The 116051-nt window shown below is 45.1% G+C and overlaps 10 protein-coding genes and 1 non-coding gene across 11 annotated transcripts in view; 3 read left to right on the top strand and 8 right to left on the bottom strand.

Moving 5' to 3' along the window:
• Nucleotides 1–659, bottom strand: part of LOC131285054 (trans-Golgi network integral membrane protein 1-like) — a 1572-nt gene extending 913 nt beyond the window's left edge. Inside the window, exon 1 of the mRNA XM_058313913.1 lies at nucleotides 1–659. This exon is cut by the window's left edge and continues 913 nt beyond it. Coding sequence (XP_058169896.1) covers nucleotides 1–596 — 596 coding nt within the window. The 5' untranslated portion in view covers nucleotides 597–659.
• A 2151-nt stretch (nucleotides 660–2810) lies between these two features.
• Nucleotides 2811–11986, bottom strand: LOC131289320 (acyl-CoA Delta-9 desaturase-like). The gene is made up of 6 exons (XM_058318552.1): nucleotides 11578–11986; nucleotides 11229–11494; nucleotides 11072–11142; nucleotides 3647–3832; nucleotides 3364–3559; nucleotides 2811–3287 (listed from the first exon to the last, which is right to left on the bottom strand). Exons 1-6 carry the CDS (start codon nucleotides 11984–11986, stop codon nucleotides 2811–2813), a joined length of 1605 nt encoding a protein of 534 aa, XP_058174535.1.
• Nucleotides 11987–62019: 50033 nt separating this feature from the next.
• Nucleotides 62020–67515, top strand: LOC131285053 (trypsin-1-like). Its single transcript, XM_058313912.1, has 4 exons — nucleotides 62020–62034; nucleotides 66442–66592; nucleotides 66673–67067; nucleotides 67144–67515. Exons 1-4 carry the CDS (start codon nucleotides 62020–62022, stop codon nucleotides 67513–67515), a joined length of 933 nt encoding a protein of 310 aa, XP_058169895.1.
• Nucleotides 67516–68145: 630 nt separating this feature from the next.
• On the top strand, nucleotides 68146–69492 carry LOC131285050 (putative serine protease 42). The gene is made up of 3 exons (XM_058313911.1): nucleotides 68146–68557; nucleotides 68630–69228; nucleotides 69304–69492. Exons 1-3 carry the CDS (start codon nucleotides 68146–68148, stop codon nucleotides 69490–69492), a joined length of 1200 nt encoding a protein of 399 aa, XP_058169894.1.
• Nucleotides 69493–70102: 610 nt separating this feature from the next.
• Nucleotides 70103–74969, top strand: LOC131285049 (mucin-5AC-like). Its single transcript, XM_058313910.1, has 5 exons — nucleotides 70103–70189; nucleotides 70280–71452; nucleotides 73184–74030; nucleotides 74108–74691; nucleotides 74772–74969. The coding sequence occupies exons 1-5, from the start codon at nucleotides 70103–70105 to the stop codon at nucleotides 74967–74969; spliced, it is 2889 nt and encodes a 962-aa protein (XP_058169893.1).
• Nucleotides 74970–75947: 978 nt separating this feature from the next.
• LOC131286270 (soluble guanylate cyclase 89Db-like) lies at nucleotides 75948–80567 on the bottom strand. The gene is made up of 7 exons (XM_058315202.1): nucleotides 80526–80567; nucleotides 78149–78226; nucleotides 77598–78080; nucleotides 77274–77531; nucleotides 76941–77200; nucleotides 76085–76856; nucleotides 75948–76004 (listed from the first exon to the last, which is right to left on the bottom strand). The coding sequence occupies exons 1-7, from the start codon at nucleotides 80565–80567 to the stop codon at nucleotides 75948–75950; spliced, it is 1950 nt and encodes a 649-aa protein (XP_058171185.1).
• A 6468-nt stretch (nucleotides 80568–87035) lies between these two features.
• LOC131285048 (angiotensin-converting enzyme-like) lies at nucleotides 87036–92240 on the bottom strand. Its single transcript, XM_058313909.1, has 4 exons — nucleotides 92235–92240; nucleotides 91080–91298; nucleotides 89080–90996; nucleotides 87036–89012 (listed from the first exon to the last, which is right to left on the bottom strand). The coding sequence occupies exons 1-4, from the start codon at nucleotides 92238–92240 to the stop codon at nucleotides 87456–87458; spliced, it is 3699 nt and encodes a 1232-aa protein (XP_058169892.1). The 3' UTR covers nucleotides 87036–87455.
• Nucleotides 92241–93270: 1030 nt separating this feature from the next.
• Nucleotides 93271–95485, bottom strand: LOC131285047 (lysosomal proton-coupled steroid conjugate and bile acid symporter SLC46A3). The gene is made up of 6 exons (XM_058313908.1): nucleotides 95214–95485; nucleotides 94743–95144; nucleotides 94406–94674; nucleotides 93918–94157; nucleotides 93571–93811; nucleotides 93271–93490 (listed from the first exon to the last, which is right to left on the bottom strand). Exons 1-6 carry the CDS (start codon nucleotides 95483–95485, stop codon nucleotides 93271–93273), a joined length of 1644 nt encoding a protein of 547 aa, XP_058169891.1.
• A 1575-nt stretch (nucleotides 95486–97060) lies between these two features.
• Trnag-gcc (transfer RNA glycine (anticodon GCC)) lies at nucleotides 97061–97131 on the bottom strand. Its single transcript has one exon. It is a non-coding gene; the product is annotated as a tRNA-Gly (tRNA).
• Nucleotides 97132–102535: 5404 nt separating this feature from the next.
• On the bottom strand, nucleotides 102536–107312 carry LOC131285999 (double-strand-break repair protein rad21 homolog). Its single transcript, XM_058314856.1, has 6 exons — nucleotides 106872–107312; nucleotides 106512–106799; nucleotides 104655–104808; nucleotides 103153–104570; nucleotides 102908–103072; nucleotides 102536–102834 (listed from the first exon to the last, which is right to left on the bottom strand). The coding sequence occupies exons 1-6, from the start codon at nucleotides 107127–107129 to the stop codon at nucleotides 102709–102711; spliced, it is 2409 nt and encodes an 802-aa protein (XP_058170839.1). The 5' UTR covers nucleotides 107130–107312; the 3' UTR covers nucleotides 102536–102708.
• Nucleotides 107313–112736: 5424 nt separating this feature from the next.
• LOC131285046 (insulinoma-associated protein 1) lies at nucleotides 112737–114284 on the bottom strand. The gene has a single exon (XM_058313907.1). It carries the CDS (start codon nucleotides 114282–114284, stop codon nucleotides 112737–112739), a length of 1548 nt encoding a protein of 515 aa, XP_058169890.1.
• Between the last annotated feature and the right edge of the window lie 1767 nt (nucleotides 114285–116051).

Below are 116051 nucleotides of genomic sequence, written 5' to 3'. Positions count from 1 at the left end.
CCTTCTTTTTCCAAAATCTCCTGCTTCGGTTGCGGTGCAGGAACAGCAGGCTCTGGAGGTGACTCGATGTTGTCCAACTGTTTGTTAGTTTCCTTGACGATTTTCCCTCCATCCTTTTCAATTGGAGCATCAGGAATAGGAGCGGGAATTTTAGCGCCACCCACGGTTTTATTGCCGACATTCGGAGCAATCTTAGGGCCTGCTAGCTCCGTGCCACCGCCCAAAGTGCCGTTATATGGCTTATCTTTAGCCAAGCTCGGTTCCTGATTGCTTGCTAATGCACCTGATTGCTGCTGATGTGACTCACTAGCCTGACTCGACGGTTTGTCCAAATATTGCACTAGCGCTTTAAAACCAGCATACAACAGTCGACAACTATCCTTTATATCCTCCTTGCCCTGTTTATCGTAGCACGAGTTAACGCAATGCTTGGCCTGCGCGAATGGCTTTAGTTCATCGCGCTTTAACTGCGGTGGTAAGTTTTTCACGACATCGGTTAAATTAGTACAAGTGTCTTCATCTGCTGTAACTGTTCTCGATAGCTCTTGAATAAATATAAACTCGGTATCGTTGCTTCGGACGCTGTGCTGTGCCATTTCAATCAGCAGTTGGTTAAACGCAAGGCAATCCTTTCCCAAATTCTTTTGCTTGAGCTGACATTCTTCCTGCACACGCGTGAGCCGGGCTATTGGAGTTGCTGGAATCAAACTGATAGCATCTCTTGCGACGACGATGGTTGTATTTTGGACTGTTGTTATAACCGGTTTTTGTCCAGGCGGTGCCGTCAACACGACTGTTATTAGTCCAAACAGGAGTAAAGCTAGCGGTATTGCTTCCATTGGTATTGATGTGATGCTATCGTTAAATAAATTATTTTCTTCAGTTCACCTCCGATGATCTCGCGTTATTTATGGTGTTACATGAATCAATGGACGGAGCTTTTTCGTATGTCGCACTAGTAGAACAGAAGCAGTGTGTATTGGAGCTTCCGATATTAGAGATATCTACCCATTTGCTTTTGTGTTACTATATTTCTTCCTATTGCAATCACTTCAACTGACACTTTTGTTCACAATTAGTATGATACGTCGTCGGTTTAGCCGGTAGAGCTAGGAGTGTGTGTTCGAATAGTTTCAGGATTCTGGTTCACATTATTTTACTAATGCTGATGATCCACGGAGATGGATAGAATGAGCTGGTTTGTCAATAAATGTCAACAACAAAGCGAAGGAGGCGAACAGTGAGGTGTGTTGCAAATGAGTGATTTGACGTTTTGACTCGTTCCTTATTTGACAGTCGTATGGTCATTCACCCAAGGTCAATAGGGTTTCGGTATTCCGTTATGATAATTTGAAATTTATCAAAAATACGAATAAAAATATGTCCGTTAGGTTTGTATAAACAGAAAAGTTTTTACAGTTTTAAAATGATTGTACCATGCGTATGACGTGTAACTTATTTAGCAAATAACGACTTCAATATCAATTCAAACGACTTTGGATTCGGAGTTCTTTGCAACTATTTTTTCTAGATTGTTTATAGTAGGGACATTGCGACACCGGGGCCACCCTGTTGATGGCACGGGTTCTATTTCCAACCAACACTGGGATCCAACTCCTGGACAGGGGTATTGCCTAGCCATGGAGAATAGTAACATGTATAGTCATTAAAATTGTTCTTAAAAAAAGAGAAAGATTGTCCAGAGAAATTCTTTTTAAAGGTATCAAACCGGGTAGAAGGTTTACATTCAGTTTAGAAAGCATGTGTTTGCGTCTTTGCGTAAATCACAGAAACTTTACCATTATTCGAGACGAAAGTTGACCTTTTCAATAACCTCATCGTTCAATTGAGGCTTCCATTCATTAATTTAAAAACTATGTGTTTGTTCCAATTATAAAGGCCGAACAAATTCAAATACTATTAATGGTAAGTAAGCATTCATAATACATACAAAAAACAGATGGTATTGAATCAGTTTGTTATGAGGTTTTTTATTCAATTTATATTTTCTTTGCAATCCCCACCAAGGAAAGAACTATTTTAGTGGATCCCCTATAAAAACTCTGTACAAAAGGCGTCAAGCAGTACAATGAAAACCAAATGCAATGTCAATCAGCCGTGTAATTCCTCTGTTTGTTTGTTTTTTCCTAGCCGACATAGCTAGACTATCGTTATGCTTTAGAAAACGCCTAAAAAGGATTATCACACGGCTGGGATGATGGATGATTAAGAATTTGAGTGTCCTTATTTGAACGAACGCGTCTTTTATATCTGTCGGGACTCACTATTTGGTCTGTAGAAAGTGGTTGGTTGCATGGGGGAAAAAACACACACATGCCATGCAATAATTAGTGAGTCCGATTAATGAATCTCCCAAAATAAGGCAGAAGAGTCACTGATATTTGATTTGTTCTTTTCTTGTCTGTTTCTAACCGAGCCTTACTCTGCGGAACTGATCGCAACATAGTTTCAGCTAGGGGAGGATCCATCCATCCTGAGAGAGAAATCGTACTTGCTCGGGAGCACCGTTATTACTACATGCAGGTGTAGTTACCTTGAAAAGGCTCCCAAGCTGTTAGACAGTAATCTTACAGTACCACAAACAAGTTCAATGTGCTTAAAAATAATACACCCGGCGTGGGCCATTGATCGGCCGCGCAACGTCCAGGAGGATCCGTTGGACAAGTGGCGCGACTGACGTGTATGTGGCCCCATGGTATGTCGACAACGACCAAACCCGATACGCATCCTTCGGTGCGGCTAATGCGAACGAAATCCTGACTAACGGTGGAGCTCGTACCGAGCATCTCCTAGTTCTGACTGACCGGTTTCCGCTTCACGAGCGCATTGTCGTTGCAGTCGACGACATTGAGGGCCGCCTTGCCCTGCAGCAGTGCAGTCTTATCGCTGTTGTTATTCGACTGCAGCAACAAGTCGTCAACCGAGGCCGGCACCGTCTGCTGCTGCTCCTTGATGTACTTCGACAGCTTGGAGTAGATTTGGTTCGCTTCTGTCGTGCGGCTCTCCTCCTCCCTCTGGCGGCGCATCAACTCCTCGTTCTCCTTCGACAGCAGCTCCTCGTCCCGCTCGGCCTGCTTCAGCTCGTCCGGAATGAGCGCGTAGCCATCCGACTGCAGGATCTTCGGCTTTGGCGTGTGGATCGAGTTGTAGCTCGGGTTGGACGGGTGCTTCCAGATGTTCCACAGGGTGGTGAACGCCTTGCGGCCTTCGTCGGTGCCGTACGTGTGATGGGACTTGTCGCCGGTACGCATGACGCGATTTTTCACCTGCGAATGCGGAAAAAACACACATGGACGGTGTTAACACGTGCTCCACACGGTTGTCCGAGTAGTCCACACTCACCATATTCGTCGTTGCGGTCTTGCGATCATACACTGCCCCAAACTTGGCCAGCAGGTCGATGAGCGTTCCGGTCAGATTTAGTGGCGTGCCGTACTCCGATGCACGGTAATCCCACGGGAAGGCATGATGGTAGTTGTGCCAGCCCTCGCCAACGGCTACGAAAGACACGAACATATTCTCCACTGGCCACATGGTTCTGCGGAAGGTAGCGAGGCGAAACAGTAGTAATGGATAATTAGTATTTTTTTTTTACATAACGTGGTCACGAATGAGAAACACTTACTTGTCGTACGGACGGGTACCGAACATGTGTGCGGCACTGTTGACCGACCAGGTCGCGTTTAGGCTGAGGACCGTGCGGAAGAAGAAAGCCACGAATAGCGCGTACAGTGGGTTCTCGCCCCAGAAATACACCGGGATGGCGGTAGGGCCGAACAACGCGAAAATGGTGTACAAAAGTTTATAATGACTGTGGAAGAACGAAGCGGACGAAGGTAAAAATAAAAGTTTCGTTAATAAGAGTTTAATTTGTAAATTAACTTTTGCGAGAATATGATTAATGAGCATTTAGCTCCAAAAAGGACAAGTACGGTTTTCGTGCACAATTTTAACGGTTGATCATGCTTTGCGGCATGCTAAAATAGTAATGGGTTTGTAACGAAAAAACTATTGCAGAATTATATCGCATCACCACAAAAATATGTTTATGATTGTTAATGTCTTAAATTGGAATTCACTCAACAATCTTGAAGTCAAAAGAAAAAGATTAGGTTGCAAGAATAAAAAAAAAAATCTAGCAGAAAATAGCTTTGTCATTCTCTTAATTCTTCACATTATAAGAAATTCCCTATATAAAAATTCATTATGAAGAATCTTACTGGTGAAAAACAAAAGCAATAGAAATTTTATTACGGTTCAACGGTATTACATCCTACAAACTGAACATTTTATCACAAAATAAAACCGGAATTCTCAACCAAAAACTGAAGTCTCTTGAAAAGATACGTAATATCACACTTTTATTAGTTCCTTTTAACTTACGTCGTGCAGCAACGTAAGGTTTAAATCCTGTGCAGTCGCAGTAATAAGCTATAACATATTCAGTAAAAGCATTGCACATAGCACAAGCGGTGATTTTGCAGGATGACACAAGAAGTTTAAACCAAAAATGAAGCTTCTTTAGTCTAATATCGGCAAATTAATATCTTTGATTTTGGATTTTTTAAATCAATATACAGTCGACTCTCGATAATTCAAACGTTCGATAATTCGAAACTCTCGATAAATCGAAGTATATCAGTAGTCCCTTGGAAAACTCTCACTATTTCGAATAAAAACACTACGATTTGGTACACTCGATAAAGCGAAGTAAAATTCGAAGCTAGGTTGCTCTCTTCACGCGATAATTCGAAGCTGTATCCACTCAACTCGCAACAATTCGAAGTTCTGAGCAAGTTGAAACGTAATAGAACGCGTCACATTGCGGGTGCCCTGTAACACTCTGTTGAACGGGGACGAAGATTTTCGTCCGAATTAGACTACATGGTGTAGACGGGCGGACGGACATATTTGGGGCACAACTGCTTTGTAGGAAGGTGCACAAAGAAAAGTGAAGAAAAAACAGTTAGCGAAAACGGTGGGTAAAAGCATAGCGTAAATCAATACACGCATACTTATTTCCAGTTCATAACTCAGCAACCGTAGCTGCTTATTTCCTAACACTCTTGATAATTCGAACTCTCGATAAATCGAACTTTTTTCTGGGTCCCTCCAACTTCGAATTATCGAGAGTCGACTGTATGTCCTAGCTTCCAGGAAATGTAACATGTGGAATCTTTGACCCAAAACTAGGTCAGGATTCTTCATCCAGGAAAACATGTTCCATGAAGGATCCTCGAATTTGTGAGATGTTTTTAACGTTTTTATCGTTATCGATTTAAAAATCAAATGTGCGTAGAGAGTTTAAGAGAACTTAGAAAAGCCTGGAAAAAGGTAGACTCTTTGCATTTTATTCCTATTCCTATCAGAGACCGTAATTAGAGATTGTAAAAACACACCCGTAGTTTCTTCCTGTTTCATAAAGCCACACTCAGCCAATAAAACAATCCGACGAAATGGGATGGCAGAAAAAATCGCTTAAACGATGCAATCACGCGGACACATCTAGCAATAGAGAAAAAGGCCCTTTACCTGTATCATTACGCACGGTACTACTTCTTGTCTTAGATCAGGTCCCGGTTAACCCAGCGAAACCAGCTCGATAGCGGCCCTAATGCGGCACGCCACCCGCAATGTGCTTTCTTAGAACGATTGTGTTGCAGCCTTGAATCAACGACTTCCTCCCACCGGCAACACTAGTCGGTGTAATTATTGACCCGTGCTACACCAGTGTACCTTGACTGCGACAAGAAAGTCACCCCGACGGGACAACAGACCACCACCCCTTCAATTGACCGCCTTATGGCGCCCAAGATGGTGATTAGCCATGCGGCGATCCTCGGACGTTAAGGCCAGTACCGATTCCACTTGTGCGGTTGGGAAAGGGGAACCTTACCGTACCGACGCACACGTGGTCGGTAGCGTGCCTGACGGAGCTAAATGATATCCTTCGCAATCGCCAACGTAAAAACGCCCTAGTCCTGTATGATTTTTAACGGCAATTCCACACGTGCACGTGCCGTTTCGAAGCTGCGTTCGAGCTTGCGCCATCCCTTCCGTCGGTGGGACTTTGCGAGGATCCCCGCCACGACCCCGCGACCTTTTTCCGCTTGTCCGAGTCGTGCGAGTCAAGGGCAGCGAGCCGCCGGTGATGTACAGCTTGACGGGGCGCAAAGTCGAAGTTCAAATGAAAGAGCCATAAATAAAGTGCACACCGCGCGGGTAATCACTCCGCGAGCGGCTGCGGCTGGGTTGGGGCGCGTCAAGTGTAAGTGTTGGTAATGACCGCCTCCAAGCCTCGCCTCCCCCCTTCCTCCTTCACCACCGGCAAAGAAGCAAACCCACAACCGACGATGGAAGCTGCACGACTCGACTCAAGTGGCGCAGGACGATGGAACGCCGAACGACGACGGATTGACCATGAATTGAAGTTCAATTACGTGTGCACCGTGTGGGCCTCGGGCATCGATTTGCCGCCGATCGCAACTCCACTCCGGACTCGGGAGGCCATCGATGAGAGGCTGCAGAAGTAAGTAAAAAAAACTTCTACGGCCAAAACGTGGCCGCAAGACATGCAAAGACACCGTGTCAAGACTGGCACCGACTGCTGCCGACCTTCGCATCAAGTGTGTGTGTGTGTGTGAGTGTTTGGAACCTTCAGATGGACACCCAGGGACACATTGGGTCGCACTTTTCTTGGGCAGCTGGGAGGTGAATGGAAAATGGCACCCGGTGGTGCGGCGCGGTTTGCCAATGTTGCCAACCGATGAAGAATTACCGCGCGCAATCCCCGGTACTTTTTGAGCCACACAAAACCATCGGTAGCGCAATCAAGCGCAATGCCAGCGCGGAAAAAGAACAACGGCCAGATTGATCTTTCGGAAGGGAAACATATCGTTAATTGCTGAGATTCGATCGTGCCCCGTTTGATGATTTAATTCACCACCGGCTCGGCTGGCGCTGTTCAGGCTTGGTACTTCAACGAACAACAGGAAACGGTGTACGAACCGCGGCCATCACTCAACTGCCCTCGTGTGGTTTAATGTGATTTCATTAGGCTTTTCGATCTACCAAAGTCAAAAAGGCGGTGGTTCGTTCCGTTTGTCACTCTGGACACGAGGAAGCATCTACCACTCTTGCATTCTTTCATAGTGTTTGTTTGGCGCGTTTTAGTTCTCAATGAAATATTTTCACCCGGACGTCCTCGACCTACATCCTTTTCGAACTGGTCCGTATCGGGCGCTGCATATCATCAATCGAACGTCCGTTGCTCGATACAACCCGTGCTGGTTGTTGATCCGAAAAATGCTAATAAGAATGTCCGAAAACCGATCGTTTATCGGTTAGCGATCGTTTGGATCAGACCTTAAGACCGCTGCCAGACACGCAGCGCATCCCAAAACCTTTAGAGATTAATTTATTCTAAAACCGCACGTGACCATGGAGCTTCAATATTATATAAAAAATCCCAAACTAAACAAAAAGATCGTATCGTTTTGCACCACATGTGCTGTAGATAGGGAAGTGAAAAAAAACCCACCATCACGACTGAATGACGAAACCGATCCGAGAACCGGTTATCGGTTGCTCTTGTATTCGTTATTCGACTACGGAGGATCAACCGATCCTCGGGCAGACGCTAGAGTTCTGCTACTGTTTTATTCATGTCAGCAGCTCGGTTCGGAGAAGCTCAAGGCGACCACCCGTCTAGATAGGTCCCATCGTCAGTGCGGCAAGGACTTCTCATTGTACACCCAAGAGTGCCAAATCTCGTTTATCATATCGAAGGTGCGAAGCCAGCCGGTCGTGCAGATAAATTAACCTCATGTGGCTAACGCTCCGGTAACGCTGGAGCGCTCCCGGGAAATGATTGAACATTTCGTGACAGACACTAAAATTGCTTGCGAATTCTACATCACATTTCAACCCTCATCAATCATTATTGGTGACCTCGTTTCGGCAAAACGACGCGCGACACGAAACGGGAAAGGCAGACACGCAGCGCTCGGCTTCGAAGGTCGATGGTTAGACAAATGAAAATGTGTATCCTAGCTGTAGCAGTACGTTTTTGGTGTGTCGGACTCCACCGCCAGGTGGGCCAACCATGGTTCGCCGGAGACGTCTCACGGATGTGACACGCGGTCGGAGGATTAAGGAAATTTGGCCTCCAAACACCCTAACCACTGCACGGCCGACTCAGAACTCCGGCAGCTAGTTAACGTTGGCTCGCTGTCTGCGGCGATTACAAACGGGGCTTGTAACGAAATCAAAAATCGATTAAATGGCTCACCTCTAGACCAGCATGACTAAGACACTACCGGCGGATCGTGGTCTCGCTTCAAATGTTTAGCGTTTGCAGCTGCCTCCCTGGCTGGCCGGCAACGTTTCGTAGTGGTTCATGTTTATTAATCTTTTGACAAGCGTCAAAAAGGAAGTTTGGCAACCGCGACGCGTTGTTGACTCCTCCCAGATTTCACGAATCGTGATGGTGTAACTGATGTCGAAATCACAGACTGAGTGGTATTTTTGCTGAATAGCTACGTGTTTTGCTGATAACTTTATTCATACGGAGAATACTACAAGATTACGTCCTATTTATCATCTCAAGCTGACGATGGATCATCGTTCCAGCTGTACAGACGAACAAAAAGGTCATTTGTCTCAACCAGCGCCACCAATCGGCCACATTGTAACACGTGGCGTTCTCATCTTTCCGTCCAATAACCTTCGCCAGTGTAAATGATCCTAGCCTCGGTTCTTGACTTTCGGGGTTTCGGGCCGTGGAGAAAATCCCATCTTTCGCCACGGTTTGCCACGGTCTGGCCTGAGAACGGCCCCTCGGCCGCTCGGAATGGACGGAAGTAATCCGGCTGGCGGACAGGGCGGATACGATCGACGCACTTTTTCGCCTCATCAAGCGATTTTGCACGGTACGATTGGGCAGTAGCGAACCATATAGCTCACGTCTGGTGTGACGTCTGTCGACTGGTTCCTTCCCAACCATGAGTTGTTTATTTTAAGACGGAATCAGAAAATTGATCTGTTGCAGAAGAACAATGCACCGGTCGACCAGCAAGAAGTTAGTCGTCTGGTTCTTGTTCAAACACTACATTTTGACGCTTTAGGGCTCTCCAAAACGAGTTGGTTTGAATATCTTTACGTGATCGTGTGATTTCATCATGTGGCTCCAACGGTCGTGGTGTGTTAGTTGAATGAAAATAAAACAAAGCGAATAATTTAAAATTATATAACCTTTACATCAAGATAACTATAACTTAGAAGGAGAATTCAAATCATTAAAAAAATTTAAGAAAAACATTCAAACGGTATGAACATATCCTCGCAATGATATTCATTTATAATAGCGGAAACAAAGAAACAAACAAAATTAACGAAACAGATCTGAATTTTTCCATTCATTTGAACCCATTCGGATTAGTTTTTAAAATTATTATCGCCCTCAATCAAACGTTCACCCCAAACGCTGGTCGCATTGTTAAAACAACTTGGTCGAATTATTTAATTTCCGAAGGTCGTTGTAGCGCGACTCCGTTGGTGGCAAAATTCAAAGACTACATTTTACTTTCTCTTTTGCCTCTACGAAGTGGTGCATTGCGTTGCCTCCGTTTTGCCACCGAACAACAGGAAGGATTCCGATAGTTTTTGGCGACGGTTGTATCCAATTTCCAAACCCTGTGTTGGGCATGGCCTAGTTCCTTTCGGTTGAAAGTTGTTATACGCCTTCGATGGATGGAAAATACACTAGTTTCTATGCGAGGCTGCTTAGGCGCGAAGGTAGTTTAGCAATCTGACTAATATCGCACAACCTTGGAGGACTCTTACGGAACAAAAAGCGCATATGTCGCGAATGCAACCCAAATGGACACTTCGTACACGTTATTGGCATTAAATTCTCGAAATCTTTTAACCTTGCAATACTTGTAATCAAGCACATAAATTATAGGATTATAAAAACAAAACATGATAGGATCATAAAATTGAAACCGTTTGTTTTTTTTTCTTCCCATCGAAATCAATTTCAACCCAAAATTCAAATGTATGGCAAGCGGTACCATTGTGGCTTTCGCTTCATCGCTCGATTCGGGTCTCTCGACTTGCTCGAGCTGACGGAAAAACGGAGGCTGACCGGTTAGGGTCCGGAGTCCACCCGACCGAAGATTAGGCAATCGATCGGGTAACAGCGAAACCCGCGCCGGAGTGACGTGACTATAGACAGACCCCAGTACGGTGGGTGCGTCGTCGTGGTCCGTTGTCTTGGGCGATTTGAATTCCCCAAAAATCAGGCCCCGAACACGAGCGAGGAGAAAGCTTTGCAATAAATATGGTGCAAGATACGACTAGCCTAGATTTATTTGACTGCAGCATCGTTTCGGCCGACCGTTACGTGGACGGAACGCATCCGTGCCGCGCTCAGCCCCACACGTGCAGGGAAAGCCCAAGAAAAACCAAATGGAAATAGTTGTGTGCAAGTTTGTGTTGTCCCCCTCCTTCCCGACAAAAAAACAAAAATACAACTCAAAAACCGTCCAAGGTCGAAAGAGCTAGAGACTGATTCCGTTAGGCTGAACTCTTGGCCAACGAATGTCAACGATCTCTTCAGCGTATGAGGCTCATGAGGAGCTTACGCAACATCTCCGAAATTGAACACGGACACGGTCATTAACAATGACGCCCGAAATGAAAAACGAAAACACCTCACATACTTGTAGTAATATCCCAACTACCGAAACGTCGATGTACCGAAATGGCTCCACGTGAGGTTCTTTCACCACGATGCTGAACACTTTCGTTATGGCGCTGTACAATTGCGCGCGACGAGGGTCGTTAGTACCGCGAGAGGCCTTCACTCCGCCGGCCGTTTCGCCTGGCGCAGCATCGGCCAGCAATTGACCGATGGACACCCGTGTGAAGGTTAGGTCCATCTAATTATGAACGTTGACCGTGAACACGTTGATTCTAGTGCTCTGGTGAGGCGTCTGGGTTGTGGTGTGCGGTTATGAAATGGTTCAGTGATGCGCTCGGTACTTACTCCTTTTGGAACATAATCAGCGGGTCCGCTTCCAGATCGGACATATCGATCTTCTTGCCGTACTCGATCACCTGGATGGAGGGATAGAGGATCGAACAAACACGAACGAATTGAAGAGGGCTGGCAGTGGCAAACAGGTACCGGGCGGGAGACTTACCTTCGGATGCTTACGGGACAGCAGCCAGCCGATGTGCGAAAAGAAGAAGCCACGGTTGGCGTTGTGCGGGTCGGCGTCCGTGTCCGAGAACTTGTGGTGCTGTCGGTGGTCGCGAACCCACACGTACAGGCAGTTCTGTCCGGCCAGTGTATGCATCCACAGCAGGATGATCCTCAGCCAGAGCGTCGCCTTGAACGCCCGGTGAGACCAGAGTCGGTGTGCACCCATCGTGACACCCTGTCCGGAGGCGTACATCAGCCACATAGCTGGCGGAATGGAAGAGCAGAGTTGGTCGAGTTGAAGTCAGGGCTCGTATCGTCCCCGGTCTAGCTACGGTGGAGATACTCACTGTAAAGCGTTGTACGATAATCACAGTACCGCCAGAAAGCCAGATGCAGCCCGACCCAGCCGCAGAGGTGCAGCAGCAGGAATCCGATCACGTTCTTCCACACGATCTCCCGCTTGAAGTTGAAGTCTGTGCCGATCTCGGACGGCAGGATCGGCGTGGCCGAGCCGATCTCCTTCAGCTTCCGGTCTGCTTCGGCCTCGTGCGCCACCGTGTTGCACGTCTGGAGGACCTTCTCGAACTGGGCGCCCGAGAGGGTCGACTCAGAAAGCGCAACATCGCTCTCGCTGGTCGAGGGAAAACTGTGCGGGTCGGTCTGTGACTGCTCTGGCTTGCGGTCGGCGATTGCCGTCTCGATCAGTTCGGGCGTCTTTGCGCACAGGATCGTCTTCGTTAATGAGTCTGCTCCCATTGTGAAGCTGCAGCAAAACGAGAATGAAGTAAAGAGAGTTCAAAAACCGGCTTTAGTCGACTTTTCCCTTAGAAGGAGATAGGATCACATTCAGGCCTTTTAGGTGTGAAATAAAAATCAAAAACTAAAAATTTCGCAATCTGTAGCTCAGTGCAATCGAACAAGTTTTAAATACCTTCAGATTTGAATAAAATTAAATAATTCATCATTTAGTTTTTCAAAATGTCAAATATCAAATGTCAATGTTCGCTGCAAGAAGTGTGCGATAGAAACAAAATATGTGTAGCCTTCTTTAAAAACTAACTTCATACTTTTACAATTACAGATGCCGCCACAAATCGACCTTAAAGCTATGGACTTTTGAATTTTCCGTAGTTGATTTCCGCTCTGTTCTTTGTTCGCGTTAGGTGAGATTTGTTACTACAGACATTAGCGTCACTTTCAATGTTTGAAGTCAATTGATGGCGTAATTTTTCAACGTAAACATATAAAATTATTGTTTACAGATGGCCTAATGTATTTACTTACATTTTACTGTTTGAAAACATCAAAATTGAAAAGAACGCCGATTCTATCTATTTATTTCGCATCACACCGCACTAGCAGCATGATAGAGTGGTGCATCAACAAACCAAAACCGCAAAAATTTCAACGAATATACTAACAATTAGCCGTTTACGGCTGTTTAAAATCTTCAAAATTGACGAAGTTATAGCGTGTTAAAAAAAGCGGTCAAATTGGTCTCAAAGAATCATTCGGGCCTGGTCAAGTTGGTTGCAGGTACTGGAAGAACAGAAAAATCTGAATTTCATTTAGATGTAGCCTTGGGTTTTAAAATTAAAATTGATTAAAAAATGTCCTGCCGTTTTCGAGATATTATGATCAAAAACTGTGTGGCGGTCAAAATGATCTGGCTATCTGAGTTCATGTATTAACAGGAGAAGGCAATCATATAATGCTTCTAAAAAAATGGTACCAATGAACATGATGTGAAACTAACATTGTTTTCTTGAAAAACTGAATCAGCAAATAACTGTTGGTTTTGTGTAATTGTTTATGCGAATAAATAACGTGCATCAGAATTGTGGGAAGTTTGCAATGCTTTTGTATTTTTATGTTTAGTATACAGGGGTAATCAATTTTAGAACATTTGTTAAAATCATTGGTACTCTGTTTTCAATGTATAGAATTGTAATCCTATTTTTAAAGAAGTTTGATGGATATGGATAGGGCCGGTTAGAAAATCGGCTCATGAGCGCCAGGGCTCATCACCTCGACGGAGTGGGTTCAAATCCCAACCGAAACCGGAGGTTGACTATCCACGTACTCAAAGGGAAAAAAGTCTAGTAAGTCCAACAAGAAGAAGATGGATGTGGCTCTAAGAGAGAACGTCAACGATGACGCACGACCACAAAACCACGTGCTTGGTTCGGTTGGCCATGCGTCTGTATGCCACAAGCACATGGCCTGTCGATGATGGACGGGCGCTGCGAGTGTCCTACCGATCCCAGGTGCGAATATTGACGCCGGTGCAGCCATGGAGAATCTTGCACAACCGAACTGCACTGGCGCCAAGTGCACTGCACTCAAGAAGAGGACCGGCCACCAGCACAATGTGTGGGGGGTCACGGGAGACCATCGGTTGCCTTGAGCCCCGGTGCCCTGCAGCCCTTGACTGGCGCAGGCTGGTGTGCGATGTGTCGCCATGGATGGTAATTTTTACGATCCAACAACACAAATCGATGCATAAAAAGCTGCAGGGTGGCGGGTGGCGATTGGGCGTCGGTTAAATTCCCCGGTTCGCCGCCTAAGAGATGGAGGGAAAAGGTGACGACCAGTAACGCAAACCAAAAGCCAACCCGATCGATGGAGTTGGCTAAGGTAATGTTTACTCCGGAGATGAATGGCACGTAAAAAGGCTCGCGGTTGGGTTGGAATCGTTTCGTGCGGTTAGGGGTTCGATGGATGCCGCCCCGTCTGCTTCGACTGCCTACAGGGCCAACGTAGGGCCCCCACGGACAGGCACGATGTTGGGCGGCCGTGAAATAGGCCGCCATGAATAATAACCGATCATTTCGTCAGCATCCGTAGGGACATCAATCAAGTCGGATTCGGGTTTTGGGCTAACAGCGATCGTTTAGTCGTAGATTGACAAAGCATGAGCTAAGCGCAGGAGTGTTGGGCGCAACAGCACCTCGAGAGGGACATTAATTTCGCCAACGTTTTTCGCTTCTGCGATCCTCCCGGGTGGTGCGGGTGCGGTCTCTTACCACCCCATCCGGAAAAAGGCAAACTGGTTTGACATTTCACCTGCCAATATGGCATCCCGTCCAATCGGTAGGACGGAATACAACAATACCAGCCCCGGCCAGTCGGGCGGCCTCGGGGGATATAAAATGTAAGATAAATTATAGACCGCACGGGTCCGTCGTTGCTCGCTGGTACCCGGGCGGGAGGCAGCATGCTAAGCAGGTGCTGCTGCTGCTACTGCTGCCCTTATGCGCCCTCTCTCAGGGCTAACCCGAGGGAGGCTGCGCTGAGTGAGTACAGTAATTAAACGATTAGATGCTGATGTAAATATTTAAAGCACTATCTATTATGCATGGTCAAGGCTTCACGGTAATGCACCCAGTGTCTCGAGCTCTCTAGTGTCCAATGCAAGCCGGGGACTGGAGTTGCTTATAGTTGGCACGTTTTACGCATGAATTCAGTATAAACTGCCGTCACTTGAAAGCTTCCACCACAAACGGTAGGTTGATGATGATGTTACTCACCTTTTCGTGGAGAATCACTTAGATCGAACTTAGATACTGCTTGTATGATTGCTTTTATTTTCCTTATCACTTTCACTTTCGGGCAGCTTCAAACTGTGAACAGTGCTTTTCCACTTTTCCGTCTCACAAGGCAACTAAGTACTTCACACACCGGCCTTCGGTTAGTTCGATGGTTAATCACTTTCGGTCACTTCGGTGCTAAATGTTTTCACGTTTGGAGGTTCAACCAATTTCTGCAACGCGTGTCACTTCCCGCGAACGCCACTGGGACCAAGGGACTAAAGGTGCCGTTACACTGTCACAATATCTGTGCGAGCTCTGCACTCACTGGCTGCTGGCACGCATCTGCAAAGGGATTGAACGGTGTCGGTTTCGGTTCGAATCCTTTCCACTTTTCCACGGCCGTTCGCTAGTTCCAGCGGTCTTACGCAACAGCGATGTTTCGATCACCGAAAAACTAGCACCGCTTCGCCGCGTGTTGCCGAAATTGGATAACTAAACCGGAGAGACCGTTTGCCTCGTGCGACCGGTGGTGGAGTGTTTCCCAGCCACTGCACCGCTCCCCGGGGGCAACAGACGCCCGACTTTTTAACTCTGAATAACTAAACAATTCCCCTCCGAGAGGAACCAACCGGAGCGGGCCTGAAGATCGGACGCAGCTGCTCAATCTTCGGACGCCGGCGCCTTCGAAGCGTTAGGATGGGAAAAGCTAAGTTCACCGAATGAACCCACCGTCGGGGTGGACGCGTGGTTTATATACTCACTCCTACCCCTTCGGTGCGAGATCGAGAGATGGCCGACAGGGCGCGCATGCTGTGCAGTGCATCTCGCTCGCGGTTCCACCACACGGTCACCCGTTGTCGGGAGAGGGGTGCGAGGCACACCGCACAACAATGGTGAAAGAATAGGGGCTGCCTTGGGCTGCTGTGTTGGCAGTACACCTGCCTGCCGCCGATCACGTCCCACGAGCCGCACACGGACGTCACACATTAGGACGCGCGAGTGCCGTGGCGTGTCACCGCAAACGCACCGGAAGGAAGCCTAGGGCGGAAGGCGATCGGGGCTGGCTGGGGCACCAATCGAACGCCAAGGATGCGTCGAAAATTATACGCTACCGTCCAGTCGGTAGCACGCCTTGGACCTCTCGGCTCGGCTCGACGACGGCCGAAAAGCTCAAGGTCCGGTGGGGGCAGACAAGGTCCGGTGGAGCAAATGGTTGGAACAATCGGATTGCTTTGGTTTTGGGCTCGTGCGACTGTCAACGGCACCAACGTGCACGTAACATGGTGAAATGAACCTAACGGGTTTCCAAAAATATCTGCTCACATCGATTGCAAATAGCACATCGGTCCGCAAAAAAGCTTCGTCCATATGGCTGCACTTCGGGACTTGTTGAAACGTTGGTCTGTTGGTCTTGAAGACAACAACGGTTGACCAGCGATTTGCATGATCCACAGCAACATCGTAGCAAAAAGTAATGATGTTTTCTCAGCCAATAAACGGAGTACAAAAGAATCTCACAAGGAGGAAAAATGTATTAAAATAGTTTGTTTATATCTTCCAATAAAATCTTTTAATCATATTTGATATAGCTTTCTGTAATTTTAGTTGAGTAAAGAAAAAGCAATAAAAAAGCAAACACAACTAAAACAGCGTCAAGTATTTTTGGGCGATTTGCATAAATGTTATAAATTGTTAAATAAATTCCTTGCCTTACATCGAATTCTGAATTTGAGTTAATGGTAAAACTTGTTTTCACTTCCTTTTCTGAAATCGCGCTAATGCGAGAGTTTTACTTTGCTGGAAAACTAAAACTTGTAATTGAACTGATCTAATTAAATAACTTTGCAATAAAATTGGTTCATCTTCATTTATACATTCACGTTGGGTTTTTGATTTTTTTGTATCAAATTATGATGAAATATTTTGGAAATGAAAATTTAGCATAATTTTTATATGAAAGTGCTGCAGCTCTGGTTGCAAAAGTAATAAATTGAAACTGTAACAGCATGTTTCTGAAACAACTACATTAATAAATTCTATGGGCTACAGGTTAGAAATGAAAGTTGTCATAGCAAGCAATATTTTGGATTTTTGGTCATACAAAACAAAGATTATTAAAACCTAGTTCAAAACAACAAAAAACAAAAGTTTGTTTTCTTTTCTAAACTATAATCGATGAAATTATTATGTTTATGAGTCAAGATGCATACATACTTGAGTTTATTCAAATTTTCTTGATGATTCACTTGAAGTTTTCACTCCAAAACATATGAAACAGGTTTAGTGTGTGGTGGTTTTTAATTTTTAAATTAGTTTTTCTACCCTTCTGCAAAAATCCCCCAACCCAACCCTGTTGTTCATTCCATTGCAAAACCAGTGTGTGCGTACCGAAAAATCGGAAAGATGAAAATCACGCACAGAATCAAGCAAGAATCGCGCAAAAAAAGCGGCCTCAGCAGTCGGGATGTGGTACTAATGGAGTTAATATCGAGCGATATGTTCAACTCAACCCCATTAGCCGCGCAGCTCAGCGACCTAATGACGTCGGATAATCCGCGAAGAAAAGCAACCGAATGGGAGGCAAAAACACACACTGCAAACACAACACAAACCCCACAAACGGCCGCACCCGGTGGGGGTAAGTATGATTGAGAAATTGTTATTCTGGGTAGAATTGTTTTTGGCAGTGCCAGAACCTCCGAAGCGGAGTTTTGGATGGAACCGTACCCGGGGTTGGGAAAAAGGATATGGACGGATCATTACCGGGGGGTGAGTACCGTACGCGCGAAGCTCAATTAAATCGAATCAAATCAAAGTATCGTTCTCGTTCGTCAGGAAGCAAATTACAAACAACGCCGCAATATTTCTCATTCTCTGACCTCTGTAGCAAGGAAAACCCCAAATCCCCCAGAGCTCTGTGCACACATGCAGGAACAATAGGTTGCGCATAAATGTTGACGGCGCACGTTGGCGCGATGCTCTCAAAGATGGCGCGAAAAAGGTACGGTGTCTTGGGCGCCGGCCCAATTTGGGAGCACAATAAAACTACTGCTGCGCTCGCGCAACACTCTCATCGCATTAGCTCGTCGTTTATTTGCATGTGTCACATTGCTAATAGCTACCACCTCGGAGGCAGCATTGCGGAAGAAAATAATTACTCAAACGTCGCAAGCACATTTGCACGTGTGTCGACTCCACACCACCGAGGCACTCCAATGAACGAAAGGAGCCGAAATAGAACCCGGCTCCAAAAGGCTCACCATTGCTCCACATCCCACGGTAGCGTGGCGTTAGTGTCAGGCTGCAGTTTCGCCAGCTTCTTTCGATCTTTATCCGTGGCGATCCGCGTTTTTTTTGTGACGGAGTTTTTGCTTAAGGCCCCCCCTCTTCGGCCATTTTCCTCCAATCTGCGTCAATTCGCTCCGCAACGTCAGTCAGCTGTCACTAATGATATTTCATCGTACGCATCTTCAGCGCGACATTGCCCTCCGAGGTGGTACGATCGCATCCGCCATGGAAGCCACCTGGCCACCGTTCTTTCTTAGCTTCGGCCCAGGGCGGATCTAGGGCGAACCGAGCAGCGACTTCGGGTGACCGTCATAGAAAATCGCCAGTCACACATGAGCGCGCGTCGCTCGTCGTGGAGAGATGGGTCACTTTTCAAACTCACCTTCGCGTCGGCACGGACAAGATAAGCACACGCTGCGTTGGCAAAGCTTGGTGTGACAAATCCTGCTCTTTTTAAATTGAGTTTTTCCGAAGGAAACCACCTCAATGCAGCAACACATCAACAATTGACACTAAGTGTAAATAGATCACGCACAAATAACGCACCTATGTCGACCGCAAAACAAACTCACTCACATTGACTCTTGTCTAAAGCTAAGCAAGGCCCTTAGTTCCTCCCCCGCGGACCCTTCAAAAAAAGGGACGATACGTGAAAAACGGTCCTCGGTAACAATAGTTTCCCGGCAAATTTTGCACTGCTTCACGTCCGAGCGCGAACTCCGTTGTGCGGCGGGGACGTGTCAATAGGGGCCGCCACAGCGGCCTTCCCAAGAAGTGCCTACTCGGCGAACCTTTGCCTTAGCGACCTGTTCCCGATAGGGTCTCGCTAGTGGATCAAAACATTTGTGCGCAAACGCAAAATCGACCAGTTTGCAGTTTGTGCCGCGCGCCGCTTTTGCGCAAGTGCAGAACATAAATCCACCCCGAGGTTGGGTTCAATATTTAGCTTTCCTGTTAGTGCTTGCTTTGCCGGGCGGTATCGCAAAATGGCAACCTCAAGCATGGGCAAACATAAACAAACTCAACTTAACTATTGTTGAATCCACTCTCGGTCGAGGCTTACCTGCTCCTCGGGCACGCATTATGATGTTGGCCGCGTGCTCCATTCTCATACCACCATGTTGTCCCATCCTCATGAGCGACACAATGCTTTTCCTCGGCACAAAAGGGCCGAGAAGCGTAAAATATGTGTCAATCCCAACGGTTCGGCTGAAAATACAAGGTGCATCATTGTCAGCACATTTCATTCCCTGACCAAACCACTTGCAATCGAACCCATCGATCGAGTGTGGTTTTGCTGACGATGGTACAGCTATGCACCATACGTCGATCGATACCTTTGCCACGGCAAAAGCTCGTTCGTTATCAAACTTTATTGTTGTCGATCCATTTCCTTGTTCGGCAAGCGAGCAATCATTGCAGTGCGTTGGCTTCGAGGGACACAAAAGATTCGGCTGATAGTGCAGACGACGAACGTATTCTCATTGTCAACCGCGTACGAACGCAGAGGCGAACATCATCTCGATCGAAACGGTTGATTCGAATTATCTGCAATTAACACACCATGCAATTTGACTTCACGCTATGGTTTTTATCGAATGAATACCAAACGCTTCCGGATGCCAACACTAACGGGCAAGAAGACAGCATGCGGCAAAGCATTGGACGATTGAAAAGTTTGAACCTAGCCTAAATTCGAGCACACCCGCCAACGTACCCGTGCCCATGAAGTTGCGACCTTGCGCCGGCCCAAACGAACGCACGGGTGACCTTTCCCACCATACAAGAGCAGGTTGACCCGTCTCAAAAACCTGCGCACTATCTAATGGTAATGTAAAGCGATATTTCTTCCAAAAAGACCCTACATCGATAGGGCCGCATCTCACGCATCGGAAATGTAAATTTCTTATCGCTGCGGTTTTGTTAATTATGTAGCACAAAAACAACAAAATCCCGTACTTGGAGCGTCAATACTGTACGCAGGCGTCAATATATCTTCCCAAGTTCGAAGATACGGTTGTACGCTACCTTGACCTAGTAGTCATGCTTTAGATTATACACTTTCTATGTATGTTTATGATACTGCACTATGTTTACACTACTCCTCAAAATAATAGCTTGTTTTATATCTTTGAGTTCTTGAGTTGTGGATTGTGTACGTCCGGGTGCTCTTTTCAAAAGTTTTGGAATCTGAAAGTAGATCGTCATTTTGTGTATCGAACCATCAAATTCTCTCGTTGATTGTCGATGAATGTAAATGTCTTAAAATTATCCATTGCATGGATCAAAACACAGCGACTAAACTACGAAATTTTCAATGAATTTTCAACAAAGAAAATCTCTCCCACTTACGAAGAGCACTGGAAACGTTATCTTTTTCTATAAAATGACTTTTCTTCTACTGCAGTCTCACAATGTTCTCACAACGTTTCTAACTGTGAACCTCCAGTTCCAGGATATAATGGAGCAGTAGAAAAACTCACGAATTGCCTTCCAAATAATCTGGGGAGTCTGGACTCCTTGGGATATTTTGGGTGGTTGTACGCTGAGGAATCGAGCAAAAGGTCACAGCTATGCATGCCGCTTGCAAATTAATACGTTTCATGCACGCGTAAATGGTTAAATATCGTGTTGTTCCAAAATAAATATTCAAATTCTCCTATTGACTGACACCTTTAAAAGGAAATAAAACGCGACTCGCTTTATTCGTTATTAGTCAAACCGTCACTTTGCCTAACAAATCTAACGAGAACAAATACCAGCAACAAAACCATAAATCCACAGAATCCTCCAAGAATTACGCAACTTTATTTGAGACAAGAAACTTCGGCTGAACTGGAAAACAGGACTTCTGGTCGGCTTACGGATGCATGCCATCAAAGTTTTTGTTGACTTTAAACTTTATGCCGACTGCAGAAAATACAAAGAATGTCATTGCATTCTTATTTGTAAAGAATGCTAAACCGTTTGGGATTTTATTCTTTATTTGAGATTGAAAGAGATGTTATTTAAATTGTTTACTATGAATATTTTACCTTATTTGTTCTCGGCTTTTTTCAGGTGTTTACTTTTGCATTGCAGGTACGGTACGAATAGCCTAAAAATTATCATCATTGTACCATTGATTTTTTTTGGATATGTTCTTGTCTTGAGTTTATCGGAATGATGTTCTTCCTGTGCTTTTTTAAACTTTTCTATTTGTTTTTACGTAGCATTATCATCCGAAAACTAAGAATTTTAAATCAACAGTAGACTATCAAAATATATTGCCAGTTTTGATCTAGATATGAATATACATTCAAAAGCTTTGTTCAATATATGTACGTTCCATATTTAAGCTGTTGCTAGGAATGAAACTTAATTAGGTAGGTTAGAGAATTGAAACCGCTATTATTGAACTTCGACTATTAGTATGTAAAAATTCAGATTGAATTTCGAATAACGTGTTTGCTGCACGGTTCAACAAGGGCCACTACGGAAATGTAAATGCCTAACCGCTACGGTTCAAAAAATGTGTGTGATAAAAATTCCGTATCTGGTCCATCAATACTGACAAAGGTCTATGTGAAACAGGCCTATAAATCTCCCGCACTCCGTCGATCCGGTTACTTGCTACCTTGACACTCGCCAGCCAACTAAAGTTAATCAACATTTGACACCTCCAAACGGGCAGCACCCGCCGACCGGAGATTCGTTGTTGACCGACTAAGATCGGCAGTGTGCCAACCATTAGTGGAACCCAAAACCGTCGCTTTGCCGAGCAAACAGAGCCCCGAGCGAGCGCAAATACCGTTGATAGTATCTTAGGGTTTTCGGTACACACCGAGGCGACAACAATGGGAAATGAACTGCGGCGCGAGGTGATCCACCTGGGCAGCTAATGTTCAATCCCACGTCGGTTGAGGCGAGTTTTGAGTTTGGCCATGAAATATGCCTCACCGAACCGATACCCCGGGCCCATCGTGCTGAGAAATTTCACCAACGGAACGTGGCGTACTCGCGAGATCAGTTAGAGGGCAGTTTTGTTGCACGGTCCGGCTGAAGGCATGATTATCGCGAGAGGTGAGGAGAACAGCTTCGAAAGGGTGGAGCGCGATAGTGGAGAGGGCATCTGGGGGCTCATTAACAGCACTTGCACTTGGTAATGAACAATTTCGTTGGCCTTCAGCCGGGCATATCGCACGTAGCATAGGCACGAGCTCCTGCGGCAGCGTCAGTGGCGAACCGGTTTTTTACCGGGTACCGATTTGTTCGAACGATGCTGCAATACTAAAACGCTACACTCGAGGTTCGTTATGCGATCAGCTGCCGAGGACGGTCGTCGGATGCTTTGGAACCACAACAAACTGGCTCGCTGTACGATCCCTAAGCACTTCAATGTGTGGTTGATGTAACGCCGAGTACCTCTGTACACAACTGTACATCATAGCATATAGGCTTATGCCGGTTTAGGACACTGGGATGTTTTTATTTCCATATTCAAGCTCCGACTTGCCCATTCCTAACGGATTATAAACTCCAATATCCACTATACAAGTGTTTTCGAAAGCTTTCTTTCCCAGGGCAATCCATCAAGTTACAAATATGGATATAAAAAATAAAATTAAGTTTTGGTTTGGATACCGGTAACGGTAAATACTACCGTTTGCTTTGAAAAGTATGCATGGTATTTCTTAAGGTACTACATAATTTGACTACAGTACCATTCGTATTCTTCTTCTTCTTCTTCTTGGCGTAACGACCTCTTGGTCATGCCTGCCCGTTAAGGGCTTACGAGACTTGTTTCCCTGTTGTACGTACGTGGATAGTCAGTCCTCTCGTACAGGGGAGGGTCCGGTCTCGGTTGGGATTCGAACCCACGCCGTCGAGGTGGTGAGCCCCCAACGCTCAAGGGCCAATTTTCTAACCGGCGCTACCGCTCGGCCGTCGCGGACCCCCATTCGTGTTATACAAATCAGATAACATGTTATTGCATGGAAAAAATAACAAAGAGTATAAAACAGACAAAGTATTTTACGAGAATAAAATTGAAAAATGACGAATTTGGTTATTGCTCCTACACGGTACAATTTACATGTTTCTTGAAGTAGTTGAAATTATGGCTTTAAATTTGAAGTATAGCTTTAAATATTTGTCGTAATGGGAAATTTGATTTTAAGAATTCCAACTTTTTACATTTAACATTGTTTACCATCTTTTACCGCCACGAATTTCATCGGACGGTCTTATCGGATACTTATCCAATAACAAATTATTTTCAAATTCACACTGATAAATTATTTTTAATTCTTTTCAACCAATTCTGGGATAATGGATGAACTATGGAGTGTTCCAAAGTTCTTTTGTTCCACACATTCTGTAGTTTCGTGTTCGCATTTACATATCTGATGCAGAATATATGTTCGGGTGGAATTGTGTTTGTTTTGAGTTGCATGTTTCATGTTGTTCAGCTTTTCTTAATCGTTCATAGTCAAACACCTTATCGGTCTGGAAGTTGTCAATCAACCAAAATGTTGTTTCAATTTGAAATGGTCAATCTTCAGTTCGTGTCGAATGGTATGTTATAAAATAAATTAAGAAAAATCTCAAAGAGAACTAATATTTTAGCTAGGAAATGTGATCACATTGTTTTGAACTCGAGCTTACATATAAAAAAACAAGAGGTTTTATTTGAATATTTTTTATTTTAAATAAAAAAAAATCAAAATTAGTTCGATGGTAAATAGATATGTGAATGCAATAAACGTTACTTGTTTTAAAAATAAGTTTATGACAATCCATCGATCAGATGGCTGTAATATTGTCTTATTGATCAACTAATAACATTATCTGAATTTTGGATCCCATTGCTTTTCTGGTCCAGTCATCGAGATTCCTTGAAATGTTTTGTTTTATCTGAAGTTGAATTCGAGTTTTATTCGATTCACATGGAACTCCCATGACACAGTTTATTCCATTTCTTCGTGGCTATATGGTTATGGCTTTATTGCAATTTCGCCGGCGTCGGGTTAAGATTTACAACCGGTGGAGGTCAACCCAAAGCTCGGCGTTCCATGAACAGCGTCGCCTGCGGTATGTGGTTCGAACAAGTTTTGTTCATACAAGCGAAGAATAGCATAGTGGGGACTCGAACATGTTAAAATATAGTCACCGATCCGCTGGTCCTCCATTGCTCTGCAAGGAACTGTTGAAACAAAAGCATCACGAAGAAGCGCTGCAGCATCGGCATCGGTGACCTATAAATTTTCAATTAACCTTAAGTTCTTTACCAGCTCCAGTGACACGCACTGACTTGCCTCTGACCTGTGCCGGTGAAACCTGATCGACAACATGTTCCGTTTTCCATTGCAACAGTCCTATCTCCTACTGGTGTGTAAGGGTAAGCATTTCCCCACCGAGTCGCAACAATGAAACACGCCAAGCGAGATAAGAAAACGATTAAATTTAATTACATGCGGCTAGTGAATTACTGCGAGGAAAGTATGGTTCTTACGCTAGGAATTATCGCATGGAATTATCGAGGCATTTGGTGAGCCCTGATTGTTGGGGCAGAGTGAGAGGAGAGAAAACTGCCGGCCATGCTGACTTTTACTCTTTAACACATGTACCCATGTTCGGATGCGTTCGCTCCTGAGGTTGCGCTCCGATCGAGATGCGCGGCCACCGAACAGACCTCAGTGGGGTCGGCAGTGGTGGACGAGGTGAAATGGTAATTAGCCAACTGCACTTGTATTGCCAGCAAGTTCATACCGCCATGCCATGCCCTGAGCCGGAGGGCGGCCACAGTAACGCCATTCTGCGAGCGAAGGTCAACGTGGCTTCATCTCGTGCCTTCAGCCCTCTCCAAAGGGCTCACGTCGGTGGGTCTTGGGCATTATTTTCCCAATGTCAGTGGCGGCGTCGTCGTTCGTGCTGACCCCCGATGCCGCCCGAACGAGTGCGTGTTAAAGGGTGTGTTTACAAAATGCATTGGTAACGATGGTCACGGATCGCTTGCGATGTCTTTTATTATCGTGCTACAGTGGGAAACATTTCTCGTCACAGAAATGATGATACGAGTAAATTCGTTTAGCACATTTCAATCGTATGGACACAGAATGAAAGTGATTAATGAAGCTTCTTCTATGCCTCAACATCGAAATTATTCTTACTTTTCGTGTATTGAAAATGGCAGCGTAGATGCGCAAATGCAAGAAGCAAATTAACTATTTTCAAGAGAACATAAAAATATTTTTTTATTAAAGAAATTGCTGGTTGATTATTCTGTTTTCATTATGAAAATATTAGTGATGAGAATAACAACTCTTTTCAAATATTTGAAACAGAGTGAACAATCATCACGATGACTCGAATCTTAAAGTCACTCTTCTGTGATTTAAATCGTGTAAAATGATTAATTAGTTGTCCTGGAGATTTGAATCCTTAATAAGGATTCGAATCGAAAGAGAGATACGAATCCTAAGTAAGGATTCGAATCCCAAGAGTGAGTGAAAGAGTTACTGGTTACTACAGAGAGTCGAATCCCAAACTGGGACAAAAATCTCTAATAGGGATTCAAATCCCAAATTGTATGTGTATGTATGTGTATATATAGTTCGTATATTAAGTCTCATTTTTGGATTCGAGTCCCTATTTGAGATTCGAATCCCAGCTCTAGATTCGACTTTCTATGGCAAATAGCAACTCTTTTACTCACTCTTGGACTCTCATTTGGGATTCAAATTATCCATGGGATTCGAAGCTTTAATTGGGATTCGAATCTATATGACGACTAGTAACTCTTTTACTGACTCATTCACTCTTTTGGGATTCTAATCCCTGTTAAGGATTCAAATAAAAAAGGAGCAACAAAAACTTCAATGGTTAGTTTAAAGCAATCATTCAATAGTAAGATTCGACTAAATCACTCATTCTTACTCAGTAAGCACTTTACTAGAAAATATGCAATTTTTTAAGAAACTATTTTATTAATTTAGATGAATCCCATTGAATATCTTTGATTTAGATATTTTGTCCATACATATGCACTGCTCTACATTGTAAATGCTATGTGTCGGAAAGGAAATTCATAAGCAGTGAAGATGTCAAATATTTATTATTGGGAACTATAATTAGGGTATGCTTTTGCTCAAATGTGTCTTATCTTGAATGAGATTTTTCAAATGCAATGTAGCTGCAAGTTTGTTACAGGTACAGTATAGTTTTGTTTAATAAAAATTTTATATGAACCAAATACATTACTATGTAAATTCTACATACGCGTTTGGGTTGGCAATAATATTAGGTATCAAATTTAATTTAATGGAAATTTGGTAATATTTTTGAAGCAAAATTAACAATTGCTGCGGTGTGTGAGAGCGTAGTTTTCAGTAAAAAATGATTAAGAACTATTATTTCGATTTGTGAATATCTATTTCAAAATCGGCCTAAAGAACGGTCTTCTCCACGTTATATTGTTTCTTGTAGAATTATGTCAAATTTTTACTTGTAAAAATATGCATTAGTTGTCTTTGTGAGCGGACATTAGACAAATAAGCTGTGCAAGGATCTGCCGAATAATTACGGGACAAAAACATCAGCCAAAACGTAGCACAGTCATGTCCCACAATATGCGCCCAAGAGTCAAACGGAAATTAACACCGCATGGCTCATTAGGCCATTTTCCCGCCGATGCTTGTTGCACACAACAAAACGCAATCAAACAATCGCTTTCCAGTCGAGGAGGGAACAGGTTCGGCTGAATTGTTGGTTTTTATGTCCGTGTGGATAAGTGTGTGTGTGTGTGTGTATGTATGTTTATGTGTGTGCGTGTCTGATTTATATCGATTCCCTGCGATCTGCTGTGTTTCGTCAATCGAAAAGAAAGTGATCGACCACAAAGTTAGTTAACACGAGTCCCAGTTATCGAACAACAAGGGGTTATACAGAAGGGGCGTTAGAGATGACGGTTGTCACACCACAACAGTCGAAAGTCCGATGAGCTCCGAATGGCTGGCGAGTGATGTCGCCACCGCGAACCATCTGGTGTCGGGTCCGCCCGGGATCTAGCCCGGCTTATCAGACTCATTTGCGGTGGTGCACCTCGGAAAGTCATTCATCGATTTTACGATGCAAATTTACGCCCGTCGTGGGACGAGCGTCTGTCGTTGGACGCCGCTGCTCGCGAATTGCGGTGCGGTTACGTGTCCATCCGCTAGCTGTTCGCTCCGTCCATCCGGCGAATGACGCACTCGAAACGGGCAGCCAAAACCACTCGAGGCGGACCTCTCGTCGGACTCAATAACCTTCGAATCTGCGCTCAAGACGCGAGCGATTGCGGCAATCATGCGAGCCGGGGCATTGTCTATCTGCCTTCGGCAATGCAGCGTTCGGCGGTCTGGAGTACTTTTACCAATAGAACGGTTCACCGCAAGCCACAACTATGCAGGTGCCATCGGCAACGAGTCAACAATGCGTCTTCAAGTGTATGTGCAATGAAGGGAAGGTAGTTTAGGTGGATAGGCAAATCGAGTCGAGGGCGCATAATCATTTTGGCGCGTCGAATGCCGAGCGTTTGTTCTGACACCAGGGAACGGTACATGTTCTCTAGGCGTAGAAGTGTCGTAGCGGGTCTCTGTCGTCACCTGCATATATGAGCGCTTCGGACCTGAGCTCAACTAGCAAATCTCGAAAGCCGAACGAAAGCGAAATGATCGCCTTTGCGATGCGAAGCTCTGATTAGCGTCGCGCAGACGTTACGCCATGCGTTTATATCATGCAAAATTCACACCAGGCTCCCGGGGTGGCTCTGACACAACGGCATGAGGATCGTCGAGGTTTCTTTCGGAAAACTGTGTCGGAACCTTATCTCGGCGCTTTTGCTATCCCTCCTTCGCCGGGCTGCTTTGCCTGATGGCGGCGTATTAGTAAGAAATGTATATGAATACATTTTTATCCATCCGCTAGTTAACGCAGTTACCACACGTTGGATGGCATTCAGGTCCAGCGCTGACCTTGGGCCTTTAGTCGGTTGACTTGGAGGAACAATTTGGAAACGAAATGGTTGGAGCCCTCGCACGGACTGTTGAATGAATTCGTTTGTATGAAACAGAGAGAAAACAAATGAGCAGCCGAAACGATGCAACCAGCCTCTTATACAAGGACCCTGTGGTCTTGCCGCATTGCAAAGAAATTAACAAAAAGAGTTTTCTTACACCATCGCATGCGTTGACAAAATTTTCGAAGACCCGGTTCTCTAAATGCATAAAGTCTGTTCATTTTGTAGTGCTCGTTTCGCATCACGTTCGATACAAGCGGCTCTGATTAATGCACGCTGTTTTGTGGCTCACTTCCAAACCTGAAGTACTGATTCGAAAAAATATCATTTCTACAACAAGTCTTACCGATCGCATCAAGGTTGGTCCTTCCCAACACGAGCTGCTCTGTCTTGGATATGCTGTATGTTTCTGCCTTTGTTTCCCCCAACAACGCAAAGCATATGCGCAAGCCTGCGCGCTGCCGAAAAGAGAAACACTTTTCTAGCTTGAATGGTCGTTGATGTTGTATGATCATGAACTTCAACGGGCGAACAGCAATTTTGGAGCAATTGTAAAAGAGCTCTTACCACACGTGGCCTCATGTGGCGTCTTCCAAAAAACCGAACCGGTCCCTCTACAGCCGACCAAACACACAGCATTCGATCGGAGCATTATGCCAAGCGCACACAGATGGAAAATTGGTAGTTTTTACCACATTGGAGGTCACCTGGTGGTCTTGATCAATTATTACATTACGTGTTGCACACTCACACTCACCGAGCCTCATTATATCTTCATCTTTGCATCTGCATCAGTTCGTTTTTCTAATTGACTGTTTATCAAACATTGTTCATGTGTGCTTCATATACAAAATAATACTGGGAAATGCTACATAAATTGTATGATAAATATTAGGGTGCGATCGAAACCAAGAATTGCGATCTTAGAGCAGATAAACTCCGTCCGCCTCCGCCTGTGTAGATGGCTGGTTTATCGATTTTTTTCTTATCAGCTCCAGGCATATTTGGCGGGTTAGAGTCGTCCTTTTCCCACTCAAACTTTGTCACTCTACTCCTGATTTTTGTGTTTCATTCGCTATTGCTATTATAGGTAACTTTGGTCACTTTATGTAGCAGATTCTTGAGTTTGTGATATACTTTCTCTTGTAATATAATGTTTCCTTTGTTACTTCTTTTACCCGTGAGGTAAAAGAAAACGGAACCTCAGCCGATATTGCCATAAGTGTGTTTTGGGAGGGAGGGTTTGTGCAGCGGTATATTTTTTATCGTGTTTATGGGGTTTTGTATAGTCTTGTTGGCATTTAGACTAACACCAACTCAGTACTCCATGATCCCGCTTACGATCGCTCTGTGGATTTGTATCGCATTTTTTGTGCTTATATTATTTCTTGACATGTATTCTCTCCACTGCTCTGTCCCTTTGGTATTTATCGAAGCAAACTCTGCGTTTTCGAAAACATGCTTTTCCACTCAATCTTTGTAAAAACACAACGTAGGAATCCGAATAATTAGTTGCGAGAGTTTCAAATGCAGTTACGTCCAATCATCTTATATGACTCCTAAAAATCTGTGTTCTTTGGTTTGACCTTCTATTCTATACTCACAGACACGCTCTTATTCTATTATCACAGTTTGGGAATGTCCTAATTTTGGTTTTGCTCGAGTTTAATTCAAATTGGATCCGCTTAAATGTTTCAATAAGCCAGCTTAGTGAGTTTAGTATTTTTGATCTCAACTCTAGAGGATTACTATCTGCTTCTATTAGTGCGAAATCGCATACTGGATTAACCTTATCTCGTTCCCATTCATAATGTCCCATCTAACAGTATATGAGATGGCTGAATAGAGTGGGTAACAATACGTTTCCCTGGGGCAACCATAAAAGAGTAACTAAAAGTCGGAGAATAAGTGACTGAGAATTATCCTTTAGACAAATTTTCGCAGGCAGGACATCATCGATATTGAGCGATATGAGTCGTGTCTTGATGCGGGCTTATCGTTATTTTTTGCATTAATAAAGAGCTTCTAGCTACTAGTTACAGTTCATTTATTGTGAACGGTGAATCCATGATAGCGAAAATTATGGGGCAGGAGCGAAATCGGACATTTTGATAACCACGATATTACCTTTGTTGTATCAACGTCAAATAAAAAAAACCATTGCGATCGTCGAATTTCAAAATTCTGGTAGCATACCGACCGCTAGAGGGCGCTTGAGCGGTGAATACGTTTACCCGGTTCGATGTCCTCTACAGAACCCGTGTGTAATAGACAAGGTCAAATTTCCCGGTTCGTTCCCGGTTCGCGCACAGTACACGTCATAATATTATGTGATATTTAAATAATAATAATCACATCGTAATAATATGTGCACTTAAATGTTACGCTTGTACCGAATCGTAAGAAGTCGGTCTGTCTAAGTATGTTTTGCGTATATTCCTCTGATGGTAATCGAACTGATTATTTTACGTCTTCAATCAGTTACACGTTCAATCAGTCACACGTTTCGAATTTCGTAATTTACGATGCCGTAAATACGTAAGAATTACGAAGTATGATTTCGTACGTTTGAGAATATGCTTTTGGTGCTCATCGACCCGGTAACTTTACATCTTCAATCAGTTAAAATAGAAAATACTGCATAGCGTACAACACTACGTTGGGGTGTCTTCAATGAGCGAGTTTAAAGTGGTAACTTTCAAACAAGATTCGTTTTAATTTAAAGAGACGTTTATCAATTGCTCACAATGGAAACACATAATTATCGTACACATACACATTATATACTTTCTTGATAACTGGAACTAAAAAAAGGTTAATATCACTGAGAATACGTGTTTAAGATGCTTGATCACTAATGAAAACTGTAAAACAGACAACAATTCAAATTATTTTTAAATATTTCATATGGATAACAAATTTGGACAACCGTTTTTAATTGATCCTCAAATTTAGTTACAGTTCTTTCGTTACGAAGAATCATAAGATAGATCAACATTATGCAAAAAGTAGAATGTGTGAGTTCCCAACGACGACAAAATCGCACCAATGTAATACAGCTCAGCCTTGTAAACGGATCCCCCTAGGCAAGGGATGATAAATTATTCACAATTGACCAACCGAACTCGGCGGCAAAGGTGGCTGATGCTGCTGTTGACTATATCCCAGCAAAGTAGTTGTGGGGTCATAGGTGGAGGAAAGCATGAAGTTATGTCCCAAAGGGTCAGCAGTGAACATTGGCAGAAGTCCGTGTTTGCGTCGGCAGTGACCGAGCTGTTGATTACCGTTTGGAAAGTGACTAATTGGGTCCGTCTAAGTTTGTATAATAATTAGCGCCTTTTTACCAGAACAACCACCCTCGTTGTGGTACGCTAAGGAGCAAAAGTTCCGCACGACACGTGTAACTACGATGGAACGGTCGGTTGAGGTCGAGCATCCATGTTTGGCGTTGGCCGTGGAGGAAATGCTTTGTCCGCAAAGATGATGGTTTCCGATGGTGCCGCTTCATCATTGCGTCAAAAGGTATAAAAAGCTACAATGCTACATTCCAGTGACATAAGCAATGTTGTTGATCTCTTTCTGCGAGACCGGAGGTGCGCTGCCCAAGGCCCTGGGAGAAGCAGTAAGATTCCTCCAGCAGGACGCCCGCGATTGGCGTCCCGAGTCGAGTTGTGGGCTGAGTCAAACGTCCCGGGACACCCGGAGATATAAATCAGTCTTTATGTAAATGGGTGTGCCAGTTGGAGCCATTTCTTCAAGTTCATTACCGCCACAAACCGACGAGGACGGCGTGCAGTTCTAGTCATACCGGTTTGGGTCCTCCTATCTCCTGGCTCCGTCCTGCTATCTCCAGGCGTACCGAACGCCGATGCAATGATGACAATTGTGGAAACGGCGATTGTGCGTTTAATGATGCACACTCACCGGCCGTTGGACGAGACGCGTAAACGGAATATCGACTTCGTTGGTGGAAAGTCGCATAAAAGGTATCTTCAGGCAACAACGCATCTCCAACCGTTGCCAGAGCACCATTCAGTTGCTGATGGACATGTTTTCATCTAATCACCGGCGAGTTTTACGACGGCCTTTTATGCCGGCAAAAGCTTAGCGAACCGTTCCACATCGTGTGCAAGAGATCGGGTTTCTCTCGCTCGAAACAGCGTGTGATTACTCGCGCAGAATCGCAATTACCTCACGCTTACGCCAATCTTGGGCTGTCGATTTCATTTGAAGAATGAACTACAAGCCACGGTCAGCTTTTGCTTGTGGGTACTTATGTGCGCAGCTAACGGTGTCGTCTCCGTTTAAGGTCATTCTTGATAACTTTATTTTTACTTCAGCTTTTCACTTCGGCAGCAACAGCTCTGCTACAGAGGAGCTCTGAGTACAATCTTTCTGCTTGGAAATATTTTACCTTAATAAAAAGGGAGGTTGTTTTACGATCTTTGACTTCTACCGTTAAGATTTGGTAGAATAGGTTTCGGTGGCAGAATCGGAGAAAATGTATGTAGATTAATTCGATGGGGCAGTAGTCAACGCTTTAATTAGGTGTTTAAACATTTTCCTCGTTCAAGGAGATAACATTTTTCTAAAATATATTCCACAGTCGAGGACTTTTGTAATAACATTTTCGACAAAACGCGTTGAATGGGGCACGATAAAAGTATGGTGGAAAAATCATTAAATAGCAAATTCCAGCACAACGGGTACGGTAATAATGGGCATAGAGTCATCACACCAAATTACACCATTGAACTTAGCAGTAAAACTTGTCTAGCATTTTAATGCAAAAATATCATAGCAGTACATTTCATCCCGTTGCTATAAATTAATATATTGATCGATCATTCGGCAAGATTAAGAAGTTCTGCAGAAAGAAAGTGAATTTTTTATTCAAATAACTCTATAATATATTGCTTTGGAATCTTGCCCGAATGCTTTTTAGCGGTCTTTTTGACTATTCTTATACTAATGCTATAGCTTTGCTATTTTTGAAGAGTTTTTGAATCATAAACGACTACTTCTAGTGTATTTGAAGACTTTTTTTTACGTTTTTTGTTTTTTTTTACGAATCTCTTCATCATTGTGCTAGTTCGGTGTGAAAAATCAATGTTTCATTTTTGCTAAATGTAAAAAGTAAATTCAGTTAAAAGTGTACGATAGAAAACAATTCCATTATGCCGCATTTGAAAAACTATTTCATATTTTCGACGGAATAAATCGACCTTAAAGTTGTGGATTTTTTAATTTTCCGTGTTTATTACCGTTCTGAGCTTTGTTCCAATATTACGTCAATATTGTCTAATTTAGTTTTCCGAACTGGTGGAACTGACGAAATAAACTTGTTTTGTATAAAAATCTTCTTCTTCCTCCGTCTTTGATCATGCCTGCTCAGAGCTTACTAAACTTTTTCCCTATGTGCGTGTGGATAGCCGAACAGTCCTCGAACCGGTGCACTCGCCGCAACCGTTCACCCTCAATACAAAATATACATACCATACAAGAAATTCATTGAGATAAAAAAACAATCTCAAAACTTACGTAAAAAATTAAAACAAAAACACTGAAATTAAAATAAAAAGGTAGTTTTTATTACCTTTTTTCATTTGATGGACATTCTGCATAGACGTATTTTTTTTCAGGAACATTTAAACTTAAGTCTTACTGAGCATTGATAAAACTGAACTCTCTTTAAGTGGAAGACATTGGGAAAACATTCTTCATTTCTTTTCTTGCTAATCTTAATCTTACGTTATGACTTTTTTTTGTAAAGCATTTTCAATCCGCTTGAACAGTTTTTAGATGTTACGTAACAGACACTTCTAATAGTGATGGGAAAAGAGGAGCAACAATCCCGCAAGCGATGCTGCGATAAATAAGTACAACATGAGATTAAGAAACACATACACACACCCAAAGTGGATTTGTGCGGAGACAGCACATGAGGCAAGCAAAGAACCGTTCACCAGGACTGGTTGGCCGAGCAAGTCTCCGTACTCCACGGTCACGGCCTGGAGTGTTAACTTGTTTTGTTTTGATTCTCGGCTACCTACCTGGCCCACGATAAGGATCACGTTGACCGCTCGAGCCCTGCAGCAGTGGCGACCAGTGCCATTGCACCGAAGAACGGCGGAAAAGCAAACCTTGAATGTAGAACGGAGCCGAAGTGGCTCCCCGAAACATGGGCGTTGCTGAGGGGGTGGGAGTCCACGGATCTCACGCGCAAAACGCGTTCAACGGCTCCGGGGGCTCCAGTGAAGTGTGTCGATGGCGTTGACCCAGTTGCCGTTTGTCATCATGCTGCCGTACTTCTCCCCAACTACTCTCACCCCGGATTGGGGGATTAGATTCCCGCTTGTGGGGTGCACCGAAAGAAACATGCTGTAATGTTCCATTCAGCGGCCCTCGGGGGTCTCTGAGCATGGCGAGCTCGTTCCGGCTGCCGGTTCGATCTTCTTCGCACATGCCTCTTCACCAACAGAATGGGCGGCTTCAAACTGGAACGAACGGCGGATGGTGACGGCGGACGGAACCGGTGCAAGGGAAAAATAACGCATTTCGCCAATTCCCAGCTCTGGGAAAACGCGATTTCCCTCCGGCTCGCTCGAGAGCGAACTAATCGTATGCCGAGTGTGCTATATCACGCAACAGACCCCGCTCACATCCCACACCCTGCCTTGCCAAAGGTCACAATTAGGGTGCATTGGATACTCTTCTAGCCCAGAATGCTCCACGGACTAGCTCCTCCCTCCATTTCACCTGCCATCCGATGCTGCCGGGGATTTGTCTTATGGTAATGATTTTACAACCGTGATCTTCGCCCGTTTATTGCGCCGGGGAACACCGGTTTTGAGTCAACTTCGAACGGAAGCGTTTTCTTTCGGGTTGCGTGATGGTGATCTAGTTTACGATGTTCGTTCCGTAAAACCAATACAGGAAGTCGGCTTTTATTCTTTTCACTAGTCCACGTTGCAACATGTTAATTGGGTATACTTTGCTGCAGGTTTGAAGTAGCATCAGTGTCAATTGGATTGGATGCACGTGAAAGGCTTTCCTGTTTCCCTACAGATAGCCTTGCAGAGGCGGATCATAGAGTAAGCAAACTAAACAGCTGCTCTGGGCTCCGAGCTTTCAAGAGTCCCGTCCTTTTTGGGCCATATGCTTTTAAATTTTAATGTAGGAATATTTTTTGCTAATTTCCAAAAAAGCTTTGATCAAGAAAAGATAACCAAACGTCACATTTTTAAAAGTTAAAATATAAAATACTGATGCACATGATAAAAGCGATCGGTGTAAACATTATTTTGCAGAAGAGGGAAATTCTCAGAATAGTCTAAGGATAATGGACATGGATTAGCAAAAGTAATGTCCTACATATTTCCAAACGTTCTACTGCTTTGCATTGCACTAAGCTTTTTCTCGAACTTTTCAATCAAAAAATTTTTTCGAAAGTAAAAAATTAAATTTCTCGTCAATTTTGTACATTGCACATACTATTTGTGAAAAATGATTCTCTTTTTAAAATTTAGAATAATATTGAGGTAAATTTTAGTTTGTAGTATATAGTATGTAGTTGAAACTTAACAAATTTTATAATACGAAGTTGAATGTTGAGTGTGATGTATGTTTTTTGGGGCCTTTCAACTTGTAGCTGCTTGGGGCCTCTAGAACACTTAATCCACTTCTGTAGCTTAGGTACATTTTCAACAACACAACATTTACAACATGTTCATTTTAGTTAATTATTATAATATTTCAAACCACCTCTTGTTTTCATCATAAGTAGCACAAATAATTAGTACGAATAAAGTTTAGAAATTTTAGAACTTCCTTTCACCGTTTTGGTTACTTCTTGCAGCACAAGAATATTGCGTCATTGGAAAACAAAACTCATCAATTTCACACGATAAACCTATTTCATCGTTTTTATTCCATAATCGTAGTTTATTAAGGTAAAATATCCGTTGACTGCTTGCTCGCAAAGCATTTGCTGGATCGGTTCGTTATGTTACATATACCTTTTATCGCCTAATTTAAAATGTAATCTAATTAGAGTTAAATTAAATCGCTGTAAAACAAAATGCTTTTCCCAAACCCTCATCCGAGCGATGCGCGCACTGCGGAAATGGTTCCGCGTTTCAGTCGTAAGAAGCGCAACAGGGTAGGATGAAAAAACCACTACAGATGTTACGTGCCGGGATTAGTATGTTAGGAATTCGGTCGGTATTTTCTTGCGACTAAAATAACCAGATAGTCATGCTACCGGTCGCCCTTCTTTTTGCTCTTCCTTTCCCTCCACTACTCCAGTTCGAACCCGTTTGTCAAAGTTGTCACCGCATCAATGCTCCGAAGTTGGTCGAGCTGAAGTATTTTTTTCTCTCGTTGCTTCGATTCATAAAGAAGATTCCCATGTCTTGTTCTTTTTCGAGTCCGGAAAAAAGCTCCCTACTTCGCCCCGGTGGCAAAGAAAAGCTTCGCCTGCGTGGCGGAATCGTCGCCAGGAAGGAGAACGTTGGGATGGCGCATTTTTTGAACGCTTTTGTCGAGTAACCTCTTTTTCTAAATTCTGTGTGTGGGTATAGATGTCGACCGTTTTAAAATTCCGGGCACGATCAGTTTAACGGTACCCACGGTGACGTCGTGGAAGCGGAGAAATTAAAACGGCCACGCCGGGTCGCTCGGGTTTCCGCTCGGTACGGAGTTGTGCTACGGTTTTTTTTTCAGTAAATTCCACTCCTCGCTCTCCATCATCGGCCAGGGTCCGCTCCACACCCCGGTTGATGATACTCCGCCGCCGGTAGCGCTGGAGTACGATCGGTTCGCGTTGCCCTACATGCTAGATGCTCCATCGATTATCGTGTAATACTTCCGCCGGCCGCCCGCAGCCATTCACAGCTCACTCGTTGCAGAAGCACCCGTCTTTGGAGTTCTCCCGGATCCAGTCGAGGTAGCGCGTTACCCGCGTGTACACCCCCGGGTAGTAGGGGCGGGCGCAGCCGTTGCCCCACGAGACGACGCCGATCAGCTCGTAGCGCTTGTCCTCGCGCTCGGCGATCAGCGGACCGCCCGAGTCGCCCTGGCAGGAATCCTTCTCGCCGACGCCGAGGTAGCCGGCGCACATCATGTTGTCCGTGATCATGGCGGCCGTGTAGTTGGTCTGGGTGCTGCACACCTCGTTCGACAGGACCGGCACCTCGACCTCCTGCAGGACGCACGACGGCTTGCCGTCCTCCTTTAGCGTGCCCCAGCCGGTCGCCGTCCCGTTGGTGCCAACGTACGCGTTATCTGAGGGTGAGGTAGGAGAGAAGCCAAAGACAGAGTCACTCGGGGAACAGTACACGCCCGGGCATACATAAACACATGGCAAGCCAAAAGGAGGTCACATTAGAGGCAGAGTGTTTGCACTTCCCATTAGCCCGGCTGGCAAGCAAACGGTCAGTGGTTTTGCCAGTGTCTCAAGATCAAGCAGTGTTTCGGCCAACTTTTATGTTTCTACAACTTGTAGCCGGTAGAAAATCCAACGTGGACGATAAGTGGATGAAAATTATTTTGCATAATTTTACAGTAACTTCGATTAATCATCTATTCTGCTCGTCTAAAGTCCAATTTGCGTCTGAGTTTGAATTTATAAGCGATGCGAGGCAACTATGTGACTACATCTATTTAATTTTAAATTTTAAATTGAATTTCAGTTACTTATCAGAGTGACATTTTTAGGATTTGACTATGCAAACCTCGAGAAAGCATACAGTAATGTTTGTTTATCGGCTTTGTTTTATTGACTGTTTAGCTCAAAAGCAAATTCATAAAATACTTAACTATAATGTTTTTCCCTTCTTTAAATATTTTTAGCTTATCAGAAAACCAATTTGGAAAAAAAAAACAAAAATACTGTCACAACTTAAAAAGTATTCGAAGTTTGAATTTGAAGAAAAAATTTTTTAATCCAACCAATGGATAAATATTATAAGCGCAACGCGATAAAATTCATGGTTAAAATATATTACTTGTACTTTGTTACAAAACACATTAATGATGTATTCTTTTATGATTCTGTATCAATTGAAATCTATCGAAGTGACGCGTAATGAGTTTTCGTAAAAATACAAGACCTTTTTCTACATCAGAACTACTTTTTAAGTATAAAGTATGGAGCAGGGAAGTTTGACGGCTTGAAACAACCGTCAAACGTAGTCAAATTAGGTCGACAATTAGTTTCTTTGCAAAAGGGGTTTCCGAAATTAGGTTGACACATAACCAGTTGTAATGCGTTGGACACTCAGAAAATGTGCTTTCGCCTTCGCTCCTACATTTCGACGAGCCCCTTTTTTCATTTAGGGGTGACATAAAATAAAATTTTGTATTGTGAACAAAACTAAAAATATAAGAACTTACATGATCTGTTTGAACTTTTTCTTACAATAACTTTCAAAAATATTCTTCCGAAATATTGAAATCTATCTTAAATCCACCTCTTAAAATTGTACCTCTTAACAACATGGTGTTGTTAAACTAATGTACCGCAATTTAGTAATTCAGATTTGTAGAAATGTGTGTCTATCCATGTTTGTCACTTGTTTGGGGGGACTTACTTGGATCTTCCGGAAGACAGATCGGCCGAATGAAGTCCGTGATGGGCACGCGCTGGTTCAGCCGCAGCAGCGCAATGTCATTGTCGAAGTTGAGGAAGCTGAACTTCTGTGCGATGGCTCGCAGCACGAAGCGTGTTTCCGGCCGCACAGACTCATCGCACCGGTTATGCTCGCCGAACGTCACCTTGATCATGAACCACATGAAGCTGCAACGAGGTTTCGAAGTGAGGATGTAAAACATCTAATGGGATCTAAGATGCTTCGGCAGATACCGGAACCAGGCCGCCCTTACCCTTTGACGCAGTGTGCCGCCGTCAGGACGTATCGGTCGTTGATCAGCATGCCGCCGCAGTAGAACCGATTGAAGTAGCTCAGCCGTGCCATCCAGGGAAACTCGTTCACGCCCGTCGTCTGCCCGCCGACAATTCTCGACGCGTCGTTCCGCTCGCCACATCCTGTTGGAGACATTGAATATACAGATCGTCACCCAGCCAGGTACCGTAAGAGTGTGTGACTTGATGGGTTTCTCTAATTGCTTTCACTGGCGAGCGTGCGTGTCACCCGATCGTTAATTATTAGCACGGCACGAAGCGGAGAACTCTGCAGGCCTTGGCATCTGCCGATGGCGGGGGGCGGGAAGAAAAGCCGCTTCCAGCCGCTAACCATCGCGATCTTTTCCGCCCCGTTGGGGATCCGGTTTCCAGCCGACTTCCTATCACCGAGAAATTACCGTAATCGTAACCGTAACTGCAGAACGCAAAAACTGCTTTAATCGACTAATGGCATAACATTTGTCGAACGGTGAACAGCTGGCCGTTCATTTGATTGAACGCCCTGCGACCATTCTTGACGATCGCGTCGGCAAGAAATCGCCTCTCTCTCTTGACCCCTCGGCCATCATTTGCAGGCCGACACTCTCTTTTTTCTCTTTTTGATAGGATTTTGCCTGGAAAAAAATGGTGTTTTTTGTGTTCAATCGCTCCATTTCGCTCCGACATTTTCATGCGATGTTCCCGATGCGATGCAATCAACAGCGAAGCCATCATCAAAGAGCTTTCTACCGAGCGTCTTCCGGAGGGTTGTTGTGGAAAAACACGGCTGTCCCCCGCCCAGAAAAGGGGGTTTGCTGTTGGTCAGGGAGGGAGGGGATGGAAAATGGGAACGATCACAACAAACGCTGTCCCCCCAACCCTCACCCCTCCCAGTTTCGATCGGCCAACAGCTGTGATTGTCGACTTCCAAGTTCGGCGGTGGCCGTGAATTAACCTTTCCGGGCCAAATTTCCTTCCCTACAGTGTGGCTCGAGAAAAAAAAGTCCACCGAGCAGCGGCACGTGGTGGGAAATTGGGTGATGATACTAGGGTACGGAAAGCAAACAAAAACGGCAACACCCCTCAATCAATCAAGGAACGGAACGAAAACACAGGTTCCAACTACATACGGGTATATTTTGGGCCTTTATAATTACCATCAGTCGGAGCAAGGGCGTCGGATTGGTTTCACTTGTGAAAAGAAAACATCTATCGGAATGATGCACTTCAACTCGGCAGGAGGCTGGGCTTAAGTCACAATATTTCATGTGGTCATGTGGAACGAACTATTTTTCTTATTAGCTTTCTATATTGTTCAACCTCATTTATTTTAAATAAAAAAAAACTTGTTTCCTCCAGAAATCTAAAAGTCAATATACAAACAAACTAAGACAAAAAATGAGGGACCATGATTTATTGCTGGTTTCTAAATATAAAATAAAAAGTCATCTATAATATTGGTTAATTAACAATTTGAAGTCAACAAATTTGTGTAAGTTAATCTTGCTCAGTTTCTCAGTGCTGATAAATATGTAATATTTGATAGGAAATGCACTAATTTAGCATTAAAGTGTACGGATGGGAAACCCGCTAACAAACATTAAAAACCGGAATTACTTGAAATTTACAAAAAAGGTGATTCGCGTTTCTCTTCTCACCCTTGTCCACCTGGCCATGATTAAAATGACTTAAATGCCAAATTTTAGAACATCTTACACATTAAGCGTGGAAAGCAAACCGTTGTCGCTTCGCGCCGGTGCACACGATTGGGGCAACTCTTGGGGGTGGCTTTGGGTCGTTAAAATTCCCAACGTTCATCGAACCCGGGGAAGCGAACCGGCCGAAATAATGGACCAAGAGTCAAAAGATAAGCCCCCGGCTCATCAGCATATGTACTACGTCTCGGGCAGCCTCAGGATACCCGGCCGTATCTTGGCAAATCCTTCGCACGGTGACTTTCACCACACGCCGTCGCCTCGTCCGCGGTACCCCTCACCACGGAACTGGAAATTTGAATCCACGTAGGATGCTGGATGTTTTTTCGGGAACATAGTGTTTTTTTCTGCTGTTTGTATTCATCGACTTTTGTTTGCCGAATCCCAGTCCGAACGGCTTTCAAGCCCTCCTACCGGTGGAGGTGTAAATATCAACGACCACATTTGGCGCTTTTCATTGTTTCTTCTGCGTGTTTGTGCCGTTCGTGCGCCGCCCTCGTCCCCTGTCCCGTGCGGAGAGAAATCAAAATATTGAGATCATTTCAAGGGGGGCCGCCAAAGTCGATGGCGAATAAATTTGTGCAGCCCGACTGGTCCAGACATTGTATGCACATTTCATTAGCGAACCCGAAATGCAGAGCCGCTGGGAGAATGTCAGAGTGGCATTCGCGGTGTAGTGTGTGGGGCATATTAAGCATGCATCTATTCGATACAATAAATCGTTATAATAATAACAATAAATAAGTTGTTTGCGTTGTTTTAATCGATTGTTTCAGGAAAAAACCACTTTCTCGGGGATATCCCACGGTATATTCAACGTAGTTCCGTTTTGCTCCAGTACCTATCCATCTGTGAAACTAATTTCATTCCATATTTGAATATTAATTTATTTTCAATCTTTCCAAAAAATGTTCGTGGTAAAAAAAAATTAATGTTTCTGTTTAAATTAAAATGGTGTAATAATATAAATCCATCACAACGTTGTTCATAAATCAGTCCATTTGTTTGGCACTCATTTACGACAAACCCGGTACTTACGGCAACTGCAAGCACTGGAGGGAGTGTCATGTGCAGGGGCTCGGTTAGCTCCTCCTCCGAACAGCATCTTCATGTTATCGACGATGCTTCGTTCGTCCGTGTTCTTGTTGGGTGTCGCCAGCATTTCGTACTTGCCAGTGGCCTGCAGCTTCCCAGCGACTTCACCGGCCAGCAACCCCAGCAGCATAACGATCGCGAGCAGCACGCCGGCCAACATATGACTGTACGAATTCATTCTGCTCCGTGTAAAATTGGGGTATGCCTTCATGATGGATTTGTTCAATTCGCACTCAAACTTGCACCTTGCCACTCCGCTTCTGATGAGCTGTTCTGTTGCCGTGCGATTCTCACGTCAATTTTCTCCACTAGCCTTTGTTGAAAATCACTTAATTCCAGCCTCTTTTGATCTTTTCTGCTTTTGCACACCAACACCTCAGTGCTGCACACGAACCGAATTTACTACCGACACGCTAAAGTTGCACATTTTTATTCGCACTCACGCATTCACACTCTCGGGTGCGCAAATTACACACCCGTTTCCGCTGAATTACTTTCCAACCAGCCCCAGCGACGGAGAATCAGGTTTTCCTGCTGCGCCGGATCCACGATCGATTCTGTAAGTTCCGCTCGCGTTGGGAAACTTCAGCGCTCTGCACTTTGTTGCCCGGTGACGATCGCGCTTCGACTGGCTCGGGGCTCGCCTCGAACGGTGCCTTGAACTTCAGCTCAACCTTTTACACTCCAGCGCGCTCCTGGCAAAGGTAGCTTCGACGAGATCTACGCGGAATTGTGCGCTTCCCTCGGAGGAGACGTCCGCTTCGCTGGCGGTCAGTGACTGAACTGAGCGGGCTTTCGTCTTCGGGCCGTGCTTTTTGGGTAAGCTTCGCACGCACCGGGTTGGCTTTCTCCGGCGCTTGCTTGTTGCTTCTTTCCTTTTTTTACAACCATTCCATCTTCATCCACCCCATCTACGCCAGGTGTGGCCAACAGCGGCGGGAGGGGTGGCAAGGTAAAAAAACACCTATCCGCCATTTAAACAGAAGTGAAAGAAAAGCTCCCACGCCGGAAAGGTGCTGTGTGACTCTTGGGCACGGTGACCCTAACCAATTGTCTAGCGCATGAAAAAAGGCATGGGTTCGACATCCCTGCACTCGATCGGGGGACGCGTCTTCGGTGCGAGTGGAGCAAGGCCTTAACCGACCTTCGGCAGAAGACAGGAAAGACTACATACACACATCGTTGAGGACGCCCATTATCAACCTTTTGCGGCGTTCGGGCTCGTGTCTTCCGCGGTTCTCCCAAGAACGAACACGATGAAAGGCACAGAAAAAGGTGCTGTCCAGTCGTGTTCAGCCACCTGCAATGAGAATGGAAAGGTAAACAAATGCGCAACACTTTCCACGCGCAGCCAAAGATGGCTTTCGTTCTGTTCTCGCACGAAGCGATGCGATCTTTGACCATTCGACGTCCGCCAGACGGTCCGTTCGTATCCATTTCCGTGACAACCCACTTCGAGAGAAATTATCCGTTCTCTTGTTGGTTCGGGGGCAAAGAATATAGCTAAGCTAATGTTTGAAGTCAATGTTTTCAGTCGAATGTTTACCGAACTCGATTGTAATGGATTTTTCATTCTGAAAACGAGTACCAGCATATGCTAGGAGAAGGTTTAACCTATGATTAACGACAAACCAGAGGTCATTTCGGCCACCTTGGCAATGTAGGGTTTGGATTTTGTCGTTATAAATTTTCCTTTTTGATTTTCTTTCTTTTTATAAGCTAATATGTTCATGATTAGCTTTGTTTCATTTCGAGCGTCTAAACATGAACGTTAATTTAGCGTTAATTTGTATTTTGTCAAAAGGGAGAATATAACAATTTTTCAAATTTAATGATTTTCGAGAGCATGGAGATATTAAGATTAAATCCCCAGATTAAAAACCTGAAAGAACCACTGAGACAATTTGAGATTTGAACAATTATCAACATCCTTAAGAATCATTTTCAAAACTATAATTGTATAATGTTCAGTAAAAAGTTAGCAGTGTTATCTGTAGTGTAAAAAATAATATTTAATGTAGGGAGGCTTGTAAAGTTAATCCTCGTTGATTCCTGTTCAATAGTGTAGCTGCTGTTCTTGTAAAGTTCAATAAACGTTTACTCCTTATTTAACAACAACTTTGCAAATCACAATCATTTTGTTGCATATTTTTGTGCAATTATGGATGAATAATTGTGACATTTGTTAATGGCATGAATAATTATCATTTCTTAGTGAAAATTCGTTTTGTCCTTCCTTTATCATTCCTTCTCTTCTAATTTCGTCGTAAGTAGCAATCATTTTTAATGATTTATAGTCTCTAATGACGTACAATTATTGCACTATAGTCAATAAAAGACTTCCAAGTAACAAAGGTTCTCACAATATTGGGAATATTCCAAAGGAAAAAGATGGGCAGCATGATAACTACTTACAACCCCTTAAGGAGAAGGAGAAGCAGTTTGTTGTTGTCTCGCAATAAAGATAGTGTTGCAAACGTTTCAGAAATGGGACACCAAAAGAAGTAAACCAACATACACAGTGCTTAGCACGGTGGCAGGTCGCTGAAAAGTTGGGAAAAATTTGATATGTTCCCAAAGCGGATTTGGCGAAAGCGCAAACGATCGTACAAAACATACATCAACTCCCCCGTGCGAGCGGAAGCTGTTCACAGCCGTTCTCTTCCATCGTTTCTCGAACGCGACGGAACGATGCTTCAATTATGGTGTTTTATGTGCGATAATGTGCTTTTGCCGATCGTTCGGTAGCTCATTGCACGTTCCACGTCCCGTCGTCGCATACGTGAGAAAAAGGTTTCTTTCTAGCGCCATTTGTGGCGCGTCAGTTACGCAGCTTCACACCATTTTTGCTCCAGTTTCCGCGTGAATCGTTGCTTTGTTTTACTGGCAGGTAGTGTGGCCGGTCTCCGTAGTATTTTATTTCAATCTTTGCCCCACTTTGGATTCATCACATTCCTGCAGGTTCCTTGGTGTAATGCGAGTGGGTTTATGTCTGTTCCATTTGTAACAAATGCTCTGGCGCACGCTTGAGATGCGACCCCGAAGAAGAACAATATTGTCTCTGTGTTACCAGAAAACCGGTTGGTGCTCAATGAAAACTCGCTTTCCGGATGGTGTGTTGTCAGTGGTGGATGTATTCGGGATTTTTTGTTTTTGTTATATACAACATCAACTGTGTCGCTGTTCTAATATCACTTCGAGCCGATGATTGAGCCGGTCACTTCGAGCATAGGCAGGTATCGTCCAGATTCGCCCGCAGCCAGGGAAGGTAGCGCACGACTCGGGTGTAGACGCCGGGATATCCCGCCCGACCGCAGCCCACGCCCCACGAGACGATGCCGACAATTTCATGCTTGTCCCCGTTCCGTACCAGCAGCGGTCCACCGGAGTCACCCTGGCAGGAGTCCTGTTTGCCTTTGCCGGCGCACAACTGCAATGGAAGGTCCAGATTACAATCCCCTCAAAGGCTAAAACCCATCTATCTGCGGCTCACCATGTTTGAGGTTATGCGTGACGCGCGGTACTTCATGCTTCGACACTGGTCGAGCGTCAGGATGGGAACGTCCACGTGTTGTACTAGCGCTGGCAGCGTTCCGCCCTCCGACGTCCTGCCCCAGCCCACCACCGTGCCGAGCTGGCCGGCCGGTTCACTTCGTTCCTTGGGCAGACAGACGGGCCGGATGGTTTTGGTAAACTCCACCGGTTTGCGCAGCTTCAGCAGGGCAATGTCGTGGTTGTACGAGTTCTGATCGAAGTTTCGATGCCGTATGATGGCCGTAACGGCTCGCATGATGGCGGGCGTCTCGTTGGCCACGAACTGATCGTAGTCGCCTAAAATGACGCGTATCTTGTTTCGTTTCAACCTGTGAAGTAGCAAAAAGAGTGACAATATAAGCCGACGGGAAACCACACGCTTTCCGCACTCCTGCCCGCAACATTACCTGCGAACGCAATGGGCCGCCGTCAGTACGTAATCCCTGGTGAGAAGTGACGCACCACAGTGGAACTGACCATCGTACACCAGTCGGGCCAGCCAAGGGTACTGATTAACGCCGGTCGGGCGTCCTCCAACGATCCGAATTTCCTGATTCGCAGCGCCACACTCTGAAACAGACGAGCGATATTGCAACTTTTACTTGCGCCTGTGGGGTATGCAACACGCGGTGCACAATGCTCTCTTCGCTTCGCCGAAACGATCAGCTGATCCAGCGCACTTACCGCAGTCACAACTTTTCACCTGATTGTTGGTGAGGTCGTCGTCGTCGTCCAGCGAGAAGGCCGCCGTATTGAGGCCGAACAGCGTGTCGAACAGAAACCGTCCATTCCGGGTGATGAGCTCGGTATCGTTCCAGCTTCGTCCTGCCCGGCCTTCCACCATTCCGGACCCGATCGTTCCGGCAAGGGCCAATATGAGGGCAGAAGAAAGCATCACTTTGTACGGCAAAGAAACCACCATTTCGAGGCTGTCGCAGGGTGTTTCGGAACAGAGTGTTCTATCACTTTAAGAAGCGCCTCCCACAAAACCCACTGTAACGTGACTTTCGTATCGGAACGGTTCACAAAATGACTATTTAAGGTTCTTTTTTTTATGTTTTTGTCACTCCACACTTTGGCATCAGTTGGTTTGATTTGCGACTTTGAAACGTTGCTGTTTGCTTTTATTTTAGCTTCGTATTATTTTTTCTCACCCCGCCCGGGTTTCACTTACAGTGTTGTTGCTGGAGCGCGATGTTTACACGACTCATAATCTCATTTCACTTTCTTTCTGCTCTCGCGGCAACGCACGGCGGCGGCTCGGGAAACATTATTTAACATCAGCTCGGTGCGTGTTGGCCGTGTCCGTATGTGTTCACCCTGTCCGCGCTCGTCCGCGCTCCCCGACCGAAAGGACCACCGAAGAGGGTGGCCGAATCTAGCTGTAGATGCGCGTCGGAACGGTGCTGTTTTCGTCGTTTTTTTCACTTTCATCCACCCGTTTGCCGGGGCTTATGGTGTCCGGGCTTCGCACGCACGGTTCGCTAGCTGGAATGTTTTCCCCGTTGGTACGTTTTTTTTTTGCTTCACTCCTACAGAAGCTGCTATCTTTCGCCGAGCGGGTGAGAAAAAAACCTTGAATACACTTGCGAGGGTAAGGATAGAGCATTGGAAACAAAAAGTGAACCAAGCAACAGTTTTACTTCTCGCCGTTAATCCCAGCCTGTGATATAATGAAAGGAATCCCTTTAGCAACCCCCGACTCGGCATCATGCATCCATTACTCAGGCCTTACTATTTCTCACCCTTCCAGCTTCGTGACTCGTTTTGTGATAAACATCGTCGAGATAAACGGCGCTGACATGAACGCAAAGTGCGCCCTGACCCCTGATTATTGCCCGGAAGGTGAGAAAAACAAGCTACCCCACCGGCTGACGGCCACAGAGAGGTCCAGGGGGAGGATCTATGTATGCAACCAGTAAGACATCCAGCGTTCCGCAGAGAAAATTGGTCTACGTAGACGCGTGTTGTTTCGCCTTTAAATGGCTACATCCGGTCGCAAAGTGCAGTGAAAGGCTTTTCCGCTTATCCGCAACGGACATCTGGCTTTTAAACCCACCATACGGGTGTGTATTTGTGTGTGTGTGTGTGTTTGTGTGTTGTTTTTAGAAAAGTTCATCGCTCTCGCGGTGCATTGCAATCCGGGGTCTGTAACAGGTTTTAGCAGATTGTTTCGGGAAGATGATGCATCTGATCTGGGAAAAGGTTCACAACACATTGGCTAACCTGCTTTTGGGTATCCCATGTGGTTCAATAAACCCATAAAAAAGGTGGATGTTGAATATCCAGATGTGCTATTCAAAGATCCCCAAATTTCTTCTAGAGGAAAGCGAGGAACCGGATTGGATGCAATAAATCGTTTAACACTCTCTCAAGTTCTCGTGAAGACGATATACAGTTCTCTTCGAGGAAGTTTATTGGGAATGAATCATCGAAGGTGAAAGGTTTTCTTTAGCGTACTCTGGGGATTCCACTCGATTTTCCACAGTTCCAACGTCTCCCTACTCCCAATGATTCGTTACATTCTTTGGCGTGTTATTATTACTTTTTGTACTGGTTTGTTTGTTGTTTTCAAGTTTTTGACACTTTTGCGTGGAGTCGTTGCTTCCCGTTTTAAAATCGCCTTTCGCCACAAATAGGGAGAAAAAAGATTCGCTACCCGCAACTATCACGTCCACTTCGTATAATTTGCAAATTTAGGTAGTTTTGAGAGTTGTGACACACTTCGGTCCCACACACGCTTCTTGTTCGGGCAAAAGGAAACACGAAAGAGAGGCACTTCACCACCTCGAACTGATCGTCTTCTACTCCTCGCGCACTCTCGGCGCCCTCGTGTTGGCGTTTATTAACATTATAAAGAAAGTTGTTATCTGCTGGCTCGAAATCCTACACGCACGCAGATCGGGGCCAATCGCAAAAGCTGACCAAATTGCTGCACCCAACAACACACACTTCTGGACCGAACCGACCTTCCCGAACAGAAAAAAACGGCAGCAGCGCACTATCTCGCCGACGGTTGAAAGTGAAATGATTCAAACCCGGACGCGCAACCCATTGGGAAAACACCACGTAACAATCGGACGGCCGTTACGGTATCGGGATCTCTGGTGTTCCGATCGTGCAGAACCACTACGTGGACCCGGGTGGAAACTGCTGGCGCGCCCGGTCCAGAATGGGTCCACGCTCCAAGCATGGTTGGGTGCGGAGTTGGTGAAATTTTGCGATTTCACAAGCGGTTCGGCACTGGTTTGGCGCAAGCGTACGTGAAAAACCCGCACCACACCGACTGCACTGGCGCTGTACGATTCGTCACCGGCCGATGGCGGAAGCCGCGACCACCCCGAAAAGGTTATGTAAATTTACTTATGCCCACCAAGCTAATTGGCTACGCGACAATCGTGGCGCATTGATATTGCACGGAATTCACCACACTCACCGCACTGTGTGTATGCGCTACGTTTGCGGAATCACGAGCAGTTTCGCACTCGAGTCGAATCCGGCGAACCCAATCGCAATAGTCCCGCCGCCGTTTGGCTGGTCCGATAGAAAGATCACTCCTCCGCAATTCGTTGATCGATTGGTTATCCAATCACCGCTGCAAATCGGGGACCGATTTCCTGCACCCAACACTCTTTCACGCACTCCACTCACAGCACCGACGTCCAGGGCGCGTCGTTGAATCAGCGTTCTCGAGCACTATTGGCCAGCACACCTCCGTGTAGCGGTTAAGTGTCCTCTAGGCAATCCCGGTTCGGTGCAGACCAGACGCCTGCTCGGATGGCCTTGACAATGTGCACTGCTGGAAGATGTGGACTGCCCCAAAGTGACCACTTTCATTTTCCACTCCCAGGACGCAACCCGATATCGTCCGATCGCGAACGAAGGAGCTCCCCCTATCGTGCCAAAGTGAAAGAGAGCGATCGCTCGAGGTTCGCCAGAAGGGGCTGGACGGGGGGGCAAAGAGTGAGAGCACGATAGTGCCAGCAGGGCAGAGGCAGAGCACTAAAAAGAGAAAAGGGAGAGATACAGTAGACGGGTTGAACATAGCGGAGTGCGATCGTCCCTCGCTTATGGGAGTTGGGCCTCGGATCCGAGCTGGTTGCGTCTGCTGGAGATTCACTTTCATTTCCTCTCGCAGCTTGATGCTTCGTTTGTGGTTTTCCCTACCAGCGCTGGTGGGGTGGTTCATCGGACATACCGACCTGCCCGCCCTGCGTCCGTGCCAATGGCCGGCACCTTCCTCTGCTCGGTGGTGGAGAGAGATGCTACTTTCTACTACAGCGGATCGACACGACTCATGTCGATTCGCCTAGCGTTCGAAAATGGCACGCCACAACCTGCGTTCAGTGCGCGTTCGGAGGCGATTGGATGAGTATGCAAAAGCGAGCGTCAGGAAGCTGTCAATTTCGCGAGCCAGTCTGAACCGGTGCGTTGCGGTGTGATACCTTGCCCTTGTGCCTGTGTGAAACCGATTCAACAACAAAGACGGCAGCAAATTGTCGGTGGAACGGTGGGTTTATTTATTTTAAATTCTAACAAATACACCCAACTCTCTTAAAATAGCTGATCAAAGCCGTGGAAATATGTTTCCCTCAACATCTTGTATAGCTTCTACGTCCTATGGTTTCTTGTGACTAGAAAACGAATAAATTATCAACAGCGTTAACACGAACATCCCTCGACAATAGCGCCTAGATCCTTCGGGCCACGTCCTTCGGCGGACAGAGACACTCGTCGGCAAGCTTCGCGTGTATCCACGGCAAGTAGTTGACGATGCGGGTGTAGATGCCGGGCAGGTTCGGGCGGGCACAGCCGCGGCCCCACGACACGACCCCGATCACCTCCATGCTGCCCGCCTGGCCCATCTTGTGCATCGGACCACCGCTGTCACCCTGGCAGGCGTCCTTCTGCCCATCGTGATACCCGGCGCACATCATGTTCGCCGAGATCTTTTTGCTTCCGTAGCCGGCGTCCAGGCACTGCTCCTGCGACCAGATGGGCACCTCGACCGAGCGCAGCGTCTTCGACGGGGCACGCTTCTCTTCGATTCGGCCCCAACCGGCCACCACTCCCAGCGAGCCGCTGAAGTCCATCACACCTGTACCGGAGGGAATGAGAAATCCGTGGTCAGTATCGTCGCGTCGAGAGCAGAGTCCGGCTTAAATTGAGACGGTTCGCTTACTTCCATCCGGCAGACATGCGGGTTGAATTGTGGGACCATAACGTAGCGGTTTGTCCAGCTCGAGCAGGGCGATGTCGTTGTTGAAGGTGAAAATGTCAAAGTCCTCATGATCGATGATTGTCTTTACGCGCCGCAGCTCAGTGTAGTCCTTTGCTATATTATGACCTCCCAGATAAACCTGCCGTAAAAAACACATACACGAAGAAGAAACAACGATCCAGTCAAAGGTGTTCGAGGAATTAAGACAGCACGTTATACCAACCCTGATTTCGCTCGGTTCGAACGAGTTCACGCAGTGCGCGGCCGTTATCAGATAGTTGCGCGAAACGACCGAAGCTCCGCAGTACAGCTTGCCCTGCCGGAACAGACCGACGAGCCACGGGAACTGATGGGCGGGGGTTTCGCTTCCACCGACGATCCGGTTGGCGCGTCCTCCAACTCCGCAAACTGCAACCACAAGAGGAAAACCAAAGATGGTCCCGGATGAATGTAGAGTTCTTGGAAGAGTTGTTGAGTTAAATAATTTAGTTCCTTATTTATAATCCTTTCTGAAGGACCTTCCAATAGTCACTGGATCCACTGGATCAACGTCACGTCGTAAGACACATTTCGCTGCAGCACACAACCAACACGCTGAAACGAATCGCGTGCGACGCCGTGAGACAGGTGTCATCTTCTTTTCGCACCGATGACATTGGCAACGCGCCATGCTGGAGTGGGGCGAAGTATTCGCACATGTTGCGAAAAATTGCAACCCCACGATGTCCGCATACGACGTCGGTACACGGGAGCGTCCTATACATACAGCTGCAAGCAAGCCAACTCGACATATACACCCTGTGCATTAATGAACGATCCGAAAACGGACCCGATGATGTTCCGCGTACGCGTACGTTTAACCCAATTTTGCGCCTCTGCTGGCCTCATTTGATGGCCATTTTCTTCACACATACAAACACACACACGCACACACACATAGTCATCAACTATTTCACGTATTTCACAAGGAGCGTTTAGATTTTCACCGACAAATTTGCATCTCACACAAGAAAGCAGGAGGTGTTGATGGAACATAAGGATTTTGGCGTCACCTCACAAAAGCATAAAAAACTATACGGTATAAGGTTTTATGACAATCGTGTCTGCCACCCAATGCACCACCGTCCGAGCCGTGGGTTGTTTTGACAAACGAAAGTGAAACTTGGCGATCGTTAATATTCGCTTATGTTGTTTTCTTTCTCGCGCCTTTCCACACTCCTTCGCCATCTTTCTTCCTCTGCACTCGATGCACTCTCATCTCCTGCAGCGATTTCTTATGCAATTCGATGATTGTTTTGAGGTTTGCCTGCGCACAACACGATGCACTCCTGTCCACGATGTCCTGCATAATGCATCGTTGCACTTTTCTCTACCGCCCTCCCTCGACCATACGTTCATATACACTATCTTCGAAGGCTCTGCGCGTGTGTGCCTGTGCGTTTGCACCGGTGTGGTATGTTGTTTACATTGTTAAACTTAACCTTTCACTTTCATCGACGTGTGTTCACTAGCGAGCGCACCCAGCGAGGAGACTTTTGCGCAGCAAGGCGCAGGATTTTTAAGGAACTCACCACAATCGCAGGATCCGGTGGAGTTGGTGGCCGGGGCCCCAAGGAGCTGGCCGGAGAGAACCGCCAGCAGCAGCAACCAAATCGCCATTAGGTGCACGAACGACGATCGATTCATGATCATGCTGCTTTGCAGTGGCGTGGCGGTGATTAGTGGTGGAGTGACTTGTGCGGCCGGCTAAGCGACGAACGGATGCCAAGAACGATCAAGCACGAGTGCTGGTGCTGCGTGGCGAATCTCGATGGAACACTGATGGCGGTGTTCTGTGACTGACGGTGGCTGTCGGCCTAGCTTTTATACGCACTCCGCCACGCTTCCGACCTGCACGCGGCGGTCGCCCAGAAGAAGGTTCAGGCGGTTCAAGTGGTTCAAGCCGTCGCGCCGTGCCTGATGACAATGCGATGACGCGGGACTACCTTGGACGGGACGTCAGTGCGCTCCGACGCGAGTGATCGAACTTCCCCTGCTTTGTCTCTGGGGCGGCCGCGGGTTCCTTCACGTCGGTGCCCTTCCGTGTCGGTATCCCTGCTACTGCGCAGCAGGCAGCTGCTGCCGTGTGGTCTCGCGCCGCCCGATCTCGTGTCGTCTTCGTCGCCAAAACGCGATACGGGCACGCGGGGATGCGCGCCTTGTTTTGCGGGCGAAACCCTCGGCACTGCTGCGGGTCGGCCGTGCCCTGTGTGCACTATGCACACACCAACACACACGCACACACAATCGCGATCGTGTTGCCTTGTCGACCGTACGAACAAGCGTGCCTCACCTGCAGCCGAACTGTGTGCGCCAGTGTCAGTGATCTACGACAGTGTAGCGACACATAACCGCCGCGACGGCGCTACATAGTGATGATTACGATGGACAATTACCTCATAGTGCCGAGCGGAAAGTGAGAGTGCCTTGGACGGCATCTCCCAAGCAGCCGCAGCAGCGTAGTTGCCCTTGGTTCTACTAACACACATCGGTGGATCGCGCCGCACGCTTCCTCCCGGTGCGCCCTGCTGATGTGATCGTAGTGGCTGTTTGCGCTTGCATTCGCTCGCACCGCCCCGATAAGGCCTGCTAAAGCGAGAGAGACGGGGAGAGCATAACGGAGAGCAATCTCCTCCGCGGCGGGGCAACCGCCATTTGCGCCGGCTGATGGTAGTGGTGACAATGGAGACTGATTTTGGCTGCACAAACCGTCACGATCCGTCATCGCCAGCAGCCCGCGATCGGCATTGTATGCGTTCGCTGTTCCATTTGTTTGTTTATTTTCCGCCACTGGTTTCACTCGACTCGCGACTTCGGCCGCTTTTGGGGAGGAGAGCAAGGGAGCATGGGGACAGAGTAGCCCTTTCGGCATGCAAATCACGAATGGCAGCCAACTGGTGCATTGGTGCAACGGAGGGCGCGGTGGCTTTTCTCGTGGGCCTGCCAGCCACCATGAGCCACGCTAAAGGGCATGCTTATCGTATCGCCTACCGGTGATCGTTTCCCGCCAAGGGCTCCCCGAGCTGGAGGCCGGGCTATGGAGAAATTTTTAATTGCTGTTTTGCGTTTTTAAAAAGCCGTTTCAATTCAATTACCCCCGAAATAATAACTGGAGCAGCGCGCAAGTGCGTCGCAGCAGCACGATGTTTGACCTTCGGGAAGCGCTGTTGTTTGTCGTTTGTGAATAAACCATTTAAATGCTGTCAACAAGCTACTTTTTACATATTTTACTCATCTGACTCATAATTGAATGCAGCTATACTTCCGCAACCATACTATCACCTTGACAGCATCTGAGTTATACGACCATTGGCTACTGTGATTCACCCAGAAGAGTTTTATTGGATGTTTCCGTCTGCACACGATTCGTTCTCTTCATCTTATCCACTGGGAAATTCCCCAAATCGATTGGTGTTCTTTTCCTGCCTTCAACTAGTTTTTGACTCAATGCCGTCCGTAACACTATCGCGGCCACTATTTCGTAACAGCGTTCTCCGCTTCCTACCCTGGCATTAAAACGGGTCCACACCGGGCGCGCTCAGATCGCCAGCTATTGGAAAAACCTTGCCGAGCCGTGACCCTGACCTATCTTTTCCCAGAAGCACTACCCGAATGTACCACAAACCAATGTTTTGTTAAAACAACGAATCCTACCACCGAATCAAGCCGGGAACGATTATACAATCGAGCTCGAGGCAAGGTTTCGTTTGCCCTTGCTTGCACATTGCATGATATGAAGCGCATACAGCATGCAGCATAACGGCGCAGTGCTATGTAACGTGCGTTGATCAATATTTCACGCGATTATGTCACAATCGTTTCTCCGTGGAAGTGAACTTGTGAATGCACAATGTTATTCAATACGTTTTATCTGGGGTGCTATTCTTCACCCGGACAAGGTGAACATGTGTATCGACTTTTTCTAGGTTCTTCGTAGTATAGTGAAGAGTAATGAACATAACGAGCCCCATTGATGTGCTAGATGTTCGACATTGATATTCTTTTTCAATGTAGAACTCTGTACGGTTGTTAAAGATTTTTCTTTATCGGACAATCTTACCCTCACCAGCAAACAAACCCTGTTTCAGGCTAATTATGCAATTTTGGTATTTTTGTAACATTCATTCAATAAATATGATGCGCACATGTTTTTAATGTTATGAATGGGTATTATATACCGACAGTTGTCACACTGCGGGGTGTGTCAATCACTATTTCTCGAATTTATAAAAATGATTTAAAAGTTGTTCAAATAATTAACATTTTTGAATTTGTAGAATTTTATAATTTAAAAAAAAAATAGTCCAATCCTAATTTTTTACGACCAAAACCTAAATATTCAATAGGATTTGGTGTTTGAAAACCTGCCCCAATTTGTCATAGGGCCTTGAGTCCTGAATATTGAATGTGTAAGTACATCATATTCAAGCTTTCAAAGTAATACAATAATAAAATTGTTAAGCAGGGTCTCATTAATAAAATTTTCATTTTTTATAGTTTTTCATAGAAGTGCCGAATGAAGTTAGGGAAAATGTTTTACTCTATTTCCTTTAGTTATTAAACTAAAACCGCTTACCGAGGAAAATAACATAATATTATTTATATCACCCATATTTTGATGTTACTTTTCATTAATTCTATGCCTTAAATGCAGAAAGAAGTTAAATGTTTGTATATTTAAATAATTAAAGACATTTCTGTACTATGAAAAATTAAATATTTATGTTCTACAAATAATTGAAAATTGAATGAATTGAAATTTTTTTTGTGAAATTAAGTCATAAAATATTATCAAGGTTGGTACATAAATTATTTTAAAAAAAAATCATTTCAAACCACTATAATATACGAACTGGGTAAGTGAAAATAATATGCAAGTTCATATTGGTAACATTATCATATTGAAAAGCTATTTTCTTTATGCTAAAATCGTTTGTGGTCAATTAGAATGGTTAAAGTTAAGTTAAAAATTCAATCAAATAAATCATATACACGTTTAAAGATCTCTCAATACACGACCTACCCTTGGCTTTGCTTCAAAAATACCACGACACAATAGCATTTCAGTGTAACATCAACCACACCATGGCAACCCCCATGTTACAGTGATCTGTATGGCCGATATCCCGCGTTGAACTTGAACAGTAGCGATCCCCCGTCGTTCCACCCTTAGGTAAGCGCTTACGCGCATTTCTCACATTAGGAAATGCAGATGGCGGTGACATTCAACCTGGCTTAGTGTTTTGCGAACCTTGAGACCGCATCCATATCGTGGCCCTCGCGCGGAACGAAACTCCGAATCGGCAGAATTGCGTTCGTGGGTGCGCACCTTCGCGAAGTTCAAGGATACCGGTGGCCTTTACAAGCGTTTTAGTGTTAATGCACGCCGACGCGGTGACTCAGCCGGCCCATCAACCGCCTCACAGGCAATTGGCCGCGAACGGTGGGCGATTCTTGAGAAGAGGATAGTGCTGGAATGGTGGATACGGACGAGGCAAACCCACAGCTTCCTTGCCAGGCTTCTGCACGGGTTCGGCGGTTCCTTGCTGCAAACTAGATCTAGTTCAGTGGATCATAACCAACACGAGGGGTAATTACTTGTAAACATCTTTGAAAGAAGCAACATGTTGTAACAAGCATGAAAAATGATACTCACACGCGATCGGACCATTAACCGCACCTTGGTATGGCGCAATTTTATTAACGATATCTGCAGGTTATGTAATACCACCGTTAGCAACATTTTTTTATGTTGATCTTCCAATAGACAAAATGAAATGTAATTTAATTTGTGTAAGGTGGGTAAAACATAATATTTCGTAACATGAATAATGGATATAAATATGAATTCCTTAACCTAGACTTCGTTGCAGCGAAAATATAAATTGATTTGGTCGGTTAGTGAACTTTAAAACACACATTTTGGGTTCAGATAAGTAACGAATCGGGTTGTCGTACAAATTCATAGACACAACGGGGTTCAAGTTCACCCAACCATTCAACTCCACACACACGCACGCATCAGGGCTATGAAACATATTACTCGAGGTGAGTCTTAAAAGTGGTATATTTTTTATCGCGCTCCATCTTCAAGCAAAACGGCAAAAAAATCATACGAAGGTAAAACCAAACAGCAATCGATGCTCAAACAAACCATCAAATATTGGTTATGACAAAAGCTCCCAAGATAATGGAACACCCTGCAGAATGCGGGTGCGGTGAGCCGTATGAGTTTGTCAATTTTTAACACCTCGTTAAAACCCGATTTCCACCTTGCTTCCGTCGGTGTAAGACAAACAGCGTCCGTGGTCAAGTACGTTGACAGAAGCGAGATCGACGGGCAGAGCGAAGGTGAGTGAAATATGTCATCGGAAGTCCTCCGGCGAGAGCTTTCACCCTTAAAGCCGGGAGGATGCGTCGAGGTTTCATCAGCATTCAAGTTAATTCCCATCAGTCAGCGAAGATCGTGTGCTGAAGATCGTTTTGTTGAAGAGTTGCGCAGCTAGTTCAAAACCAAGCATGTTTGTTTCAGGTACGTTAGGAGTTTGATTTTGTTCTGTTTGTCATTGGCATGTACACGCGTCCCTAGTGTTGAAGTTAATCCATGAGATGAACCGATTGACCCGGGCGTAGATGCCGGGAAATTTGGGCTGCGCACAGCCGAAACCCCACGAGACGACGCCCGCGATCATGAACCGGTTCGCGTCCGGATCGAACACATGCATCGGTCCGCCACTGTCGCCTTGGCACGAGTCCTTGCCTCCCTCGGGAATACCGGCACACATCATGCGATCGTTGATCTGGAACCGGAAGTACTGCGTCTGGTTGTGGCACTGCTCGTTGGCCAGGATCGGCACGTGCACTTCCTGCAGCCGCACCGGGAACGTGCCTTCGCCCGTCTTGCCCCACCCTGTCACGATGCCCTGCAACGAAGTAAACAGCATCGATCAGCGTCGTGAGTCGAATTTCGTCGTCGGTGAAAGCGGAGCACGGTTGCGCCACCTTCCCCTTCGCGCTGCCTGGCTGACCTCATAACCGGCGTATGTTTTGCCTTCCGGCGGGAGACACACCGGAACGATGGTTTCGCCCAGCGGAACCGGTTCACTCAGCTTCAGCAGTGCGACGTCGTTGGTGATGAAGAGCAGCACGTTCAGGAACCAGTTGGTCATGATGTAGGACACCTTCCGCTCGAAAGAGTCCTCCTTCGGGAGTGTGCGATCGTGCAGCAGGAACTTCACCCGGAAGCGCGACCGATCACTCCCGAATACGCAGTGTGCCGCCGTCAGGACGTATCGATCGTTGATCAGCGATCCTCCACAGATGAACCGGCTGTTATAGTACAGCGCCACCATCCACGGGTAGCCACCACTTTCCGCCTCATGCCCGCCAACGATCTTTGAGTTGTTGCTCTGCACACCGCACGCTGTGGATCGAAAATGGAACAATCGCGTTTAGCACTTCCGGCTTCACACTCCGATAGGACTCTCGAACTCACAGCATCGAGGACAATTCCTAGGGGCCGCCCGGTAGGCGAACACGCTAAAAACTGGCATGCCGAAAATGGTGGTTATCCACGTCCACACGCCACTGTTCAGTAGTGGCGCCTTGCCAACGAACCCATTCGGATCGATCAGGAGGCTTTCGTTCCACGCCAACCGCCCCGGAATGGTCAGATTCTCACTCGCACTGCTCCATGCTGTAGCCACCTCACTCGAACTTCCTTCGGCCGTCGTGAGTGCTGACCTCCAGCATGTCAAAATCACCAAAACAACCGTTGCGCGCAACATCGAAGCGGACACCAGTAGCGGAACGGTTTTGAACTTGAACTAAAAGTCCTCGCACGTCGACTGCGATCGCACTGGTCACTGGGGATCGTCTTCAGCCCATCGTATTCAACACTTTCTCTCCCATTTCTCCTGTCCGCGAGCTGCACGATCGCCATCTTTTTCGTGCGTGTCGTTCCCTCTCAACCAAGCCAGGTGTCAGCAGTCTTATTTACCTTAGCGGGAGGTGCATTTCTTCGACTGAATTATCCCGTTTCCTGTACTTGAGTACTTGCGAACGAAAAACCCATCAGTTTAACGTTTTCTCCAACTGGCACGAACCCGCCCGCAACACAAGGATCAGGCGAAGCTTAGTATCCAGCACAAAACTTTCTAGTACAATTAGAGAAAGACCAGGTTCTTCATGTAGTCGCACTATGGCGTTTACATCAATCGACTTAACATAGGTTGTGACACACATTGGGAAATAGAAGAGTGACCGTGTAGTCAGGTTATGATAATCAGTCACACGATCACCATTAACAGCTCCACGTTGCGACGCTTTCCAGGAAGCTAAATCACACAGACCCGGCTTTACATCACTGCGACGCGTTGAGGTTAAGATCGATAGCTCACGTGTCTTTTGTGACCATAAATTAACAATCATGAAAGTGAAAGCTTAGACGCGTCTATCACATGCGTGGTATTTTGGAATCCCATCGATGTCAATGCTAGGGCAGAGCGGTTCGTGAGCTGTTTATTGAAGAAATAACGGTGTGGGTTCGAATCTCAACCGAAACCGGAGTTTTTAAATGCAATTTAAAAACTTTTTGGCTTGTTGGAAATTGTAATTACAAAACATAATTAAAGTATGAACTCTTAATGTTTGCTTCGCAAATACTTTAGTAAAGATACATTGTGGGTAACTTAAAAAATCGCAATAAGAAAGACAATTTTAACAATAATAAATTTTATTCAGATGTACGTACTCGACTTTGAACTATATTACCTCAGCTCTCCCTGCAAACATACACAATAATATCGAATCTGCTGGACACAACGATCATATACACTTGTGGAAAGTAATTTATTTTCAGATCAACTTAATTGCTAATAACCGAGCAACATAGTAAATCAGTTGTGGCAGAATCGCCCTAATGTAGTACAAATCCAATCTAAGTTGAGTGCTATGGAAGGAATGCCTTTCACAGCAAATTTTTTAAATGACCCACTAGTTTGTGAACAGCACCGACCGTCAGCAAATGTCTACCTCATCTTCGTTTATGATAATTGAACGTAATAAGCTGCTCGGAAACGGAAAGGGTTAGTAAATCACAAAGCGTTTCCCGTGCAGCGTTCGCTTTTTGTTTTCCCTTTTTCCAAGCTGAAGCTATCATGATTTATTGGCCATTCGTGCCAAACCGGGTCGGAGCCACAGGGCACTGCTATCAGCTTCCCGCGCTGCTCTGAATCGAAACGACGACCTGATGGTGATTGCAATTCACAGGTGCTATGTGCGAATTGCTGTTTGTTGCTAGACGCTACGCAATGGCCCGCTCACATGTACATGCGTCTTTCGTGTTCGCCTTGATCCAGGATAGGTACCGCGTGATCCGCGTGTAGACGCCGGGATAGTTAGGTCGCCCGCATCCCTCGCCCCACGATACGATACCGACGATCTCCCGAAAATTACTATCACCCACACTTAGCGGTCCGCCACTGTCACCCTGAAACGGAGGAAGGGTTACCGTCGATCGATTTCGACCATACACGTCCGCTCTTACCTGACACGCGTCGTGTCCTCCGCCGGCGTAACCCGCGCAAAGCATGTTATCGGTTATGCGCGACGCCCGGTAGTTGGACTTCCGGCACTGCATGTTGGTGATGATCGGCACGACGGCCTTTTGCAAGCCCTGCGAGAGGCTGCCATTGCTCAGCTTGCCCCAACCGATGACGGTTCCATTGTGCCCTGCGAAGCTACGTCCCGGGCCCGGCAGACACACTGGGATGAAGTTCACGCCTGTCTCGACCGGTTGCTGCAGCTTCACCAGCGCAATGTCATTGTTGAATGTGTCCAGACTGAACCGCTCGTGGCCGTACAGCTTCGCGATCGACCGAGTAAGCATCTCGTTGTGCTCGACGTCGTACAGCCTGGCCAGCAGTTGGTACGGCGTAAAGCTCTGAACGCAGTGCGCCGCCGTGAGGATGTAACGATCGTTGATCAGCGATCCGCCGCAATAGAACGCACCTCGGTAGAGCAACATCGCCACCCAGGGATGTTCCTTCACGTCGGCCGCATCTCCTCCGACGATCCGCGAACTCGTCTTTCCCCTGCCGCAGGCTAAAAATGGATGGCAGAATTACGCATACCAGATTTTGGAATACAGGAACGAACAGTCCCTCCGAGATTCTTACAACATTGGGCACATTCATGTGGCGGTTGCTTCGTTGTGGTGCTGACAGGGGTATCACTTGCCAGGGTCGGAGGTCGATAGCTTAACACCGAGGATAGCCAAGCAAGCAGCGGGTTCTTGACGCGTAGCCGGTTATCACCAATCGGACTCAGCGTTACCGGCGTTACGTAGATGTCATAGTTGATGCGGTTGTGCTCCTCCTCCTCCTCGTGCTGGCGGGACGAACAGAAATGAGTCAGAACCAATCAGAGTCACTATCAGTTGCCAGGTGGCAGCCTTAAGAAAAACTCACACCAAGCACCATTCGGCACCGGCAGAACACAACAGTCCAAAGCACCACCGTTACCAGCTTCATTCTGCTGCTCCTTCGGCTGGAAATGACCGATCATCCAAAAATTGGACGTTCCTGCGACGCTCACTACTTCCGCATCCTCGCACGACGCGACACTGCTGCTCACTGGCAATGGTTTTGACTGCGCGAGCGCATACAAACGTCGTCGGCCGGCGTGTCGGTGTGGTGGCTCGTATCGCACACAGCCACACCGCGTGCGTTCGCGGGGGAGGCTTTGTTCCGTGTGGCGCGAGGGAAGCACCGAGGGAAAAAAAACCCGCCTCGCACCGAAAAGCCCCAAACTCCGGGCAGAGAGCGCGGGCACTTACACGAGACCTTGGGTGGGGTGTTAAAATGACCGATAATAAATAAACGGGGCACGGGCGGTGATGGCAAGCGCTGACAAAAATAATTAAAGAAAGCACCCCTCGCCCCTCCTCACCCACACTCCTTTCTTGGCCAACACTTTCTCGTTCTCGCACACACCACTCCACCGGCCGGCCGTCCACCGTTCGTGCCGATCTTGGGCCCGATCACACTCACGTCCTTCAGGTGACAGTTCACGTACCGTTAAGTCGCTACCACCGTCCCGTTGTCTGCGCCATCGTCTTGCCTGCGCACAAAAGACCGAACAATGGCGCCCGCCGCGCTGAATCTGGTGAAAGCGTATCAGAATGAAAGAGCGTGGCTGCGCAACAGTGTGCGGAGCGCAGGATGAAAGTATTATCGTGGCGTCCATGTGTGTATGTGTGTGTGCGAATGAAAAGAAATGGTGCAAACGAACCACACATATGATGGCGGTTTAAATCAACAATTTAGTTATTTTTTACTGTCGAAAAAGCCCATTCCATGACGCGCGTCGGAATATGCTTTCAATTTTAACACCATCGTTCACAGGGTGACACTTGCAATCCGTGATGGTGACCAAGATGGTAAGCTTTCTCTGGATTTGCCGAATGATCGTTTTTAGGCCCAGGAAGCCAATCAAAGTGTAGAGTTTATGAACAAAAGGAACTTTATTTATATTTTACTTTATTTTAATTTGCGCCAACAAGTACTCTCTAGAAGCGAGTTATTTTCACGATCTGTAAACTCATTTCACTTTCTATAATTCCCAAGCTGGATTCCTACAATGTTCGCATAATTAGCATTCGTGCTTAAAATGTGTTAATTTAAACTCCTGTACAGAAATAGAAGGGTCATTTGGTCATCATTTTTATCATTAACAAGTGAAACATTTGTTTTTCGTTATTTTAAAGATTTGGTAAAAGAGTAAATGAGGCCCCGGCCGCCATGTTTTCGATCGTGGCTACACCTCTTGTGGACGTTTAAACTGAATGTATGCAATTGGTGATACATTAATTCGTTAAATTCAACCTACGAGTATTTGAACCGTAGTGTGTACCGTTAATTTCGGCTACGCAATCATCCTAGAGGGTGCGGTATGAGGGGGGCCCACGGGCCCCCCTTATTTCTCAAAACTATAACAAACTCTCTTTTTCGGTAGACCTAGCGCAGTCCGCTCGCTTCGCTCGCTGCGGGCGCGCCGCCGTTTCCAAATCATTTCTTCGGCTAAACTCATTGTTTCATGCTGTCCATCATGTGTGGTATAGTTTAGTTACTAGTAACTTACAGTAACTTAACATGTAAAAGTATATTAACCCGCATTCACCCTCCACTGTGTGATTAGTTTAAACCGTTATGTTCTTTTAAGCGAACCGTTAGCGATCAAATATTTGAAAAGTATTCATGCGTCGCGCTTTGCATAGCTTCAGGCGCTTAATGTGAACCAGCAGGAAGAGGAGAATCTAGCCCGGGGCCTCATTTACTCTTTTACCAAAGATTTTTACTACACAGCACATTTTTTTTTGGGTATTGATGAAAGGTAGAAAATTTGAAAAAAATTCAAATAGTTGAAATGCCTAGGGTAACAGATTAATGCAACTAATGGCAACCAAACTAAATTTTAAAAGAATACAAACACCTTTTCAAACAGAAGATAATAATAAACTAAGATGTATGTTAAGCTTTTCGATTGTAAAAGATCTTATTGGTCCTATGTGGACAAACACTTTTCTGCACACATTGTTGATAGATTTCCAAGGATCAATGATTCCTGCCTCTTTAGAAGTTCGCATATGATCAGTTATTTCAATTTTAACCTGGTCAGTAAATTGGACCAACTGATTGGACTTATTAACCTATATTGAATCTGCAAAGTAAACCCAGTATCAGTGTGGATTGGAAATTTTCTAGTCGTCTGTTTAGCTTCTATCAATGATGAAATTTGTCCACAGTTTTACTCAATATTAAGCTTTGGGTGGTTGATTTTGGAAGAAAGATAATACAACGAATAAACCATCAAAGAAAACAAGTGTGGGAATAAACATATTTTTCTTATAATCAAACAGTAACAGTTTAAGCAACAATGTCATAATTTGATCGAGGCTGGTATGAAGCTACTTAATTTTTTTTCTATTTAAACACAAGTGCACATATAAATTTACAAGCATTTTATGTTACAAAAATATTTTTGAAATGAAAAAGCTATAATTAAAAATTTTAAGAATATGAAGAGAATATGAAACAAAATACATACACAAAAAAAGAACGCTTGGTGCTGTGTACATACAGTACGACCAATGTGTGTGTGAAAACATATGCAAACATCGGTACGCTAATGAGCCTGGCACACGGTAAAGACAATAATTGTGTATTGCACGATATTCGCACTGTGCTGTTGTGGCTACTTATTGTTTGCTCTGCATTTTTCTTCCGTGCGCCCATTCTGTCGAGCGCTGATTGCGAAACCGTACAGGTTTAAGCCTAATCCGCGAAACGCGACAGACGGAAGCCGATAATTTATGCACCAGCTAGCGGTACATTTCTCCCGCCTACAGAACCGGTCAGCGGCGTCGGTCCACACATCTCGCAAAGCGATCCTCCTAGAGAAACACGCACCTTCGGCGATCTCTGCTGATCAGTGAGCTACCTGCTCGAAGGAACAGGGCCTGAACTGAGAAATGCAAACAAACAAACACCCAGGAACGGTACAGCTGGTCAGCCGCTAAACGCCACGATGGATGTAACAAGTTCAAGTCCACGACACCGAGTGAGCAGGCGCTTTCTGGGCCAATCCGCACTTCCGGGAGTCGCCGCTCGCTCGTCGATCTATCTAGCCTGGAATGTACAGCTCCAGCAGCAAGGGCACTTTCGAATGGAGCGCCTACCGAGCATCGGTCGACCGAGTGCCATCCGCGCGGTTTTGTAGGCACGCCGAGTCGGGTGCGCGCAGGTCGCGTGCTACGAGAACCACTCGACGGCGTTTAGTTGTGCACGATCTTGCGCCGCGACTAGAGCGATCTCCACACTGTATAGTGGTTGAGAGCAGGGCAGTTATATCTCGGTGGTTCCTGGGCACTGGGCAGCTTTCGTGGCGATCTCCGGACAAGGTCACGGCGACTTTCGACAGGTTTTCGGGCCACTCGGTGCTTGGTCAATTGATATGCAAAGTTTACGTTGACGTGCGACACATCAAAACCTCAAGTGCGAGCGACCAGAATCTTGAGCGCACGGTGGACAAAGCGTCGAAAGAAAGTCAGACGCGGTTAAAATCAGCGCGACTCCAGTGGCCGAAACCCAAATGACACGCTTCAACGCAGCGCACTGCAGCGGCACACGGCTGTTGATCCTGTTGGCGGTTGTGTGCTTGCTCACTGATACTGCCATTGCTGGCCGAGTAAGTTTCTTCAGGCTCGACGGGGCTGTCCATCCGAGCTGGCACTTTCCGGTCAGCTTGATTTCTTCGTGATGATCTTTCGCGCTCAGCTCGCGGACGTCGTCAGTGTGTATGCGTGTGCCAGTGTGTGTGTATGTGTGTGTGAAGATGAGAAGGAGTGCTAAAACGAAAAGAACGTATTCCGAGTTCAACAAACTCCAAAGAGTCCAATCCAGGGCGAAGTGGAAGGATTTCCTCGCTCTGACCGTTAAAGTGGACAAATCAAGCCCTAACAGGTTTTTCGAAGGCGAGGTGAAACGTGGACCAAGAATGAAGAAAGTATATGCCATGAACGTGAACTTCGAATTCAAATCGCATGCATTTTTTCTCACTGCTCGATGGCTTCACAATCGCTTTGACCTGGTTGTGAAACGATCAGGATGCGAGTTCAAATTATATGTTGGGTTCACATACTCATGATATAAAAATAAGTATACTACAATAAAAATAAAAAAAAACATATTCATCGAAGTATGATTGCTTTTCTGGAATATATTTGTTAAATCGAAATAAACAACAAAAATCGACTTCCTTTCTTATGGGGGCCATTTATTACTCAGTGATTTTTACAGTTCATGGTTTTTGCAGTTGCTTATTTTTCTAAATTTTGTTATTTCTTATTTATGATATTTCTTGCAAACTTACTGCTTTTATTGCATGAAAAAGGTTCTCTTTCTTTTTGCATAATTTAATCTTCAATTGATTAAGTAAGAATTATAACAAACATATGTACTTATTTTAGGATTATTATTAGAAACAAAAAAGATACACTTAGGAAACAACTCTCAGCGCCGTAAAATGTATTTACCTCGAAAATAAGGGATATTATCAATTTGTAACGATCAATTTGTAATAATTATTTAACCTATCCAGAAATAGTTTTAGAAAAAAGTTGCGCATTCATTATTATGATTTAGTGTACAGCTTGACTTTCTAAATCTATATCAAGAACGCAATTAAATGTTATAATTTGAGTTTAACTTAATACAATTGCGTAAAACATGCTATTATTGAACTGATTAGACTATCTTTCTTGAATTGCGTCATTCCTCATTCCGTGAAGGCGTGAAAAGAAGATATGCATGTCTGCAACATTGTAAGGTTTAGCTTAATTCAAACACGGAGGGATGCAAAAGATACATTTTAAAACTTATGTTTAAAACAAAAATAATTAATTAATTCTAAATTTTATTTTTTATACCCTCTGAATATCATCATGCGTTTTACGAAAAAAATTATAGAACTTCATTCAAATAAAAAAAAAAAGCATTGCTTGATGCTAATTGATAATGCTTAATAAACTATAATGGCATTTAAAATTATTTAAAATTATAATTACATTCGTCACTACGTACGCGCGTTATAACTAATATATTACACAAGCAAATGTGAGGTTAGTCTGGATTTATACCATCGAGAAAGGACTTGTCAAAAGAAATTAAAATAAAGTTATTGATTAATGAGATGGCTATTGCATGATAAATTACATACATAAATTGTGTTTAAAGCGCAACTATTTTTGCATTCTCTAATTATTTTTCACCAATTTATTTACTTTTAGATGGCAAAAGAAAAGGAAGCAGAAAAAGACACGACCCTGGTTCAATCAGAAAAAAATAACCCATTTATCGAGTGGCTAGCGGCTTTGATAGGCTCACCGACAACGCCTCCTCCGGCCAACCTAACAGCTCCCGACTCATGTCCTACATGCAGTAAGTGTAGCCACCGTTGATCCAAAGTCCTCCTCAACTCCACGATCCTAACCCGGAGTCAACAATCTCTCCCTGCGCAGAATGCGGCCGGACGAACAGTCTTATGCGCATCGTCGGCGGCCAGGAAACGATGGTCAATCAGTACCCCTGGATGGCGATGCTGCAGTACGGGGGCACGTTCTACTGCGGGGGTTCGCTGATCAGCGACCGACACGTCCTGACGGCGGCCCATTGCGTGCACGGGTTCAACGCGAACAAAATCAGCGTCGTGCTGATGGAGCACGATCGCCTCTCGACGTCCGAATCGATGACGGTCTCATCGAAGGTACTGCGCGTCATCGAACATGCCGGCTACAACTCGAACAACTACAATAGCGACATCGCCATCCTCCGACTCGACACCGTGATGTCCATCGACGACAACCTGCGTCCCGTGTGCCTGCCAACGCCAAAGAAGCCTTTCACCGGCAGCGACGTAAGTTACCCGCTTGCCACAACGTTTTCTCTCGGGAATCCCTCAACCTAATGTGCATCTCCGTCCTCCTCCGTAGGGTATTGTGACGGGCTGGGGCGCCACGTCGGAGAACGGGGCCATCTCGACGAACTTGCAGGAGGTCACGGTGCCCATCATGTCCAACGCCGACTGCCGTAAGACGGGCTACGGACCGACGCGCATCACCGACAACATGCTGTGCGCCGGCTACGCGGAGGGCAAGAAGGACTCGTGCCAGGGGGACAGTGGCGGGCCGCTGCACGTGATGAAGGAGGGCAGCGCGGACAACATCCATCAGCTCGCCGGCATCGTGTCGTGGGGGGAGGGTTGCGCCAAGCCCAACTATCCGGGCGTGTACACGAGGGTCAACCGGTTCGGTACGTGGATACGGTCCAACACCGTCGACGGGTGCTACTGCAGCGAGGAGTAGCCTTTTCGTTCCGTTCCTTCCTGGCTGTGCGCCTGCAGTTGTTCGACGAAATTTCTTCCTCAAATAAATTGTGAAATAAACATAAGCTACGCGATCATGAGGCCGATGACCTCAGGTGGGCCAAACCAGTTTCCAGTCGATGACTTGCTTTTCGAAAATCGGTGTCGGAAGCGGGAATGGCAGGTGGTTTCGCCAACATGGTGGATGCATGAAAATACCGTTGCTTGACTGACAGCTCCGTTGTTGGGCCGAAAAAGAGATGGCGAAGAGGAGCGGGATTAACTTTCTTCCTTCAGACGCGATATTCACGCCAATCATTTATTCGCCACTTTTTATAAATTGCCACTTAAATGCTAGTAAGTTACCATTCTTGAGCAGTTTCTCTCATATTGCGGTAGTGGCTTTCTCCTGGTGCTCATCATGTCGATTACGATAAAATTTATTACTATCTGCATTTTCGTTGGCGTTTTCTGCACAAGTAAGGTAACCACAGAATTGGCCTTTTTTGGGCATAAACCAAAACCGTGAGTTTTGTACCAAATATTGCATCTCTCACTTCAGTGTACACCACAAAAGACTGTGATCCAAAGCTTTTTGGAGCATCAAAAGAACCTTAAACCTCGGGAAAGTATGTTTCCTTTGTCGCGTGGGACCGTCTTAAATGATTTCATCTACTACAACCTATTGAGACCGAGCCAACTGAACCCCTCCTCGACCTTCCAAGATGACCTTCAACCATCGAGTTCGGGTTCGAGCACGGCGGGTCTCAGCACCTTCCTGCTCATCCTATCCAACCTGTCCAATCGTCCTTTGAGTGATCAATCCGTAGCTAGTGCGCCCGGAGGCATCATCAGCAGTGGGGTAGCTGCGGTGCAAGAAACGTTCGGACAGGTGGGTAGCAATGTTCAGCAGGGTTTCAATTCCGTTTTCCGACCTAACCAAGGCAATGAGGCTTCGTCGAGTAACTGGAGCCCGGTTCGACCGATAGGCAATACATCTTCGCCATCCAAACCCTCTTTCTGTCCATCCAACTGCACGATGGGTAAGTGGCAGCTCTTAAGTAGCTATACGACTCTTCACGATCCCTAACCATCAACAATATGCCAACGTTTAGTTTGTGGAATGCCTCAGCAAAAATCGGGAAGTGTCCGCGTCGTGGGAGGTGCCGAAGTGACTCCTTCCAACAAATACCCCTGGCTGGCATTGATACAGTACTACGGGCGAAACGTTGGCACCGGAACCCTAGTGAACGATCGTGTGGTACTTACTTCCGCCACGATCGTGTCCAGTACGATCATTTTCAAGCAAATCAAAGTAGTGTTCGGAGCGTTCGATGCCAGCAGTGCAACGGAAACGGCGAGAAAGGAATTTACAGTTACAAAAGCCAGAGTCCATCCTCAGTACAGTGCTGACCACCCTATGCGCAACAACATAGGCTTTCTCCAGCTAGCGGTTCCGGTTACGATCACCGACAGCTTCATGCCCATTTGCCTGCCCAGCAACGTGGATACGTTTGCGGACACGAACGGCACGCTGGCGGGCTGGGGTGCTCGAGGGCTCGATGGAGAACCGTGGAAAACTCTTCAAGAGGCTCAGATTCCGCTGTACTCGTACGACGAATGTCTCCTTGCCTACTCCAATTCGACCGAGGACAACATTTGTGGAGGTGTTTTCGATCCGGCTCCGAAAGATCAGCATAGAACCTCATGCACTGTAAGTGACCAAAGGACAAACCCGTTCTTCGTGGTATTGCCATTCTAAGGGTTTCTCCAAATTTTCTTTTTTCAGGGCGACGGTGGCACTGGTCTAATGTATCCGTGGAAACACGATCCGTCTATTTTAACCTTAGTTGGTATCGCTCTGGAATTTCCGGAGTCTGGTTGTGGAAGAATGAATGAACCGGCACTTTTCACCAAAGTTTATGGGTTTCTTCCATGGTTGAAAAGTCAGGTAGCAGGCTGTAACTGCAAAGTGTAAATAAAAATACTCCCCCAAAACTGTTCGTTACCATGAGTTTAGTTTTGCAATAGGAATTTCACAACGTGCATTCACAAATTTAAACCTCAAAAACATGCTTAATTAATAATTGCGATACAATTGAAATTCACCACCTCGACGGCGTGGGTTCGAATCCCAACCGAGACCGGACCCTCCCCTGTACGAGAGGACTGACTATCCACGTACAATAGGGAAACAAGTCTCGTAAGCCCTTAACGGGCAGGCATGACCAAGAGGTCGTTACGCCAAGAAGAAGACAATTGAAATTTCATTCGGCAAATGCATCTTGCATCGAAAACATCTCAAAAGCTGCTCGATCTGCTTCCAAAAGGACAATGACCCCGTACTCAAAAACCAGTTTTGTTGAGATTTCGCACAATATGCATACGATACGAGTTTTGTGTGTGTGTTTTTTTTTTATTTGCGCTATGTTTAATTTACCAGCAATACATGGAAAACCAAAAAACAAGCACATTGAGCAACTCATAACGGTTGTTGAATAAAACTGGATTTTGGTGACGAAGGGCTTTTAAAATGCAACTTTATTTAACCCTCCAACCAGTGCAATTGTATCACTCGAACGGGTCGCATGTCGATCGGTAAAATGTACGTTTTTAGTGTAAAATGGTTCGTCTTCGGTTGTCTGTTGGTGGTTCACGCCGATGAAAACCATCAGGTAACTCACTACGCTGGATATTTGCACGGCAACTGGGTCAGACCAACTGTTTCATCGATAACCAATTTTTATCTGTTTTCACCGTAACAGCGACAACTGCCGGAGTTCACACCACCCCCTCCGAAGGACCATGGCCCTACAACCCCGGCGGCTATCGGGCTGTTCATTGTGCCGTTTCCCCAGTCGGCCGCCGACGGCTCAATAGTCGACGTTAATCCAAACTTTATAGCCGCCTTGCAGTCCGGTGTTAGCCCTTTCGCTGCGTTTGTGCAGAGCGACACCGGGGCACAAAGATTTCCTCCGGATACTAATTGGACTTTACCCCAGCATATTGCGCTCATCAGCACGTTCATAAATCAGACACAGGCGAACATTCTCAAACCAGGTGGGCAACAGCAGACCAATGCCGGTACCAGTGCTCAAAGTTCGGCACCCAAAGATCCCGTCTTTATGTCTGCTCCCTTAGCGTATAAGCCGGGTAAGCCAAACCTTGTGGGGCAGCTGCTTGCCAACGCTCCAGGGTTTAACAATAGCTTTGCAATGATCACAAATTTGGTAGAAAGTAAGCCTGTGGCGGCTCTTGCTTCGATATCGGATGCCCCCCAATCGGACCCCTTACAAGGATTGATGGACTCTCCACAGTCAGCCGTGTTGAACGCCACCAGCGCTGTGCAAGGAGTCATCGATCAGTGGGGCTCGAACGTTCAAAATGGCGTAGGAAATTTCTTTGGTCTGTCCAGCAACCAACCGAACAACGACCAGGCGGCTTCCAGTTCGCCAAATGCACCGTTGAATCCCGTACAAAGTCTCGTCGAAGGTTCTCAAGCTTCGTGGAATAACGCTACCGCAGTCGCTCAGGGCATTGCTGGACAGTTCGGATCAAACGTCCAGAATGGAGTATCTAATGTTTTCGGTATTAACCTTAACCGGCCGAGCAACGACGAGCCAGTTACAGATACGACCCAGTCAACCAGTCCTGGACCGGATACAACCACATCAACGGCTCAATCGTCGTCCACAGAGTTGGCTGCAACGGATAGTTCGACAGTTTCCACTTCGGTTACGGGAGCTCCTACTTCGGCAACTCCTACTTCGGCAACTCCAACTTCTGGATTTTCGAATCCATTTTCAAGCCTTTTCAACACCTCGCAGTTATCACTACTAAACAACAGTGTTCTAGTGCAGACATTAACTGGTCAGGTGAGCTCGAATTTGGCTAACGGCCTGGCGGGACCTTTTTTTGCCAACCTTAACCGACCCGTAGTAAGCAGCGACCAACAGGCGGCCAATGGAACCAATTTTCAAAAGCCGCTGCAAAGGCCACCAAATCGCCCCTTTGCTTGGAGACCAACACAATCGCACATTAAAAGTGATCCATAAAGTTACAACATTTCATTAATTATGCGTTTTTAAAGAATTTTTACATTTTTTTTTAATGTTAGAAACATCGATAATTGTGTGAATTTTTTTTTCCAAATACATATGTAGAATTTGATCACAACGTTTCCGTTTGGTTTTCGTTGCGTTATCGCACTACGTAAAATCCGAAAAAGTGTCGTCTCGTTTACTCGTTAAACTATTGCAGACCAAAATCAAATTTGCTAGAAAAATTTCCAAGTTTGAACGAAATCTGTCGTGTGGATGATAAAGTAGCAAACAAACCGCTTCGAAATCTATGCAAATCCCAAAAATAAATAAATAAGGTGCTTCCAAATCAAAGGTTCAGAAAATTTTATTCTGATTTCGATTCTGATTAACACATACATAAAACTTATTTTTAATTGGCACACCAGTTACTATAACCGATCAACGGTATATTATAGATCATTTGTCGATCGTTCGTGCTAATGCTAAGCTAAATGATACGTTAAAATAAAAAACTTTATTTTTTACAACATGCAGTGATTTACGTATTGCTTGGTTAATAGAATTTTCGTGAGCTAATTTTTGCAAGTTTGTGCAAAATGTAAAATTATTCTCGCACAACGTGTAACCAGAATATACAATGCTTTATTTTTTTATGAAGTTTTTATACAGGTTTTTTGTTATTTCTAGATGTAATAAGTAATTGTTATTTTATACAACCAGAGCATTGCTGTTGCAGTTTGTATCGAAAAAATATTAAACAAATAATATACCCCAAAACTAGCATATTTTCGTAAGATAATGGCCCTGCGTTTCTAAAATAACTTTTCACATCAAAAAGACAGCTCGTAAGTTGATCTTACCAAATGAAACATTGATCCACAACATTCCCATGACTATTTCAAAAGAATTTAATGCATACAAAATCACAAAGAACGCTTTTTAAGCTGCAAATACTATTCAAAACCAAAAATGTACCAAAATCCAACAATCCAACCAAACTACGTTATGTTTTTTCTCAGTAATTTTGGTACCAGATATCTTTTTTCCAATTTACGTACATTTAAACAAATCCAGATCTTTTGAATATGATGCATTATCACTTTCTTGTCAAATAATATAAAAACATAATAATTTATTAAGAGAAAAACTAAAATCCAAAATTATATCACAGCCAGTTTGATCAATTTCGATTGTAAAGAGAAAAGTGAATGACCCTCGTTGAACCTGTAATAAAAACTCCGAGTTCAAGAAATCCAAATAAAACCTGTTCTGCCTGCAATTCGTGCATCAACAGCAATGTCCATTGCGAATTTCGGTAAATGATAATGATTTTGAAACCTACACGAAGAAAAACAATAAAAAAACTGCAGGTTAAGGAACTGGTTGGGTAACAAAATTCTTGAATTTGAAAGAACGGAGGTCAGTCCAGTTGCAGCCTTCGATCGGGAAGGGAGTGAATTTGTGCTGAGTAGAAATGGTTCGGTTTTCCATCGCGTTGCTCGTGTTGATGTGCATTTCTGTGATCGTAGGGGCAGACATAAAAGTAATAGAGATTTCTTGGTGGTATCGAATCACTGACTTGAATTTGCTATTCCGTGCATTAAACGTGTTTCATACTGGTTTCAGAAACATGACCAACGTGGTGCCTCGTTGAAGGATAACCCTGGAAAAGGCTTTCCTCCAAGTTGGATTATTCCACAGAATTTGGATGGCATAAGCTCGCTCGTAAACCAGTCTGGTATTGTTAAACCATCCGGTGGACTGCAACCAGTAGCCAACAATAGTGGGCTTGCTTTTACTTCCAATGATCCCGTCGTACTTAATGCACCGGCGTATAAGCCGGAAAAACCGAACCTTGTGGGACAACTGCTTTCCAACGCTCCAGGATTTAACAATAGCTTTGCATCGATCTCTAACTTGATTCAAGCTAAACCTGAATCACCTGCCACCATGGTTTATAAAGACACGATTCCAGACCCCCTGCAAGCACTCATCAGCTCCTCACAGTCCGCTGTGTCGAACACCACTGGCGCCGTGCAAGGAACCATCGGTCAGTGGGGATCGAACGTGCAGAATGGAGTGTCCAACGTATTCGGTGTTAACGTCAACCGTCCAAGCAACGATGAGCCAGTTACAGACACAACCCAGGCAACCAGCTCTGCGCCGGATACAACCACATCAACGGCTAAGACCTCGCCCGCAACCGATAGTTCACCAACTTCCGCAACGGTTGCCGCAGCTCCTGCTGGGACAAGTATCATTTCTGGCAGTCTGAATCCTTTGGTAGTGTTAGGGGGGAGCTCAAAACCCTCTCTGTTGAATGCAACGCAGGGACTCATTACACCATTGGGCTCAAATGGGCTCATCTTCTACAAAAATCCCAACCGACCCAATGCGTCTCAAAATGCTTCAGCTGACACGCCCTTAATGGATGTTCCACCGACAGCACCAACGTGCGCTGGATGTACACCTGGTAATTAACGTAAAAATTGTATAACTTGTGCTCATCTCACTCTTTTTGGAATATTTTGAAATTTTACCGAATTACAGGCCAATGTTCTTATAGCCCCTTCCGGAACCTTCGGATCATTGGTGGGTCAGACGTGAACTACACAACAGACTTTCCGTGGGTCGCATTGATCAAGTACTCGGGGACTCCTTACACACAGGGGTCACTAATCAACGACCGTGCTATATTGACAACGGCAACCATAGTTTCCAGTATGATCGACATCTCGTCGATCTCTGTCGTTCTGGGGATCCTCGACCGGTCCGCTACAGGTACCACCGACCACATGATCTCAAGCACATACATACATCCCGGCTACTCGTCCAGCAATCTGTTTGCGGACAACATCGGTATACTCACCCTGATGACTCCGCTAACATCATCATTCGAGCCCGTGTGTTTGCCGATGGGATCCCAGGTGTACTATCCTATTCCTAAAGCTACCGTTGTTGGATGGGGCTCCTCAACAACCCTCAATGGGCCAAAGACAGATGATTTACAGGTAGCTGAACTACAAATGTACGCTACAGTTGCGTGTCAAACTGCGTATGGTAGTAAGGTCACCAACAAGAACCTTTGCGCTGGACAAGGCCGACCTCCCTCAACAAAGAAAGGAACATGCACGGTAAGTAACGATCATTTAAAACAGACACTAGCGATTGAGTGATATCTGTTATGTTGATACGCTACTACAATTTTCTCTAGGGTGATGGCGGAAGTCCTCTCATGGCTAAGCCTCCACTGTCTTCCGTATGGCAGCTCTTAGGCATTACAATTGAAATTCCTAATGCAGGGTGCGGAGTTTGGAGTCAGCCATCGGTTTTTACCAACGTTGCTGCATACATGGATTGGATCGTCACCTACGGCCCAGGATGCAGTTGTCCGCAGACAAGCCCATATTAGAATTGTCTTATCATCTTATTTTCTACATATCGATGTACACCGCTTGCTTTCATCGTTTCTGCTGAATAATTCGAATAAAAGTTACAAAGCATAATTCATGCAAATAATTATATTTTGATCAATTGACGTTCATTTACAAAATATTTTGTGGAAAAATATTAGAACTTTCTCGATGGGATATAAAAATCGTTCTTCTTTCTACGGCTTCTTGGCGATGAATTGGTCGAATAAAACACAAAGCACATGATTCGATTTGACAATAAATATTATAAACTTGGAAACGCTGTGCAGTTCTTGCCTTCGTGCGCTACTTGCTTCGTGCGACAAACTAGTTGTGCTAACTTCTAACTAGTACTTCTTTTGTTCTTCTTCTTCTGTGTACCGTCTTCGGTTGTATCTAGTTTCAGGTTATTGGTTTGCTTACTTGAATTATCCATAATCCTTTCGCACAATTGAGGTTCCGATATCGATTGGGAATTACTGCACCCGCCCGAATGCTGCTGGGCCAATGGCATGGGTTTCTTTTAGTGGAGAGAAAATCGGCTCCGCAACCGGAGCTGGCTCCGACGAACTCCGGTAAATTTTGGAGCCGGCTCCGGAGCCGGGTGGTGATTTATAGTGTGAATAAATTTGAAAACCAAAAGTTTAATCAATCTCCATACATTGGTCGTATGTCTTCTTCTTCTTGGTCGTATGTAATCTTTTTTTTATTTCTCATCACTTAATTATTTCAAGTTCACAAATATAGAAGGAAACTCTATCTGTGTGTCATTTTAGTTTATTCATATTCAGTTTCATTCATAGTTAAAGTTGTTCGACAGTGTATAGTTTTGATTTAAAATATTATTATAATGATAATTAAAACGCGTCTAGGACACTTGAAGTATCCTCCACAATCATATTTGATTGAATACTGTTCCCAACGCTCAATGCAGAAGGCACGTTTTGGTCCATCAAAGATGCTCCAAGGGTCGGACTCTACTTCTGTTTGCTCGGTGCTCCCTCCAGCCAGAATGTTTCCATGTCTCCTTTGCCCTGTAAATTGACCGAAGGTTATAAAGGCTATATGACCGTAAGGTTATAAAGAGAAAAGCCAATAATGTAGTATGCCTTACCTTAACAGCCACCTTCCCACGATATGAAAGAGCGTAGCCTATCTTTTTTAACTTTTGCGCTGTATAGCCCGATACCTGGATGCGGTCTGTGTCGCCGCTGCTCTCCATGCGTGAGGCCGTGTTCACCGTATCCCCAAACAGGCAGTACCGGGGTACTTTCAGCCCCACAATCCCCGCCACTATTGGGCCCGAGTGGAAGCCTATCTTCACGCCAACACCCGGAAGATTTAGCTCCCGAATGCTGTGTAGCATATCCAGTGCCAAGTCTGCCATGTGCTGCGCGTGGAAAGGATTAATGTCAGGCGCCCCACTCACTGCCATGTACACCTTCCCGACCGTCTCCACCTTGTAGGCCATAGGCGAATTTATCAACTCATCGAACGCGCTAAATGCGGCGTTGAGCGTGTTGACCGTTGTCATGGCATACTTTATCGAATCGTCGCCCGTGATCGTCTCCTGGACCTCTGCGAAAAGCACCGTCACCTCTTCGAAACTCTGGCAAGTCTCGTGCGGGTTCTGGCCCTCGCGTAGCCGCTCCGCTATGGAGCGTGGGATCATGGAGTACAACAGTTCGTCGCCCTGGCGCTTCCACGAGTCGGCCAGCGCTAGTGAAGTTTCAAGTTCTTCCGCACGCTGTTCCTCCCGTTCACACATCAAGTCCAGCCGAGAGTAGTGTGAAAATCCGGAGAACACCATCTCCCGACTCAACCCGTGAGGGTTCAGATCGTTTAAGTAGAGACCCATTTCACGCAGCTCCTCTAAGTTGTTGATTCTGGAAGAAGCAGCAAGATATTCCCTTGGTCATACTTGTATAATACCAACCGAGCCCATTTCTTCCCCATCAAAGCCTACTTACAGAGGGCTGCATAGAAAAACGAGTGAGTTTATGTCTTTGATGTAGCGCATTTCTCCCTTGAGCAAAATACTTCTTAGACCCTGCGATCCCCGTCGTGGAATAGATGACATCAGCTTAGAAGCGTCTTCAGGGGCGGTGGTCCGTTCCGTCTGACTCGGTGTCGGCTGGTATTCAATCGATTTTGCCGGATCTTTCGCACCCTTGGCCGATGATCCCTTTAGCAACTGTATCTCAAACAGAACGGTCTGAAGTCTTTTAATCTGCAAGGAAGAAACAATACACCCGCATTACGCACTTCGGCGGAATACTCCAGCGAACAGGTTGCCTACATACATTCTCCCAAGTGAAGGTAATTCCACTGGGACGGCGCAGCTTGAAGTGTTCCGTAACTTTTGCCCCAATAAGCTCCGTCGGCGAACGGTTAGCATTGTTGAGCATCCAAGACTCGATCAGCTTCTCGCCAACGGCGGTGATCTTCATTTCTTCGTTAAGTATGAGTGCGAATGGGAAGAGATTCAGCAGTAACAGACTGTTAACGGGCGTCAGCTGTAGTTGTGACGGGTGCGCCTTGATGTGTACACGCCGTTGCATCTAGGAGGAAACAATTCGGGCATTATGCTATTCCCAGTCTTCAGCCGCCAGGTATTCTTTACTCACATATTCTCGATTATCAAAGTCCAAACGATACTTCACGATGACCGTCTTCAGACCGCCCTGTATGGAGATAGGCCCAGACGTTCCTCCTGGATTATCGTTCTGACTTTCCAGCACCTTTATGCTGACGTCCATCCCGTACAGCTGTTTCGCTATTTCTAGCAGCTGTCCACGCAGATACTTCGAGAAACCTGTGCGCGTGCTCCGGTAGACTAGAACCGCGCCATGTTCGTCCACCTCGGTCAACTGCATCGAAGGACTCTTCATCTTACGATATGTGAAACGCATCTGCAGATGAATGTTGTCGACCGAGTGCAGAAAGTCGCAGAAGTAACGCCCGGTGGCCTTGATCAGCTCGTCGTAGCCAAAGTTGCTGAAGAAACGCACAAAGCATCGTCCGAAGAAAATCATAAACTCATCGAAAGGTTTTCCGGTAATGGCGGAAAGCGCCGCCGCAAGATCTGGAATCAAGCTGTCGGGATAAAGCTGCCAGAGATGCGACAGTTTGTAATTGTGCGTCTTTTATAATCTTTTATCGCCAAAACTAAGCTTACCTGATGTGTATTGAAGACAGTATTTTTGCATCCAGTGGTGAGCAACGCTTGGCGCCAAACAAATTCCCCATATTCGAGCTATAGATTTTCAAAAAAACATGAGGTAATTAAATTTTTAATTGGAGCTTTCATAAAAAATCTTTTGTGTAAACCTATCCGTACCTACACAAAAACATTTATTTAATCAAACTTGAAAATCATTAGCTTCATTCTATTCTAAACTAAATAGATTTAAATTATTTAATAGATCAATGGCATTAGATAAAAAAGTCATGCCATAAAAAGAATGTCGATACTTATTTCACAGAAGGATTGTGAAAAACGGTTACCGTGGTCATAAGGGTTTTGTTCTCTGTTTACATGTTATTATTAATCTGTTTACATGTTATTATTAAATTTTATACATAATTTGATTAATACATATAAAGCCTTTACTTTCGGGTTAGATTTAACCAAGCTGGTGCAGCTGTTTGTCCCAAGGGCTGGACTTAGTGATGTTCTTTTGAGCACTCATATCCTTTTCAGTTTGATCATGTTTTCCCTAGCATTAAGAAGAGCATATCAATATTGAACTATTTTATGGTCAAACAAACTTGAAACCCAATCAGAATGTAAAAAAGCGAAAGCGTAAGATATAAACCATTGACTCATTATTTTGTGCAAAACTAACAAAAATGTTATGTTATTCAATAACAACGATGGTGCCATAACGAGTTTAACAAGCACACGCATTTCAGAATTGCGGCAAAATAAATATTTTGAGTTCGGCATTGTTATTTAACGCCCCTTGTGGTGGCTGAAACTGTATGTTTTACCATTTACCCTTCCACAGAACCTTCCTTCACATTTTTTTATTTTCAAGGACAAACGATGACCGGTCAACCTTAAAAATCAAGATGCAAAACGTAATTTGCATTCAACGCCAACCCTCCCAATGTTTGCGCAAATAACCGTAAAGAGTTATCATAAAATATGAAAATAAAATTATCGAGTCACTCTCACATTTTCAACCTGCTACGTGCTCCTCACAGTTACAATGGGGAATGAGCGAGACATTGGTCTTCTTTGCTTCTGCTACCCTTTTTTTTGTCCTTGCACAGAAAGGAAGATATAAATATGATGAAAAGTGCTTAATGTGCAAATAAAGATTAATTGATTCAGTTCCTCTGCCTAACGAAATACGAAGCACCACGAAACGCCAGTTGATTCGAAAAGAACACTCTCTCAGTCCTTACACAACGGCAGCAGCAGGGTTTCCCTCAAATAATTAACTAAGATATCGACAAACAATGGGCAACTAATGCCATGACAACTTTCCAATATCTATGCCGGAAACTAATCCACCGGCCGTTCAAACGAGAGCTCCGTGCCGTCCAGGGAGCAGGCGACAAGAAAATACATTAATTTTCCCACTTCCTGTTGAGGAAAGGCTGAGCAATGATGACAAATTGCTCTATAATGACTCGTTGTCTTTGTGTTCCAGGGTTTGATAATGGTAAGATAACGTCATACTGTCTGTCTCGCAGCAACGAGAACTTATGCTACAAGTTGCTTCGTAGGTTCTTTTACTACTTCTTTTTGACCATAAGGTCCTATTAGAAGCTTTCGTGATGGTGTCCCTTAAAAGATAATGGGGAACGCATCTGTTATCGTCATCAAATTCCAACCAGGATGCTTGCCTTTTTCGCATTTATCCCTATTTGATAGGTTTGGAAATCATAGAGTTCTTGAAATGTTTTACTAAGGTAAATTGATGTTTGCGAAAATATATAAAATACTAATGATAATGCTAGTCTTTGGCTTTAAGACATATTCGCTCTCAATAAAGCAACTTTTTCACAGCAGAGTAAACTGATGTTACAACTCACCCGAATCCTCAAACAAGATAAGCAAGATTCGGATAAAAATTGATAAGCGCAATAAGAATGAATGGCTCTGTCCCATGTCGGCACGTCCCTCTGGGAGACAAGTATGCTCAAAATAAAATAAAAAACTTTAGTGGTTATACAAACACAACCATCGATACCTTACCTGAGTATTTGCCAAGGAAACGAAGCAAACGAGAACTCTCGTGCGGTTTAAATAAAAGAAATCCAATCAGTCCTTTGCCTAAATCATCTCGGGGGCTTTTATGTCAAGTCTTATTTTCTATACGTTTGAAATATAGCGCGCCTTTGATCACCCAGAAATACTGTCGTCAAACTCGTATAAGGTTTTTGTTGTGAAAAAAGGTGCTATGGTCCTCTAATCGTTCATTTAATTTTGTTTACAAAAATGTGAAACTCGTGTTTCGTAAACTTAAAATGAAATTCTTTAACATGCTAATAATTACAATAATATCTCAACAGTCCTCAATAAACTAAAGCATATTACATACCTGTACAAAGTGTTGTACGCTCTCCAACAGCATGCCATACATGATTTTATTTTATCTGTAGTCCCTGAGGACTGCGTTAAATAGCACGTTTTATAATGTCCCGGCTTATCTGTATTGAGAAACCAAACAAGAATCTTATCACTGTCAACATAACTTAAGAACGGCATTTATAAGAAGTTAAAAATAAAACTAAATAAACTTATATAAAATTTATATAAGCCCTACTAAACTTAAATCCCTTTAATAAAGTAATAAATCACTTCAACAAACGATAGCAGTATATAACCACTGCCACCGTTTTGGTGTTGGGGAGAATCATATTTCGACCCAACGTAAGAGAGATTTTCAATCCGTTTTCCTCAGTCCGTTCTAGGTCAATGTCACCGAACACAAAGTCGCACCGCTTGAGACGCCTATTTTTATCTTTTCTTCTTTGCCCGTCGTTCACAGCAACACAAGCGAACAAAACTTCTGACCTATGCAGCCTTATGTTTGTGTTTATGACCACTCAGGGCCTCAGTTTTATATCTGTTTGCTTGCATTTTGCCTACACCGAATGATTACCACTGTACACACGCTGCTGCCTTGCCGAACATTTTCCCAACACGCTCCCATCTAAACAACACTGGCTGGTCCTAAATTAGCATAAATTTTATCCACAAGTGGAAAACATCTTCCGGCCAAACGGTCTCGAGCCGACAGATACCAACCTGCCGTCGCATAAATGATGCGAAACGAGCAAAGAAGGTGAGTTTTGATAATGGAAATGCGCCTGCTGGCGGTGTTTTCAACACTCCCTCGGAGAAATTCATTTTTTTTCATCACCATTTTCCATTACCAGTGGTAATTTCAGAGCTCTTATCAGCTTCCATAATCGGTGGAATTTTCAAATCTTTATTGATGGAAAAAATGGAACCGAAGAATGTAAATCTCTTTGCTGTTTGCTTCTTTGAGTTGAAAATCGTATTTTATTTTAAAAAAAGCCTACCATTTCGTTATGTTTCGACAGCCCGGACGGTCTGTGTTTTTCGGGTAACCATCACAAACGGAGTGATAAATCTGGAGACAATTTGTTCAGACTTTCTGTCTCGTAAACCGTTCCGTTTATCTTCTCTTTAATATTTCCTTTATTCTTTCTTTACCAGGAGCAGCGCAGTGATGAAATTCAGTTGAGTAATGATGATTTATCACTCTCTACAAAGTTCTAAGGATATCCCAACCGAGGTCGATGAACGAATAAAAACATGGACCGGTTAGAGTCCTAGCATTCTTTCATGTGGGCTTAGAACAAATTGATTTTGAGTCTATGTCAAGCTCCTGTAGGAGTTGAGGTGTCGAAGATGATAAATGGATTTCCGATCCTAACTTCATTAGGAAGTCGAACCATCTGACCCGAACGTTGCGACCAGTATCAACTTTGCTTGAAGACCCGATGGAGAAGCCTGGTGGTTTTCCCGAAAGCTGCTCAGTAACATTCCAGGAAAAGGTTATCGTGAACACCATGTCATTAGACGTATGTAGGAGAAAACATGATAAAGGCAAATTAGCGGTCCTTAAAGAATTTTAATTATACATGACCTTTTCGGTTTGGGGTGAAAATTACGGTCTGTGACGACCAAAATTTACTCTTTTTTGAAACCGTTTGCAAAAGGGTGAATTCAAAGTAGTCTTATTGTTTCATTGCTTTCCATTGTATGAAGTACTGCTCGCACTCTAAGAGAAGCTGTACTTCTTTATTAATTTCAACCAATTAGCTATTTCCATTTTCCTACAGAATTTTAGGTCAAACAGCAGGATATTAAATGAAGAACCCTACTTCCATATTCAAGTGCTGTTCTCCACGAAGCGGTGAGAGAGCTTTATCTTTAAAGACTTTTGGCCAATTTCCCTTCAAGCTGCTCTGCTTCCTCCGGAGTATATTCGACATAATGAGATGAAAAAAGTACCTTTCATTAGTGCAAAATTGGTTCTGTTATTCTTTTGTGCGTTTTCCATTGTTTTTTGTTTGTTTGCCGTGGAGTCTGAACAAGGGGAATCGATTCTTTTTCTAGAACTTTCTTAGGTGGTTGCGTTCCGGTATCAACAGGGAATGCATTAAAACAAATCGCTACCAGTAATTCTGCCGACACCGGTTGCTTCCAAAACGGGAGTTGAAGGACAATTCAGTGCTTACCGTAAGCCATGTGTAACTGCTCCAATACTTTTTGCACCGCTGAACATCTACACCGATGTCTAATGTCTCATGCAAATCGAGTAATGCACGTTCAGTATCCAATGGTACATTAGCCTACGTACCGAAGTAACTGACATAAAACAAATCGTTTGCACGTGACCTGATTTTGATAGCCCTATCATGGGCCGTCTGTGCCTTCCTGTACCAATCTGAGGGAAAAAACGACAACGTGCATAGGTAGCACCTATCGGAGTAAGTTTTCCGTGCCAGAGAAAAGGATGCACACACGCACACATACCACACAGATTGGATAGAATAAACGGTATCCCGGTTGGTGAGGTTCCGGTAGATACCTGCTCAATTTATTTCTATCAAAATAAACTTCCCCTACACCTTGGCATGAGATTGTTCACACGACTTCCATGTTGGAAACCTCAGTTTTCTTGTTAGTGGAATGAATGGAGTCAATTGCCAGTGAAAGTGAAGAAAAATGCTATTCCCTTTTTCTCGGATTAAACTTTTCGGGAAGGGAAAACTTCGTTAAACACTGCACCGATGAAATGCTTGTAATACCTAATGTATGGAGTCAATAATAGAATCAGTTCCAACACTTTTCAACTGTAGCGCCTTTTTCTTTACAGCTTTGTGTGTTAACAATAATTTAAATTTGAGCTTTGAGTTCGATCTAAATCTAAAACTACGTCAAAAGAATCGTTAAGCTGGTTGTTCAAAATGATACCACGTTATCACAATTCTCCTAGGAATATGTTTTTTGGATTTTTAATATGCTTTGTGAACTTTCAAAACGCGACCGATGTAGCCAAATCGTAACAAATGATGAAGAACACTTCTTTTCTCAAAACTTTCGCTTCAAAACAGATTATCCATGGGATCAAGTGAAAACTAACATAACAATATATACAATCTAACTCCACAGCTTTTTCGCTGTCCACTATGTGTAGATGATTTCCACATCCCGACGTCAAATAATGATGATAAGATGTCTGTTCTTTCTCTTTACGGCATGTAAAGTTATCATTTTGAACTTCCATGCTAGTTTTATTTTGGAAAACAGAGAAAAAAATAATAAAACATAAATATACAAAACCATTGATATTTCATGATTTGAAACACGTTTAGGAAGCTTTGAAACAGATCCGTACAAAAGAATATATTCTCTGGTGGGATGAAGTATACTTTTTATAATCAATATATTTCACATGACACGCGTTAGGCTCGTCTCGAGTAAAAGTTTTCTATAGATTTAATTTGTTCCGGGCGGTTTGACGTGAAATCTTTTTATGTAGAACGACAAAAAAAAATTAAAAATACGAAGACAAAATCGTTCACGAGTTAACTTCAACCTATAAGCGCAACTTAAAGAATTCCCCAAACATATCAAATGGGTCTTGTTTTAACATTCATCCGAATTTGTTTTTTTTCCAACACAACTTATTAGACTGTATAAATGTTCAGTATATTAGTTTTTGCAATTTAAATAAGAGATGTAGGATTGCAAAATAAAACAACAGTTTTTTATCGACTTCATGAATATATTGATGGTTTATCGAACCAACTAATTAGAAGACTTCAATATAAAACTGTGAAGCTCGTGAATTTTCATTCAAAATTCTTCTCTGCCTGCTCTAGAGAAAATCCTAAATATCGCTTGAAATTCCTCAGCACGTATAACCATTTACGACGACTTGCGGTATTTAATTAGGGAACCGAACAATCGGTCGGTTGTGATTGAAGAAAATTCTTTCATCTCTTCATCCCTGCTGAGCGACCTCTTGTGGGTGTGCACACATACACTGGGTAATGATTCAATTTGTTCTGCATGAGCGAAGAAAAAAATACACAAAAATGGAGTCCAGCTACCTTCCAACGAATGCGAAGGATGTGGAATGAAGTGGACAGCATATTTTACTTGCAGCAAGTTGTCGATTTCATCCGCCGGTTGCAAAGGCTCAACCGAATTCGACTACAAAAAACAACTGAAAAAGGGTGTGCTGGCAGTTTAACATTCCTTCCTGTGGGGAATTGTATTTCTAATTCGGTGCGCTTCTGAGTTTATGAAGGTTTTTGGCCTCCAACGTTATTCCCATGTCACAACAGTAAAAGTGAACGAAAATCCTTGAGACATTTAAAAAAACAACAGACACTTGTTGAAGATACTAATATAGGCATTTTAAATAATAGTCAAATTTGTGTAAGTACAACCACGTGTCTTCATTGGAAATCATTTGCCCAATGTTATTCATCGGTAGTTAATGAAAAACCAATCATCACCCAAAAAAGTCCACTAAGATTGCACAAAGCCCATTAATTTGCATGTAAGCAAGACGGAATACGAAATATCTGGTATAATCCTCCGAAAATCACAAAAAACCGATCTATTGATAACCGTCTGGCTCGGGAACACATCGATCACTGCTCGCATCATCATCTGAACTAATCAACCGTATAAAATGCCAAACACATTTTTGCTGCACCACTCGTAAAAGCGAATCGATTCATATTTTTACGAGTCTTCCATTTCGCCTTCCACTGGATTGGCAAGTTCGCTTCCTTCGGGTAGCCTGGCGGCCAACTGGCAACATCGGCACTGACCTCGTGTCCCAGCTATTGGGGTTGGGCATTTTCAGTGGCGCTTCACTATCGGTATCAATCATGTTTCCACCAGCCCGATTCCATCCACCAGCTGAGCCGCAATCATTCCGCACTCATAAGTTTTCCCGAGTTTCCGGACCGCCAGCTGGCGTGGGCACATTATCAGTCACCGAATATCATCACATCACTGTTTTGTGCCCGGAGGAAAATGAACGCCGCTATCTTCGGTTGGCGCCAGAGTCGCGAAATTCGCCGCTCAATGTCACACACTGCTTTCACGTCACAGATTTTTCCACCTTCCACGCGGATCCCCACGGCCATTAGCATACACCCCGCATTGTCGAGAGCCAGGAAGGCGGACCCCCCGGAATGCTATGCTGTAGCAAGATGCGCGCTTACATGCTCGTAAAATGTTTTACTGTTTGCGAGTGGAGCGAACACGAAGAGAACGCACGAATGGGACCACGTTTCGAGCACGACTGACACGATGCGGCACTGGCAGATGCCTTCTTATATCGACCTCATCCGGGACGCTTCGTGTCACCCAGGAGCGAGAGGCGCTATACGGAGATAGTATCGTGTACTCAGCGCCAGTCCCGTGCTGTCCCGGGGAACCTTCACCATGCGTCTCCACCACGGGCAGAGGATGGTTGGGGAAATTCGTTAATTGGACAAGCATTTTTACAATTAGTCCGTTGGCACGAGCCCGATTAAGGTTGTGTTTTACTTGCAGAGTGAAATTGACCTGACGTATTTCAGCTGTCGGTAGCTGGTGTTTTCAGAGAGTATTTTATTTCTTTACCAGCAGTCGAAATTGTTTCTTATGTTTACTCTACGGATCTTTATGGAGTTACCCCAGAATTTACAAAAGTGGCATATTTTTTTAGTATAAATTTACAGGAATAATTTACAATCGGTTCCATCAGTAGCAGCATGCCTCAGAACACCAGCGTTGTTGTGGGACTAAATTGCTTTGCATCAAAAATACTACAAACACAACGCTGGTGCCCCAAACAGATGACAACCATAATTGTCCTCTTTATTGGCAACAAAAGTGGTTCGACAAATTAACCGAAATCATCAATCATAACGATGATTACCGTCCTCAACGCACGCGGTCGATCCATCTGCGACCGCTGGAAGAGGTCACAAGGCGCGATATCAAACGGTTTGCCATAGCATACGCCACCCTGTATGAGCAAACACTTTCAACATCCGTCGCGTGTCTACAACGGGAGAATTCACGAAGCACGCAGCTCTCGCCATATTTTCTTAGTGGCCGGTGAGCGACTGTATACACTCACGGGCATGATGGGTGCGGATCCAAGGCGTCTGTGGCGCTTCGGCGTTCAACACGTGCGCTGTTCGGGATGAATAATAAATGTTGATTTTTTAATTTCTAACTAATAACTGGATTATCGCTTGTGTTTTTAACGATAACGGTAAAACGACTAAATACTGCTGTTCTTAGGCTCACATTTAGTTACACTCATCTATCAAGGGTTTACTAGGGTTTGTCTTGTAGCTCGAACTTATAGTTCGTATTCTCTTATGCGGGAGACATCCTGAAACTCGGAGTTATTACAACAAACAGCTGTTAGCAAAACAACATTATCTTCCCATAAAATGTTCGTCACTTTTACATTCCTCCTTGAAGAAACTCGATAAGATAAACATAAACATTTTTTTGTGGAATTAACAACTTTTGCTTTATTCATGTTTTGAATCATTAGATTGTTTCAACCTACTTTCAAATATTACAATTTCACTACAGTCATTTTTTTCCCCTCTGTTTTGATGCGCAGGCAACTGCCAAGCATATTCGTTTAAAACACGAGCCGTATCGTTCCGCACCACCGCACCAAGATCACCCCAGACTAAACCGGAACGCTTGAAGAAATTTAACATCGTTAACTATCAATTGGCGTTCACTGACCAGCGCAACATACGTCTTCCGCGGGCCATTGGCACCCGGCTCCGTATCACATCCGCGTCAGTCGCGGTACGATAAGAAAGTAGGCATGCATATTGCGCCGAACCCACGGCGCCGATCTGCCTGCGACCGGCTCTTTTTACATTCGAAAAACAAACAATTTTAGAACTTATAACATACGGTTCAGAAAAACATACAAACACATTTGCTTCTAACTGGATCGGAAGAAGCATAGTAAAAACGGTAACAAAACAAATAACAACGATGTCACGGTCGCTCTGGAGCATCCCGCTTTGGCGTTTTCCACTTTCAAAAAATCATACAACGGTTTGTAGTACTCCAGCAGTGCGTCGGTGCGTAGTTCAGTCTCGCCAGTCATCGCCTTCAGGGCCTGCGACCAATGCACGGACCGTCCGAGGGACAATCCTGCTCGCAATAGATCACCAGCGCTACGTGACCCATCGATATCGCACTTGTGCAGTGGCTTTTCCGGATCATTCGGATCGTACTGGTCGGCGGCCAAGCAGAGCGCCTTATGCAGCTGCAAGTCTAGAATGTGCGCAATAAAGTACGACACATACTGGCTATCGAACGGGATGTGATACTTTGCACCGGGATCGAAGTCATCGCCGTCCCGCTCGACCGGTGCGGACACCTTCTGGTACTCCTCGCGCAGCTCCCACCATCGCTCGTTCCAGCGCGAATAGTCCACCTTGCCGGCAAAGATCTCCCAGCGCCACATGTCGATCAGCAACCCGAAGGGTAGGAACGCAACGCGATCCAGTGCCTTCTGATACAGCGCATTGATGTTCTCCTCGTACGTATCGTCATAGCCCTGCAGCAGTCCAATCTTCTCGAAATGTTTCGGCGTGGCCACGGACAGCGAAATCGTATCTCCCACGGCCTCATGGAAGCCTGGATTGGCGCCGCTGCGTAGCGTCACCGGTTGGTCCTTGTACAGGATGTAGTAGTTGATGTGACCCATCTCGTGGTGAATCGTCACAAAGTCCTCCATGTTCATACGCGTGCACATCTTGATGCGGAAATCCTGCCGGTCGCAAAAGTCCCAGGCCGAAGCGTGGCACGTCACCACCCTGCCGTCTGTGGGCTTTTCGATCATCGCTCCGCGGGCCACATCGTAGCTCATACTGTTGTCCGGCAGTCCGAGTCCCACGTAAAAATCGTTGGCAATCTCAAACAATTGTCGCGCGGTATAATTTTTCGCCTTCAGCGTGTCCGTAATGTCCAGCTCGACCGTGTTGGCGAACGGTTTCGTGCGATCGTACAGATTCACCCACGATTGTGCCCACATATTGCCTAGCAGATGGGCTGGAATGGTGTCCTTCTTCCCGGCGTGCTCCTCCATCCGGTCACCGTAGATGGCCTTCAGCTGGCGACGAACGTACGCGTGTAGCTCACCGTAGAACGGTTGCAGTTCACTCCACAAGCGCTTCATTCCGTCCACGAAGTCTTCCTGCTCGAATGCACCCCGCCAAAGTTCACCCATGTCATCGTATCCGCCCAGTTTGGCAGCCCGATTCATGATTTCCACGTAGTCGCTATAGTCGCGCTTCATCTGTCGTCCGGTATTGTGGCGCCATTCCTGCCACGTGTACAAGAGCTCGTCGTAGTTTTCCGATTTGGCCATCACTTCGTACAACTCGGGATCCAACGAAAGGGCACCGCTCGTCTTACATGTCTGGTCAGTGAAGGGACATATTTTGGCACTGCTGTAAGTGTTTTGCATTCGTCCCAGTGCGTAATGAAGCTGCAATAAATAATATCCAAATTCGTCAATTCTTATCGAGGCAACTCATTGATATAACTCTACTTACCTTCGATAGGTCCTCCTGAGGTAGCTTGTTGACGGAAATTTCCGTCAGGAACTGTAGCTGGCGGCTTACCATCGGATCGGAAAACATCGTCGGATCAACGTCCGCGAAGAAACGGTTGTAGTTGTCCAGCACAAACTGCGTGTTGGCGTTCATAACCTCCGTCAGCTCCTGTTGCAGCTGCGGATTACCGACGTCCACCTGCGTGGCGTACTGTGCCTTCACCTGCGCATTGCAAGCCAACGAGTACTGTTCACTGTACCGTTCGACGATCTGCTCCATTTCGGCGGCCTTAAATTTGCGGTTTTCTTCCTTCAAAAACTGATACAACGGCTCGAAGTACTCCAGCAGGGCCTTTCCGCTGATGTCCCGTTCGCCGGTAAGTTTTTCCAGCGCCTCCTGCCAATCTTCGCTGTAGCCAAGGGACAGACCTTCGCGTAGTTTTTCACCGGCCGCTTTGCTATTGTAGAAGTCGCACTTGTGTAGCGGTTGGCTCGATTCGTTCGTCGGATCGTACTGCCCGGCTTCCACGCACAGCGACCGGTAGAACTGAAACTCAAGGATGTGCGCCAAAAAGTACGCAATGTACTGCGAGCTGGCTGGAATGTGGTACTTTGCGCCGGGATCGAAATCATCTTCGGTACGCTCGACCGGTGCATATACTTTCTGGTATTTTTCGCGCAACTTCCACCAGTGCGCATTCCACTGGCTTTCGTTTACCGCTCCGCTGAACACGTCCCAACGCCACATGTCTATTAGGTAACCGAACGGAAGGAACGCTACCCGCTCCAGTGCCATCTCGAACAGTGCATTAATGTTGTCCGCTTGGCTATCGGCGTACTCGTCTAGTAGGCCTACCTTTCGCAGATGGTTCGGAGTAGAAACCGACAATGCGATCGTGTCACCTACGGCTTCATGGAAGGCAGGTGTCGCCCCGGTGCGGAACAGGTACGGTTGTTCCTTGTACAGGAGATAGTACATGATGTGGCCCATCTCGTGGTGAACGGTGACAAAGTCTTCCATGTTCACGCTCGTGCACATCTTAATACGAAAATCTTCACCATCGCAAAAGTCCCAGGCCGACGCGTGGCAGACAATCTTCTGCGGTGGCTTCTCGATAACCGCCTTCGGACCGTAACTCATGGCACTACTCGGCAGCCCCAAGCTCTGGTAGAACTCATCTGACATCTCGAACATCTTGGTGGCGTTGTATCCCAACTCCTTCATTTTTGCCGTCACATCGACCAAACTCGCGTTCGGGAAGGGTTTCAAGCGATCGTACAGATTCACCCACGATTGCGCCCACATATTGCCGAGAAGATGCGCCGGTATCATGGGGTTGTCCTCATCCATCCGGTCGCCGTACAGTTCGAACAACCGGTAGCGCACATACGTGTGCAGTTCATCGTACAGTGGCTCGACCTCGGACCAGAGACGCTCGAGCGTTTCCCGCAGATGCGAATCGTCGTACTTCGACCGCCACAACGACCCATAGTCATCGTATCCGTTCATCCGGGCTGCCTCGTTAACCAGCTCCACGTAATCGTTGTAGTCCGAGCGCATCTTCCTTCCAGACTCGTCGCGCCAGCTACGCCACGCATACACTAACTCGTCGTAATCGGTCGATTCGGCCAGCACCTGATCCAACTCCGGATCCAGTGTCCATTTCGAATCGGAAGAACCACACTGCTGGTTGTTGTATGGGCACACTTCCGCCAGCTGATAGGCTGTGTCCATCTTGTGCATCACACGATTCAAGGTGGCCAACTTTTCGGCGGGCAAAGCGGCCGTATCTAGATCCTTAAGCAACCGCAGCTGTTTGCGCACCTTTTCACTCTGGTAGCTCTCCACGTTGGCCGCTTTGAAGTACTGTTCGTAATAGTCGTTGCGGAATTTCGCAAACTCAAGCGACACATTGTTCTGAAACGAAATCGATTTCATCTCACATTAGTTCTTCGCATGGAGATACAGAAGGTTGAAGAAAATTTATTTTTCATACTAACCTGAATTTCTTGTAGCTCAATGTTTTCCGAATCGGTAGCTACATTCCACTCGGCGATAACGTTACGATTACAATGATCTCGAACATCCTGGTCGTACTGCTCCAAAGCGGCCAGCATTTCCTCTTCCGTTAGCTCATCGCGCTGCACTACCACCTGTGGTAGGGACAGGGTCGTCCTGACACAGCAGACGACGCACACAAACAGTAGGAACACGAAACCCTAGTAAACATCGATTGCGAAGGGAAGATAAAATCAGTTAGCCACAGCCTATGATAACGAACTTTCAAAATACTGCGGAGACTGATGAATTTACTCTTATTGGCTTTACAGCGGTACATCGTTTACATGCTTCTACAAGTGTAATTTTACCAATTAACCATCAAGTTTACATTAACCATCAAAATTCAAGAAAATATTGTCGTTACTCTACCTGTTGCCACAAATAAAGATAACATTCTGAGATAACGAACAATAACTCAACCATGACAGGAATAATCCTATGATGTTTTACAATGTGTCATAACGTAATTTACTACAGGCTTTTGAATAGATTGCAGAGGTTTTATCAGTTGTACGGTTGTCGTAAGCTATTGCAATTATATTATTCTCGTTCCGAAATAAACAACACAGGCAAAATACAGGCATTCCCGAAATTGACGTTACAAACATTTATATACTTTATAGTTAGATATTAAGTAGCAAATTGGATTGCTATTAATACGGTTATCATAAACACAGAATTCGTAGTTTTTTACACTTTTTGCAACATGTTAGTTTTTTAAACTTTTACTTAAATGTAATTCTAATATTGGAATGAATCGTGATATTCAATCTAATTATTCGGTCTTCGATAAAGCATGTCAGACCCGTAAACCGACGTCAATCGCGATCGAAGGTCAAAATGTATCTACACGCCTATGCTATTAAAGTTCTTCTCCCCCAAAAGCGATGAATTTGCAATATTCGTCCATCTTGTTTGCCACTTTCGAGCCCCACGTGTTCCTCGCGGTGGCAGCATGATGGGGCAGATCAGCGAACGCTCCGGCACAAATATTCCACTCACGGAAGATCCATCGATCGTTCATCGCCAATTGTCCAATGCGCATGCCCTTAGTCCTACCACCTAGCAAGCGGCATATGCGTGCACGTACTTACCTTCATTTTGTGAACCTCTAGCCGTACTTGGTTAGCCCGCGTGAGGGCCTCACGTTTAACTTAGCCACACTCGTTTTCGGTATCGTAGATATACGCAATATTCACGTTGTTAAGTAATTGCAACAACACTTTACACTTTTACTTGAACGTTAGACCTTTTTTTCTAAATCACATAACATTTCGATGCTGTTGCAACAAATAACTCCAGTGGCTTTCTTGGGTGCCAAAGGTTAGTTCTGCCAAGCTTGGTTTTTTGGCAGAAGCAAAACTACGTTTGCTCGCTCTTCTCGGCTCAGCACCGCACGATTAACTGTCGCAGAACTTGCCACTCGTGGTACTAATATTGCTCGGACCCGTTCGAAGTGTTGTACTCGATCACTTCAGCCACTTGGCACCCGCACCGTTTCGGACAATAGCTTTGCAATGAAGGCACTTTAATACTCGAAACGTTCGAAGACCGGGGATTACAGTCGCTGCCAATTGCCCCAACGACCAAATCCACACTGGTGGCTTACACTCACACTCTCCATTTCGTTCAAGCGTGGAGCTATCCTTCTCTTGCAGCGTTGCTCGTCTCCATCACGCAGCTTTACAAGCGCACTTTGTATGCATCACCATCGTTCACTATAGCCCGGTACTACGACCACTACTAGCACAAGTGCTACTACTACTATTACTGCTACTAGTAATACTTTTACTATACACTTAGCTTATCGGGACGTGTTATCATGAGCCGGGTCTCATCTGTGCTGCTACTCTTCGAACGTACAATAGCCGTTACTAATTGCCAGTTAATCGGATCCTCCCATCGAGTATCGTCGAGAATCACTCCAAACGCGGTACAGATTAAGGCAGGTGTAATGCCGGTTTGTCGCTAACGACTGCCCTGGTTAATCCACCGAAAACCCGAAACCGTTTCGAAAAAATAAAACTCACCCACGAAAAATGTATTTCACACACAATTGATTATATTTACACACCCTACATATCTACATAGCCGTCATCCTAATCTACCGAATGCGCCATCCGTTATATATCACAGTTTGCAGTGTACCAGGGCTGCTGGTGTTGTCATGTTATCGTCCTCGAAGGCAGCGTTCACAACGTCGACCACAAAGGCAGCCGGCTTCTCTTTCGCGATCATACGGCCACCGTTGATCTCGCCACTTTCGCCCAATTGGAGGTACTTGTCTTGCTCGTCGCGCTTTTCTTCCGCAAGCTCACGAGCTTCGCGCTTGTGCACGCCATACATCCACCTGCAATGTGCGTAGAAAAAACAATTCGCATCGTCATAGCAGCTATACCGCCGTAGGCTATGGTTACCATGGGTACTTACAAGAAAATCACAACAGCCGGCGCAGTAAGAGCACCGCCGAGCAGGAAAAATGCACCGGGCAGCACGTTGATCGTCAGTGAGTACACGGTAGTATACATTGGGGCGTAAACGAGCGGCATCAGGGCTTCGGCGACGCCGAACAGTGAGTTTACCTTGCCCAGCTCGTCGCTAGCGACAAGCTTCGAGGCGATCGATCGCATCGATATGAAGGAGGTACCGTTCAACATTTCAATGACCGGCCCTTCAAGTGGGAGGAAGGAATAATTGAAAGAGATAAAGTTCATCCATACGATCGATATAAAATAGAGAAATGAAAAGAATTTTCCCATTCGAAGAATGGCCCTTACCTAGATACAACTGCCAAGTAGTGACGGCGAATGCATACACAAAGCTGGACAGTATCTTGGACATGCAGGACATAACGCCAATCAGTGCGTCGTCTATTTTAAGCAGATGCGAAAACACACCTACAGAGAACACGGTGCCAATCAGTCCCGTCAGCATGCCGTACGTGGAGAAGAAGCTAAACTCCACCTCACTCCAGTTGAAGCGGTAGCGTGTGAAGAGATAAATTACCGCCATTTCTCCTGCAAAAGCAAGACACCAGACACAATTGTGGCGGTTTAGTAAATGTAAATAGACGCATGCTGTATGGCCGGGCGGCATAAACACTGTCAACACTCCACTATTTGTAGGCCTTGAACTCCGCGTCCGGGCACCCTCTCCCGTGCATCCCCCGTTCGGTGACTCGTTCGGCTAATCAAAGCTAATTCCTAGCTTCCGTACGTGCAAGGGAACAAGGGCACATTTCGGTTCGTTTCGTATATGTACTCACCGTGCAACGGGCCGATCACAACCATGACCACGATCATGAGCATTATCACGCGCAGCCGGCGCTGTCGTGCGCCGACTTTGAACGCCACCCGGAACGTCTCCAGCACGTGCTCGCGATCGAAAAAGTCGGCCAGCAGCCCCCGTTCCTTCGCCAGCAGTCGCTCCTTCTCGTTGATAATGTTCACCTCCTTCACGACGAATGCGCCGTAGAAGAATGCGAGCAGGTACAGGCTGGCCGAGATGGAAAACACACCGTAGAATCCGATTTGTCTGCAAGAGAAAACCAAGGTTGTAGCGGACCAAGTTGTTGCCGCAAGTCACGAGGTGGTAGCACTCACTTTAAAAGGATCCCACTGAAGGCCATTCCGATGGGGACACCGAGCGAGAAGCACAGGTTCACGATGCCGATGCGCAGCGTGCGCTCCTCAACCGTGGTCACGTCTGCGATGTAGCTGAAGACGCCCATAAACATCGTAAACCAGCCACCGGTCAGGGCAGGAAATAGCGCCTCGGTGATACCGGCCACCTCCATCGGTACCGACTCGAAGTACGTGCACAGAATCAGCCCGATCGCCGTCATAAACTCACCGATGATCGGTATCAGCATGCACGGTTTCCGGCGACCGTGACGATCGCTCCACGAACCCCAGAACAGTATGAGCATGCAGGGCAGGGCGCTCTGCAAAACCGTCTTCCAGCCGGCCATCCGGGCTACGAGATGCTGCACCATCTCTTCCTCGCTGTAACACAGATAACAGAAAACGGTCAACACCAATCGAGATGGACGGAGGACGCGTTTCGCTGCTCACTGCGTATAGTTGGCCGTGTCACGGCGTGTAAGGGCATCACAGATCTCGTCTCCATACGCCAGATTCACCCGGCAAGCCTTCTCCAGGTTTAGATTTTGAGTTGCTAGCCCAGCCAGCACGCTCGGCATGATATAACATGCCAGCATGGGCTCGACGGTTATGTTGCGCTTAAAGTAAAGATACTTGTCCCGCAGCGTGGATGGTTTCTTTTTTTCTTCCTTCAGCTCGATCGCACCCTTTTCGTGACCATTTGGTGGCTTTGGATCTCTCATTGTGATGCAATGTTTTTCTGTGAAAGAGAAAAGGTCGTTAAAACAGTAAAGTCGCGTTCTTGCCCGAGCTAGCTGGATTTCTTCTACCAATCATTGTTTGACATTGACACAGAATAAGAATGAAAACTACCATGCATGAAAGGCTACAGCTCCACATTACGATCGCGTTCGATAGACTGTGGAAAATCAATTTTCTTCCAGTTCTTTACGTCACTGTGTGGAAACTTCAGTTTCTTTGCGTCACTTTGTGGAAACGTTAAAGAAACAAAATCGGTTTCACCTCATTGCAGTTTAGTGTCATTCTTTTCTACAACTGCTTGTAATGCTAAGATCGGATCTCGGACACGGTTCGGAATCAAATGATCCTCACTCCAGCACCACGATGGTCCTACACCAGCCAAATTATATAATTCATACCTCCTCATATTCAAACCTCTTTATCATTAGTCAGACACACATAAGCAAAAAGTGTGCCAAATAGACGAGTTTTGCTAGCTCATCCCATATTTGATGGGTTGATATTTGTTTTGTTTGGTGTAGCTTAGAGCTGCTTTAAGCCATGGGCTATTTTTCGCATCTGCAGTTTTTGGGTCAACGGTACAAAAACACTCCACCTCATTTCAAGAGAAAAAGAAGGTCTCCAAGTTAACCTATCATGAATTCCACTTTCGCTATCACTTGAAATTTTGTGCACAAAAATACAATCAAATTGTCTTCCAATTCCAAGGCAATTGGCAGTACCCACCGTTCGGGTGTGCGTAGTAAACAAAAAAGAACAAACAATGAAAATAGCCAGACGTGTAAATAGGACATATGGACTTCCGGAGCCTTGAGAAAGAAGTAGACCGCTTCTCATTGTTCTTTAGGAACATGGAGCACGTTTCTTTGGACTAAAATGTTTAGAATTTAATTTACCGATTAGCAAGAAATTATAGAGGAAATATTTCACTATGGTAAGAGTACAAATCTACAATCAAATTACTAACACCTGAATACGAGTAAACACAAAAATGTATCGGCTAAGGTCCCAATTCCGGAAGCTGTCGGTAAAACGGTAATGCCGGGAAGTATTTTATTTAATGATAAAATTACCCCCTTATGGAAAAAGAGCCCCCTAGCTGACAAAAAGTAAATTTCCCACACATGTTTTGTTCATTTTCTTAGTATTAATTATACAGAATGGTGACATCTTTTCCGGGTTTATTTATGATGGCACATCAAGCAAAAAATTAAACCAACATGCTTTGTGTGTAGGAAGTGGTTATGAAGCTCACGCCAGCATATTAAAATTATAGTTTGTCGGCTACTGCATTCTATTCCACACACGTCTCAGTTTTTAAAATCATGTCATAGATGTTTTCCTTTATCAATGTTTGATAGTTGGTTGTGTAAAACACAAACCTTACTGTTTTTTTGAACATGGATCAAGCTAGTAAAACGTTTTTCCTTACCCTTATTTAAGACTAATCAATTATCATTTAACTGGATATTACTACGTCTTCTTACTTACAAACAAATCAAACATTTGTTATGACAAATTGCTCGTGGTTGGAAGTTAAAAAACAACTTTTACATTGCATCGGCCGGGAATCGAACCCGGGCCGCCCGCGTGGCAGGCGAGCATTCTACCACTGAACCACCGATGCTTGTTGACTAACCAGCATCATCTTCATAACCGGATCCACTTTTCCCAGTCTGCTGATTCAATCGATGCTATTTATACATAGCCACTCGCTTATCACATGCATGCCTAGTCCCGAAACATTCATCTAAGGTCAGCGGCACCTTCTCGGTTGACAAATGAGGAAACGAGACAAACCATTATACAAGGTTTAACGCAACCCGTTTCCGATCATTTCAACCGTGATCATCATAATTTTCATTGTCTTCTCACGCTTACGGTGCTTTACGGCTACCTCATCTTACCACCAACAAATGGCCCATATAACACATTAGAACGTGAAGATGTGCGATTTTTAAATGCACGTACGATTATCATACCCAAACTCCAACGGGTAATTAATGGTTGAATAGGCAGTTACTAACGGCTTTGCGTGTGGGAAGCAGATACAAGTTGATAGTAACGTGACGGAGCCCGGAGCACATGGTAGGAAATTTGGCACTAGACTAGGAATTTCATCATTGTTTAATGGTAGTTTTTGGCGCGGAGTCTAACCATTTTTGCACCATCTCTCTAACAACTTTCAGTATGTGCCACTTAAGCCACTTATGTTAATGAGAAAATCACACATGAGACAACATTTAAATACGATTGCATGTGTGCTCAATATTTTTTTGCGAAATTGAAACGGAAATAGTAATAACCAATTTTTTCTACCTGAGAAAGTTCCAACTATGACATATCATCGTAGTTCTGAAGCAAAACATGCATTGTGACTGAAGCAATTGCTCCACTAAACAAAGCGCCGGCCATGCACGAATGAGTTTTCGTCTTTGCATAGCATTAAATTCAATTGTATACAATTACCAAAACAAACAATTTGTGACCATCTCAATTTGTCACCATTATTACAGTACAACGCTTCACTAGGAAAGAACAGAAAGAAAAAAAATCCTATGAACGCCAAGTTCGTCGCTTTGTAGTCAATTGTCAAAATATTCAAATAGAGCTAATTTGGAATCGTCTTCTTTCGCATTCGTTTCGAAGCTATTATGACAATCATGACATCACGTGCACCGGCAGTTAACCGAACCGTCCATTTCGCTTCCGAGCGGGAACACACCGACGCAATGGAGTTCTAAAAAAACGGATGATCACTTCCGGTGGATCGACCATGAATTGCATGCATGGTACGATCACCATCAGTCCCTGTATCGCTCCTGATCGATGCAGGAAAATCCGGCTCTAAACTAATATCAAACACTAACGGGCAATAATAAAGCTGCAAACAGAAAACTGGAACTGAATTCATGTGCCCCTCTACAGCCGAAGCTCGGATTCAAACTTACTGGGGGTTGCCGATTATTGGCTTTTATCTACTCTCACACCAAACTAGGACCGCCCAAGCGCTTCGGTGGACGGGAAGCCACTTTCTTAGAGAAATTGAATTAGCATAATTGAACAGAACGGAATGATGATACAATTGTAAGCCACCCAACGATCACTGGTACTTACGATCTCGCCACTGGCAAACTCCTGGAGGGCACTGGTTGGTAGTCGAGCTAAGCAACCCTGGATACTATTTGATAAACGGACACAGTTGAACTGATTCGATAACAGCGCAAAGATCAAAATATAATCGATAAGCACATAAACCGTACAAATATTTCAACCACTGGGTGCTAAAATTGATCTTTGCTCACAACAATGTAACAATGGCGCTAGATGGAACGCAGGGACATTAAGAAGAGTACACAGTTGGAAATTGCACAGGTGTAAGCGATCACTGTATACCGCACGGTGCCGCGATCGCAGCTCAACTGACTGTGCGTCTCCATCGGTAAGCAGCATGTCACAGAAAGGGATTTTATCAACCGCGAAAGCGGACCGACGGTGTTGAATGAAAAAAGAAAAACATAAACGTCACACATCTACTCAGCAACGGACTCACAACAGGGAGTAGTGGCGGTTGTCACCGCCGTTGTCATCCGGTCCGTCACCGCGCCACGGATCACCATCTGCTGGAGCAATACGTGAACAATACAACCCGACCGCGACCGCTCATAGACTCCCGCTTCGGCTAGTATAACGAGTGGCGGTAGTATACCGTTTGGCGGCTAGTAGATCTAAAACGACTAAACGCAAGAAAGTGCGTGTTACCGACGACAACACACATGCGACTGCAGTTCGTAGGAACGATCATCTTCATTTCCATTGTAGCATTGGGAACCCACATTTGTGTAGGTTTTACGGAAGCGCGTAAACTAAACCGACCGCGTGTTTGCTTAGCTTGTACTTAATTTATTCCCGGCGCCTTTATCAAAACGCTTGGACGCTTGGAATACCGACGTGCTACCTGAGTTGCCAGTTGAGCGGGTTCTCCAATCCACCCCAATGTGTACTCCACCAAACCACCACACGATGCTGACAATAGACAATAGGCATTGCGATCGCGGTTTTGCCACGTTTCAACAATTCGGACAGCTCCATTTGTGGCCAGAAATCGCACGGGTACATACGTACTACAGCATCATCATTTAAACGGACTCGTGCCATCATGTGTCATGTTTTTTTTTGGTTTTGTTTTTTTTTCGCTTGCTAGACTATCGTACCGCGTGGAAAATGAGAAAATTGTTCCCACCCAATTTTCCACCACCATTAACAACCTCACACACGTGTTTGGGTTCCGACGGAGAGCACGTTAACGTAGATTGCGTAGACCAGGCATGTCAAACATACGACCCACAAGAACTTGGATGCGGCCCGCGACCGCTTTGAAACAATACATCCTTGAAAGTTTGGATCCTTGAGTATTGGCTTTCGTTGGAATAGCAAAATGTTTTTTGTGAACGGTTTCAACTGATCGAACGTCAATTTAACCAATTAGTTGGATTTAAATAAGTTAGCTGTAGTAATAATGCACCTATACTTTTCTAAAATCGTTAAAATTTGGAAAACGATTGATCGAAGAACTTTCTCTTGTACTTGACATTGTAAATTTTATAAGAAGTAATATAATGTAAAAAAAAATATGAAAATGTAAAACATGATTGTCTGTTAAAATAAAACCACACTACAATACTGTCATTAAACCAATCAATTATACGTTTTGGCCCGCAAACCTATTTCAAGTGGAAATGTGGCCCGCGAGGTCGAACGAGTTTGACATCACTGGCGTAGACTGTCTGTGGGTAGCTGTATTCCTTTATTTTATGGAGAACACAAAAATACGAAACGTAAGGATCGTTTCACTTGATGGTTAAAAAAATAAATAAGAAAGTAAAAAAATACGAACTTACATTATTTAAGGTGCATAGACTCTCCTTTTTATTCAGGCAGTTGAACTTGACCTACCTTTCGCAGAACGGATGAGATCGATTTAAATAACAGATTTACGTGAATGTACATTGTTTCTCGTGTTTGTTTTATTTATCATCTTTTTTATATAAATTTGTTTCTGGTTTTCATCGTGTTCATTCATTTTGTTTCTGGTTTTTATCGTTTTCATTCATTTTGTTTCTTCCTCTACTGATCGTTAATTATCCTTGTGACGAACTCAACAGCAAAGCAGCGTTTCACGTTCCTTCCTTTCCTATGTGCCAAATTTCGCCTTCTTGTCTGTTTTTCCCACCATTTGTTTATTCGATTCTTTCACCGGTTGCACAAGTGTACACACGGCAATCCGGCGAGGAATCGTTATAAAAGTGTTAATCCTAAGTATGATCTGTGTGTGTGTGCTATAATACAATTTCAAGATAGGTGTGGTTTTCGAGCGATGCACAGAATGGAAACAACGGAAACACGTCCAAACTTCCGCTTAGTTTCCATCCAATCCAGGAAGGCTGGTTCTTGGACTGAAAACAAAACCCTATGCATCTACCGGCCACATTACTACCGATCGCGATGATCGGTTTAAAGAAACACTGAAAACAAAGCCAAAAGATAAACAACAAACATTTACCTGCTAGATTATTCCGTAGAAGCTTGTCTACACACAGTTTAAAACTAGGACTATACATCTGGTTTACAGTATTCTCAAAAATAAATTGAAATTTACTGATGTAAGCGCGCGCTACTGGGCATTAGAGTAGGGAACCGGGAAGCAAGGTGACATATATGATCCTATTTGATGGATACAAATAGAACGATAAGAATCGCCTTTCGACTTTGGCATCTATTACCAGTTTGCATGGTTGTACCTATTGAACCTATCGCTAGACAGCGCATGAACCGAACAAAAATTTTGAACAAATAGACGTGCATAAAGGGTTTGCACAGTAATCGTTCGTCTATCGCGGATAAAAAGAACCATGGATTACGTAAGTATCATTTTGTTTTGAAGTATGTAATCGACACACTTTATACGACTACAATATAAAACAGATTGTTTCTGACTGTCGAAAGTTAACTACCAATACCATTAAAAAGAGAGGTCACAGGATACCATACCAGCATAGCCAAAAACCGGTGGAATATTTTAAGCAGTTTGTTTACTTTTATGAACAGCCAGGAAAGTTGAATAAATCGACTAATTTCATATATTTTATCTACTGCACAAGCAGTTGAGGCGTTCGATATGTGTCCAGGGAGGAGGTTGCATATGAGAAAGACTCTTGACTTCTCGGAATACAATATTCGTGAGGCCAAAGGTCACAACTGGAACACCGTGATCCACAATTTTTCACGACCTACATCGTTTAAGAGATTGTTACAAACATATTTACACATATTGCGAATGTGTTTGTAAACCTTTTTTTTTACCGGATAAAACAATGGCGGTGAATTGCTTTGCACCGACCTCTCTTTTTATCGATCTTGGAGAAAATCAAAAGCGCGAAGTAGCTAAGGATTACTGTGAAACGTTGGACCAAAAAAGGGTTCCGCTTATCGGTTCCCACAATGTACGGATAGTAAGTGTTCCAAAATTAAATCATCTATTAAAAGTCATTGTACATAAAATATAAATTAGACTACACACAATTTACAATTAAAACCATAAGTTAAGTTAATCGGTAGATTTCGCACTGCTGTTGAGAGTAGAAGGAATCTTGCTAGAAATAAAACCAGCTCCTGCCTGCTTGAGCTAACTACAAACATAAAAACTTTACGACATACACGAAATACAGATATTTTGAGTTTGATGCGTGCGTCTACCAAAAACCTACGGGCGACAAAGTAAGGATTCTCTCCATTATGGGTCGTATACGAAATAAAATATTAAAAACAAATTGCTCACGATCGACCTTAAACTAACACGTAAAACGTAGCTAAGTTAAAACAGTTCTAACAATGGTCAACTACTTCTCTAAAACTGCTAGTTACAATGCGTACAATCGCCTAGGGTCGATTAAACACCGAGCGATTCCCGTGTAAGATCTTCTCACAACGGACGCGACACGAAACCTGCGCTAGCCATGTTATCGGGCCTAAAGCTGTACTGCTGCAACGGTTCGATTGAGTGATGTAAATATGTGTGTATATAAATGCTAACCGCCACTACAATGCTTCGTTCACTTGGAATCCATGCTAAATAGTTAATAACTGTACACCCAAATCGTTATCGTCCAATCCGATAATATCGCATCGCCGGATCCTTCGAACCTTACAGCTTAGGATTCTCAAACATTGGACCTCGTGTAACGGTGATGTCATCGTACGGTTGCTTCTGGGAGATTTCGAGCGCCTTAAACTTCTTCAGCACAAGCAGCGAGTAGAACTTTTGTGCGGCCTGTACAGAACCCAAAGAAATAAGAGTTGATTATCAGTTCCATACCGTATGATCTATGATTACGCCCAATAACCTGTTTCTTGTTGTTCCGATGCGTCATCTCAGACAGCATCATGTGGTCCGCTTTGATTAGCCGTGCTCTCACCGAAAGGAACATTTGTGCGGCTCGTTTGTTTAACACTCGTTCCTCGAACTGTTCAATTGTTTCGTCAACCTGCTGTTCCTCGTTTGGATGCGCCTGGCCGAGGGAATAGAAAAGTGATCAGTTGTGTGCCACCACACCGTACCAATATGCCTGGATGGCCATCCGCTACTTACCGCTCCAACCGACGGGGGGAATTCATAGTCTCCGTTCCAATCGTTAGCTATCTCCTCGGACGTGTTGCCATCGAAGCCCATGTTGGAGAACCCTTCCATACCGGGTTCGTTAAGGATGGAGGAAACTTGATCGGCCGGCAGGTTCGGAATCTGGTCGATATTTTCCAGCGACGCATGGTGCGGCGTCATTCCACCATGATCCAGGCCATGCGGTGTCATGCCGCCACCCAAATCGCCATGGTGCAAGCCGGCCGGCGTTAGTCCACCGTGATGTAGATCGCTTGGCGTAAGCCCACCGTGCGTAAGTCCGACCGGGGTTAACCCACCGCCACCGTGTGACAGTCCTGCCGGCGTTAATCCACCATGGTCGAGCTGACCGGGAGTCATCGGAATGTTCGGCATACCGGGCGTCGGTGGCATCTGGTGACTCGGACTCGCCAAATGGCTTAGGCCCGGTGTGGGAGGCGGTGGCATGAACGAGGAGGATGATTGCGTTGCATCGGCCGCCAGCCCGTCGTCACGCATCTCGATCGACACCGGAGTCGGTGGCGGCATTTCGCCGGCCACTGTACGCATCTGATCGGACGTCGACTGCTCCAGATAGCCAGCTGGTGTGGCCGGTGTCGCCGGTTGTTGTTCGAGTGGCTGCTTTCGCTTCTTGCCGCGTTTAGCAGCGGCCAACGGGGGCGATTCCGGCCGTTCGACGGCCAGTTCAACACCGAGCACATCGAACGGAGCTAAAACGGAAAAGTCCTCGATGCCGATCGACCGGGACGTGAGGTGACGTTGATAATTTTTAAACAGACAGCGCGCCGGAATGTCCCGCGAAGGAAGGGCAAACAGTTTCTCCACGCCACCGGTTTCCTTCCAGTACATTAGCCGCTTGGTCGGGGGAGCCAGATCCAGCGTCGTCACGATGTCGGACGTGTTGGCCAGCTGACTTTTCATCTCTTCGCCGGATATGTTCTTCACCTCGTCCACGATCAGTTTTCGTTTTCGTTTCGATTTGGTCGCACCCTTCAGCGCCGTCGCGTCAACCGGCGCTAGGGCAAAGCTTTCCTCCTCGTTGTTTAGCAGTGTTGTCTGGTCCGGTAGTCCGTCGTCATGCCCTATACCACCCACACCGTCATCTCCCTCGTGCGCCAACGCACGTCCCGATTCAGGCCCGGCCGAATCCTTACTCGTCCCCGGCTGTGGCTCACCGTCTTGCAATGTGTTATGGTGCATGGTTGGCGAAGGTGGCCGAGAGTTGTCTGAGCTCGGCGCAGGCGATGGTGCACCACCCATATCGAAGTGATCATCATCATCGTCATCCGACTCTTCCCCCTGGCGCTGCGTGACTGTTGAGGGAAGTTCCGGTTCCGGTGCTAGCGGAGCATCTGCGAAAATATCACCCTCAAATAACCCGGCGGCAGGTTCTGTTGAAAAGGTAAAAGAAAAAGACCTCATTTAGGGTACCACAGAGGAGAGCGCCAGCAACAACAACTACGTCAAACACTTACGCCCACCAAAGTCTTCGTCACCGAAGTTATCGTCATCTCCGTGGGGATGATGGGGGTCAATAGAGTCTAGCAGCGAACGTGACGTGCCCGGCATCGGTTCCTTATCATGCTCCAAATCGGGTGGCCGTGTTACGGTGTCGGTAAATAAATCATCCTGTACAACGAAAGAAGGCAATGGAAACACTTGTCAATAATAACAAATCAACAGGAAGATTGATACATATCAATTGTAAAAGTATACGTAACATAAACTATGCGAACTTCTAAGCGAATGAGACAAATTTTAAACATTGCAAAAATAATTAAACGAACAAACGAGGCCTGGTTGGTTTTTTTATATTGATTGTTTGTAGCAACCAAACGGTAACCATCTTCAAACTAGTACCAATAGACACGAGATGCGCTCTTTATGCCGCTAACATCATTGATATTTAAATTAGATTCGAATCACAGTGAAAACACTAACAAGTTTTAGAACCGTTATCTTTCAGTGGGGGAATTTCACATCTGAGTAAAGGAAGACATACATAAGACGGTTGAGGGACCGATTGGGAAAAATAAGCGAACCGTACAAAAACACTAATTGAATTGGAGTTAACTTATTGACATGATTAGGATTAGTGAAACCTACAAAGGGAAGTTAAGGAAACATTGTTTTAATAGAAATGCGAATTAGAGAAGAGCATTGCAAACAAAAATCGAAAAAAATTTAAGCAACCGTGAAACCAAAATCCCGAATAGAGGAAACAAGACTTTGCTAGTCGGTATGAAAGTGGCCACACCTGCATGTGCAATTCTTTAATCCATTTTTTTACGTCCTCCTATTGCAACATCTATGCTCTGGCAGCTCTTCATAACTTTCATGCCCGACCAAACAAAAACAAACAAAAATCCAACGAATTCCGACTGCCGGCTTGCCTTACTTACTAGATAATCGTTCCAGCGACCTTCGGTACCGTTTTGCGAGGCCGTAGTGGAACCACCACCACCACCGTCACCAGCCCCATCTGGATGAGACGCGTGCGTAGGTGAGCCGGGCAGGCTGGCAGGCAGTCGTTCACTTCCAGCAGTGACAGGCTCCTGCTGCCCAACCTCGACCGGCTCGGTTGGTTCCGTGCCATCGTAATGCCGGCGTCGCCGTCGTCGGTGCTGCCGCTCATCCTGGTATGCATCAGTCAGCTCGTGCCGCTGCGCTTGCATGACCCAGCCACCGGAATCACAGTCAACAGTCCGAGTCAACGACCGAGAAGGGAATCGACGCCGGACGGAGGGCCGTGTTTTGTGTCGCCGTCGTTTTGAAAAAGCAAAACGTTAGCAGAACGTGGGAGAGGGAGCAATTCTTTATTTTCTGTGCAGCTCTTGTGCCCGTCCAGCCGAACTCACTCAACATAATTGCAACAACCAAAGTTAACTGATCGTACAGGCCAAAGTGTACCGGAGAAAGGAAGCAACAAAACAAACCATAAATAAGTGCCACACAAGTGGCAGCAACACAAAACTTCATACCACGAAAAAGGTGAAGTGTATCTCCGACCACCCGCAACCATTAACGTTCGAATTATTTTCTTTACCAAAAAAACGCCCTACAATTTGGAAAACCTGGCGCAAACAACTCATAATTTGTAGCCAAACAAAACTGCAACTATCGACAACGATAACCTTCACCTTCTTTGTGCAATATTCTGGCGCGCCCTAGCACAGATCGGGATAAATTTTGGACCGAAACCAATGCATAAATATTACAAACCAAATTAAGTGTGAGCCCAAGCCATCGTTTGTACCGTCTTCTCCATACAATAATGCATACGAAAGTTTCTCGCTTTTCTCCCCATCACGCATCGTAAGTTGAAGCCTCACCTCCATCTGATCATCCATTCGGTCGCGAACCATATCCGGCGTGTCGTCGAAGCCCATGTCCCCGAATCCATCGTCGTGTATGTTCAGCGGAAGCGTCCCATAGTCCTCTCGCATCGTGATTTCGTCCGCTCGGGACTGATTGATGGAGAAGTGCGCCTCGATGTCAACATCGTTGAGCTCCGGGAGTGGGGTGTCGAAATCGTGGAATACCTCCGGAAGGGTGATTGCATTGACAGCCGCCTCTCTGTGTTCTTCCGGCAGATCGACCATGCCGGGCCGGAACGCCATCTAAAAGACAAATCCATGAATCGTTTAAGACACCCTCGACATCGTGACAACCAACTCCACCGAGTAGCTTACCTTAATCTTGACGAACGCCTCATTACAATCCGCTAGTAAATATTTTGCCTTCCGAGCGTAAATTCGTACCACGCCGAGCAGCAAATGGCCGGAGGTACGCAGGGCAAGCTTCACCTTCGGTTGCATGATGCCATCCACGCTCTGCTCGATGTTCGTCTCAAAGACGTGCGCTTTCGTAATTTTTTTATCCCAGTGTGCCGCCAACCAGATACGGGCCAGGGGGCCCTTCTTGGCCAACACGATATGCGCGTAAAACATGATGCCTGATTGTTTTCCGATCCACTCGCACTAAATGTCTGAACGGGTTTACCCTAATCTCCAAATGCACAGCAATAAACGATGACGATGAATGCAGCTAAATTGCTTCTCCATTGACCACATTGGTCTTCCGAGAGAAAGTAAATAAACCACTACAGCAGATTACAAACAGCTACCGTGCGTTGTTTTCGTTCTATTTAAATGGCATTTCACAATCAAAACAGCGTTAACTACATCCTGGATTTATGAGCATGATGTTTTGAAGTACTTTGGTATATCGCAAATACTGAAGGCAGCCAGTGCCTCAATAAGCGCCACAAACTCAATATTCATTTCCAACAGCCGATGCCAGCGGCCGGTTACCGTTAAAAATCTTGGACGTACCAAACTAAGCTTTTCGTTAAATACCTTTGTAAACGATTTAAAAAAAATCCCAATCGTACGTCACTAACACACTGTCAATACAGCAGTTGCTACACACACCACCACTCCCTGTCTGTCTGTCGAACACGCACACTACTCTGACACACTGTCGATGAAAAACCGCAGTTTTCAACGAAAGCAAACTTTCTTCCGCGGGTAATGACGCCGAAGGTTTTATACAATTCTAATCGATTTCACCACTATTTCGCACTCAAATGATTCGGGTTTCACATAATCCTTGCTGCAGACAACTGAAACATTCGTTTTTGATGCATAACTCACTTCATTTCACCAGCGCCCCTTTAATTAGGCCAATTGGCGCCTCGACCGAGCGTATCGCACGTTACACGGACTTTTTCCATATAGCTGCTGGTTGCCCAGAGATTAAAACACTTGCTACGTGATCTTTGGCCGCAGATTCATACTTTTTAACTTATTTCGCGCGTATTTTAATCCTAGAAATGTATGTTTTTCTGTTTTTCTCGCTTGTGCCTGACGCTGTGCGTCAGCAACAACTATCGAACGCTCAAGGTGGGTTATACCTTAGAGGTGAGCTCAAAAGTCTCGTCGTGGCAGCCATATTGAAATTGAATTTTGACAGTCGTTCCTAGTTGGGTTTACCAATAAAAACACACTGCAACGATGCGTTTCAGAGTTCGTTTAAACGATTACTCTTACTGTTAAATTACCTTATCTGACTACGATAATCTGATGGCCATTGCAAGGCAATCGGGTGCTACCGTTTGATTGTTTCCATCGATGGATGATGGGTCCCATGCATGATTGATCTCCAATCTCCTATTGAAATAACAACAACTTTTAAAAAAAACAACAGCCGAGATATTGGATACATAACTAAAACTACGATGATTTTAGTTAAAAATCACCGCAAACAAAAAACCTCCTCATTTTTGTATGGGCCGTAGTGGGCCGAAAGCAATACGGCCAGGCCGTTCCTGCTGAAAAAAAAAAAAAAAATGAGGAGTTTTTTTATTCGCGCTGAGCAATTTTGAGGGAAACCGTTAGGAATTGTCCAGCGGCTATGTAAGAAAATTGACAGTTCAATTCCATCGGATCGATTCAATCGAAGTCCAAGCTAAGGCTGAATATGTGAAATAGCTAATTTGTTAATAGTTTTCCAGTGCCTCGACCAATTTTATCAATAGAGCCCTAAAATGGAAGGTCTTTTGAAGACAAACATTTTGATGCTTTAAAGTTTCTTCCTCAATTCGAACTCGCATGTAGACAACTGCACCTACTGGTCGACCCGGAGTCGTTGCACCTACGGGTCGACCTGAACCAACGGGTCGAACTCGCTTATGGATAGCTGCATCCACGGGACGACCCGGACCGCGTGACTACATTAGGCGTACCATACCAAAAAACTGGTGCGGCCCAGGTGGTAAAAACCGTTTTTTCTCTCTTTCTAGCGCACCATCGGCTCTGGTACGCTGTCACTCGACCGTACCAAGTTTTTGGTATGGTACGCCTAATGTGGTCACGCGGGGAGTCGTTGAAATCGGGAATACGACCCGAACCGCTCCGGGTCGCTTACGGATCGTTCCGACCCGATAGGTTCGGGTCGACCCGCTCATCACTATCACCTAGAAAACCGGGTCACGTACTCATTTGAATTGTGAGCACCAATACATCCGCATTCGTGTATAGACCGGGAAAAACCGGTTTATCGGTTCAAGTAATCGAACTCGAATAAAATCCAGCAACACTGTTTTGTGGCGTGATTTAAAAAACACGTTAGATTGTGCAACTCCCCGTTTCTAACATTCTATGAAACCAACATGATTCCGGAAATAGTATTTTCGACGCGTGCTAGAACAACACCCTTAAATTCTATGCGTTCTTTCAGTTTACTAACTATGAGTTCTTGGTTATGTTCAATATCTAGTTTATATATTACCTTCGTTGAAGATTTTTCACGATACGTGGCATAAAAATAACAACACGCTGAACGAAATAGCCTAGCCATGTTGCATGTAAGTAGATAGTTGCGTAAAATATTTAATTAATATATTATAATACAGATTATGAGACACTGAAAAATGCAAACTCCTATACAAAGTGGCCTTTACAAAAGTATTGTCGTTTTAGTCAAATTAATGAAAACGAAACTTCATATGACGGCAGTAATGAGTATTAACCGTGATTCTTAATAAACGATCATGGATAGTTTTAAAAGACATAACAGTAGCAATACTTATGCTGGCTGTAGACGTCACATAATCTGTGCAGATCTTTGACGTCTACAGCTTTCCTTTGTGCTCTCATCGCCTTCGTCTGTCATCAACATCCCTTCAGATATCCCGAATGTCTCGAGGGATGTTGGAAAGGGCAAAGGAAAAGCTGTAGTCGTCAAACATCTGTACAGATGAATATGTAACGTCTACTCCCAGCTTTACATTGTATTTATCCAAGATTTAATTTACAATTGTGCAATTCTTCATTCGATTCAATCACTCCAACACTTCGTGGTGTCTAATTACCGTGGACTGAATTTGAATTCATTTCCAGATCAAAGGGTGTTTAACGATACAATTATCGAATTCAACCGTATGAGTCATTCGAACACATGTTTTCAACACACCATGAGCACGGAGATGTTTCACTTCAAATATTTAAACTAACAGTTTACATCAAGCATATCACATCATAAGAATTTCGGATTGGCGTGGAAATAACAGATTATTTGTCGATTTTTTTGCTTGCTTTATTTTTTACCAAAAACTATTAAATAATTGTGAAGAAATTGCTTAAACTAACTATAAAATAATGACGTTCTTACATTCGTAGTGAGTCTTAAACACAAGTAGCCTTTGACGGCATTACGTCCGGTGCTGAACTTATTTGAAGCTTACTTAAAGAAAACTACAGTGAATTGATGATATAAATGACGAAAAAGTGCTTTAAGAAGTAACTTGTTTACAGCAAGAGGATTTGTTTTTTTTTTTTGTAAAACTTACTTGTCTAATATCACATGGTTTTATTTATTCAAAAACCCCCACCACTTTTGTGCTCTGCTTTATACTGTCGTATTTTTTCTGATATATGAGAGACATTTTTAATTTTCATCTTATGCAAAATATCGATTTTCATCACTGTTAAATGTATTCAAGCCCCTAACAACATCCTCAACACGATATTTTAAACGATTGTTCTCCTTGTGTATCCTCTAAACTGTGGTGTGATTGTTCCGTTTGCTTATGATTAATCGTTTCTTTGGTAGGCAACTTTATCTTGCTGAGCTTAGCGATGTTCAACCGTGAATGAGTAAATCGAATTGAATAAATATTGATTGATAAATAAAGGGAATAAATACGTGAATAAATAATGTAATATAAACACTCATAAGTTATATTAGGTGGTACGGGATTAAAAAATAATTATAATTTTATCTTTGGTAGTTTGGATTTGTGTCGAATTACCGATAGTATTGACTAGACCTAGACTAGAACGGTCATTTAACGTTTTCACGAACCGAAATTAATTTATGAGATCATACGAAAGCTGCTAGCAGTACTGTATAAATATGACTAGTGGTTCTCAAGGACTAGACGATCATTTAAGATTGCAGACTGGATGAGAATGATAAATGATGATCATTAGCGATTGGAGACTAGACGACAATGAAAGAAAAATCTAAAAGTAAGGTAAGTCAGCTGACTAGAATATCTGTGGCATTAAATTAGAATGACTAGCAATCTTTGGTATACGAGCCTGACTAGAACTAAGACTTATTACGATGTAGAAAATATTAGATCTGTTTTAAACAATTATTATTATTCGGGCTTAAATACACTTATTTGGTACGCATTATGGTTGCAATTTTGTAAATACTTCTTTACGTAGAATCCTTTCCACAGCACATCGGTTTGTACCAATGCTGGAAGGTGATCTTATTTAACATGGCACTGCTATACGCACGATTGCAAAAGCTTCTCCCGAACCTGCTACTCAGTTTTAATGCTATGCTCCATACGAACGATGGACATGCTTTTGCGAGAAAATTAGGTTAACATTAAAACAGAACCAAAAACGTATACTGATCGTAATGCACTTTTCTTTACTAAGACAAAAGAAAAGTATGACGAATACTACACTAAATCTCACTCGACTGTCGTATCCAGAATGCTCGTTTTGTGTTTACATCGAAACGAGAAACACTAGTTTATACAATGTCTGAGACCGAGCATGTGGATGAACAAACTGAAATCTTTGGTGGCCGTTTAAGTGTGACTCAAAACACTGCATGGATATGTGCATGTGAACTAATAAACCCTTACCCTCCCTAAAACACCTGTTTGCAGAACTAAACCTAACTATACATAAATGACTAGATGGTGACTCATCTTTGGGGGGTGAGGTTTAAAGATTTTGCAAATCTGAAAACCTCGAATGTACAAGAAGTATGACTGGAGGACGGAAGTTCCTGATTTTGTTTTCCGTTTTATTAAGCATTAACTTTAGAATATTTTTAAAGATAATTTGAAATGACATAATGATTCAAGCATGAAATTGATCGTGTGAAATGAGTGAGAAAAAGTTCATTAAATCAATCAACCAGAATGTATTAGTTGCTAGGAGATAGTTGATTTTTTACGAGAAAGCTTCAAAATATTAAAAAAAACTCAATTGTGGAACATCCGTCAAAAATGAACTTAAATCCCTAGGACTAGAATATCGTTGAAGCTTTGCTTCTTGTGCAGGTGACTAGCAATGCTCGTTCTTGTTAAAATAAATACTACCACTTACGTTATCACTATCAGTCTAAGCTAAGATTAACGCACAGTGGAACACTTGGCCAGTAGTTCCAGCTTTTCCTAACTAATCCTTTGGTATGGCGCTGCAGAATCGGGCTTGAACGATGTAAGAATGTACAGAAAAGGGCATTGGAAATGCCGGATCGATCGCACGATAAGTACGTTGGGAACGGGGAACTATAACTAACGATTGCTTCATTACACGGTTGAACATCACTAGGCTTGTTGTGTACGGGTTTTCTTGTGAATCTTAAGCACTTAGAAATCGTCATTCGAAACCGTTTAGTTTTAGACCTATTTGCTCACCCTTGGTTGGTAAATACAAGAACACACACGGGTTACACGGTTTGAAAAAAAATCAAGAAACACTTAACTATCAAACGATACGGAGCTTAAATATTAGGCTTACCTACACAACCAGCGCCGTCGTGTGGCGAATGACGGATGGGCCATTCCGGAGGCCCGCAAGGGCGGCCGCCGCCAGATTCTCCTCCTCGGTGAACCGGTCGCAGTATGACGACCGGTATTGGCGCTGCATTTCGTCCTCCTCGTCCTCATCGCGGTAGTCCTCGTTGATAACAAGCGTGCGCTCCTCACAATCACTGTCCGGTTCGTCGTACTGATCCGGAGCAGCACTACCACGCCCCGAGGAGGACACGACCGATGGAGGCGATGGACCGTAGTACGCGCCGGTTGACGGCGTCTCGTGATGGCCGCTGGCCGGTGAACCAATTCCAGTGGTCGTGAACGTGAACACGGTAAGTGGTGGAGGTTCGGTTCTTGCTTCGCTTTCGACAGTCGGTTCGTACTTCTCGCTGCTGGCCGATTGGTTGGATTGGTAGGAGTTGTTCGAGTGATTCGAGTCTTCACTGCGGTACTGGTCGACGCTTCTACTCGGACTAGGTGCTGCTTTTGGTTCTGATTTGGCCGCCTTGCTGTGCTGCCGATTATGCGTTTGCTGGTGCTTCTTGAGGTACGCCGGACGTTTGAAGGTTTTGTCACACTGGTCGCAACGGTACTTCCCGCCTGCAGCACCTGCGTCCGCCTCGCTCGACACCGTCTGCTCCCCTTTGGCACCCTTTTTGCCGACCTGATCGCGTGGTTTATGCCAACGCCGGTGCGATGCCAAGTTAGCCGGGCAGTTGAACCGTTTGCCGCACTCCGGACAGCGGTACTCCAGCAGCACGATGCAGGAACATCGGTGTTGCGCCAGCCCGAACGCATCTTCGAACTCCTGCCGGCACAGCTTGCAGTTGTAGCCTCCGATCACGTTCGGGATGGCGGCCAGTTCCGCCCGCACCTCGTCCGACACCTCGACCAGATTGAACTGCGGATCGATGTCACCAGATTCACGCGGCGAGTCGCCACTGAGCGCTTCCTCCAGCGAGATAATGATCGTGCCCGACACGGGCGAAGAGTTTTCCTCGTCGAACTTTAGCTTCCGGATGGCCTTGGCTCGGCGTTCCTTCGCCCCACCGGACGGGGCCGGTACGGCAGGGGGGTTTTTCGCGCTCTTTGGAGGCCCTTGCGTGGCGCCACTCTTCCCCCCGATGGGTTTCGCCGGTGTCGCTAGCTCCTTGCTCCTGTCCTCCGCAACCGGCGCAGGAGGAGGCGCGCTAGGAACATCACACTTTATCCGCTTGGCCACCGGTTCGTCGGCCTTGGGGAAATTGAACAGATTGTCTTCGCGGTAGCGTTTTTTAAGCGGTGACGGCGTCGCCGGAGGTGTTATTGGTGCCGGTGTGACCACCGCTGCCGTCACTTGGCGCACCGTCAAATCCAACGGACTGTCACCGAAGCCAGTAGCGAGGGTGGTTGTGGTGGTGGTGCTGCTGCTGGGGGGCTGAGTCTCTGCATACTGAAGCTTGTACGAGGGCGGCAAGCTGGCCACCGTCGTCAGGAGACCAATCGAGGACACCAGGCGGGATTGTGGTGGTGGTGGGGCGATTGTTGCCATCCTTGCATGTCACACCGGGTGCGTTCCAACAACGTTCTTAAACTGGCTCCAAACACACATCAACGCCCGGCCGCTGGGATATGAATCATTCAACTTCACTACAAACGGCACACAAACAGAGTAACGCAATGTCCAACGGAAAACTGCCGGCTATTAAAAGTACTATTTACAAACGATTTGGGGCACGCCACGCTCACACTCGGCACTCAGCACGGAAATACTACTGGGAACGTCGTGCACCAAGGTGCACGGTTTGTTTGTTGGCGTCGTGATGTGAAATGGGTACGATATGACCTCGGCCGTGGCCAGGCACAGAATGATCCTCTATCGGGAAGATCCTGTCCATTTTATATGCTGCAAGCGAAGCCCTTGTACAACAAAAACATACACACTCAAACGCATTGGTGCGTTATGTACCATCGCACCCCCGGAGGAAAATCAGGCAACCCTCGGGGTGCAAGGATATGCCCGGAGAGAGACACGATCGTCAACCGGCTTTTACGAACCAACACACACATACCCGACCGAGCCTACCGGAAGAGAGCCGGATAAAGAGAGTCCCCTGGTACATAAGGACCACTCCGCTGCGCATGCCCCCTGCGGTGCGTCGGTTTCCCCTCTTTGTGGTACCGGCACGCACACCATCACTCTCGTCGGGATGTAAACACGGTGCGCCCGATCATGTCCCTTCCTCCCGACGTTCCATCCTACCACGAGACAGTACGGCACGCGACTCCCGGCATCACAATGAACGGTGAGCACGTGCGACAGCGGCGTCTATTTTTCTTCCACTTTTTGGGTGCGTTTTCTCTCCTTCATACCCTCCTTCCTAACTCCGCGTGTTCGTCCTTCCACGGCTCGTTCGCTAATTCTCTTTCATCCACTGCTTCGCATCCCTCCTGGAAAACGATTCAACTCATCAGGCACGGTTCGATTCCAGTTCCGTAATATGGACTTTTTTTTATTTTACTTCTTCACTTTCCACTCGGTGGATGGGTTTTCACTGCACACGGGCGGCCGCCAATGTTTTTCCTGCCACCACCGATAGGGCGTTGGTGATTCATGCCTGAACATTGTTTTTCCCTGTATGATGCAGTTTTGCTTCATCCCTCTTTTATACTGCTCACAATTTTATATTCCCGTTTGCGTGGTCTCTCTCTCTCTCCTTCTCGCTTGTTTTCTTATATATTTCTTTTTTAATTTATCCATTGTCCTAGCGTTCGAATCCATCCACCCCAGGGGGGGGGGGGGTGTGTGTTCAAGTTTTGTCTTCTGTCTATCATGTTTAATTTTCTTTGCTACCAAAAAGGGGTTTTCCCCAGTTTCATCGTCCATAAGCGGGACGGGGTTTGGACGATCCTTACCGATCGCACCGGTTCTCTCTCGATGGTTGTTAATTATGATTAGGTTTTTTTACTGTCTTCTGTTATGTACCCGTGCGCGTTGGGTTTCGTTGGTAGGTTATTTCTTAGTTTTTTTTTCAAATATCCTTCGCATATCCTTTTTTCCGCTCGCTAATACTTTGTTGTCCGTAAGAGTCGGCAAAGCGTCAAAGTAGATGGAAATGAATACGCAAACGCAATCGCACTATCACCGAGCTACGATCTATACCCTCTTCGGTTCGATGCACGAGGCGGAAATGGTAGTGGCCGCGAAGCCAGGGGGATACAGGAGATTTATTTTCTAGGTTACGCTATATGGTAGATTGTCCCTTTTGGTATCGCTATTTTTCTTTTTGCTGCTCGGTCCCTCTCTTGTGGTTCCTGC

Source organism: Anopheles ziemanni, chromosome 3 (assembly GCF_943734765.1).
Source record: "Anopheles ziemanni chromosome 3, idAnoZiCoDA_A2_x.2, whole genome shotgun sequence".
Lineage (NCBI taxonomy): Eukaryota > Metazoa > Arthropoda > Insecta > Diptera > Culicidae > Anopheles > Anopheles ziemanni.
The sequence above is the reverse complement of the archived record's forward strand: the minus strand, read 5'-3'. Positions and strand labels throughout refer to the sequence as shown.

Coding starts and splice junctions, on each gene's coding strand:
- LOC131289320 (XM_058318552.1), bottom strand. CDS start 11,986: ATGGGAGCAGACTCATTAACGAAGACGATCCTGTGCGCAAAGACGCCC. Junction 11,495..11,577: donor TTATCGTACAACGCTTTACA/GTGAGTATCTCC, acceptor CCATTCCGCCAG/CTATGTGGCTGATGTACGCC. Junction 3,560..3,646: donor GGTACCCGTCCGTACGACAA/GTAAGTGTTTCT, acceptor TACCTTCCGCAG/AACCATGTGGCCAGTGGAGA.
- LOC131285053 (XM_058313912.1), top strand. Junction 66,593..66,672: donor CGACTCATGTCCTACATGCA/GTAAGTGTAGCC, acceptor CTCCCTGCGCAG/AATGCGGCCGGACGAACAGT. Junction 67,068..67,143: donor AGCCTTTCACCGGCAGCGAC/GTAAGTTACCCG, acceptor CCTCCTCCGTAG/GGTATTGTGACGGGCTGGGG.
- LOC131285050 (XM_058313911.1), top strand. CDS start 68,146: ATGTTTCCTTTGTCGCGTGGGACCGTCTTAAATGATTTCATCTACTAC. Junction 68,558..68,629: donor TCCATCCAACTGCACGATGG/GTAAGTGGCAGC, acceptor GCCAACGTTTAG/TTTGTGGAATGCCTCAGCAA. Junction 69,229..69,303: donor AGCATAGAACCTCATGCACT/GTAAGTGACCAA, acceptor TTCTTTTTTCAG/GGCGACGGTGGCACTGGTCT.
- LOC131285049 (XM_058313910.1), top strand. CDS start 70,103: ATGTCGATCGGTAAAATGTACGTTTTTAGTGTAAAATGGTTCGTCTTC. Junction 70,190..70,279: donor ACGCCGATGAAAACCATCAG/GTAACTCACTAC, acceptor TCACCGTAACAG/CGACAACTGCCGGAGTTCAC. Junction 74,692..74,771: donor CAAAGAAAGGAACATGCACG/GTAAGTAACGAT, acceptor AATTTTCTCTAG/GGTGATGGCGGAAGTCCTCT.
- LOC131286270 (XM_058315202.1), bottom strand. CDS start 80,567: ATGTATGGCATGCTGTTGGAGAGCGTACAACACTTTGTACAG. Junction 76,857..76,940: donor GTTTTTCTATGCAGCCCTCT/GTAAGTAGGCTT, acceptor TGCTTCTTCCAG/AATCAACAACTTAGAGGAGC. Junction 76,005..76,084: donor GTGGGAAGGTGGCTGTTAAG/GTAAGGCATACT, acceptor GTCAATTTACAG/GGCAAAGGAGACATGGAAAC.
- LOC131285048 (XM_058313909.1), bottom strand. Junction 90,997..91,079: donor TTGAGCTACAAGAAATTCAG/GTTAGTATGAAA, acceptor ATTTCGTTTCAG/AACAATGTGTCGCTTGAGTT. Junction 89,013..89,079: donor CTCAGGAGGACCTATCGAAG/GTAAGTAGAGTT, acceptor TATTTATTGCAG/CTTCATTACGCACTGGGACG.
- LOC131285047 (XM_058313908.1), bottom strand. CDS start 95,485: ATGAGAGATCCAAAGCCACCAAATGGTCACGAAAAGGGTGCGATCGAG. Junction 95,145..95,213: donor GACACGGCCAACTATACGCA/GTGAGCAGCGAA, acceptor TCTGTGTTACAG/CGAGGAAGAGATGGTGCAGC. Junction 94,158..94,405: donor TGTGATCGGCCCGTTGCACG/GTGAGTACATAT, acceptor TTGCTTTTGCAG/GAGAAATGGCGGTAATTTAT.
- LOC131285999 (XM_058314856.1), bottom strand. CDS start 107,129: ATGTTTTACGCGCATATCGTGTTGGCCAAGAAGGGCCCCCTGGCCCGT. Junction 106,800..106,871: donor AGGCGTTCGTCAAGATTAAG/GTAAGCTACTCG, acceptor TTTGTCTTTTAG/ATGGCGTTCCGGCCCGGCAT. Junction 103,073..103,152: donor TCCCCCCGTCGGTTGGAGCG/GTAAGTAGCGGA, acceptor TCCCTCGGCCAG/GCGCATCCAAACGAGGAACA.
- LOC131285046 (XM_058313907.1), bottom strand. CDS start 114,284: ATGGCAACAATCGCCCCACCACCACCACAATCCCGCCTGGTGTCCTCG.